The 144,179-nt window shown below is 35.2% G+C and overlaps 1 protein-coding gene and 1 long non-coding RNA gene across 3 annotated transcripts; one reads left to right on the plus strand and one right to left on the minus strand.

Moving 5' to 3' along the window:
* Window positions 1-19,760: 19,760 nt before the first annotated feature.
* DEPDC1 (DEP domain containing 1) lies at window positions 19,761-39,272 on the minus strand. Of its 2 annotated transcripts, XM_032870078.1 has the most exons (12): window positions 39,157-39,272; window positions 37,029-37,294; window positions 33,728-33,884; window positions 33,172-33,290; window positions 32,634-32,764; window positions 31,195-31,242; window positions 27,886-28,026; window positions 25,740-26,591; window positions 25,113-25,285; window positions 23,199-23,375; window positions 21,667-21,852; window positions 19,761-21,011 (listed from the first exon to the last, which is right to left on the minus strand). In XM_032870078.1, the coding sequence occupies exons 1-12, from the start codon at window positions 39,202-39,204 to the stop codon at window positions 20,871-20,873; spliced, it is 2,439 nt and encodes an 812-aa protein (XP_032725969.1). In that variant the 5' UTR covers window positions 39,205-39,272; the 3' UTR covers window positions 19,761-20,870. The 2 variants fall into 2 exon arrangements, with proteins under 2 accessions (XP_032725969.1, XP_032725970.1); XM_032870079.1 differs by lacking the exon at window positions 25,740-26,591.
* A 217-nt stretch (window positions 39,273-39,489) lies between these two features.
* LOC116875098 lies at window positions 39,490-66,420 on the plus strand. Its single transcript, XR_004384128.1, has 4 exons — window positions 39,490-39,584; window positions 57,616-57,727; window positions 65,138-65,224; window positions 66,022-66,420. It is a non-coding gene; the product is annotated as an uncharacterized LOC116875098 (long non-coding RNA).
* The last annotated feature ends 77,759 nt before the right edge of the window (window positions 66,421-144,179 follow it).

Here is a 144,179-nt window from a genome sequence, read left to right on the forward strand (position 1 = left end):
GTTCACAGGCAAAATTTACTCCTTACCATGGACACCAATTTTCCTGAATCCTGCTTTTAGGACTCGGTCGAGCCAATCAAAATTAGGCTATAATCACACTTGATTTAAATAGTCATGTTAGTTAAAATCATGCTACATGAGCGATAGGGTAGTGTTTGCCAAATCTCTTGAGAGAGAGATTCAGACTCATTAGGTCTGAGTTGGTAGGTGAGACAAGGCTGAGAAACAATGTCTGGTATCAGGGGAAGAAAAGCTTAAAAGGCAAGATCAGAGGTAGATTGGACACAGAAACAGGGGATCTTCTTCTTGTTGGTTAGAGCGTGCTTCAAATTTGAGGTCATTCAAGACATTATTGGCCGAAAGGCTCAATGCTCTAAAATTACCTAGTTGGTACCTCTAGTATTGTTTAAGTAATTCAAGTTTACTTCACTGTATCAAATTATAAATCCCTGCAGTTTCTGATGTTCCCTGGCATCAATGTCACCGGATTGATATTGCTGGAATTAAAACAAAAATGGATGCCATTTTTCCTATACAGAGGAATTTTTTCCATTAGAGATGATTTAAAAAATTTGCCTTTTTAAAATCATTGGCTGATATTGTAGATGTACAGATATCTCTTTAACGATGGTGGGGCAGCTTCATTTTCTTGAATACTTTTAGCCTCTGAGTCTTGCGGAAAAGAAATGCCTTTTGTTGTGACAGGAGGCTATGGAAAATTGTTCATGCCTACAGATGATCTGGAGAGCTGTTCAGTTCTGGCCCAATTCTCGTCAACATCACATGGCTCGTCCTCTGAGATCTTTTTTTTTTTTTTTTTTTTCCTGGTGGAAAGGATCTCTTAAATTATTTTACCTCCTCGTGACTTTGTTTCCTCTTTTAAAGTGCCAATGATAATTATACCTACCTCAAAGAGTTCTTATGAGAATAAAATAAGTTATTAATACAAAGTGCTCAGAATCCTGTCTGGCAACAGGTGCTCAGTAATTGTTAGGTTATTATTATTACTGTCACTTCCGAAGGAGAGTAGTTCTGATCCTGGGGTAAAACAGAAAAGAATCATTGGATCTTGTGGAAAGGTTTGTGACAAATGGTGGCCCTTATCCATGCCCCATGAAATCTATCTTTACAAGTCCTCCTATCAAGAGATGGAGTGTCTTCCCACTCCTTGAATGTGAGATGGACTGTGACAGAATGCAGTAGAAGACATGCTGTGTCAGTTCTAGGCTTACTCCTCTAGAGGTATTGCACAATTCCACTCTGTGTCTTGGGACTGCCATGAAAAAGCCTCGGCTAGCTGTTTAGAATGTGAGAGACTACATGAAATGAAGATGATTCAGCTCAGGTGAGGCCATTCCAGATCAGGTAAGACCAGAAAAACTGTCCTTCTGAACCCAGCGGAGGTTGCTGAACTGCAGAATTGTGAGCTAAATAAATAGTCATTGTTTTAAGCTTTCACATTTCAGGGGTGGTTGATAGAGGGCTTTTGGGAAGAAGGCAAGTTGTGGGAAGGTGACCATAAAATATATGGTAAGTAAGAGTTTAATAAGGTTTGATAGGGTTAGTTAACCAGATTTGTCAGTGCCTTCTCTATTGGTGAGTTGCTGAGTTCTCCTCTTCTGGCATAGGAAAGAGAGACATCTCTACAAATGGAAATTTTCTTTATAAATGTGAATTTCTTTTACAAAAGGGAAATGTGTGCCCTGAATTTAGGTCTTTTTCTGGGTGTTCTGGTTCTCAGTAGCCTTTAGCTCAAAATAACCCATATGCCAAAGAGGCATATTTTGGGGTGATGTATTCTGGTATTATTTAAGATACCGAAGAAAAAACGCTCAAAACTCCTGGTCTTAAGGAGTTATATTAATTTCTTCTTATTACCATACACTTAGTGACTAAAGCAACACAGATTTATTGTCTTATGGTTCTAAAGGTCAGAAGTCTAAATTGGTTGTACAGGGTCACTTTCCTTCTGGAGCCGCTAGGAGAGAATCTGTTTCCTTGACTTTTCCAGCTTCTAGAGGCTGCCTATATTTCGACTTATGGCCCCTTCCTGTCTTGAAGCCAACTGCATATCATTTTCTCTTCTCTGCTTTTTGCTTCCATCTTCACATCTGTCTCTGATGATCCTCCTGTATTTCTTTTCTATAGGACCCTTGTGATTGCATTGGGTCTACCCAGATAATCCAGGATAATCACTGTTACCTCAGGATCTTTATTTTAATCACAAATGCAAAGGTTGTTTTGTTTTTTTAAAGTTATATAAGGTATATAGTCACAGGTTTTTGGGATTAGGACATGAACTTATTTGGGGGTCTGTTATTCAACTGGGCACAAGAAGGTTGCCTTTTAGTAAAGTTCATTGTTATAGGATAAAGCCCAAGTTTTTTAATGTAAGTCAGATAAATTTTTATGATCTTTCTTCCCAGTTGTATGTCCAGTGACTCTCTGCCTCAAAAATCCTGCTTCTATTACTTCTCCCTAACAGAAAAAATATGTTATTTCCCATCCCTGTGATTTGCCCCTTTCTACAAGGCCCTGCTTCCGCATACCTCTTCTCAACATCCCAGCACTCTTTGCCTGGAAAAATACTCAGCGAGGGGCATCACCTTATCTGAGAAGTGGTGACCCTTTGCCTGCCTTCACCATTGACTTTGTTACACTGTCTCTATTTGTGAAGAATTCTCTGTTTATGTGTTGGTTGCCTTGCTCCATTACTCAAAAGCTCCGTGAGAGTCGGGAGTGTGCCACTCATTTTTACTAGCTTCAATACTTAGCATAGTACCTGGCAGACTATAACAGCTTAAGAATTGTCAAATGAGTAAGTGAGTATCACTGAAATTATGTATCTATTACTAATTATATGAGGAAGAAAGGAGGGAAAAGTTGGAGTTTTTTGTTTTGTTTTTATCTTGAATTGTTAAGAAAGTTTGGTAAACAGCAGATTTCTTGCAGAGCTTGGAGAAGGAACAGCAAACGGGAAAGATGAGGTATACATGACTCACAGGCAATGATAATAACAAGAGCCAGAGGCACTGAAGCTTCAGGCCTGCTCCTCTCGGTTGGGGTGTTTTTGATGTGTGCTTCCTTTGATCCCTGCTGTGTAGCTATGGCCCAGGATGTTCCAGAATGAAAAAAACAAAACAAAACGACTTACTGTTTCCTGTTCCCTAGATCTAGGGTGTGTTATAGAAGAAACACATGGTGAGGGAGTTGGTGACAAAAGAAAATCGTCTCCCAAAGGTAAATTGTCTCTCCAACATGGCTGAGAGCTGAAGCAAAAGAAAAGAGGCTGCACAGAGAAGACATTGCAGTGTGCAGGAGAAAAGCAGAATGCAACATAAAAGCAGAGACAAGATAAAAGTGTGAGGTCAGCAAGGCTGTACTAGTAATGGCAGCAATGGATTACCGACCATATGTGGAGGGGTTTTGTCAGCCTCTTGTACAACACATGGTACACCGATAGTGACACCTCAAGTACCCTTATACTAAGGAACAGGAAAACACGGTTGACAGATCAGGACTGGGGGAAAAAAGACACGCAGTAACACACTGCTACCCCTCCCTGTATGGGAAGCCATGTGGAACTCCCATTGTGAGTTTATTTTTAGAAGCATAAATTCTGTCATGGATTATGTCCAAGTTAAATCATTCTTATTAAACTTACCTGAGATGTGGATTCAGTTATTGTCAAAAACTCCTTTCTGAAATAGAGCTTCCTTTTTAGAAATGTGTTAAATTTATACAATAGTCAGATCTTATTGACCATCTCAGACTAGCCTGTTATAAATGTACTGCTACTTCAATCTTCCCAGTTTTGTAGAGAGAGAGAGAGGAGAATATGAATTTTTAAAAAGGAGGGAGTATGTGAAAACAAGCTTTGGGGAGTTGTTGGAAAATCAAGCACTCTCATGCTACACATATTAAATAGTTTAAGAAGCAAACAGCTGGGGCTGTACCTAAGCAAATATCTGATGGGACTTGATTCAAAAAGGAAGCTCTTTCTAGAATATGAAGTGTTTTAGAGTTAATTGTCCCAGTCCCCATACCCTGGTATTTTTGGGGATACATAAGGTCAAAGTCACTGTAGTTTGACAAAGGGCTAAATCATGTAATTCTCACTCTAAGAAGCAGAGATCTTGTCTGTTTTATTCACCACTGGAAAAGTTTCTGCACATCGTAGGGGCTCAAAAGTAGCTGATAGAATGAACACAGTGGAGAGAGGATGAGGCACTGAATCTATAAAATTTGTGTTTGTGAGTGGGATTAACAATGGAGATGAAACATGACTGCCCAAAGACTTGTGAGCCTCTGAGGCTGGGGCCTATGCAATTTGGTCCTAGGAGAAAGCTAACAGTATCAGAGCTCTATTTTAATTATAGTTACATTGTATACCACATTATGAGCTAGACATTTTAGATATATTGTTTCCAGTCCTCAAAATAACTCCCCAAGGTACATGGTATCATCCCTGTTTTACACATAGGGAAAACAAGCTGTGAAAAGTTAAATAACTTTTCTAAAGTGACATGGCTGGTAAATGACAGAGCAGTAATTCAAACCCAGATTTGACTGCTAAATCAATGTTTTGTACTCATACCACACCATCTCCAACAATATACATATTCTTATAATAAAATCACTACATGTTTACAATAGATGTGGGAAATACAGAAATGTGTAGAGGAAAAATCAGTAATGATACCTTCACTGTTTTGTAAAAATATGACAATGCAATTGATTCTCAATATTTGCAATAATGTTCTGTAAGTCACCATGAACACTGAATTAGCAAACACTGAAGACTTACTCCTAGGGTAATAACATATTTGGGCTCCTATGAGATTCTGGTCACATTTTCATCAATCTGTTAATCCATAACCTTATTTTATGTCTGTTTATATAAAGACATTATTTAATATACGTTGTTGACTCACAGTCAACAGTGCCTGACTGATGCCTGAGTGAAGCTTTCCAATAACATGCATTTTCTCTGTAAGGCACATTACAGCTTTTGTATGTTTAGGAACACCAGACAGCACTTCAGCTCTATGCTTGGGGTTCATATTAACAGTGATATCACAGATAAAGAGCACAATAATGCAGAAAAAAAGAAACCCCTGGCACCACATAGACTGCCAAAAAAGGACAATTATTTATAGCATGAGAGCTGAGAAAGAAGGCAGAGCATCACCTTGTTCAGCCTCAGCTGGAAACACACGTGTTGGTGATGCAATATTATGCCACTCTGGGCATGTCCAGGGACGACTGTCAAAGTGTTGCAAGTATTAATTTGAGAGTTAGAAATACATGTTATTGAGTAGATGAGTTCGCAAATATGGAATTGTGAATAATGAAGATCAAAATACTGATTGGTTTTGTGAAAACCATGGACATTGTAGAAGAGGGCTTTTCAGAAACATCTGCTCTGCAAAAATCTCATGTAGAGGCAGATCCATCCAGCTAGCCATTTATTTCGTTTAACATCGGTTGGGTCTCTCCTAATATAGGCTAGGGACCATGATAGGTATAAGAGATAATAAAAGTGAACAAGACAGTTCTTAGCCTCTAGAAGCTCATGGTTTAATGGAAGGAGACAGACATATAAAAAATGATTTTAGCAAATTGTGGTAAGCTCAGTAGTGGACGTAGGTATGAGGTCTTTTGGCAGCACACACAGGAGGAGAGCCACTTGGAGGGGGGTGATTCAGTTAAGTACTAAGGACACAGTCTGATTTGGTCCGGTGATGGGTGGGAGGGAGTGGTGGAAGGGAGTGGTGACTGTTAACTGTCAATAATACACAATAAGATAGTATATGTTAACAAAGGCAATTTGATTCAGAAGTCTTTGGAAACAAGAAGTAAAATGATTAATTACCACGTATTCTAGCCTGTGTCTTCCAGATAGCACAGATTTTACTATGTTTTATCTAGCTCAACCTGGACTTTATGGATGGATCATCGTAGCATATTTCATGCTTGCTACATGTCCTAATTGTTAGATAAGTAAAGGATCTTGTCTTGGTCTAGTATTTATCAAGGTAACTGTACTTATGTCAGGTTTCCAAATAGATGATAAAATTCCCCCCAAGGCAAAGATTTTTCTGAGTTCTTTGTATAAAAGTCTGCATATAGAAATAATTGTCTACTACATGATATAGGTTCCCTTGAGAGTATATATTAAGATTTCAGAGTTTATCTCAAATCTGAATTGTTCAGTCAAGATTTCTCCTTTTCTGTACTGCTTCATTTAGAAGTAAGAAGCCAAGATTTGGGGGTGGGGAGGAAGAATTATTATTATTATTATTATTTATATAAGGATAATTTCATATATTTTCCTTTTCCAGATATTCATATTTATTTGTTTTTATTTGAAAAATGTTGTACATGATAGGATTTAGAACAGCTCCAAAGATATACACATTAAAAAATAAGGCTTCATATCCTCCAGATTCAGCAATCAATCACTATTTATCAATTTCTTGTAAATATCTTGCAGAAATATTCTTTGCAGGTATTTACATCTACATAGATTTGCAACTTAAAAGACATAAAAATGAAAACAGAGAGCAGGGTTGATAATAAGTATTCTAAGAAGACAGTTCCTTCAAACTCCATTTTCCCCAGAAGATAATTTTACAACTCTAAAGCTGACTGGGTATGAAGGCAATAGTCTTTAGATTTTTAAAAATTTGTTTGTTTTAATTTTAAGGGAAAAGGAACTACTGTTCATTGGGGCACATTGTATGCACATTCTGTATGAGGCATTTTATACATATTATCTCATTTGAGCTCTCAAAGATGTCAAGAATCAAGAAGGAAGTATTATTCTCATTTTATAAATAAGGAAACTTTGTGTCAGAGATAATAAAATTTTTAATGTCACACAGCTGGTAAGTAATGGAGCCACAATTAGAAGCCAGTGCTTTAAGATCCCAATATTTATTTCATCAAAGTATATTCTAGGTCCTATATGTTATGTTTAATATTTTGGCTATAAATATGAATATGACAATTGATATTAGCTCAGTGACTTAAAAATCCCTAACAGGGATCTGTACCTGTAAATTTATGCTGCTTAAATTTATGCTGCTTAATATCACTTTGTATTTGACATTATAAAGCCATAAATATTCAGTAGAGTCAAATCCCTTTTGAGAACCCGAGAGTTGTAAGAGCTGCATCAGAGGAGACCTGCAGATGGCACTGGTGCTCATGTCACCAAAATCAAACTTCCTAATAGCTTAAATAAACAAAACAAAAGATAGTCGTTTTAGGAATTATCCAACAGTGAATCCAAAAGTTAAATTCAACCAACATTTGGGTGTTCTATAAATTGCGTAATTCATCCCAATTTATGGTTTGACACTGAAATTTAATGAACGAGTATAATGCTTAACAATGTTCTAGCCTAGCAATAGGTAGAATACAAGTCTTTGTGGAGGCGACACAAGAATATCAATTAAGTTTGGGAAGAGAAAGAAATCTGGACTCTGCTTGAACATAAGGTGCTGCCTGACAAATCAGGTCACTTAAGAATCATGAGAGAGATTGAGAGTGCTAAAATCTAAAGATTGATACGGTCTTTAGAATTTCCAAGTAACCTGGAACCTGATGAAAAACCACAAATGCAAAAGTCTGAGACATTGTACATAATGAACAAGAATGCCAGGTCTTTATCATTGTATTTTTAGCTTCACCATAAATTTTTAGGAAAAATTACTCTCAGTTTTTAATCCTAACCAATCATACAAGTTTTAGAAGACAAGAGCTACTTTCTCTTAAGTCATTAAGAGACATAAAGTTCTGGAGAAGGAACGCCAAGATTTTCACAGGGTTGATTCTGGTTGGTAAGTATATGGGTGATTTAAAATTTCATTTCTAATCATCTACAATAGACAGACATTACTTTTTAATAAGAGAGATTAAAATTAGTAAATACTAAAGCAAAAAATAACTGAAGACTGATTTTTATTACCTCTCCTTTGTCCCTCTCTCTCATATTAACACAAATCCTCCCCACCCTTGCCCTTCACCCCCTGCTGCTTTGTGTTCATTTTAATGCTAGGGATCCTCTGTGGTGAATATGAAGTGTTCTGGACAGACCTCCATTCAGTGCTATGTCATGAATTCTCCCAGCTGCCAGGAATACTGGCTCTAGTCCTCTTTAGGAATTGTATGCTTGGTGGAAGGGAGTTGTCTCACCTAAGGTTACACTTCTTCAGAAACAACCTATATTCCGTGACTGGTTTACATAAAGGTACAAACTCCCAGCACTTTCTCTCAGTTTGAGACAATTCTGAAGAGCCATCCCATCAGAACCCCTCGTGTGATCAGCTGCACTGCAGTTCAACTTTTTCTTTTGCCCCAGCCCAACTCCATCACTTTCTTACAAGGGTTCCTGAGTGTACTTCCCAGTAAACTCTTATGCAAACATGTCTCAAATTATGGGGATCATGGCCTAAAACAGAACTAAGAGTAGTGCAGGAAGGTGACTAAAATAGAATTTTGGAGCTGGATCAGCCAGTGGCTGTCTCATAATGACGGGATTATCATTGGTGGCTAGCAAAGTACTTAAAGTCATTGCCCAAACTTTTATTGGTGCTGAACTGCCACCAACTCCCAGTCAAGTTAGCAAATCTAAAACATCAATTTTTCTCTGGGATTGCAGATTTTTACAAGAAGTCTACTGTCACTTTTATTTTTCTGTGTAAAATATGTTTTTCTCTAGATGCCTTTAAGATTTCTCTATCAATAATTTTTAGCAACCTGATTATATGTGTCTTGGTATAGTCTTGTTTCTTTTGTTGGGGGTTACGTGAGCTTCTATGGGTTTGTGGTCTTTATCACATTTAGAAAAAAATGCAGCCTTTACTTTTGGCCAGTAATTTTTATGCCCTTCCTTTTTCTTCTCTCATTCCTAGGTTTTTCTTTTCTTTCTTTCTTTCTTTCTTTCTTTTTTTTTTTAGATGTATTTATTGGAGAAGGAGAGTGCAATTGAGAGCATGGAGGTGGAGGGAGGGGCAGAGGAAGAGAATCCTCAAGCAGATACTCTGCTAAGTGCAGAGCCCATTGTGGGGCTGGATCCCTCAACTGACCCATGAGATCATGACCTGAGCCAAAACCAAGAGCTGGACACTTAAATGACTGAGCTACCCAGGTGCCTCCCTAGCTTCCAACTGTATACATTACTCGATTTCATAATTTCACACAGCTCACTGAGGTTCTGTATTATTTTTTGTTTTATTTCCTCTTTATTTTGGGTAGTGTCTATGGCTCTCTCAAGTTTACAGACATTCTGCTATGTCTAATTTGCTCTTAATTTCATTACATAGATTTTTCATTTTGGGTATTATGCTTTTAATCTTTACAACTTCTTTTTGGATCTGTTTTTTATAACTTCCATTCTATCACTGTATTCCCTATTCCTTCATACCCTACAATATGCTTTTAATGATTATGTTAGTGTTTAAATCCATTATCTCTGTCATTCCCACATGTTTCTGTTGACTGATTTTTCCCCGCTTTCATTATGGGTAATGTATTTTCTGTTTCTTTGCACGTCTGGTAATTTTTATTTTCTTCTTATTATTATTATCTTTTCTATTGAATTATATTGGCAAATGACATACCAGTTTCAGGTGTACAATGTGACTCAATATTGTATTTATTATGAAATGATTACACAATATGTCTAGTAATTTTTGATTAGATGATGGACATTGTAGCTTTTACATTGTTGAATGCTGGGTTTAGCTGTATTTTTAAAAGTATGGAACTTTGTGAACAGTGCAGGTCCATGCCATAGAAATCTGTAAAATTTGGAGATTTGAAATTCAGTCACATACCTGAGATAAAAACACTTGGTCACAGGCTGGGTGAACACAGAGTTCAGATGGAAACCAGGGAGACAAACGTGATTGATTACTTTTCTGTGACAGCTCAATAAAGAGTGGGGGGCATAAACTTTCAGCTCCAGAGCTAGAGAGCAGAGCATTGTCATTTTCATCCTCCCTCATTAGTGCTGAAAGCCTTCAGGGAACAAAACAATACCACATAGTAGAATCCAGAGCAGCTTACACTGAGCCTGGCCCCCAGGCAAGGATGGTGTATTTCCACAACTGCAAGGGTACCTGAGAATCAGTGCAACAGGCCCTCCCCTAGAAGACCAGCAAGAACAACTGGATAGAACCAAGTTTACTGATCACAGAGAACTGCAAAACTTTAGCTCTTGGGGAAAAGAGTATATAGCATTTGTGGTTTTGTTTTGTTTTGTTTTTTGTTTTAAATTTAGTCTTTCAGGGTTTTTTATTTTTTCAATTCCTTTTTTATTCCAAAAATATATATATATTTACTTTTGGTTTCCTTTCATTGTATTTTATTTTTGTGTATATATATGTTTTCTTTTTTTCCCCATTTTGGGATTTAGTTTCTTTAACAAACAGACCAAGATACACCCAGCATTTAGTTTATTATTTTGTTCTGTTTTGTTTCCTGCTTGATTTTTTCTTATTTTGTTTTGTTTTCTTCTGGTTTCCTTTGCTTTTTTTTCCTGTTGTTATTATTGTTGTCTTTTCTCTCTCTTTCTATGTTCTTTTCTGGACATAATGATGAGACAAAGAAATTCACCCCAAAAGAAAAAACATGAGGCAGTACTCACTGCCAGGGAGTTAATGAATACAGATATAAGATGTTTGAAATAGAATTTAAAACAATGATTATAAAGATGCTAGCTGGGCTTGAAAAAAGCATAGAAGACACTAGAGAATTCCTTACTGTAGAAATAGAATAACTAAAATCTAATCAGGCTGAAATAAAAAATGCTGTTATAGGATTTCCTTTTTCATTGGTGTCCACAGTTCTTGGTCACCCTGCTTTGAGATAGACCAGACAGAGTGGGGGCAGCAAAGCAGTTTATTGAGGGATAGTAAAGTTTATTGAATGATAGAGTACACAGCTCCCAAAGAGGGAGGGGACCCAAGAGGATGCCACTGGAGTTTCTAAGTCTAGGGGTATTCATGGGCTTTTTGGTGGGCTGTTTTAATCTGATTAAACTCCATGAGCCTGTCATCCAATCAGGTTTTGTCATCTATCTATCACATGGGAAAGGGTGGAGAGCTCCTTCCAGGGTGGTTTGCCTTTAGGGTGGGACCTCATTGTCCCTCTCTGCTTTTTTTCTAACTATCCTTCATCAGTGCTATTACTAAGATGCTGTCACAAATGGAGGCTCTAACAGCTAAGATAAATGAGGCAGAAGAGAGAGTCAATGATATAGAAGACAAAATGATGGGAAATAAGGAAGCTGAGAAGAAGAGAGAAAGACAACTAGTAGATCACAAAGGGTGACTTTGAGAACTCAGTGATTCCATAAAGTGATACAGTATTGGGATATGGGTCCCAGAAAATGAAGAGGTGGGGGGCAGAAGATTTATTTGAACAAATTATGGCTGAGAACTTCCTTAATCTGGGGAAGGAAACAGGCATTCAAGTCCAGGAGGCACAGGGAATCCCCCTCAAAATCAATAAAAATAGGTCAACACCTTGACATATAATAGTGAAGCTCACAAATTTCAGAGATACACAGAAAATCCTGAAAGCAGCTTGGGACAAGAGGTCCTTAACCTACAAGGGTAGACACTTAAGACTGGTAGCAGACATGTCCAGAGACCTGGCAGGCCTGCAATGACTGACATGATATATTCAGCATGCAAAATGGGAAACATATGCAGCCAAGAATACTTTTTTTTTAAAAGATTTTATTTATTTGACAGAGAAAGATCACAAGCAGACGGAGAGGCAGGCAGAGAGAGAGGGAAGCAGGCTCCCCGCCAAGCAGAGAGCCCGATGCGGGACTCGATCCCAGGACACCGAGACCACAACCCGAGCTGAAGGCAGCAGCCCAACCCACTGAGCCACCCAGGCTCCCGCAGCCAAGAATACTTTATCAGCAAGGCTGTCATTCAGAATAGGAAAGATAAAGAGTTTCTAGGACAAACAAAAGCTAAAGGACTGTGGTCACTAAACCAGCCCTGCAAGAAATATTACAGGGGATCCTTTGAGCAGAGACTGAACCCAAAAGTAACAAAGACCAGAAAGGAATAGAGACAATCTACAGTAACAGTGACTTCACAGGTAATACAAAGGCACGAAATTCATATCTTTCAATAATTATTCTGAATGTTAATGGGCTAAGTGCTATAATCAAAGACACAGAGCATCAGATTGGATAAAAAATGAGACCCACTGATATGAGACCCACTGACTATAAGAGACTCATTTCAGACTGAAATGCACCTCCAGATTGAAAGTGAAGGGATGGAGTACTGTTTATCCTGGTAATGGACTATCAAAAGAAAGCTGGGATAGCCATCCTTATATCAGACAAACTAGATTTTAAACCAAACACTAATAAGAGATGAAGAAGGACACTATATCAGAATAAAAGGATCTATCCAACAAGAAGATCTAACAATTATAAATATTTATGCCCCTAACTTGGGAGCAGCCAAATATATAAAGCAATTAATAACAAAATTAAAGAAACTAATTGATAATATTACAATAACAGTAGGGGACTTTAACATCCTACTCACAGCAATGGACAGATCATATAAGCAGAAGATCAGCAAGGAAACAACAGTTCTGAATGACACACTGGACCAGATGGACATCACAAATATATTCATAACATTTCATCGTAAAGCAGCAAAATACACATTCTTCTTGAGTGCACATTTAACATTCTCCAGAATAGATCATATACTGGGTTGCAAATCAAGTCTCAACTGGTACAAAAAGACTGAGATTATACCATGCATATTTTCAGACAACAATGTTTTAAAATTTGAACTCAACCACAAGAACAAATTCGGAAGGACCACAAATACATGGAGGTTAAAGAGCATCCTGCAAAAGAATGAATAGGTCAACTGGGAAATTAAAGAACTTAAAAAAATACATGGAATCAAATGAAAATGAAAACACAACAGTTCAGAAACTTTGGGATGCAGCAAAGGCGGCCCTAAGAGGGAATTATATACCAGTACAGGCCTTCCTCAAGAATCAAGGAGAGTCTCAAATACACAAACTATCTTACACCAAAAGGAGCTGGAAAAAGAAAGCAAATAAACCCTAAATCTAGCAGTATAAGAGAAATAATAAAGATCAGAGCAGAAATTGATGATATAGAAACAATAATAATCCCCTCCCCTCAGGAGAACAGATCAATGAAACTAGGAGTTGGTTCATTGAAAGAATTAATAAGATTGATAGACCCATAGCCAGACTATCCAAAAGCAGAGAAAGGATACAAATAAATAAAATTGTGAAGGAAAGAGGTGAGATCACAAACACTGAGGAAATACAATTATAAGAGAATATTATGAGCAATTATATGCCAACAAATTAGGCAATCGGGAAGAAATGGATGCATTCCTACAAACATATAAACTACCAAAACCGAAAAAGGAAGAAATAGAAAACCCGAGCAGACCCATAATCAGCAAAGAAATTGAAGCAGTAATAAAAAATCTCCCAACAAGTGTCCAGGACCTGATGGCTTCCCAGAAGAATCCTACCAAACATTTAAAGAAAAATTAATAGCTCTTCTGAAACTGTTTAAAAAAAAAAAAAATAGAAATGGAAGGAAAACTTCCAAAGTTATTCTATGAGGCCAGCATTATCTTGATGGCAAAACAAAGACCCCACGGAATTACAGACCAATATTACTGAGAAATATGGATGCAAATATTCTCACCAAGATACTAGCTAATAGGATCCACAGTACAGTAAAGGATTATTCATCACCATCAAATGGGATTTATTCATGGGCAGCAAGGGTGGTTCAACATCTGCAAATCAATCGATGTGATACACTACATTAATAAAAGAAAGGACAAGAACCATATTATTCTCTCAGGTGATGCAAAAAAAGCATTTGACAAAATACAGCATCCTTTCTTGATAAAAACTCTGTTGTGCAGGGATAAAGGGAACATACCTCAATATCATAAAAGCTATATACATAAGACCCACAGCAAGTATCATCCTCATTGGGGAAAAACGGAGTCTTCCCCTTAGATCAGGAACACGACAGTGATGTACAACTTTCACCAATGTTGTTCAGCATAGTATTGGAAGTCCTAGCCTCAGCAATTAGACAACAAGAAGTAATAAAAGGCATCCAAATTGGCAAAGAAGTCCAATTCTCACTCTTCACAGATGACATAATAATCTGTAGAAAACCCAAAAGACTCCACCAAAAAATTGCTAGAATTGTTACAGGAATTCAGCAAAGTGGCAGAGTATAAAATTAATGCACAGAAAACAGTTGCATTTCTATACACTAACAATGAGGCAGAGGAAAGAAAATTCAAGGAAATCTATCCCATTTACAATTGCACCAAAACCCACAAGTTACCTAGGAATAAACTGAAGCAAAGAGGGAAAGGATCTATACTCAGAAAACTACGAACACTTATGAAAGAAATTGAGGAAGACACAAAGAAATGGAAAAATATTCCATGCCCATGGATTAGAAGAACAAATATTGTTAAAATTTTATGCTACCCAAAGCAATCTACACATTCAGTACAATCCCTATCAAAGTACCATCAGCATTTTTCACAGAACTGGAACAAACAGTCTTAAAATTTGTACGGAACTAGAAGAGACCCCAAATAGCCAGAGGAATATTGAAAAAGAAAACCAAAGCCGGAGGCATCACAATTCTGGACTTCAAGCTATATTACAAAGCTGTAATCAAGACAGTAGATATTGGCACAAAAACAGACATAGATCAATGGAACAAAATAGAGAACCCAGAAATGAACCCTCAACCCTATGGTCAACTGATCTTTGACAAAGCAGGAAAGACTATTCAATGGAAAAAAGACAGTCTCTTCAACAAATGGTTTTGGGAAAATTGGACAGCCACATGCAGAAGAATGAAACTGGACCATTTTCTTACACTATACACAAAAATCAACTCCAAATGGATGAAAGACCTAAATGTGAGACAGGAATCCATCAAAATCCTAGAGGAGAATACAGGCAGGACCTCTATGACCTTGGCCACAGCAACTTCTTGCTAGACATGTCTCCAAAAGCAAGAGAAACAAAAACAAAAATGAACTATTGGGACCTCAAAATGAAAAGCTTTTGGACAGCAAAGGAAACAGTCAACAAAACTAAAAGGCAACCTATAGAATGGGAGAAGGTATTTGCAAATGACTAAACTGATAAAGGGCTAGTATAAAAAACCTACAAAGAACTTATCAAACTCAACACCCAAAGAAAAAATAATCCAACCAAGAAATGGGGACTAGACATGAACAGATATTCTCCAAAGAAGACATCCAAATGGCTAACAGACACATGAAGAAATGCTCAACATCACTCAGGATCAGGGAAATACAAATCAAAACCATAATGAGATACCACCTCACACCAGTCAGAATGGTTCAAATGAACAATTCTGGAAACAGCAGATATTGGAGAAGATTTGGGGTCATCTTGCCCTCTTACACTGTTGGTGGGAATGCAACCTGGTGCAGCCACTGAAGAAAACAGTATGGAGGTTCCTCAAAAAGTTAAAAATAGAACTACAGTATGACCTAGCAATTGTACCCATAGGTATTTATCTAAGGGATATGAACATAGTGATTCAAAGGGGCACATGCACCTTGATGTTTATTATTTATTTATTTGTCAGAGAAAGGGAGGGAATGAGAAAACACAAGCAGGAGGAGCAGCAGGCAGTGGAAGAAGGAGGCTCCCCACTGAAGAAGGAGCCTGATGTGGGACTTGATTCCAGGACCCTGGGACCATGACCTGAGCCAAAGGCAGATGGTTAACCAACTGAACCACCCAGAGGTCCTGCACCCCAATGTTTAAAGCAACAATGTCTGTAATAGCCAAATTATGGAAGAAGCCCAGATGTCCATCAACAGATGAATAGATAAAGATGTAGTATATGAACACACTGGAATACTACTCAGCTATCAAAAAGAATGAAATCTTGCTATTTGCAGTGATGTGGACATAGAACTAGAGAGTACTATGCTAAGCAAAATAAGTCAGCTAGAGAAAGACAAATACCATGATTTCATTCATATGTGTAATTTAGGAAACAAAACAGATGAACATAGGGAAAGGGAACTAAAAATAAGATGAAAATTAAGAAGGAGGCAAACCATAAGAGATACTGAACTCTAGGAAACAAACTGAGGATTGCTGGAGGGGTGGTGGGTGGGGGAAGGGATCATTGGGTGATGGACATTATGGAGGACACTTGATGGAATGAATACTGGATATTAAATGCAATTGATGGATCACTATTTTAAAGGATATGAGAAAAAAGGTATGGAACTTTGTTCTGGCATGCAGGAAGTTATTTGATAAATTTGAACATTTTGAGGTATTTTTAAGATTCATTAAGGTGAATCCATAGCAGTTTTAATTTATGACTAATTTGGCCCACTAGTAAAGCACAACTCTTCTGACGATGCTACCCAATGCCCCATGTATTAGACGCTCTATTCTTTGATGGTAACATAAACTATTTCCAGCTCAGTGAGGTCCAGGGATTGTTTTACTGCTTTCCAGTTATTCTTTTTATTTTTTTTAAAGATTTACTTATTTGTGAGAGAGAGAGAGAGCATAAAATATCAAGCAGAGTCCTTGCTTAGTATCAAGCAGACTCCTTGCGGAGTCTGACCCAGTGCTCGATCTCAAGACAGAGATCAAGAACTGAGATGAAACCAGGAGTAAGAAGCTTAACTGACTGCACCACCCAGCTGCCCCTCCAGTTATTCTTTTGTTGGCCTTTTTGAATAGTACTCAACTGACTTCCTTCACCTTTGACCATGCCAATTATTACTCAACAAATTCTTTAGATTACTCTGCAGATCTCTTGAGCTTTTTGTTGTTTTGCAGCTTCCTCAGTCATCCTGAACTCTCCTCTAGTTATTATATGTAGTGAGATGCTGGGCTTCATTTGGCTCTCCATTCCTTCACTGCGGCCTGGCAACTGCCTCCAGGTGATAATCTAGGGCAATCATAAGGCTCACCACATTCAATCATCATAGTCCCATATTACTTACAGTCCGATGTCTAAAAACAGCTGTTTCATATACTTTGATTTTTTTGTTGCTTACGGAAGAAAGGATAATTCAAAGATCAACTAATACATGTGAATCTACACTTTGATACAGAAATTTCTATTTTTTTAAATTGTTTTTATAATGAGAAAAAAAATCACTGCTTTCACTTGTCTTATAAATTCTGCATTTCCTCAGTGCACATTCTGAAATTTTCAGGAGATAACAGGTAATCTGTACCTTTCCTCTCCTAGTTCTTAGAAAATAAGACTCTCAGTTAATAAAAAAGCTAATTTTGAGTAATAAAAGATTCCTAGTTGCTCTACTTGACTGTATTCAGAACTGTTAAGTTTATTCTAGTGAAATTGACTTTATTTCTTTTTATGTAGAATTTAATATTAAAACTAGCAATCCTTAATTTTCTGCTCTTAAAAGACTTCAATGCCACACACACACACATACTCTCTCATTCTGTCTTTTAGAATCAAAGGGTGGTATATCTATTGGAGAGGTACACAGATTGTTAGGATATAAAATTACAAGCTATTTTTAATTCCACTAAATATGAGGTCAAAATGACTACCACTGAGTAGAAACATACTGTGAAATGAGAAGGAAGAGATTTGGTAGGAAAGGAGTTTTAATTAGCAGAGATCTTGTGAAGCTCAATGTAAGGAAAGAGGAAAGGACTGGGAAGTTAAACATGGGCTTGGCTCAGTTCAAGATTTAAATATATTGGCTCTTTTGATTTTCAAAACAACGTGGTTAGGTGCCCATTATTATTCAAATTTTATAGATGAAGAAACTAAAGACTAAGTTTCCCAAGGACAGAATGTAGTCAGTAGAAAATGTCACATACACTCCACCTCTAAATGTTACATAACTGTCCTGGACAATGTGTGGGGAGAGTGGATCATTATAACAGAACCATTAGCAGAAACAATCGGGGATAGTTGGTGGCAAGAACTACAGTTTATAAAACAACCAGACATCATTTGATTTGGTATAACCTGCATATCATCCTCCACATCCTGCTTTACTCTTAGCAGCTGACTTTCTTAGTTCCTAAGAAACTAAAAGCAATTAGAAGAGAATTTCTGTAAGCCATCAACATCCAATCAGCCAATCTATATTTGAACTTAAATACTATGCCTTTTTTCTGACAGTATGGAAAGTATGGAATCTGTCCATGCTCTAGCTGAAGGCTAAGCCCTTTACTGTGTACTGCAACCCATGTTTTCATATACTTAAGAATATTGCTTCTGAAGATATTCATACTTTCCTTCCTCACCAAATTTTCCCTTCATACTAGGTTAAAATTTTTCAGCCAGTTGTGTACAATCAGAACTTTCATCTTCTAACTAAACAGCACTTTAATAAGACTCAATAATTGTTCACAATTTTGTTTGGTTCATGTCTACCTAAAGAAACTCAGAGGACACAAGACTATGTTTTTGCTAAGATCTCTTCTAGTGCTAGAATTTGAGGTAATTCTAATAATAATTGTTAATATTTAATAGAGTGCTATTTCTAGACTAGACACTGTGCTAAACACTTGCATGTATTATATTATTTAATTCTCAAAACAATTCTAAAAGAGAGATACTATTATAATCTTTATGGTATTGATAAGGAAAGTAGAACTTAGAACAGTTAATTTGTCTGAGGTTACACAGTAAAATTCAAACCTGACTTCACAATTCATGTTATTACATTGTTACACCAATTTTGTTATCTCAATTGCATGCGCACTACTGCAGATGAAAAGTTACTGACTTTATAATTTTTATTATTTAATATCAACGGATAAAAAACCAAAATCATTAGAAAATCCACAATAATTTTTATCTCAATATGCAAAAGAATTCACATAATTACATATATATTTTTTTTAAACTTATTTATGTGAGGGGGGTGGACAGTGCAAGTGACGGGAGGGGCAGAAGGAGAGGAAAAGAGAGAATCTCAAGCAGGCCTCACATCCAGTGCAGAGCCTGAAGTGAGGCTAGATCTCACAGCTCTGAGATCACGACCTGAGCAGAAATCAAGAGTTGGATGCTTAACTGACTGAGACATCCAGGTGCTCCATTATACATCTTTAAAGAGGAAAATTTTATCATATAGACACCTTGGAAAAAGATCTAATTTGGTCCTATAGTTTTATAGCTAAGGGCAAAAGACAGGAGTTATCATTTTCTGTCCAGGTTTTTTTTTTTTTTTTTTAAGATTTTATTTATTTATTTGACAGACAGAGATCACAAGTATGCAGAGAGGCAGGCAGAGACAGAGAGAAGGAAGCAGGCTCCCTGCTGAGCAGAGAGCCCGACGCGGGGCTCGATCTCAGGACCCTGAGATCATGACCTGAACTGAAAGCAGAGGCTCTAACCCACTGAGCCACCCAGGCGCCCCATCTGTCCAGGTTTTTAATAAAAAGTAGTAATTTCAAATGAAACATTGTCATTTTATAGCACATTACATTGAGAAATCAAGTTATTGAATATTAAGTGTCTATTATGTCTCAGACATTATATATCTTTACACATAAAGAATGGATATTAAATAATCTTGGAGTAAAATATGGAAGAAAAACTGCTTCAAGTTTGTATTTAATAAAGCAGAAATATGAATAACCTTGTATTAAGATGAGAAGCGTTTATAATTTGCATTTTCATCCAATGAAACAATAAAGCCAAGCTTGGCATTTGCTTAAATGCTTATAAAAAGTGTTTAGGGACTGATTCTTAAAGTTGGCTGAATACTGGAATCGCCTCGAGAGTTTGAAAAATACTGATGCCTACTGATAAAAGATAGAGCCTGAGCATTATTGTTTTAAAACTTTCTAGGTGATTCTAATATGCAACAGTTTGAAAACACTAGCTTAGGAACTGTTACATAACTAAAGACGTCAGTCTTCAGCTGAAGGACATTCCATGACTTGATTTCAGGGGATATACTGTTATTTAAGTATCTGGAAGGTATATCTCCCTTGATTAGAAAATACATAAAGGAAGAAATTTTCTATTTTATTCATCATTTTCTCTCCCTATTTGGAATAATAAAAGGCACATAGTAGTTGCTAAATAAATTTTTTGAATGAATACATGATTGCCTTATACTTCTTTTACACCATTATCTTCTAGTAGATACATGAACATAAGAATGCAAAAGATATTTATTGAAAAATTGAATGATTGAAGCAATTTTGATAAGCTTTTAAAGCAAAGTGAAGACTTACATGTACATATTTTAAAAACACATATATATATAAATAGATCAAAAGTAGAAAAAGAACATACAAAAGAGTGCAACATTTAGCATAGAGAATTCACTGAGTTTTCCAATATTCTTCACATTCTTTTACTTAGAAACAAGAATACCCCTAAACAACTAGTACTTTAGCTAATATTCATAAGTACATGTACAGATAAAGTTAATTTTTTTTTAAAAAAACAGAATTATAGCTTAATCTTGACATGTCAGTTTTCAAAATTCAAGTAAGTAAAATTTTAGCACACACCATAATAGCTTTTATAGGTGCTGTATTAAAAAAAAGATTTCTTGTTAAAGTATCTGGTACCACTTTTGTTATTTGTTCTCAGTTGATACCTATTAGCTTCTTAGCAGTCTTACACTGATATTACTTTGGTACCTCTTTACATATTTTTCTTAGAAAAATCTTATTAATAAATAGACTTCTATTTTAGAAGCTAGATACTTAGATATGGCTTCATTTACCAAAGTTCCACAGGTATTACATTGTAATTTTTAATTCAGTTAGTATCTTAGACTACGAAACTTTGTTTTTTTTAAAATTAGCATTGGTTGTTTGATTGTAGGTTTGTCACCAAAAAGGACTGCTTCACTCTCCGTGGTTGGAAATCTTTTCTGATATATCAAGGGATATTCCTTCTGAAACTTAAAAACGAGGTGAGAAATTAGAGGGTATTTTACATTTATTATCCTAGCTGAAGCCAATGTTCAACATAAGAATTCAGTGCCTTTCTCAAACATGTATTTCATAAGTGAGTATCCTTTTAATTTATCCTTGCCTTTCCCTTTGCTTTCTCATATATAAAAGGTATAATGTAAGATTTCTTAGATCCAAGTTAGCATTAATATTCTAGGATTATCTTCTAATGTATTCTCCTCCTAAATTCCAGATCTTCTTTCTTTCCATTTGTAAAACCTGTGAAGGTCATAGTGATTTAGTATATTTCATATTTGAGTATCAGACCTGGAATTAAACTTGTCAGAATCATGTTGTTACTGGATTTTGATGGAGATTTAAAATCCTAAATGGTAATAATGAGTCAGTAAAAGTTATATATTATAATAAAAATATTTTAATTGTTTTCCCAGGCTAATTTAAACTATAAGAAGGAAGAGTATCTGTTATTATTGTTATTATTTTTATTATTTAAATTTCAGGATAAAGAGTAAAGCCAGGCAAATAGGGTATATATAGTATCTAAAATATTAGAATGAGAAATTAGACTCTTAATTTTGTAAATAACAATCAGCAACTGCATAATGAAAAATATTATGATTGAGAACTTGTTCATTCTCTTACCTGTTTTAGTTTTTTCCTTTTCTCCTTTAGAGGCAAACTCTTGTTTTTAATAATATTCTCTAAAAGTTCTGTAATTGCAGCTTGTGAGGTAGACACTTTTTGTTCATCAAACTCCTGAGCACTAATCTGCTTACAATATGAGTACGTTGGCAAAGGAACAATCAGTCCATCTCCAGGATTTTTAATCTGTTGTGAACAAAATGGTATAGTCCAAGTCTATTCTGTTCATGTTCCTATTTGCTAAGGGTTCTTCCGATGAGACTTAGTATCTATTAATTTGCTATCAAACATTTAATACTTTAAGAAAACTGTATTATGCAGTAGAGTAGTGATAAATCCCAGAATATAAATCTCAGACCCACAATCTACTAGCTTTGTAGCCTTGAGCAAGTTATTCTACTTCTCTTGGTCTGTTTCCTCATCTGTAAAATGGGAATTACAAAAGTTAATGTATATAAAGTGCTCAGCGCAGAATAAGTATTAAAGTCATCCATTATCATTATTGCCATTAACCATGAATTTTATTCTTTTAACTACAAAACAAAAAAAAATGCTTTAATTCATTTTAAAACATTACTGTTCTGACATAGTAATAATATTCATCTACTGTTTTTGAGGTGTAGGAACATGAGCAGATACCATATCATCTGCTGATAACAGAAGGAAATTGTTAAGGATAATTATAATAAGCCAGGGCAGTATTAGAATGGTATATATGGGAAGAAACATAGTATGAAATATAGGTGCTTGGCAGCCAAAAATTGAATATAACAGACATCTTGTTTTTGGTTACTCAGCATTCCTTCTCTCCTTCTTTTAATAGTTGCTTCCCATTCCAGCTCCAGTATCTTCATCCCCCCACCCCACCCAATTTTTTAAACATTTATTTATTTATTTATTTATTTGAGAAAGAGAGAGTGCGAGAAGCAGAAGGAATGGGACTAGCAGACTTTGCACTGACTGTGGAGCCTGATGTGGGGGCTTGATCTCACGACCCTAGATCATGACCTGAGTCAAAATTAAGAGGCAGATGCTTAACTGAGCCACCCAAGTGTCCCTGCCCTCACTTTTTGAAGAGCAGATTCTCCTCTAATCTATGTAGAGCCAGAGTATGGCCCTGTCTCCAATGCACTTACCCTGAACCACCTAAAGGTTGTGTTTTAGCCTAGACTGTCCAGAGGCATGTAGTAGTTGCCTTGTGAAGAACTTTTCAAATTGGTAGGTAAAGTGGTAGTTCTTTTTCCTTTTGGGTTAAAAATGCCAGTCTGTGACTTAAGAGCTTTAATCAGCCATATGCCCCCTATCATGTGAAGGAGCCATTTGTTAAATATAGGACCAAAATGGAAATAAGAGATGAAGAGATGGAAACAGTTTTATTGCTATTTGAGTTCCCAGATTCTGTCTATATTCCTGATTTTTAGAGGTTATTTATGTGAGCTAATAAAGACTTCCTTTTTAATTAGGCTAGTTTGAGATGAGTTTGCCATTTGGAACTGACTAATGCAGAGGATTTTAAGATTTACAATACATACATAGCCCTTTTTTAAGTAGTCAAGATGTTTATCCACTGCAGTCTGTAAGTAAGAGGGTACTTGAAGAATTTCCTGGTGATGATCCATTAAGAAAGAAACTAATCTTGCAGCAAGAAGCTCATCAAGATCCACTTCTTCAGCACAGCATAGCACACACCGAGAAAAAGTGTGTATCATCTAAAAACATATTAAAAGATGTGAATGTAAAAACCTAAGCTTTTATATAAATAAGAGTATCAGGAATTTCTGGTATCATGCTAAAGTACTGAGATAAAGTGATAAGCAGACTTCAGCTTAAAAATGAGGACAATTAATTACATTAGAAAGGTAAGAATATATTATTCTTTTTAAAGTACTTTTTAAGTATTTCTTTAATATAATTCCAAAGGAATATAAAGGGCTTAGCTTTTCCTTTAATTTTGTCACAATTTTATTGGTAAATACCATTGGTTCCATTGGTAACATATAGATATGTCACTTAAAGAATGTCTAAGAACAATGACTTATTACATTAAGTTAACCCCATAAAACACAAACTAGAAGAATACATACCATGTAAACATTAGTGATAATGAGGTTGGTACCATTTTGCTTTTGAAATTCTGGAAAATAGCTTTTAATCTTTATTCTGTCAGTTTTTAAAGACAATACATACATTTTTCAATTCCATCATAAGGAGTCTTCAAATCCTGGGATAAATTTTGTGTTTCAAAAGTCACTTACTCTCATTCATATCCATTTTATCCACTAAGTATAAGACACTCAAACACATACCTCATTCTAAAATAGTTATCAGAATTCTAAGTATTTAGCATATAATAGATGAGGAACATATTTACTGAATTGAAATATTTTTGGTTTTATTCCTACATGTCAGACATGTTTTCCTCTCCTTCCACAACTGAGTCCTCAGCTTTTTATTCATCCTTCCTAGCTTTGTAGAGATCATTTATTCTCAAAGCTCCAACTACTACTTCTCTCCAAATAATCTGCCCTCTGACCTAATCTTTCTTCACCAAGCTCACATTTCTAATAGTCTGTTGGATAAATTTCAATTAGATGTCCTATAAACTCAAAATCAAAAAGTATAAAACTGAAATTATTTTCTTTCTACTCATGTCTCTCAAAATATATTCCTCTATAAACTTCCCTATGCCTTTTAATGGTGTCACAATTACTCAAGAATAATTCTTCCTTTTTAGATTGGGTCTATTATTGCTAAAGAACTGTCCTTACTGAGTGGAAGAATAGAGCTCAGCTCCAGATTCCTTGCTATAAGAAAATCATTTGAAGCTGCACTGAGGAAGTGGCAGCTCTTGAAAAGAGAGAGTGAGTGAGAGAGAGAGATTAGATACTATTTTAAGAGTTCATTTTCAATCAATATCTGGATAAAATGCTTCCACCGTCATCCTCTTATGGAGTCTGAGACTGCTTCATAGTAGTTTGTCCCAATTTCTTGCCCATAGTGAAATGCTATCCTAATTCACATATTTCATCAAATACAACTTTCCACTACCACAAGATTTCTATTAATTCTCTCATTTACAAAGTTATAGTGCCCTTATGCTTTTAACCGTGCTTATATCTTCTCTTTCTTCCTCACCAAACAGAATTTGTACAAGGCAATGGAATATGGTCTGATAATCCAGGTCTATCAATATGGTGTGTTAGGAGTGAAGAGGCAAAGTGCTCAGACAAGATAAAGATCAGGATATGAAAATTTAGCATATTGGGCACAAAAGATTAATGCAACAACATTCTGCTACTAAGATAGATACTTTTAAGGGCCTTTCTATCCTAAGAATCTAGGATTTTGAGACCACAATATCACTCAAGTAGTGCTTTTGGGTGATTTGCTTTTCTTTTTTTAGTTTATGAATCATGGCTTATTCTTTCCTTAAGAAATCAACTTACCAGTGATCTTGTACCCATTGCATCATGAAGTTGGGGCATATCAACATTTTGACTCATTCGGGAAATCATGCGCATTAAAAGTTGAAGCTTTCTACGATTTGGTGGGGGAAGTAACAAACAACATAACTGTAGTGCATCGATGGCAACCCTCTCTAAATGAGGTTGCAGGAAACCTAGAAGGCAAAATTACAACCCACCCCCCAAAAAATCATCAATGACACTAAATTGCTTTCACACTATGAGCATATACAATTACATGAAAAAATACAGTTATATAAATACTAAAATAATATTTTAGTAATAATTTAACTATCCCTAGAAATTTCCACATTGCTCAAAAGCTGGTAGATTCTCATTACTTTCTTCATAACCTATTTGAGTATTAACATCCTTTACCTACTACAAATAAAGTGACTCAGAATAAGTTAAAATGAGGTAAAAGAAAATAAGTGCTTTAGGTAAGTAGAATAAATCTTGGTTATGCCATGACAAAGTCTTTTGCAATAAAAACATTTCCTTTTGGAGGAAAAATATAAAGCAGTTTCAGAGAAGAAAAGACAGGTAAACAAAACACAGTTAGTAAACACTAAAAGTTAATATTACATGCATTGAAAGCATCAACCTTACTTTGTGTGCCAGTCAACACAGAAGAAGCTGAAGGTAAAGAATTTCCTGAAAGTTCTATCGTACTTTTGCAGAGTCTTTTATTGATTGTTGTACTAGACTCTCCGAGTTCACTTTCCATAGCTGTTTGTACACTTGTGCTGCCTTGTCCGAGATTTGGTTTCATGATAATTTCAGCCACTGGCATATTGATATAACTATTCCTTCTTCTACTAGTTCTTAAAAGTAAACTCTGAGATCTACAAAGCTGTTTTGACTTGCATTTCCCATTACATAACTCCTCTTGGTCTTGAACAGTCAAAGTAGAGGTTCTCTTAAAACCAACACAGAGTGGCTTTTGATTACTCTCCTCTGAATGAAGATTCATTAGGGATTCCTGTTTGCTCTTAGACTCTAAAAACTGCTTATTATTTTGTCCTTCTATATTCAGAACAGATTGATGGAAGGCATTGAAGACCTCTTTATTTACACTCCCTGGTAAGTCTATAATTCCTTCTAAAGAATAGCACCTTGGTTTGATGTTAGAGGATAGAACATGCATATTACTTAAGTCTATTAAATTATGACAACTTCCTCCCATTATGTCATTAGCACTGGCTCTTCTATTTTTAAAATTAACTAGCTGCATTTTCTTAGAACATTTTTCTTGAAATCCTTGATCACTTATCTGCAGTCTCTTAGTAGTATCTGATTCTTCTTTGTTTTTGTCTTTATGAAGCAGACTGAGAAGAAGACACTCAGTTGATTTGAAGGAATTCAAACTGTTTAAGCGAAGGATTTTTGAAGACTGTGCATCATCTTGGATTTTATGTATCCCACTGGGTCTATCTGAAACTGTGACGTAGCCACAAACAACTACCAGGAAATGAAACAAAAATTAAAATGCAACTGTGTGACAGTGGGCAAAAATAAAACAAAAACAATAGTAAAGTTAAAAAAATAAAGCATCACTATAGTATATATTGTTAGTATAGTACAAATAGCAGTTGCTTAATTCAGAAGCCACTTAAATAGGACACATGCAACATTCAGTTACAAAGTGCAAGACCAGAGGTTTTCCAACTTGTGACATAAATAACTTTGAAGTTTATTTCTACAGTCTAAATTATAATTGAGTCAAATACATCAAAAAAACTGGTTTCAGTCTATGAGTATTAGAAAGCTCTTAATTATAAGACAACTATAGTATAATAAGACTTATATATTTGGTCTTTGTCTCTACTACCTGGTATAGTGCTTCTAACAGGCTTGGAATTTTCAGAGTGACAGGAGTCTTTGTTATTCGTAATGCACCTGTTTGAGTACATCTGAGTTTATGCTAATGAGGTAACTTAGGACTGGACTAGAGAAGGTTGGAATTTTCAGCCTACCTCAGACCTCCTTGGAGAAGAGGGCGATGTGGGTTGACGACTGAGTACAATCACCAATGACCAATGATTTAATCAATCATGCCTATGTAATTAAACCTCAATTAAAACTCTGAGGTAACAAGACTAAGGGAGTTTACGGGTCGGTGAGCATATGGACATGGTTGGGAGGATGGCATTCCTGGAGAGGGCATGAAAGATCTGCACAGACCTTACTTCCATATCTTGCCCTATGTACTTACACTTTCATATGGCTGTTCTTGACTTATATCCTTTAAAAAACTGGTACTGATTAAATAAAGCAGTTTTCAGAGTTCTGTGAGTTAAAATCAATCATTAAATCCAAGAAAGGTTGTGGGAACCCCCAAACTGGTAGTTGGGCAAAAGTGTAAGTAAGCCTGAGGACCTCATTTATAGACACCTGAATGGAGGGCAGTCTCGTGGAGGTGAGCACTTAATTGGTGTTTACATTAACACTCTATGGTTAGTATCAGGATTGAAGGATTTTGTGCCTAACCTGTGGGGTCTAGTCTAATTTTGGGTAGTCAGTGTCAGAAATGAATTGAATTGTAGGGCACCAAACTGATGTGGAGAACTGGTATTGGAATGACATATTTAATTATTGGAAAACAACATAACAGGAACCAGAGTATTCCCAAATTTTAAAATAATTCATAGCTTGCCACCTTTATATTTCCTACACTTTTTGATCTTTTAAATTATGTAAGACTTGAAAATGTTAATAAAATACATTTAAATAATAAGTAAAAATCCATACATACCCAAAATGCTTACAAATAATTCATAATATTCAAACGTAATCAGAGGTTCAGGGAGCTCTAGAAAATAATCTGCTATTGTTCTGAATACATCTCGTTCAAATCCAACATAAGTTGGATTATTCATATCATTACTTCTTGGCCCTAAGACACAGGAGGCAAAAAAAATTGGCAAAATTTATTTTATTTCAAATAATAATTTTAAATTTTAAAACGTATAAAACCTATATTTCATGAAGGAGCTAAGTTTAACAACTTCTGTCACAATTCAAAAGTCTGAAGAGTTGTGCACATCTCATTCTTATTGTTTTCATTAGAAATCACTATAAGCAACTACTAGCATTTTGTTTTAATATTTATATACTTGAAAATTGCCTAGAGGGCAAAATTTGAAATACATTTTATTTTATTTTTAAAGATTTTATTTATTTATTTGACAGAGAGAGAGATATCACAAGTAGGCAGAGAGGCTGGCAGAGGGAGAGGAGAAGCAGGCTTCCCGCTGAGCAGAGAGCCGGATGTGGGGCTTGATCCCAGGACCCTGAGATCATGACCTGAGCCGAAGGCAGAGGCTTAACCCAGGTTAAGCTACCCAGGTGTCCCAAAATATATTTTAAAATATTAAGGTTATTTAATGAGATTTTATTGCAATTCATTTTATAAAACAAAGAATATTTAAGTAATGCAAGTAATCCTTCTAAATTCTCTTTTGTAAATTTACATTTTCATGAACAAATTTTTCCTAACACAAAGCATGCCCTTAATGAATTTAAATAATGTCTTTACATTGCCATTTTATTAGCTTAACGTTCTTAAAAGAATCGTTCCTGTTCGTTAGTATTTTACTCAGAAATAAAATCTGATCTCATGTTACAGATGAAAAAAGTGAAGCTCAGAGTAATTTGCCTAAAATGAAAGAGCCATTGGTGGCAAAGCTAGAATTAGAACTTAGAGCAGTGTAAGTGAGAGCTAGACCTGGAACCTTGAGGTCTAACAACTGAAGTATGCTCTATTGGATTATATAATCAGAATCATCCAATATGCCTATTAAAAATATAAGTTCCTCTGTACAGACCAGAATTTATGGAGGTAAAGCTAAGAATTACTGACTTAGAAATGTTTGCTTCTGGCTAATTTAGTAGTTTCCAAATGCTGATCTGGGAATCTTCTGAGGTATGCTGAATCAACCGAATGAAACTACCTAATGAATCAACCAGATCAGAATCTTTGGCTAGTTTCACTAGTTACTATAATACGCAATCAGGTTTGAGAGTTACTCTTCTATCTATTCTTTTTTTTTTTTTTTTTTTTTTTTAAGATTTTATTATTTGACAGAGAGCACAAGCAGGGGGAGTGGCAGGCAGAGGGAGAAGCAGGCTCCCTGAGGAGCAGGGAGCTCAATGTGAGGCTCGATCTGGGATTATGACCTGAGCCCAGGGCAGAAGGTAGATGCTTATCTGACTGAGCCACCTATGCTGTTCTTTCAAGTCATAATCTTTTTCTTCCCAAACCCAAATAATCTCTTACTTCTCTGTCTCCAAACTTTTGTATTGTCATACAAATGTGAGCACATGCGCTGAAAAAGGATTAAAGAAAAAAATCACACATATTTAATAGCTTAAAGGCTAATATGGATTTACATAGAGCAAAATAAACATCTCCTTAAGGAGGATAATAGTCTCAATATGTAAAATATAAATTTTGATAATCATTACATTTTCTAAGACAAAATACTTTTACTGGAATTAAAATACAGAATGTATAGTTCGAGGATCCTCGTTTGCATGCATAGCTCTTTATATTATCAGTAGACTTTCAAAAGCCTTATTTTCTCTTCTGGAAAAAAAATGGGATAGTATGTTAATCACTGATTCTTGTATGTCATAGGATTACTATAGGGATTAAATAATGACTACAAGTCTAAATACTAGCTCTGGCTAGATATATTATTAATTTGGAATCTAGTAAATTATATCTTTGGTACCATTTAGGTATAACATAGACTGGTAAGAAAGAGAAGAAAAAAAAAAATCCCTCAACATGAGATATCAGAGAAATCCTGAAGGTGTAAGTATCTGGGTTGCTAACCATGAGCCAAGGTATGAGGCAGAAGGGCAGTTAGATGGGGGAAGGTAGAAAGAGAAACTAAAAAATCAAGCTTATGATTAAGATCTTTATTTCAATTTGATAAAGAAAATATTTCTATCACTTACATTATTTACTTTATTGCTATTTATTCTGTTATTTTATCATATTGACACCCAGTGGACAACAAGGGAATATATACCTATCTTGAACTTTATTAATAAAATACTTATTTCATAAGAATGAGAAAAATCCTTTTGTAAAAAAACTATCAAAATATAATTTAACTTAATTTGATGATTTAGAAGCACATATTTCTGCATATTTTAAAACTGATTTTTAAAGCAATTAGGGTCTTCTACTTGAAATAGGGTCTCAAATTATAAAAATCAGTTATCACTGATCATTATGGAAAAAAACAACATGCTAAAAAAAGTGGTTTGCTGATTAGTGACAGATCATTTTTTCTATAAATATAAAAGTCCCATTAATATATCTGATGGGTATGTTATATATATAATATGTATATATCTGATGATAAGCATGTCATGAAGCACCCCAGTGTTGAAGCCTGGTACTAATGGCAAGGGGACTAAAATAGATTTTATGAGACTATTTCTGATTGAACCTTTCCTGCTTCTAAGAGCTATATTACTTACAGGTTGTATATGATTCTAGAGGCCTCACTAAGACAACTGACGTATTTATACCTAAAAATTCTGTGAGACCCACTAACCTATGATTTTATGATTTATGAAAACTGAGCCATACATGAGAAGATTGAATTATAAAACCACCATCTTCATGGAAAAAGTTAAGGACTCTATTCCACATGCAAGGATATGTAATAATTTCTGCTAGATTGTCATTTAAGCATCAAGAGCAATTGGCATACTCTAAATTTATCAGGACCTCTATGAATTATTTAAAAAATCTCTTTAGTTCTTGGGCGCCTGGGTGGCTCAGTGGGTTAAGCCGCTGCCTTCGGCTCAGGTCATGATCTCAGGGTCCTGGGATCGAGTCCCGCATCGAGCTCTCTGCTCAGCAGGGAGCCTACTTCCCCCCCCCCGCCCTTCCTCTCTCTCTGCCTGCCTCTCTGCCTACTTGTGATCTCTCTCTGTCAAATAAATAAATAAAAATCTTTAAAAAAAAAATCTCTTTAGTTCTTATTAAATACTACAAATATAAAACACATATATACATACATATTTTGCATGGTTAACTTACAGTTTGCTAGGCACTTCATGGCAGATAAGACCCAATGAGGAAGGTCATCTATACAAAAATATATTTACACTATTTAGTAAATAACACAATTTTTATGATAGTATATTAATACTTTACACTTACTATATACATATAATTATACCCACACACATATATGCACGTATGTATATACATCTATATTACCAAGATTAAAAATTATTATATGTTTAACAAGACATAAAGCCAAAATAATATTTTAAATACAAATTTAAAACTTTCAGAGATCTTGAGTTTGATGTTTTCCATGATACATAAAACAATTAGTTATCCCAAAATTGAGGATACATTATTTTGGTGGGGATTCATAAATAAAAAAATGTTCATCCTTGTCCACTGCTACCATGTTTTCTTTATCTTCATTTCCATTCTAATTATAGCTATACTATTTGAATATTACTGCCTTGAGTGAGATCTATGATTGAAATGAGCTATATTTGAATATTAGGGTGTTTTCACAGTGAGGCTTACTTAAAATCTTTCATTTGTCACTAACTGAAATATGCTGCATAAAATCTTGTAGTTTTTGACACCAACACAAAAACCATACATACACTTGACTTGAAAAATTTATGGTTCTAAAGAACAGAAAGTCTGAATAAGATAATATTCTGTTAAGTATGTGATTTTAGGTAATGAAAGATGGGACTAGACCAAAGCCATATGCATAAGCAACATGACTCTTAAGTTTTTGCTTTTTGTTCCTACAATTTAAACCTTAAAGTTCTTGCCGACGGAAAGAAACTCAAGCAATGCATGTGCCACTTAACACTGCAGGCAGCAGTTGATTATAAAACAGGAGTCAACACTTTGAGATTTATTGATACATTTCTTGAAGGGTTAAGTTTTGTAATGCATCTGGCTTGAATTATATCCCTAATTTTTCCATTTTAGATCTAAAATCAATATATCTATATATATAATACAAAGCTAATAATCTTTGAAATATCAGCTTTGAGAGTTTGGGCTTATTTTATTGTGTGTTACCTCAGTTTTGCGTATATATCTCGACCTGTGTAAATTTATATGTAACTATTATATAAGCTCCAGGAAGTCATGGGCCATTTCTCTCCTGTTCATCACTAAATCTTTCGCATAATGCCTGATACATTGTAGGCCTTCACTAAAATGTAGTTAATCAATAATTTTATTATATTTGCATACCTTTCAGATGTCTAGCCCTACCACTTAAAAAAAACATGCATAAGTACCACTTAGGGGTTAAAATAATAGTATGAATAATAGTCACTTAAAATGACTACTAAAGCACCTATGATAAAACAATAATCTCCCCTTGATGCTCTCTCAAAGTATTCTACTTTCTATATTTTTAGTCTCAATGCACCCCCACGATAGCTGCAACCTATGCTAACAAGATTCTAACTTCTTTTATTGATACCAACCTGATTTGTCTTGTAGTATAACTATTCCATGTTTACTTGTATTGGTCATGTTGTACATTACGTATTGAGGAACTACTTGCTTTGGATTTATGAGTTCTTCTAGGGATGGCACACCTAAAATAGTTTGTAGGCTGAACAGAAGAAAGAAGACAAACTTCTTTTTCTCCATAAAATAAATGGAATAGGATATAAATATGAAAGAGTATTAATGGCAAACAAAGTTGTCAGAGTATTTCTTTTCTTAAACCAAACTTACAAGGTTTGTATTTAGATCCACTTTCAAATGTATTTATCTTAGTAACCTTGAAAGGATTCCAATATAAGACTCCAAACTATATGTACAACTTTGATTCAAAGAAAAAACAAATCATGCTGAAAACATTCTATTTCTACTATACTAGAACTATAGCAAGATCATTTATTAAGAAACACATATAGATTAAATTCTAACCTTTTTGCATTTGTATATCTTGATAAAAATGTCAAATTAACTTTCTAAACACCTCTAGAACTTGGTTAGAGCTTAGTTTTAGCTTACTAGATCAGAGTAATATGTCTCCAAACTTCTTCAACATCTTCCTGGCTTATTTCTCTATTATAAACTGAGTTTTCTTGATCTCCATTGATTATTTCATGGTTCATTTCCTCTACATTTTCCTGGAAAAAAATTACTTTGGTTTAATGTTATGCTCAAATTAAGGAAATATTGAAGTGACACAATTCCGAATATTTTATTGGTAAAGAGTCCACAATGAAGCTATAAGGTATCACCTAAAGAAATAATGTTAACATATGGTAATAGAACTTTTTGGTTTTGTAGGTGCTCCTACCACCCTCAAATCAATTTAAAACAGAACAGACTTAAATTATACAAATAGTGTTTCAAGTATGTCTCACTACCATATTTATTATTGTTCCTATGCGTTCTATTGTTCTACTGTAAAATAATCTACACACGTTTTTGGAATTCATTGTAGATTAAGAGACTTCAGTATTGGCTTCAAATATTAAAGATTTATATACTTTTAATGACTTTATAATTAAGTACATGGTAGTTATATTTAAACTAATAATTAGCAAAAGGGATGTTTTACCTGAGAGAAATGTAATCCAAGTTTTTTAGGCGTTCTACGAGATAAATTTCGTAATTTAAAAATGCTATCTTTATCTTTGGAAAAGTTTTCTATGCTGTTTTTTCTCAATTCTGGATGCTTTCGTGGAAGACTTTTAAGCGGAGAATTTGCAGGAAATCTGGTTTAAGAATAATATGCAATTAAGTAATGTAAGAGCGGAAACAAATTTTTAATGCCTGTTTATCTAAAATAAAAATCAGAAAAGAACTGACTTTATTTATATTACCAAGGAATAAAGATTCTACACAAATCAATTTTCTCACTAAACCTTTAAAAATTATCTTAATAGTTTCCTACTCTCCTTAGTATACTCTACATATTTAACTTTATATTGGCATAATTTAGAGGTATTATTGGGATCAATTCTGTTGAAGAAGAAAATAGTTCCATTTTTTAAATTTCTTTGACAAGCTATCTATAATTTATATATATTTCTGACTTTTGTTGACTGTGCTTGTTCTAATTTCCAGATCTTGGTCTCTGTTACTGCTTTTGATTATAATGTTTCCCCCCTCCAGTGTAATAAAGAATATTTCAAAGATACAAAAAGTACAGAAAATAGTATAGATAACGTGCATGTATATAATCTTCAACCAATGCAATTGTTAACATTTTACTAAAGACTTCATTATTATTTTTTTGTTAAATGAAATAAATTCTTTGCTTATGCTATTTCTTTCTTACTGAGGGAAGCCATTAACTTGCAGTTAGTGTTATTTCCTTCTTGTTCATGTTTATACTTTTAATAAATATTCATTAACAATATGTATGGTTTTTTCATTCTATAGTATCTTATACATTAAATATATGCATAAGTTTATAGTGACCTCAGAAGTTCTTTTATATTCCACAGTCCTAAAATATTTTTTATATTCCTTCATAAGAGTTTTATTTTCATATTTAGGTATTTAATCCATGTATAACTTATATCACATTCCCATATACAGTTGACCTGTGAACATGGACACTTATACACAGGTTTTTTAAATCAATGCAGTACAGTATTATAGAAGTGTTCCCTTCGTTATGATTTTCTTAATATTTTCTTTTCTCTAGCTTACTTTATTGTAAGAATACAGTTTATAATACATGTAACATACAAAAATGTGTGTTAATTGATTACGTATGTTAATAATAAAGCTTCTGGTCAATAGTAGGCTATTAGCAAAGTTTTAAGGGAGTCAAAAATTTTATGTGGATTTTTGACCATGCAAGGAGTCAGTGTCTCTGATCCCTGCATTATTCAAGAACCAACTATATGTATGGGTTTGCTTTTTCAGTACTTAATTGTTTTAATTTAAGACCAGATATCATATATGGCAATTCTCCTCTCCTTCTTCACTTCAAAACTGCCTTGAATTTTAGAATCTGCTTGTCACATTCTATAAAGGAATTATATGGGATTCTGAATGAATATGCACTGAATTTATTTATCGATTTTGGGAAAAGTGACCTTTTATTATACTAAGTCTTTTCATTCATCAACAGGATATCCTTCTCCACTTATTACTTTTTATACAACTTTATGATTTTCTCCAGTAAGGTCTTATACATTTTTGGTAAAGTATATTTATAAGTACTTTAACCTTATTACCATTATAAAAGACTAGAGGCAGAGAGACTAGTTGAAGAATTACACAGAGTTCCAGGTAAGAGAGAAGAATGGTCTAACAAAAAGAACTGTCAGGGTGGAGAGAGAAGTGGACAGAGAACTACTGAAGCAGTATAACAGACATGGTTTGTTAATTAAATCATATTTAAAGGGGAGAGGAAAGGAAAAGAAAGCAACTACAGGGAAAACAGTATCAGTCATCTATGTATAGACAAAGACAAAGTTCAGGTTAAGACATGATGCTGATTTTTCTCTTTGTTGTATCTGAAATGCCTGATGGGCAAAAAATGGGTCTAAATCTCAGAAGATATATTTGGGTTGGAAATTTTAAAGTTAAAAGGAAAGTAGGTGAAGACATGGTAAGAGATTGTCCAGGGAGAGAGGTGAAGTAAAGATTAAGTCTGGGACCTTAAAAACCAGTAAGAGCTATAGAATGAATAATAGCAAAGGAACTCACAAAGGTGACTAAGCTATAGTTAGGAGAGGAGGGATTTGTAGAATGTTCTACAAAATGAACTATTCATATGCTTGTTATTGCAATTCACGTGTACAATATAAATCATCTTTGATATAGAGGCAAAAATCAACTTCTAAGACATTTCATTTGAAAACTACTAATTTTGTAGAGAAACAAAGCATGGGTATTAGAATCCAAAGACTTAGTTGAATGATATATGAAACAGAACCCTGTGTGCATGATAGCAAAAGCAATTGTGGTGGCCTGAGGGAGTCAGAAAGGGTCCACAGAGAAAGCTGCAATACAAACCACAGGAGAACAAATGTATTTACTAATCTGACAAATATCTACAGTGTTTCAAGGTGGAAGAACATATATCATACATATGTAACAAGATTAAATAAAGCATGATCTCAGTTTCCTTATCTGTAAAAATGAGCTAATGTTTATCCTGCTTAAATATTCTGGGGATTAAATAAGAAAACATGTAAATCATAAAGCAGGGCTTCTTTTTTTTTAAAGATTTTATTTATTTATTTGACAGACAGAGATCACAAGTAGACGGAGAGGCAGATAGAGAGAGAGAGGAGGAAGCAGGCTCCCTGCTGAGCAGAGAGCCCGATGCGGTACTCGATCCCAGGACCCTGAGCCGATCATGACCTGAGCGGAAGGCAGCGGCTTAACCCACTGAGCCACCCAGGCGCCCAAGCAGGGCTTCTGATACATGGTAAATCCTTAATAAATATCTCTTTAACCTATGGTATGTTTCTCCTATTATTTAAAGTTTGCTATTATTTATTTTATCACATGTATTCTTTGATTATATAAGATTATATGTTACTTGAGGGCAAGGACCTGTGAGAATTTGTCTTATAGTTCCTCAACCTATGAAACTAAAGGTTAATAATAATCTGTTCTTGAAATGTTATAGCTTTCAGAATATGAAGAAGTGATAATGTCTTACTCTTTTGTCCCAATACCTATTTTATTTTATATACTATTTAATATTTTACAAGTTTTAATTGTGCAGCAATTAACTTTAACTTCTAAGTGCTTTTAATTGTACTAAGAGCAGTAAGTTTTATAAAAAAATTTTTTCTTCTGAAGAAGCTGAAATTTAGTAAAAGCATAATGGAAATGGAGTTAAATTTTGTTAAGTAACTCAGTTTTGTAGCTACTTGTCTGTTCAGTACCTGAACAGCTGACTGTTGTCATCAAGATTTTCTGATCCCCATCTGCCTTTGATATCTTCAATTACATGATTCTTAAGAAATTTTCTCAGCAGTTGGAGAGTCTGTTGCCTTGTAACCTCAGGACCAAAATTGTTATTATTTCTTAATAGGTCATAAAGCCAATCCACTGCTGCTTCTGCTGTAAAACAATTGCCATATTTTTTAAAGTGCTGCCTGTGTTTTCGTAGAGGCATTCCTGCTCGAAAAGATGTGGTAATTTCATTCCACTGCAGAAAGAAAATATATATTTTTTTAAATTAAACAACAAAAATTAGATATCTTACTGACTTGAAACAAAGTAGACAAAGAAAATTATTTTATTCACAACTGATTATATCATAAACATTCATTAAGAATCATTCATTAAGAAATCATTTGTCTTATTTACTACGGAAAATATCAGATCTTATATTGATTTCTCTTTATTCTAGTATTGTAGTAATACTTCTTTGTAATAGTTTTTGACTAAAAGCACTTCATGGTCTGGTTGGCTTACTTAGGAAACCTACAAACAATGAAGAACTGCAATGAACCTGCCTCTTAGTCTTCAATACAGAAAACACTTATTCCTTTTTTCTAAATCTCAACTAATATTAGTAAAATGCTGGTAGCATTTGTGTCAGATACTACTTTACATTCATTACTTCATTTTCATTCTCAGAATTCTATTAGTAGGTACTATTATTATTCCATTTTCATATAAGGAATATGAAGCACAGAGAGATTTAATAATTGGACCAAAGTCACCCGGGTAAATGATGAATCCAGGCATTCAAACCCAGGTTTGATTGACTCAAGAACCTGGATTCGTAACTACTATGCTGGTCAAATAAAATTCATAGCAGGCAGTAGTTTTACTGGAAGATACCTTTAATGTTGAAGTACCTTATATATTTCTTATGTGAAGATTCCCATAGTGAACATAGAACAAGAGGGTAAATTAACTAAGCTTTAAGTCCACTGCATATTGAATAACAGTGATGCACCTAGGTTTTAAAAAGATACTCATATTTTCCAAATTGTCCTCAAATAACCCAAACTTTGGGGTTTGTGGTAGCTATAACACTGGAGTACCAAGGTGGTGGTGGTGGTGTAAAGTACACACACCACTCTTTAACTGAAAAATCCCGTATTAGAGTCCAAGATATCTGATTTGTAACCCCCAACTATGCCACTACAAGCTATGTTATCGGTTATCTAACCAGTGCGGCCCCAACACCCACAACACAATAATTATTCTTTTCTTCCTACCACACCTCCCCATTTCATACATTTATTCAAGAAACGTATTGAGCTCTGACTTATCCATAAGATCTATAGATCACAACACACTTTCATATACCGTATCCTCTTGGGATATCCTTTAAGGTGGGTGTATACATTATTAGCTCGACTTTACCAATGTGGAAACTGAGGCTAACCTAAATTAAGCCACTCTTCTAATGTCACGTACCCAGTGGCACTGGACTCTGTTGGATTGAGAATTTAAATGCACAAAGACATTGTATCCGAGTACAAACCCAGTGACTACCAACAGTGGTTCCCGTTGGGTATCTTAACTGTTCTGGTCTTAGTTTTGAAATGGGCAGCTGTTACCTAATGCGATTACAATCGGTAGATCCTGCATTAAATTCTACAGACCCAGCAAAACGAAGCTGTCACATTCGGGCTGTCCCCATTCTGACACTACAGGGTAACAGAACTCTTTCTCAGTTCTTCTTTAATCCTGATCGGGGTAGAGAATCAGACGTGGGGAGTGGCTAAAATCGGAATATTCTACGACTTTCCAGGGCACGCCGACAACTGCAGGCAAAGGAGTCGCCTAAAAAGGCTAGTGTGTAATGCGCAAACCCGGGGACGCGACCCTTTGGACTTACGGCTCACAGCCCAGACCCTCAAATGAGGGGGATAGGCGTGTCCCGCAAGGGTTTCGCGATGCCTAATTCCCCCACTCTCCTTTTCAGGGAACCAAGGTGCTCTGGGATCCATCTGTCCTCTCAAGACAAAAAAACTACAAACGTTCTCACGTAAAGGTGGTGGCGGCCATCGCTGCGGCTGGCCAAAGTCTAGCTATTCCGGGCGGTCTTACCAGTTTGGTGGCCCGATAAGGCCCGGGAGGAACACTCCGACTCTCCATTCCGCCTGGCCGGCCCTGAGGTCTGTCAGCGGCCGGCGCAGTGCATGGCGGCGTTGAACGATACCGGAGCTCGGTGCCCCCGACCGCTGCGTGGCTATGCACAACGGTCGGCCGCGCCGCGGATTTGAATAGCGCAGAAGGCTGCGCTGATTGGCCGCGCCTCGAAGTCACGTGCGCGCCGCCAGGATCCGGCCGCAGTTGGCCTGCGCCGCGTTGCAGCTCGGTGCCGGTGCGTGAGCGGCAGACGCTTGGCACGGTGTAGCTCGCGCGGGGGCCGGGCCGGTGGGACGGGCTCTGGGCTTCAACTTGGCTGTCCTGGAGCGGCTTCTCCCTCTTGCGGTCGCAGGCGAGGCGGAGCTGTGTTTCCACACTCAGAACCGGTGAGGCAGTTTAGCCACAGACTGGATGGTTTGGAGTTCAGCCTTTGGCTTTAGGGAATTTGAAATTTGAAAAGAAAAAGAAAAACAAAACCCCAAGCGTTTTCTGCCTGGCCCTACAGAATCTCCAGCAGTGGTTGGCATGTAAAACAAAGCACGTCTGGGGCGTAGCTTTCACCTGGCAAAGCCCTTGGTTTTGCTTCTGTAAAGCTTCCCGGGTGTAAGTTGCGGTGCGGTCATCCTGGTACATCTTAGCGGGGGGCCATGATTCCGTTCTCCCCAGGGCAAAAACGTTCTCCCCTTTAATTCCGTGGTAAAATGGAGCATAAGTAGATTTCCAGTAAGTACACACAATGAAGGGCTTGGGAAAGGTTATGTAAAACTTGTCAAATTGCTCCACTGAAGAAAATCTAGCATGTCTTTACAAGAATCCTGGTTAAATTTAAATCATGATTATACACTTAAAAAATGTCATTTTTCAAATGACATAAACTAAGTTCTGAACGTTGAAGAGACTTGCCCAAAGTCGCACATCTCCTTGGCAGAGGTCAGGCTTCATACTTTTTATTTTTATTGAAATAAAAACGCTATATCACCAGTCTGAAATTGATACTAGGAAAGCCTTAGTACAGCATACTGAGAGGTTGCTTGAGTGATTTGAAGCTGTAGAATAATTAATTTGGAAATTAAACAGCAATTTAAAAGGATAGGACTTCGCAAAAAGGCGAGGTAAGGGAAAGTTCTAAGGAGGAGTAGTATAATGGTCTGCAGCTTATTTTAGCTATTGAACTTAAGATAATTTAGATGGAGATGCATCTGTTTTCTGAACAGGACCAGTGGTTAGGAATTTTCAAAAACGACTTGGTAAATGGGAACAATCATCTCAATTTTGCATTTGTGTTAAGGGAAAGTAGGATGATAGATGTTACAAAATAATGTTAACTATTGTTTATCTGGCTTTATGACATATTGTCCTTTCTTTTGCCTCCTATTTCCCTTCATAATGACATGGAGATGAGAATGTGGAAGCCAAATTCATTTTGCATTTTTGCCTAGCTCCTTAGCTGAAAATTATCTCATTACAGCCTTTGCTATAGCTTAGTACTACCTAAGTTTCTAAGACATAATCTGACAGAGGATACTATTAATGACATAAAATTAATTTAAAATTACAGAATATCATCTGATATGTTTTAGAAGGTAGCAGGAAAAGTAAATCCAAACTTTTCATAAGAGAATAGTTGAAGTTCTAAAAAGGCATGCAAAAAAAAAGTGGGGGTCACATATTGAGAAAGCCTTTAGGACTCTTTTAGATACTTTCATTGTTTCTGTGGCTTACTTTGCATCGTTCACCTTCATGTTGACTGTTTTTGTAGGTAAGAAAATATCTAAAAGTTCGGGTTTTATCAGATGTTGGTGGTTTATGATTCTCTTTTTAATTCTTTAATTTTTTGGTTTATGTTTCTTTAGTTAACTATATATTTCTGCTCTTAGTAACTATTGATTTCGTTGTTTGATTCTTGGAAGTAATTTTATTTCTTTCATTACCTGGTTTTGGGGACTCACTTGACCATTTTTTTTTCTCATTCCCCTACTTTGGGATTTCTCAGGTGAGTAAAAAACCACCTCATTAAGATCACTTGGGGTACCTGTTAAAATGCTAATTCCTTGGATTCCCCAAACAATATTGGGGGATTGTGTGTGTGTGTGTGTGTGGTGTGGCGAGGTAGGTACAGGGTACATGTTTAGTGATGGAGGAGCCTGGATTTCTAAAGATTTTATGGAGTTGAGGTGCTAGAATGCCCAAAGGCCACCTACCTGTGAACTTTTTAATGAGAGAAATATGAACCTCTGTTAATTCAGTCTTAGAGCTGAACCTAATCCTAATTGATAAAACAAATATAGAAAATAAAATAAAATGTAGTATCACCTCTTAAATACGAGGAAACAAAATATGAAATACAAAAATTTCCTACCTAGACAGAGATTATCTCAGTAAGCTTTTTCTACTTTGCATGGAGTTTCATTTAGTCCCACTAGAATATAAGTTCCATAGCAGAGACTTTACCTCATTTGTTCACTATTGTATCTCTAACTGCTGAACAGCACATAGGAATTTAATAAATATTTGGTGAATGGATTAATTTTTCTTCTTATCACTAAAAACAAAGCTTGTATATAGGTGAGATATATCCAATTAACTTTTCTTCCAAGGAAACTTTTTATAAAATATTTCTGCATGTTTGTAAGACTTATTTATTTTTGAAGTTTAGCCATTCCATCATTCCATATGTCTAGTTATGAGTGTGAGTTCATAAATCTTGACTAATGTTTGGTCTGGTCTGAGAAAACTTCCTCTTTTTTCTTTTGTATTGATCCAGTCTGTTTTCTTCCATGCTTTTGAAATTGTTATTGGTTATTTGATGTCCTGGGTCTGTCTTATTTTTCTAATGCCCTTCCTTCTAGGATTTTCATTTTACTGTTGTTTTTGTTTTTTAGTTTTTGTAAGTTTTGAGAGAATTCTTCCAACTGAGCTTTGAATTCAGTGATCTAATTTCCTTTACACCTTTATGTTTTATAGTAACTCACTATAAATGCCCCAAAATGACCTTCTTCTTTGACCTGCTGATTCTTTAAAAAAGATTTTATTTATTTATTTGAGAGAGAGGGAGAGCAGGAGCAGGGGGAGGGGCAGAGGGAGAAGGAGACTCTCTCCCGAGTAAGGGGCCCAACGTGGCTCCATCCCAGGATCCTGAGATTATGATCTGAGCCAAAGACAGATGCTTAACTGACTGAGCCACCCAGGTGCCCCAACTGCTGATTTTTTTTTTATTGTATGCATTGATTTGCTTTAATTTTTATGTTCTTATAAGAGATTTTTTAAAATTTGCCATCAGTAACTGAGATGAGTCCCAGTAAAGACTTGTTAAGTCCATGAAAATATTAAAATAACTATTTTTTATTTTGCTACCATCCATTTCCCAAGATCCTGCATTCTCAAATATGTAGACAGCTGTTATATTTTAGGGTTAGAAGTATAGTTGACACTCATTGTTTTGTCTGGCAATGGCTCTCATTTCTTTTGGGAATAGCATGCCTCCTTTTCAGAGAACTCATTCTACTATAACATGTATTCTGAATGGACTCTTCCATGTTCTTTGCTTTCAGGAATGAACACAATATAAGTGAGTTATAGCATTTTGCTCCCCTGATTCAGTGAGGTGGTCACGTGACCAAGCTGAGTCAAGGAGGGTTTTTTGAAATATTGGATTAAGAGGGAAGAGACTTCTCTTTCTGATAACTGAATTGAGAAGATAGGAGCCAGGAGCCAGTGCGGGCTATAGTTATAGCTAATGAGACTTCTACTCTGTAAAACACACTGATGCTTAAAGAGAAACAGAAATGAAAGTCAGAGAGTACTAGTTTTAGTCTTTCTGAGGCTAACTTACTTCTCTAGAATTTGATTATATGGTATAATTTTTGTTTGTTCGCTTGGATTTTTGTCACTTACCATCAGAAGATCTCCAGTAAAAGAATTTTTTCAAGAGTGGTAGTGATGATGATATTTCTTAGGAAGAATGCCATCCAATTCCTTGGTAAGGTTTTATATCATTTTAGTATGTTACAGAGCTCTATATAGATAACAGAGAAGCCATATAACTACATTGGGGAGATTATCAGGATTGCTCACGATCAGATGCTGGCCTTCTTGAGGAGGTTCTCATGTGTTTGACAACTAAGCTAATTTTGGGTCCTATAACTTTTTGTCTTTATTGGGAAGTTTTACTTCATGAGACTTTTAGTCTCCTCTCTAGTACACAGCATATGAAAGTCCCTAACTTACTTCTCCAGAGCTTCTAGTAAATCCCATAGTCTCAAACACACTATGTAAGTCTACTGAAGCTTGGGAAGGTGAGGATGACAGGGGCCTGTGGTCAGGCTGCCACATTCCATATTCTTCCGTGTTCTGTTTTTATGTAGTGGAACAGTTTATGGTAAAAAACACCTGGGTTAAAAGACCATGAAGAGGGGCGCCTGGGTGACTCAGTGGGTTAAGCCTTTGTCTTCGGCTCAGGTCATGATCTTAGGGTCCTGAGATTGACCTCCTCATCAGGCAGTGAATTCCCAATTCTAACTACAAGTGATTCATAGGTGAGTTTTTGAAATATACCCCACATATCAGTTTAGAATTTGTTGTGTCTGTAAGAGGCTTGGTAGTGTGTTGGAGCACTGCTCTAGGAAGGAGACAAAGAATATTCATTCTTACCTAGTTCTGTTATTAATTAGCTGTGAGACCTGCATAAGTCACCTTCCTGGTTCTTTATTTACTCATATGAAAAATGAAAATTTAAAGTATATTTTGAAGATTCTTCTGGTTCCAGTAATTTATAATAAATCTGTCAAATGCCAGACACTCATTTATTTGACAGTGACTTTATTTTTTATTTTATCTTATTTTTAAAAAAATTTTATTTATTTATCTATTTGACAGAGAGAGCACAAGCAGGGGGAGCAGCAGAGGGAGAGAGAAAAGTAGGCTTTCCACTGAGCAGGGAGCCTGATGTGGAGCTTGATTCCAGAACCCTAGGATCATGACCTGAGCCAAAGGTGAACACTTAACGACTGAGCCACCCAGGTGCCCCAACAGTGACTTTAATACTAGGTTTTACAAATGTGTTTTGAAAAATATTCTTCTTCATTTGATTTTGTTCTTCTGGATCATAAAATATGATTCATAAAAGTAATTTTACCTTTGAACATTTAATTTAATACATTAGTTAGGATCATTCTAATAATGGTACCAAGACACATCTTGATAAGATAATGTATTAGACATAAGTTTTTTGTTTGTTTGTTTTCTTTTGTTTTTGAGAGAGAGATAGAGAGAGACTGTGGTGGGGAGGGGCAGATGGAGAGGGAGAGAGAGAATCTTAAGCAAGCTCCATACCCAGTGCAGGGCACAATGTGGGGCTCGATCTCACAACCCTGAGATCATGACCTGAGCTGAAATCATGAGTCAGATGCTAAACGGATTGAGCCTCCCAGATGTCCCTAGACATAATTTTAAATGCATTTTTTTTCTTTTTTACTGATTCTGAATGACTTTAAGTCCGTTCGTTTATTTTTCCAGGTGTTCTTGTGATACACTGATATGAGAGGACTTTTGTTACTTCCTAAAATAGTTATTCCTGATTTATAATTTTATTATGTTACTGATTTAATAATATTCATTAGAAATTTTAAAACAAATTCTTTGTGTACATGTACAATATTATTATAGCATATTTTATATGTGTGTGACATTAGACATGTATATAATAATGTGGTTAACATTACATATATTTCATGCATATACACACAGACACATATGTAAATATATATATAATATTTATGAGATACTATTTATATTGTCTTTTTTTTTTTTTTAAGAATTTACTTATTTATTTTACAAAGAGAGATCACAAGTAGACAGAGAGGCAGGCAGAGAGAGAGAGGGAAGCAGCTCCCCGCTGAGCAGAGAGCCCGATGCGGGACTCGATCCCAGGACCCTAAGATCATGACCTGAGCCGAAGGCAGCAGCTTAACCCACTGAGCCACCCAGGCACACTATATTGTCATTCCTTAAGCCTATTTTATGCCAGGTACTCTGCTAGGCTCTGGGGGTAAAAAAACATATGGTTATTTGTTGCAAGGGACTTATGGTCTACTGAGTAAAATAATCAGGTAAAATGTACGGCCAGTTAACATACAGAAAGATATACATGCATTAATAATCATGGGAATCAGAAACAATATATTCCAGTTTTTGAAGATTAGGTGGGTGATAGTATCACATATAAGGCAGAATGTGGAAAAGGGATGCTGTTTTGGAATGATTGTAAATATTACTCCTTTCTATCTCTTTATTATGCTTTATTTTCCTTCTCAGACCTGAGGTATATGTTTATTTATATATCATCTGCTTTTATCCACTAGAACATGAACTCCATGAAAGAATGGATTTACAATGTTTTTGTCCACTGCTAAATTCTTAGTGCTTATGGTAGTGCCTGACACACAGTAGGTACTCAATACATACTTGTTGAATAAATGAGTGGAATGGAGATTTATTACAGAGTATAGCAGAATTCAAGCAAAACTGAAATTGCCTGTGTTAAGACTTAGAAATTCCACTTTTTAAAGATGTAACTTATATGAGTAAATTATTTTTATGCGCAAAAGTGTTTGTTTGAACATTCTTTAAATAGTGAAAAAATTGAAAATAAACTATATTTTTATCAAAAGGATATAGGTTGCATAAAATGTGCCATCTGCATACTTTGGAGTACATACATGTGTGTTGACATGGATAGAAATTTGGGGAACACTTTTAATTAAGTGAAAAAGAAGTGGCAAAGCAACGCAAATAGTCTTATCCAATTTGTATGTGTGCAATTATGTAAATTAGTAGAAAAAATCCTGGAAGAACACACATCAATCTAGGAAAAGTGAAAGAGTGTGTAATGTTACTCCATGTAAAATTTTTATTCTTTTTATCTATGAAGTTTTTTTATTGTTTGAAATTTTTATATTGTGCATATAGCAGCATACTATTTAAATACCTAACTACATAAGCAGATGATATATTTTCTTAAGCACCATGACAACCATAATAAAATGAGATGCAATAGGAAAGTCACAAAAGCTATTTTTGGGAGGGCTTCTGTGAGAAAGAAACACCACAGCTTACCTTGACAAATAAACTGGGAGTTGGCCAGGTGAAGAAAGGAAAGAAGGATATCTAATGAGAAAGAATAGCTTATACAGAGTTATGAAAGCATGTGCATATAGACTATTTGGGAAATTGAAAGTAATTTTTATGTGATAGTGCAAGAAAGAAAGAATGAGATGAAGCTGGAGACATAAACATGATTTAGATCATGAGGATGCTTATATGCCATGTAAGAATTTCACATTACACCTCTCCCCAGTCTATCCTTGATTAGTCTTTCTTCTGAGTTAAAAGTCATTTTCCTATGGATAGTCACATTGCAGTTGCAATTCTTACATCTACCTTTGTCTCCCTAGAATTTCTTTTCTTTTTCAAAAATTTCATTTCATTTAAATTCAATTAATTGACAATTGCAGTTGCATATAACACCCAGTACATTACATTAGGTGCCCTCCTTAATGCCATCACCCAGTTACCCCATCCCCCGTCCCCCCCTGCACGCCCCCCCCAACAGCAACCTTCAGTTTGTTTACTGTAGTTAAGAGTTTCTTATGGTTTGTCTCTCCTCTACAATTTTGATTTATTTTATTTTTCCCTTCTTTCCTCTGTGATTCTCTTTTTTCTTAAATTTCTTAAATTTCACATAATGAGTGAAATTGTGTAATTGTCATTCTCTGATTGAATTATTTCACTCAGCGTAATACACTGTAGTTCCATCCACATTGTTGCAAATGACAAGATTTCATTTTTTTTCTACTGGCTGAGTAATATTTCATTGTATATATGTATATACCACATCTTCTTTATCCATTCATCTGTCAATGGACATCTGGGCTCTTTCCGTAGTTTGGCTACTGTGGACATTGCTGCTGTGAACATTGGGGTGCAGGTGCCCCTTCTGATCACTATGTTTATATTTTTTGGGTAAATACCTAGTGGTGCAATTGCTGGGTTGTTCTATTTTCAACTTTTTGAGGAACCTTCATACTGTTTTCCAGGGTGGCTGTAACAGCTTGTATTCCTACCATTAAGAGGATTCCCTTTTCTCCACATTCTCACCAACATTTGTTGTTTCCTGACCTGTTAATTTTAGTTATTATGACTGGTGTGAGGTGGTATCTCACTGTGGTTTTGATTTGTATTTCCCTGATGCTGAGTGATGTGGAGCATTTTTCATGTATCTGTTGGCCATTTGGATGTCTTCTTTGGAAAATATCTGTTCATGTCTTCTGCCTATTTCTTGACTGAATTATTTGTTTTTTGGGGGTATTAAGTTTGATAAGTTCTTTATAGATCCTGGACATTAACCCTTTATTTATCGATAAGATATTTGCAAATATCTTCTCCCATCCTGTAGGTTGCTGTTTCAGTTTTGTTGACTGCTTCCTTTGCTGTGCGAAAGCTTTTAATCTTGATGAAATCCCAATAGTGCATTTTTGCTTTTATTTCCCTTGGCTTTGGAGATGTCTCTAACAAGAAGTTGTGGCGGCTGAGGTGGAAGAGTTTGCTGCCTGTGTTCTCCTCAAGGATTTTGATGGATTCCAAGATATTGAGGTCTTTCATCCATTTGGAGTTGATTTTTGTGTATGGTGTAAGAAAATGGCCCAGTTTCTTTATTCTGCATGTGGCTGTCCAATTTTCTCAAGACCATTTGTTGAAGAGACTGTCTTTTTTTCCATTGGATAGTCTTTCCTGCTTTGTCAAAGATCAGTTGACCATAGGGTTGAGGGTCCATTTCTGGGTTCTCTGTTCTGTTCCATTGATCTGTGTTTGTTTTTGTTCCAGTACCTACTATCTTGATGATTACAGCTTTGTAATACCCCTTGAAGTCCAGAATTGTGATGTCTCCAGCTTTGTTTATCTTTTCAACATTCCTCTGGCTATTCAGGGTCTTTTCTGGTTCCATACACATTTTAGGACTGTTTGTTCCAGTTCTGTGAAAAATGTTGATGGTATTTTGATAGGGATTGCATTGAATGTGTAAATTGCTCTGGGTAACATAGACATTTTAACAATATTTATTCTTCTAATCCATGGGGATGGAATGTTTTTCCATTTTTTTGTGTCTTCCTCAATTTCTTTCATAAGTGTTCTATAATATTTTTTACAATTTTATTTATTTGAGAGAGAGAGAGCATGAGCAGGGGGAAGGGCAGAAGGAGAAGCAGCAGACTCCCCGCAGAGCAGGGAGCCTGATGCAGGGCTCAATACCAGGAGCCCAGGATCATGACCTGAGCTGAAGGCGGTCACTTAACCATCTGAGGCACCCAGGCTCCCTCCTAAGTGTTATGTAGTTTTCAGAATACAGATCCTTTCCCTCTTTGGTTAGGTTTATTCCTAGGTGTCTTATGGGTTTTGGTGCAGTTGTAAATGGGCTTGTTTTCTTAACTTCTCATTCTTCTGCCTCATTGTTAGTATATAGAAAAGTGACTGACTTCTGTGTACTGAGTAGGGATTTATCGATCTTACTAATTTTTTCAGAGAACCGACTCTGAGTTTCATTGATATGTTCCACTGTTCTTTTGGTTTCTATTTCCCTGGTTTCTGCTCTACTATTTATTATTTCTCTTCTGCTGGATTTAGGCTTTATTTGCTGTTTTTTCTCTAGCTCCTTTAGGTGTAAGTTTAGGTTGTGTAGTTGAGACTTTCGTTTCTTGAGAAAGGCCTGTATTGTATATACTTCCCTGTTAGGAGCATCTTTGCTGCATTTTTTTTTTTTTTAAGATTTTATTTATTTATTTGACAGAGAGACACAGCGAGAGAGGGAACATAACAGAGGAAATGGGAGAGGGAGAAGCAGGCTTCCCATGGAGCAGGGAGCCTGATGTGGGACTCGATTCCAGGTCCCTGGGATCATGACCTGAGCCGTAGGCAGACGCTGAACGACTGAGCCACCCAGGCGCTCCTGAGCTGTTGTGTTTTTATTTTCATTTGCTTTCATGTATTTTTTTAAATTCTTCTTTAATTTCCTGGTTGACCTAGTCATTCTTTTGTAGGATGCTCTGTAAACCTCCATGTATTTGTGGTCCTTCCAATTTTTTTCTTGTGGTTGATTTCACATTTTAAAGCATCGTCGTCTGAAAATATGCATGGTATAATCTCAATCTTTTTGTATTTGAGATTTTTGAGACCTGATTTGTGACCCTGTATGTATTTTATTCTGGAGAATATTCCATGTGCACCTGAGAAGAATGTGTATTCTTTTGCTTTAGTATGAAATGATGAAATGCTCTGAACATATATGTGAAGTCCATCTGGTCCAGTGTGTCATTCAGAGCTCTTGTTTTCTTGCTTATTTTCTGCTTATATGATCTGTCCATTGCTGTGAGTGGGGTATTAAATTCCCCTACTATTATTGTCAATGAGTTTCTTTAATATTGTTGTTAATTGGTTTATGTAACTGGCTGATCCCACTTTAGGGGCATGTATATTTACAATTGTTAGATCTTCTTGTTGGGTAGACCCTTTAATTATAATACAGTGTCCTTCTTCTTCTCTTATTACAGTCTTTGGTTTAAGATATAATTTGTCTGGTATAAGGATTGCTACCCCAGATTTCTTTCGATGTCCATTAGCATGAAAAATTGTTCTCCCCCCCTTCACTCTCTATCTGGAGCTGTCTTTGGGTGTAAAATTAATCTCTTGTAGACAGGGGATCAGTGGGTCTTGATTTTTATCCAATCTGATGCCTTTGTCTTTTGATTGTAGCATTTAGCCCATTTACACTATGAGTAATTATTGAAAGATATGAATTTAGTGCCATTGTATTACCTGTGAAATCACTGTTTTTGATATTATCTCTGTTCCTTTCTGGTCTTTGTTTATTTTGGGCTCTCTCTTCACTTAAAGGATCCCCTGTGATATTTCTTGCAGGGCTGATTTAGTGATCACAAATTCTTTTGGTTTCTGTTTGTCCTGGAAACTATCTCTCTTCTATTCTGAATGACAGCCTTGCTGGATAAAGTATTTTGGTTTCATATTTTTCTCATTTAGCATGCTGAATATATCATGCCAGTCCTTTTGAGCTTGCCAGGTCTCTGTGGACAAGTCTGCTGCTAGCTTTATGCTTCTACTTTTCTAGGTTAAAGACCTCTTGTCATAAGCTGCTTTCAGAATTTTCTGTGTATCTCTGAAATTTGCAAGCTTCACTATATGTTGAGGTGTTGACCTATTTTTATTGATTTTGAGGGGGATTCTCTGTTCCTACTGGACTTGAATGCCTGTTTCCTTCCCCAGATTAGGGAAGTTCTCAGGTGTAATATGTTCAAATAAACCTTTTGCCCTCCCCCCCTTCATTTTCTGGGACCCGTCTTATCCAGATAGTATTTTGCTTTATGGAATTGCTGAGTTTTTGAAGTCTCTTTTTGTGATCCAGTAATTGTCTTTCTCTATTCTTCTCAGCTTCCTTATTTTCTATCATTTTTCTTCTTTATCACTGACTCTCTCTTCTTCCTCATTTATCCTAGCAGTTAGAGCCTCCATTTTTTATTGCATCTCAGTAATAGACTTTGGAATTTCCACTTGATTAGATTTTAGATCTTTTATTTTTCAGTGAGGGAATCTCTGTGTCTTCTCTGCCTTTTTTTAAAGCCTAGCTAGTATCTTTATAATCATTGTTTTGAATTTTAATTTTTGATATCTTAATTATATCCATATTTATTAAATCACTGGCAGTGCGTACTGCCTCTTGTTCTCTTTTTGGGGCTGAGTTCTTCCGTCTTGTCATTATGTCCAGAAAAAAATAGATGAAAGAGAGGGAAAATACAAGAATAGCAATAGTGACACCAGAAAAATATATAGTACACAAATTAGAAGAGAAGAGAAACCAAAAAGAAAGAAAAATTAAAAAAAATAAGAATAAAACCAAGTAAGAAGTTGAACAGAACAATGAACTAGATCCTGGGAGTATTTTGGTCTGTTTGTTAGAAGAAACTAGATCCCAAATAGGAAAGAAAGAAAAACATAATATACAAAAATGAAGTTGAATACGATGAAGCAAAAAATGAGAAAAAAATATGTATAAAACCTGAGTGTAAAAATGAAAATTAAAATGACTTAAAAATAATTGATAAAATAAGAAAATATCTGAAAAGGAAAATAAAATATAAAACTGAAAGACTAAAGAATAATAAGAAAAATACATGAATGCTATATACTTCTTTGCCCAAGAGCTAGAGTTAAGAGTTCTATATGATCTGTAAACTTGGTATTCACTGAAAGTTTCTGCTGGTCTCCTGGGGGAGGGGCCTGTTGCACTGATTCTCAGGTGTCTTTGCCCAGGAGGAATTGCACCCCCCTTTGTCAGGGGGCTAGTCTTAGTGTAAGTGACTCTGGAGCTAGTGTGGAGGGTGAAAATGGCAGTGCCCCAATCTCTAGGCCCTGATCTGAAAGTTCGTGTCCCCTACATTTCAGTGAGCCCTTACAGAAAAGCAGTCAATCAGTTTTGTCTCCCTGGTTTCTCTTTCTGTCTGAACTCTGTGTTCACCCATCCTGTGACTGAACATTTTTATCTCAGGCACGTGATCCCGTTTCTTTTCAAGTGTCCAAACTTAACGAATTCTGGTGGTGCTCTCCCCCACTCTTCCTCCTGGGAGAGAGTGAGGAGGGTGTCGCCAGGGTTCTGCCTCTTGCTGGGACCCTGCTTGGAAAGTGGTCACCCAACAGTGCAGTGTTTCTGATTTATGGAAACACTGAGCAAAAATCATGCTCTTGGGCTCACTGTTTGCAAATCATTTCCCCACTCCAGTGCCGGGGATTCTGCTGCATTCAGACACCCCTATTCTTTTTGTGACCTTGGGGATCCTGAGGCCATGTTCTCCCACCTGGGATTCCACCTTGTTTTGCCTCTTGAGCACCTCTGAGGCACAATTTAATAAGTTCTATTTTGCATTCCACTGCTTATACCACTTTCCAGTGGAGGCTCCCTCTCCCGGTTTATTTTCCCATATATCACCTTGGATTCATGTCTCCACACTTCCTACCTTGCAAAAAAGTGGCCACTTTTCAATTTGTAGAATTGTAACAATTCATGTATCTCTGGTTGATTTTGCAGGTGTTCAGAATGATTTGATACTATCTAGCTGATTTTCAGGGACCAGATGAAATTAGGGTCCCATAGTCCTCTGCCATCTTAACTCCTGTAGAATTTATTTTCAGTGAAACACCCAGTTACCTCTTACCCATATAGTTCCTTTTATTATGCCCCCTTATATTGTAATTGATTTATGTATTATATCTACATACGTTGAAAACCCTATCAATACAGTATTAAATATTTACCTTCAAATATCAAGATATATTTTAAAGAACTATAGAAGATAAGAATAGTGTATTATATCGTCCCAAATATTTACTATTTCTGCAGCTCTTCTTTCATTCTCAGTGCTGTGGGCATCTTTTGGGTATTTTTTCCATTCTGTCTGAAGAAATTCTTTAACATTTCTTTTGGCACATATCAACTGGCAAGAAATTCTCTTGCTTTATCTACCTTCGTCTGAGAATATCCCCATTTCACCCTCATTCCTGAAAGATACTTTCTCTGGATATGGAATTCTCGGTTGATAATTGTTTCTTTTCAACATTTAAGAATATTATGAAATGTTCCACTTCCTTCTGGCCTACATGAGTCATTTGAATAATTTTTCCCTGTAAATGATACATTATTTTTCTCTTGCTATTTTCATGATATTTTCTTTGTCTGTAGTTTTCAGCAGTTTGATTATGATTGGTCTGGGCATAGATTTCATTGGGTTTATTCTATTTGGGTTTAGTGTGTTTCTTAAGCCTGTAAGTATATGTCTTTCCTCCAAATTTGGGTAGTTTTCAGCCATTATTTCTTCAAAAAAATTTTTTATAAACATTTCATGATTCTGTGCGGCTTAGATGATACCACTATTAGACCTTTTGTTACTGTACTACAGATTCCTGTTGTTCTGTGTAATTTAATTTATTTTTTTCATTCATTTTCTGTCAGTTTTTCAGACACAGTCCCTATTACTCTATCTTTAAATTCAGTAATTTCCTTTGCAATCTCTATTCTGCTATGGAGCCCATCCAGTAAGTTTCTAAGTTTGTTATTATATTTTTCAGTTCTAGAGTTTCCACTGGATTCTTAATATATTCTATTTCAAGACTTTCTACCTTTCCATTTATTTCAAGATTATTTCCCCTTACTTACTGGAGCATTTTTATAATACCTGCTTTGTTTATTTATTTTTTAAAAAGATTTTATTTATGTATGTATGTATTTATTTATTTATTTGACAGAGACAGCAAGAGGGAATGCAAGCAGGGGGAGTGAGAAAGGGAGAAGCAGAATGGGGAGCCCAAAGTGGGGCTCGATTCCAGGACCCTGGGATCATGACCTGAGCCAAAGACAAACGCTTAACTGAGCCCCACAGGCACCCCTATAATAGCTGCTTAATGCTTTGTCAGATAATTATACAATCCGTGTCACTTCATCATTGGCATCTGTTGATGGTCTTTCCCATTGTGAATTGAGATTTTTCTGGTTCATCCATCATATATCAAGTATCTCTAAATTATATCCTGGACATTTTGAATATTATGTTATGAGACTCTAGGTCTTATTAAAAGCATATGAAAAATATGGATATTTTTGTTTTAGTTGGCAGTTGGCCTATCTGGGTTCAGACCATAAACTGTAACCAGCTTTCTGCAGGTTATGGTTTCAATGTCAGTTTTGTTTCCAAAGCTTTTATAGTGAAAGGGTCTTTTTTGTGTATGTATCATTTTCAGTGACCAGTGTGAGATCTGGGTAGTGGTCTACATCATGATTCACTTTTTAGAGTAGTTGGTACGCTGTTCAAGTTCAAATATATGCATATGTAGCTTGTGGGTGAGGACAGGATTCATAAACAATTTATGGTATCATTTTCTCACATTCTTCATTCTGCAATTTTTCTCTGTGATTTTCTGTTTCTTCCGGCTTCCCTTTTTGGTTGGCTGGCCATAACCATGGGTCTTTATTCCACTCACACACTTCCTGTGATTCTCTCCGCATCTGGTACAAAACAGCAAGAGGACAGAGGTGGGTGGGGAGGTGGGGGGAGATTTCTTATCCTCTTTGGAGTACAGCTCATATGATCGGAGATGGAAGATTCGTGTCACATAAAGTTTTAGACACACATTCTTCTATTGCCATCTCTGTTATGGTCACTGAGTGACTGTTAGATGCTTGGGGCTGGGGCATGAGCAAATGGGAAAAAGAAAAAAAAAATGGACTTCTTGCTTTCTCTGTTATTGTTAGTCTTGTCTTTTCTTTTTTAAAGTTTTATTTATTGAGAGAGAGAAAGAGAGAGAACACAAGCAGGGGGAGTGGCAGGGAGAGAGAGAGAAGCAGACTCTACTGAATGTGGAGCCCAATATGGGGCTCAATCCCAGGACCTGAGATTATGACCTGAGCTGCAGTCAGACACAAAACTGACTGAGCCACCCAGATGTCCTGTGTTAGTTTTTTTTTGTGCCCTGAGGTCTTTGATCCAGAACTGGAGAGATTCTCTTGGCACTTTCTCTAACCAAATTCCATTTTTGAGTTTCAGGCTAAACTAAGTATAGGCCAAAACATTCCAAAGTAAAATAAAAGTTAAAACTCACTGTCAGCTCAGTAATACTTTGATTTCTGTTTTTTCTTTTCTGATCTTCTTGCTATTTACTTTTCAGAGTCCTCAAATAGCTGCCCTATGTATTCGTTTTTTTTAAATTTATTTTTATATTTTTTCGGTGTTCCAAAGTTCATTGTTTGTGTACTACACCCAGTGCTCCATGCAATACATGCCCTCCACAATATCCACAACCAGGCTCACCCTGCCACCCCTGCTCCAAAACCCTCAGTTTGTTTCTCAGAGTCCACAGGCTCTCATGCTTTGTCTCCCCCTCCAATTTCCCCCAACTCACTTCTCCTCTTCCATCTTCCAATGTCCTCCATGTTATTCCTCATGCTCCACAAGTAAGTGAAACCATATGATAATTGACTCTCTCTGCTTGACTTATTTCGCTCAGCATAATCTCCTCCAGTCCCATCCATGTTGCTACAAAAGTTGGGTATTCATCCTTTCTGATGGAGGCGTGATACTCCATTGTATATATGGACCATATCTTCTTTATCCATTTGTCCATTGAAAGGCATCTTGTTTTTATCACTATATCTGGTATAGTAATGAACTATTAATAAGTAACTGGTTGGTTGGTTATTGTGAGAGATTATCATAATATCTCAATTTAGGAATTCTTGAGTGAAATTTTCTTTGGAAATAATTTATTTTCTTTTATGAGAGGAAATTTAATTTCTATTTTGTAAAAGTCCTTTTCTAGATATTAAGTGAGTTTTTCCTTGTTATCCTGGAAGAAATAATGTTCTTTACATAATTGCAATTGTTAATTCCTCAAAGTGTTTGCTGCAGGTTTAGGAGGTGATTGATTTTTTAAAAAATTCTGTTTTATGTATGTATTCAGCTTGATTTTGTCTGTTACTATATTTGCTTCATTTTTTCTTAAAATTGATAGGTTCATTCTTATAACTTGAAACAAATTTAACATGAAATTCATGTGTAATTGAACATAAAGAGTAGACCATTCTTTAATCTTATATTAAATGAAAGGAATTACAAGTAGGAAAACCACTCTTCAGTATACATGTTAACTATTAAGGAATAGAGGGGAAAAAAAGAAAGTTTTCATATGTATTAAGATGACCAAAACTCTAATTATTTCTGAGTTTGCCCCTTTTAGAGCATAGCTATGGTATAGTTACAAGCAATTGTAAAGGGATTACTTTAAAATTCATGAACACTTAGTTATTCTCTCTTAACTGCACTTTCAGAGACTATAGTCTTATTGGGCTTCAGTCATTAGAAGGAATTCTAAATATAGAAAACATGGTGTCATGAACACTGTAAAATTGGACTTTGAGAATCAGGCTATTGCAGGTTGGATGCTTACTTCCTAGAGGACTAAGTTTCTAATAGGCATGCATTTCTTAGGGACCAAAATCCATTTAATCATAATCCATTTAATCATAATCATTAATGTTAACATTAATCCATTCTAAGACTTTCCAGGAGTACTTATCAGGAAATGATAGATGTTTTTTAGACTACATATTCTTGACTCTTGGGTAAGTCATCACTTCTATCTAAGCATTCATTTGTTGCTTCAGTAAATGTTTATTGACTGCCTGCTATGTTCTGGGATTTTGCTAGATCTGGGGCTATATTAGACAATAAAAACAAGTTTTACTCAGAGTTACTTGTAATTTTTCAAGAAATACATGCCAATAAAATAAGGTTTAATTGGTGTTATGATAGAAGTATAAGTTATTAAAAATAGTATAAGATGTTGGGATGGTACATAAGAGGGGCATCTAAGTCAAAGAATGTCTACAATAATACTATACAATACTAATCCAATAATAAGGGCAGGAACAAATTAGCCAAATGAGAAGATGATAGAGGACCTTTCTGACTCGATACAGAGAGATTTCCCTGAGAACTGTAGCCTGTCACAATAGTAATGCTTAAATGTTATTTTATTTTCTAAAGAGTGAGTACCTGGAAAAGTTCATATATATTTTTCTTACTCTAAATGAAACAAAGAACCTAATTAATATGTAATTCTGGTCAGATATACAAATTCATAAAACAGTTATAGATCATAAATGTTACCACACATCATTTCCAATTACTAATAAATAATTTCATATGTATATAGCCTCATAAATCAATTTTATTATAATGAATTTTTAAAAGATTTTATTTATTTGAGAGAGAGTTGACACAAGCAGGAGGGAGAGGCAGAGGAAGAGAGAAGCAGACTCCCTGCTGAACAAGGAGCCTGACCTTGGGCTTGATCCCTGGAACCCCAGATCATGACCTGACCCAAGGGCAGATGCTTAACTGACTGAGCCACCCTGGCACCACTATTGTGATTCTTGATGACATCCATCAGCAGCTTTCTTCCTTCACTGTTTTCTTACCTGACAGTGGGTCCATGTATCTATTTGCTTGTCTTGAAGTTTTATTTTCTGAGCCCTTCTATTTTTCTTATCTGTTATGAATAAGGGGTAAAAATGTCAATTTTGAAATTTCCTTGTGAAATTTCTATCCCGTTTTTGTTAGATTCATCACTCATTTTATTCTCAGTTTTAATTCTATATCACAGTAGCTTTCAAGTATCAGATATATCAATTTAATATCTTTACTGGCTTGTTCTTTGATACCTTTTGCTTTCTTTTCTCCTCTTTTCACTGGAAGTTTCATTTCTGAGTTTATTTTTTTAAGTGAGTTTCTCAATATTTTCCCATAGCATAACAAGAGAAAAACAATCTTGTTTGGCTGGACAACATGGAAGAATGAATAAAAGGAGAGAATAAGCTGCAAATCCAAAGCCTTGAGGAGAGAGAGAGCATGACTGAAAGGTTATGGTGAAAAGGAATATTTCTGTCTTCTCGGACAAGAGGGCTTTGGGACGTGATGATAATTTATTTGTAGGCTATTTGTAGATAAGCTCTGGGCCTCTATGAGAGTTACAGGTTAGGGGGACCTAGATACTCTGGTAGATACTCTCAAAATGTGTGTGTAGATGGGCTTGTACTAAGTTTAGTGCTTAGAGAAAAATGACTGATTTTTCTTAGATTGTGTTTGAATGTGCTGTGTTCTCAAGGATGTGATAAGCCTGAGTGTTGGAAAATGCTTATTGGACTGCAAATTCGTTGAGGGGTTGGTTGACATTGTGGCTATTCAGAAAATTCTGTGGCATGGATAAACAAAAAATGGCATAAATACTGCAATACTGAGCTCTCCCTAAAAGGCAATCTCTCCCTTTCGTCTTTTAAAAGTAGGCTCCACGCCTAGCATGGAGCCCAGTGTAGGGCTCAAACTCACAACCCTGAGATTGATACCTGAGCTGAGATCAAGAGTTGGATACTTAACCAACTGAGGCACCTAGGCATCCCTGTCTCTCTCTTTAGAGAGATCTAGGTTATACTCTTATGTGGAATAAAAGTTGTACCTCTAGAGGTTTTCAGTGTGCCTTTGTGGTTGGGTGGGTGGTTTGGGGCAATGCTGGAGAGAGAAACACACTTGGATGGGATAGCATTTTATCCCTAAGAACATGACCAATTTTATAGAACATCGTAATCTAAGGAGATTTGATTACTCTGAAATCAAGGGACCATCAGGAATTATTACACAGAGCTGCATTTATGTTGCTTTTATTACTATGAAAACTTCTGTTACTAATATAAAGCAATAAGTAAGAAAAATCTATGATTAATGGTTTAAACAAAAAAATGAGATGGCTAGCTTTTCACTTAAAGTAGTTTTTAATCTCTTATCCAACTACTCAGTTGTTGAGTTTAAGACTTGATTATCTTTTTAAATCATAATTAATATAGAAAATATAAGGCGGTTCCATGGTGTAATGGTGAGCACTCTGGACTCTGAATCCAGCGACCCGAAAATATGATGCATTTGTGCTTCCTAATCACTGCTTATCCAAGCACCTACAACATTTTATAATTCTATTTTGTACTATCATTATATTTGTTTTATAAATGAGAAGTATTAAGTTTTGTTTTCATGAGAGAATCTTAATGTGGCACTTCAATAAAGCAATGTTAAGTCAAAGAGTTAGAATCTAATATACATTGACATTAAGACATGCACGTATTTTGGGGGACACTTGGATAGTTCAGTCAGTTAAGCCTCTGAATCTTGGTTTTGGCTTAGGTCCTGATCTCATGGCTTGTGGGATTGAACCTCTCATTGGGTTCCCCCTCATCAGGAGTCTGCTTGGACATTCTCTCCCTCTGCCCCTTTCCCTGCTTGTGCACATGTTCTCTCTCTCTCTCTCTCTCAAATAAATAAATAAATCTTAAAAAAAGACATGCACATATTTTTGAATATTTTAATGATAGCAATACCAAAGAATGAGAAATGATTTTTATATTTATAAATTCAAGATCCTAGAACATTCATGTTTGAGAAGTGCTTAATATTTCCGTTACAAAGCTTTTAGGAGAATTTAGTATTTTGATCATGTGAAATATAGCAAGGATAACCAAAGGATTTACAATTTCCCAGAACATTGCTCTCACTTAGTTCAGTTCAAAAGACACAAACAGATGTATAGCTCAGAAGAAAGCATGCTAAGATCTAGTAACTGTTCTCAAAGAGTTTACACTTCAACTGGGAAAATTTCAAAACAATGTTTTGATAATGTGATTGTTCAATAATAAAATTGATGATTTCAAAACAGCACAATGATAAATGCTTTAATAAAGGCATGTACATCAGTGTCATGTAGGTGCACATAAGAGATACTTAATCTTAGCTAGAATATGCCGTTTTCTCTAGGAATAGCTTCCTGCATTTTGAGAGTTCGGTTTGGCTGTCTTGACTATATACTCTCTAGAAGCTGGAATAATAATGAAGGATGTGCCTCACTGGAAGGTTGGATGACTTGGAAAGCACTGGTAGATACCTCCATGCTAGAGAAGTAACTCAGGAATAGGGCATCACAATTACAATTGAGGGACTGCAATGCTAACCATGGAGTGGTTTAGCATTTCTGTAATGTTCTTTTTCAGGTAGGATCCTTAGATCAGTATCCTTGTGAAGATTGTGGGCTATATATCAATTTTTTTCTTCTTCACCTTTCCTCCGACCACATGAGTCGCAAAAAGACAGGGAGAAGTGAATTTGGGGCAAGGAGATGGTGGGAGTAGAGACTCTAGGAAAAAGTTGAGATCTATCTCCATCAACTAAGTTTTGCTTAAGCTTTGAAATGTTTGTACTGTTTTACGTATGCTTGATGAAGAGGTTGTAGATACAAGAGGGAAGAGTTTGGGAGAAAATGAGAGTTGCTCCTGCCATAGCAGTGGAGGAACAAGACCTGCTGATGTTGGGCTCTCTAACCTGTAAAGTTTACCTCACTTTGCTGTGAGGGATGTCTGGGGGATGATAGTCAAAATGTCCAGCATAATGTACTCCCAGTTGGTCTAGAGTCCTAGGCATGATGGACTTGTGTGTTGAAAGGTCACACCACCGCCCAGCTCCAATCAGATGTTAGGTAATGTTGGATAGAAGGATCTGGGCTTCTTTGCACCAGAGTAGAGGTATTCCTTTCCATTTCTTCTTTTCATGGGGCCTTGTCTCTGGCAGGGATTTTCCTGGAACTGGGAGGTTTTGATACCTCTATAAACTAACTTACTGGAAATAATGCTGTTGTGCATCTAAGAAAAAATGATTCTGAAAGTGTTGCTCAGTTGTTACTGGTGGTGAGAGATGATGATATTGTGGAATATTCTAGATATATAACATTCAATCAGGTTATTGGAAAGGTTAACGAATTACATGGGGGCACACATTTGGTTTGGTGCTAACGGAAAGGTGAAAGTTCAGTTTGATATTTATCTTAAAACCTTTTCTACTTTTGTACCTTTAACTTGAGTAAAAATTGTAATTACAAATAAGCACATGTTAATATAAACCACACAATAAGGACAGAAGAATTCTAATGGCAAGGAAACTGGTGAAGTTGGGAGTTAAGGAAATTTTCTTAGAGAAAGTGAGTCCTTTTTTTTTTTTTTTTTTGAAGCTTTATTGAGGAATTATTTACATATAATAAATAATGTAGCCACAATTTCCATTTCCTGTACTCTTTATTCCTTTGTATAAATTCATTATTTTCATTATTATCATTTTTTTTTTCTGCCTGAATTTTTCCTTTAACATTTCTTGTAGTGTGGATCTGCTGGTGATAAATTCTTTCACGTTTTGTGTATCTAAAAAGTCTTCCTCTTAGCTTCATTTTATAGATTTCTTTTTTTTTTTTTTACTGAATATTGAATTCTAGGTTGACAGTGTTTTTCTTTTCTTTCTTTTTTTTTTTTTTAAGATTTTATTCATTTATTTCACAGACAGGGATCACAAGCAGGCAGAGAGGCAGGCAGAGAGAGAGGAGGAAGCAGGCTCCCCACTGAGCATAGAGCCTGATGTGGGGCTTGATCCCAGTACCCTGGGATCATGACCTGAGCCGAAGGCAGAGGCTTTAACCCACTGAGCCACCCAGGCACCCCAGTATTTTCTTTTCATACTTAAAAATATACTTTAAAAAAAATGCTCCACTGTCTTCTCACTTGATCATCCTTATCCTCTCTATATAATGTAACATATTCTGTTTAACCCTGATATTGAGCCATTTGATCATCATGCACATAGATGTAGTTTTCTTCAGGTTTCTCATGCCTTGGGGTTCATTGAAACTTCATGGAACTGTGTTTATCAAATTTGGAAAATTTTAACCATTATATTTTTGAAAAATATAAAAATGTTGATAAATGTATCTGTCCCTCCTTTTCAAGTTTGAACATGAGCTACATTTCACTGATGTTCTGTTTCTTCTTCTTTTCTTAAATTCTCTTTTATTTCTGTATTTCCTTTTGGATAGTTTCTATTGCTACTTCTTAAAGGCCACTAATGTTTTCTTCTACAATGTCTAATCAGTATGTATTTTTGTATTTAAATTCAATTAATTAACACATAATGCATTATTTGTTTCAGGGTTACAGGTCTGTGATTCATCAATCTTATATAATACCTAGAGCTCCTTACAACACATACCCTCCCCAGTGTCCATCACTCAGTTACCCCATCCCTCCACCCACCTTCCCTCCAGCAACCCTTAGTTTGTTTCCTAAGATTAAGAGTCTCTTATGGTTTGTCGCCCTCTCTGGTTTCGTCTTGTTTCATTTTATCCTCTCTTCCCCTGTGATCCTCTGCCTTGTTTCTTAAATTCCACATATGAGTGAGATTATATGATAATAGTCTTTCTCTGATTGACTTATTTCACCTAGCATAATACACAGTATGTATTCTGGGTAGTTCCATCCATGTTAGTTCTTTCTCTAAGAAGGTCATAGATGCAGATTGGCATCTATGTTATGATTTGCCTTGAAAAACTCATTTAACCTTATCGAAGGGTTTTCACATTTATCATCTCACTTTATCCAGATAAAAATTCTATAGCAATTATCATACCAGTTGGGTTAATAAGGAAACCAAGCCATTAAGAGGTCAAATATTATCAAAGGACACATTTTGTTAGCTGAATATCTGAGACTTGAACCCAAATCCCCTGTGTTCTGATCTGTGTTATATCTATAGGCTATATATAATCTCTTTCCTACTTTGTCCCTTACTATATAAGAAACACAGAATAAAAAAGATATTTTAATATTTTTGCTATTAAGTTTGAAAATGCAAAACATACTAGGAAAATAAAACTAACAAAACAGTTAAGCTTTTAAAAGCAAAATAAGTTAAGGGGTGCATGGGTGGTTTAGTTGGTTGAATGTCTGACTCTAGGTTTTGGCTCAGGTCACAATTTCATGATCTGAGGATGGTGGGATAGAGCCCCAGGTCTGGCTCAACAGGGAGTCTGCTTGAGATTCTCTGTCTCTTCTCTCCCTCTCTCTCTGCCCCTCCTCCTACTCTCAGTCCCCCCTCAAATAAATAGATCTTTAAAAAACGTAAAGTTATTAAAAATAGTTATAATATTTCTGATATATTCCCCCAAAGTTAGGGAAAATGAATTGCCATCAAAGATTAGGTCAACCTAAAGAGATAAAGTACACTAAACAATGGTTTTTTAATGTAATTAAAATGCAATGTCAATACGCAATGTAATATTAACCTTTCAAAACCTAATTAAAATGCAGTGTAATAGTAATCTTTCAAAGTTTAGTTCATATAGACTCTTTTTTTTTTTTAAATTGACAGCTTCTTCTCAGTGATATGTCAAGATTTTTGCTCCCTATTATTCTGCCATGCTATGTCTGGAAATGGAACTGGGTGTGATGTTCTGGTTCTGGACTCTCATTCCTGAGGCCAAGATGTATTAAAGTGGAGTTGGGTTGTTAGCATTAGCTGTACATTGCTTTCTCAAAAGCAAGGAAGGTACTTTGCCCACTGCTGATTCTTCCTCATCTGTGTATTGTGTCTGTTAAACTATTGCTCACAGGCTGGTTAAAATGGCATGAGTGCTCACATTTCACATATTACCATCATTCTGATTGTTTTGTTTGTAGGGTTTCAAACTCAGAAATCTTTTCCTTTTTTTTTTTTTTCAATCACAGCCTCCTTGCTTCATTCATATACCCTTCAACATTTTGTTTCTCCTGAGTTTGCACTTTATCTTTTGGCCTCCTTCCAGTATATTAATTACTAGATAACAAGTCTCCTGTTTTTAGAAAATGAAGGCAAACCCGGTAAAGAGAGAAAGAAAAAGAAAATGAAGGCAAAATTTTAGCTCTTGAGGCACTCACAGTCTACTCTAAAGCAATCACAAGATGGCAATACCATGTGGTAAGAATTTTGTCAGGAGTTGTTATCTCTTTTTATTAGTGTGGTCTTGATTAACCATACGACAGGGTTTTGAGACTAAGTAGTACAAGTCCTAGTGTATCTCTTTTTTATTGCTATGTAACAAATTACCTCAGAACTTAATGGCTTTAAACAACATTATCTGGAAGTTTCTGTGGGTCAGAAGCCTGGGCTGGCTTAGCAGGTCTTCTGTCTCTCCCCCTATGTACTAGATTGGATGTAGCCAAAAAACTAAAAGAAACTGTGGCAAGGTGATAAGCTGTTATCATTTATTGAAAGGCTGTGTGTGAGAAACTCTGTTGGTGTCCCCATTCTTTCACTTGGCCTTCAAAAGGTATGAAATAGGGAGGCAGCCTTAGGTGTCAGCAGGGCTGCTTTACTGAGCTGTGCAGGTTGTGCCCTGCATAACTCTAAGATCATGACCACCAGTGTGAGCAACACATGTTGGATATGTATATAGTGGCAGTGTTTATTGGTTGTATTCTTGCATCTGGATTCAGCTCTTCCTTACTAGTGGTGTGGCCTCGACAAGTTATTTAAGGTCTCTAAGCTTTAGTTTCCTCATCTCAAGTACTCAAGATTGCTAGGGGGATTACATGAGAGCCTCCTCATCACTATCACTTACTCAAAGATCCAGGCACTCCTCTAAGTGTTTTGAAGATATTAACTTTCACAATAACTCCATGAAGAAGGTATCTTTATGATCTCATTTTTACTGATGATGAAACGAAGGCATGGAGAGGTTAAGTACTTTACCTAAGGTAACAGAGCTAGGAAATGGTTCAGCTCCAGAGTCTTTTTAACTTTTACACCATACTGCTCATTCTGGAGTCAAGATCATATCATAGTGGCCAGCACTTAGTACCTGCTCATTATTAACTCTTATTTACCTTCATTTTGCTAATGGGAAAACAAAGACTCTGAATCTAGGCCATCAAGAAAAGGATGCATTTTATATCATGTAACTCTGAATAAAGGACTGGAAATATGTAATATATTTTAGAATGTTTCCATTGAATTCATTGAAGTAGAATCAGTTTGATACTACAGTAGGTAAGTGTCAGCTACCTGGAAAATTGATTTATGTTGCACATCTCCTTCCTGAGCTCTGTCAGTTAAATGAAGTATGGCTATGTAAAGTAAGAAAGATAGTGAATGCAATAGCTTTGAATGTTTAGCTACAAATGGACCTCAGCAATTCTAGTTTAGTTTTCTGCATCTTGCCAGAAATATAGAATGTTGTGTAACTCATGAAATGAATCGCATTAAAGGAATGTGATCCATGAAATATACCTCTGTTTTTAAAAACGTATATATACCCATCCATTAGTTGTACCTTTTCCATATAGGGGTGTGTGTGAGTATGTGTGTATGTGCATATATATGTGTATGTATATGAAAATTATTAATCATATACTTTATTCTATGCTGCTGTTATCAAGGAATAGAGAATGGAACTGTTAGATGAGATGTCATGTCATAAAGAAAACAAGCATTTTCCTTGTAAGGACGTATCAACCACCAGCAAAGTAGGTACTGTTATAAATTTACGTTCTTCGTTCTAAGTTGGCTCTCAACAGTGCTTTGGAAAACAAACAGACCAACCTTTTATATTTCTGTAATGACCTCACTGTCTTCACCTTACAAAATATCTTAACTAAACTTTCTTATTATTTTGTAAGATTTTATTTATTTATTTTAGAGAGCTAGAGAGTGTGAATGGGGGGAGGGCAGAGGACGAGGGAGAGAGACGGAATCCCAAGCAGACACTGTTCTGAGCACAGAGCCCAACATGGGGCTAGATCCCAGCACCCCGAGATCATGACCCGAGGCAAAATCAGGAGTCGGACGCTCAACCAACTGAGCCACCCAGGTGCTCCAACCTTTTTAAAATTTTTGTCCATCTTTTCTTCTTCCTTGTTTTATGTGTATCTAAATGATAACATCTACTTTATACTGTTGAAAACGTTCATAAGGCCATTTACTGAATTCAGTCAAACAAAGTGATCATTGGAGGAGTCAGAACTACTTTTGTTTAGATACTTGTTCTGTTATTTACCAGGTAGGAGACTGGGGCAAGTCCTTTAAATTCTCTAAATTTCATTTTTCTTCTATGTAAAATGGGAACAAAGTGGTAGCCATTTTGATATATGAGGTATATTAGGATGTCCTAAGGATTAAATTATAATCCATATAATAATCCATGTAAAACTCTTAGTTTTGTGCCTGGCAAGTAAGTTAATAAATGTTACTTGTTATCATTAGTATTATTATTGTTATAATATTATATTTTTGTTAATAATATTATTTATTGGTTCTGTTTTAGGTGCTGAGAGCTTCCAAATCTGTACCATTAGTGCAGATATCTTTTCTGGGATTCAGGACTGCCTAAACCCCACATCTAGCTTTCAGTGATCCATCTGCTTAACTCCATTTGTCTTGCTGTTAGCTTTCCTCATGACTTGGACCAAACTCTGGGGAGAGCAATGGCATTCACTTTGCCTAATAGAATTGTGAATAGACTCTTTAATATTCCAGGCACTTTCAGTTATTAGAACTGTTCTATTTCAGCCTTTAACATCTCAGTCTTGCATATTTTAAGACTTCCCTCTCAAACTCTATTCAAAGCTCTCTCTTTTCTTAAAAGCACAGCTAGGACTATCTGGTTGGTCTTCAGTAACTTAGAACAAAGTTTCCACATCCAACTTCCTCTTCTAGGTACTAGCTCCTCTCTTAGGTTCTGGTGGAGAGGAGGGAGTGGGGAAAAAACCCAAGCCTTTACTTATTGAATTGAGTGTGGAAGCAATTACTTGTAATTGGTAAGAGGTTTCCCTGGCCGCCATTGGTCATTTCTGTCATGGGTTGTAGAGGAACTTGTTCGGATTCCCTGATGATTCTTTGACATGGGAGATAAGCTCTGGTTTATTATTTCCATTTCCTGTACCCTTAGCTTCTGGCTTGATAGCATCTTACTGCTGGGGTGCCTCTTGGGAGAAGTTCCTGCAAACAGAGGCTGAAACTCAACTCCTTTTGAGGTGTCTACTTGGTTCGGCCTTAACACTATGAGTGCAGTTTCATTGTTTCATCTTTTAGCCTTGTCTTCTTTCTCTCTTCCCAGCTCATGGTTACCCAGTGGTAGAGTCTGTTGGTTCCCAATTGGGAACAAAATGTTTTTCTCCTTTTTGGTAGAAATCCTACTATTGTAAAAGGGATTTTTATGAAGCTGCCCGTTCCCAGTGGATTTCAGAAGGAGAAGCATTCATGTAGATGTATTGGGAAAGGAAAAGAAAGTTATCTTCTCCTTGGATACTGCATGCAATTCACTCTCTCCTTCCCATCTTTTATGTGTTTTCACTGTTAGAAAAGATGATCATTGAGTGTGATAGAGAAGATTTTGGATTCTTGCCTCCCATTCGGCCTTGAAGATATGTGTGAGCCCAAGTGCTGATGAATTTCTGAGCTTATAATGTAAGAACTTTGTATGTTTTGTGTATAATTTTGAGCCTTTGCTGTAATTCTTAGAACACAGAACAAAATCTCAAACAAACCTCCTGTTATACTCCTCTAAATTTAAATACCAGAAATCTGGGACCATTATTTTCCTATTCTCATTTTATGTATTTATTTTTGTGTTTTTAAACTTTTAATTGCAGCTTAGTTAACATGTAACATATTAGTTTTAGGTATACAACAGAGTGATTTGATTTATATACATTATATATGTGCATATATAATGTATATATATAATTATATATACTTTGAAAGGGTCACCATAAGAAGTGTAGTTACCGTGTGTTAGGTACACAAAGTTATTGCAGTATTATTGACCATATTTCCTATGAAATGCCTTTCATCCCTGTGATTCAGTCAATTTATAACTTGATGTTTGTACCTCTTTATCCCCTTCACCTATTTTGCCCATTCCCTGACTCCCTCCCCTCTGGAAATTACTAGTTCTCTATATTTATGAGAATGTTTCTCTTTTGTTAATGTTTGTCTTTTAGATTCCAAAAATAAGTGAAACTGTATGATATTTGTTTTTCTCTGAGTTATTTTACTTGACATAATACTCTCTAGCCCATCTGTGTTGTCATGAATGGAAAGATTTCACCCTTTTTTAATGGCTGAGTAATATTCCATTATGTATATATGTCACATCTTTATTCATCTATTGATAGACTCTTAGGTGGCTTCCATATCTCGGCTATTGTAAGTAATGCTGCAGTAAACATAGAGATGCATTGATTTTTTCAAATTAGCGTTTTCATTTTTTCCTGTTCTCATTTTATACCTACAGTGTCTCACATAGTATCTACAAGATTGTAGGTATTCATTAAATATTTGTTGAATGAATGAAAATCCAAACAGGACACCTAGAAAAGCTGATCCTAAACTCTTTGGCACACAATAGTCAGAGAAGACATCATCTTGGAAATAGGTACCCAGAAAAATTGCTATCAACATCTTAATACTTCCAAACATATAAATTTCTTGAATTGATCCCTTTGATACCATTGTGTTTATTGTGTGCATTTCTATACTTTCATGCTTTGGTTTTGCTTTCTACCTATTAGTTAAATAATTACTTTATAAAAATTGTGGGGATGTATTTAAAACTTTACTGTGTTTCTACAGAGTTCTGCTATAATATAAATACTATGGAATGATTTCAGATCTACTCAGAATTATTAACAGGCATGGTCTAAGAAATGTCTTTATTTTTCTTCATTCTTTTCCCAGTCATCTTAAAATGATCCCCTTTGCATTTAGGTGATCTTGTTAAGAGTTTTGTACTCATTTTAAAATGATAGATTATTTTTCTAATCTTTAAAATTTCTTTACTGGAAACTTGATTTCCAAGCAAAGTATTCAAGAGAAAATCTAAATTTAAATTCAGTCTTTCAGATAAATATGAATAAAATTTAGTAAAAAGTAGTGAATACTGTTCTTAATATTTCCCTAAAAAACTTGGGAATTTTGCTGGATTCTCAAGTAGATTTACCTGAGAGATTAGCCATGAGCCATTTTAGGTACATAAGCTTGATCACTTGATATGAACAAATCCCCACATATCTTTGTTAAAAATACAAAGAAAAATAAACATAATGTTCTGTTCCAATATATTTCAATAATGTTTGGAATAGGAAAAAAGACATAACCTTTTTAAGAAGTCCTGTTTAAAAAGTTGCTCAGAGTTTACAAAGATTGTTAAAAAAAATAACTTGCACACTAAATTTATTGCACACAATAAATTGCTTGGCTATTTCAGGTTCTTCTAGGGATTGGGCTTAGTGAGGCAAGTTACCAGGGAAACCTTTTCCTCACTGGGAAAGGATAATTGTGCACTATCCATCCATGCGTAGCAAGGCTATAATCTTGCTCTACTTTTATTTCATCTAGGTTAGCCACAGAAGAACAAACATTGTAGAGACTAGATGCTAAGAATGTTGAAGGGTAATAGTAATTTTTATAACCTTAAGTTGATTATTCATATTAATAACAGTATGAATAGTAGTACTGATATTATTAATAAAAATAAACATTTATAAATCACTCTATATTTTAAAAACTGCACTCTCTTAAATAGGACTTTTTGAGACACTATTGTCACAGCCTCATCTTAGAGATGAGGAAGTTACAGTCAAGTGCATGGCCCCTGACAAATAGGAATTAAGTAGGAGCCTGAAAGTTGTACCCAGACTCTTGATGCCAGAATATTTACTTTTCACGTATCACCCATAAAGCAAATTCCCGGTTTTTCTAGTGAGAGGATGCAGAAGTAGGTTTAGCATGAATTAAAGGAAGCATAATTTTAGGATCTCTCACTTACCTGGGCTCATTCCAAAGTCTTGGGAGAGGCCCTCACAGTGTTCACATATTTTTGTAAAATTCTGTGGTATTTTTTAAAAAGTAAATCTATAATCAGTCTTTCCATTGTATCTTTACCTTTGTTGTATTTCCCCTTGTTTTGGCTTGGCATTCCAGTAGCTGTGGGTAGTTTTGGAATCTGGCTTAGAGGAAATTGATTTGGCAATACACTTGGTTTAATGAGATTTATTTATGTGATTTTATTTATGTGATTTGCATTTACTCCCCCCATAGTTAAACCATTGCCATCCATGCTGATGTAGAGATGTTTTCTAGGAATATTACTATAGCCTGTTGTGTTGACTCAATCAGGATTGAAACATAAAAATGCAGCATAGATAGTTATTTACTACCAATTTACTCATAGTACAGCTTCAGCACCTAAAATATATGAGAAGAGGAAGACAAACACAATAGTTCAGAGCCAGAAGCTAATTTGTAGAAAATTCTTCCAAGTGTCACATGAGTAAAATATAAGTAGAGAGATGGATTCTCATCAACACCTAGTCAAAATAGCTCTCTTCTTGATAGAGGTTTTCCCAAATATGACAACAATCTTAAAATTTTTCATGTCCTTACTAATGACAAATTATGAAGCTGAAAGTTAATTTAGTAAAGGAAGTTAATTAATAGAAATATGCCATCTCCTGATTTTATATTTTTGGTATTGCAACTTAATACAATTTGTAATTTTTTGTGATTTATATTTTCATTCTGAATATTTTTATTTTATTTTTTATTTAAAATTTTTTTTAAAGAATTTATTTATTTATTTGACAGAGAGAGCAAGCAGGGGCAGCAGCAGAGGGAGAGGGAGAAACAGACTCCCTGCTGAGTATCGGGCTCAATCCCAGGATTCTGGGATCATGACCTGTGTGGAAGGCAGATCCTGAACTGACTGAGCCACCCAGGTGACCCTCTGAATATTTGTATAGAGGACTTTGTATGTATAATTTTATGTAATTTTTTTTTAAAGGGGCTCCTTTTCCCCAAATTGTTTTAGATTAAGACCTCGTAAAGCTGGATCTTCCACTGAAGTATGTAAGCCCAGGAATACTTGTGGAATGAATAAAAATCTCCATGAATTGGTTTTGATACCAAAGTGATTTAATACTCTGAAATTCTGACCATAAGGAATTGGTGGATTTTCTCTTCCAAACTGGGAGATAGGAGATAGCAGACTGTCCACTGAGCAGGGAGCCTGATGTGTGGCCAGATCCTGGAACTCTGGGATCATGGCCTGGGCTGCAGGCAGATGCTTAACTGACTGAGCCACCCAGGTGCCCAAAGATTTATTATATTTCTATTCTAGTACCTGCCTAAAGCTAACTACTTGAGTTCTATAGTCAAAGATTTTCCTTCCTCTAGCAACTTAGCTTCTTACCTTCATTGGATATCAAACAGAATCTTTATTTTTAAAACCCTATGCTCATCAAGGTGATGCAAATGGATTGTTTTAGACTGGGAAGGATTCCAATGGAAGTGGTTCACTCTGGGAGAGATGTTAGACCTTAAGTTTGGGTGTCACAAATGATGGAAGGCTGTAAGGAGAGTCATCTTGTTTCCCCTAAACTCATTTTTTGGAAATGATGGTTCTTCCATAAAGCTGAGATGATTGTGACACTATAAGTTGTAGTTTGAGATACTTATTAATAGTTTCCGAAGTCCTGGAGTGCCTGGGTGCCTCAGTCAGTTAAGCATCTGCCTTTGGCTCAGGTTGTGATCCCAGGGTCTTGGGCTCTGTTCAGTGGAGAGCCTGCTTTCCCTCTCCTTCTGCCTGCTGCTTCCCCTGTTTGTGCTCTCTCTCTTTCTGTGTTTCTCTCCCCTCTGGCTCTCTCTCTCTTTCTGTGTCAAATAAATAAATAAAGTCTTAAAAAAATTAGTTTCTGAAGTACTGAGTTATCACACAGTTGATAGAAACATTAGTGTATTAAGGGGTGCTTGGATGATTGGACTGTTCACATCACAGGGGAATCATCTAGATTGAAGACCATAGTAGACTCCTTTTTCCTAATTTGCCGAACTATATAATCACACTATCTCATCACTCCAACTGAAGACTTTTGTATATATAATGACATTAAAATAGTAATTCTCAAATCATGGTAAACATTTTAGAAATACAAATTCTCAGGACTACTAATCAATAACTCTAGGGAGCAATGCCATAGAGCAAATTTATATGTATTACATATGGATTCGAAGTATATCACACAAGTGGGGAATACGAAGGTCTGCTGGGCCTCACAAAGGATGGGAAACAGAAACGGAAAAGCCATCAGGAGACAAGGCAATGACACAAACACTTTCTAGATACAGAATAGCACAGTCTGTCCTGGCTTTGCTCTGTGAATCTGAATTTTTCCTTGTTTAAAGATTTTTTCTTTTTCTGCTTCTCTATATATATGGCTAAAAAGTAACTATCCTTTTGTTCCACAAGAGCTCAGGTAGTTAACAGAGATTGATTATGAATCTGAAACCCAATTTTAGGAGAAAAATTTGATTGCCTCCATTTAGAAGTTTGGGCTGACATGATCATATGGGACAGACAGTGCCGTAAGGGGCCTTACACTGTGTGTAATGTGTCAGTTCCCGAAAAGGGGCTCATGTATCTATCTACACAGTAAACATCAGGATGCATAAGACTGAAGACTATTAATATTATGGGTTATATTTCTAGTTTTTATTAAATTTCTTGCCTACAGGTTCTTTTGTACCTTGACTAAGTCTTGTGCACATTTCCATGTGCTTGGATATATGAAAATAAATCAAGTTTGGCAAGGAAGTTAAATTTCTGCTGGAGTAAGAGATAGTTGGAAGTCTGACTTTTATACTGGGATTTTTATTGCCTGCTTAAGACATAAATTGTATTTCCTCCAAAGATCTGAAATAACAGCTTAATAAATAACTACTAATATTGCAGTTCAAGCATTTTAATTAGGCATCTTTAACTTCCACTACTGTAATAGTCAAGTAATGTATGATGCAGTGAGCCTGTTTGGTTGCAAAATTGGAAGCTTTCCAGTAACCTAAGCAACATTTCAAGTGAATTTAATTTTAACTCAGACTCTAGGTATCTAAGAATTATTTTTACTAATATCTAAAAATAATCACAGATTTGTTACACTTTTAATCTTTGTTTGGTTTCTTTATTATTAGTACACATGGTTATTTCCAAGTCTAGGTTTTTATTAATTATTTCCTTAAAGCTAATTATGGTGAATTCTCAATTCCATGCAGTAAGATGAGGTCTCTGAACCCAAAGATCTCAGGATATAAACCAGAAGTTGGCCAATGTTTTCATTTAAGGGCCAGAGTGTAAATATTTTAGGTGTTATGGACCACAAATAGTGACATAGTCTTTTCCTTCTCCTCTTCCCCATTTTCTTTCTCTTCTTCCTTCTCCTTTTGCTCCTTGTCCTCCTCTTCTTCCTTCTTTGTAACCTATTCTTAGCTCAGGGGTCATATAAAAACAGGCTGCAGGCTCAGTTTGGCCCATGAGCTATAGTTTTTGACCCATGATTATAATTCAGTAAGGAACTAGAAAATGATTGAATTTTCTGTTTTCAAAGTGTCATGAATTATCAGTCACCCTTTTGTGATCAAATTATATGATCAGATTGTGGTGCAGAAAGAGGGTAAAACATGCAGAGTAAGGGAAGGGAGAACAAATTGATAAATGACTTCAGAATTAACAATAGAGAAGATATTTATAAGCATCTCTGTTGTGCCAGATACTAAATAAGTATATGTTTTTCACTTAATCTTCCAAACCACACTGGTAGGTTTTTTAATATCCTTTATAGATAAGAAAACAGATGTGAAGAGGTAACATTACTAAATACCTTAAACTATTTGTCAAGATTCAATCTCAAGTTTGTTTGCCACATAAAACCCATCTTCTTTGTGATATACCACATTATGATGTTTCATAGAGTCAGGAATACTATATACATCACCACAGATTTGTAAATATTAAAAAAAACCCCTGTATTCTAAAAGCATCTTATAGCAGGACCTGGGTGGCATAGTCCATTAAGTGTCTATCTTGTTTCGACTCAGGTCATAAACTCGGGGTCATGAGATCAAGCCCTGCGTTGGACTCCTCGCTCAGTGTGGAGTCTGCTTGAGATTCTCCCGCTCCCTCTGCCCTGCCTCCCCCACATGGGCGCTCTCTCTCTCTCTCTCTCTTTCTAATAAATAAATAAATAAATCTTTAAAAAAAATAAAAGCCTCTTATAGAATTGCTTAAGTTTTAAAAGAATTTTACAGATATTTATTAGAGTCAATATGTGCAAATAAATTCAAACTGCTTAGCAATAACATTTCTTTAATGGTAACATATTGTTCTTTTACAATACATATAGTTTGAAAGTTCCAAAGTTCTAGTCCTAATAAATGAAATAATGCATTGCCCAAAGTGTTCATACACCTGTTCCCTTTATCCATATCAGTACACTTATAATCACAATGTATTCATGAAATATGCAAGATAAATGTGGAACTATTATTTTACTCTATTTTCTGAGGCACTGGTACATGAAGGAGCTGAAATGAACTTGCTTAGTCAGTGGTGGAACTAAGACTGTGATTAGAATTATATACATACCCTTAAGCTAATGGGTATTTTACTAGATTGCCTCTTGTGTGTTGCTTTATGTTTTAGGGAGAGCATTTTCCTTATTTCTAATGAATATACAGCTGGACCTACTTTTCTCAAATTAGCTTATCATCAAGGCTATTATTCCATAAAAGTGAATCAGATGTTACTTAAATCTAGCTTGATTATAGATACTCCCCACAGTTTTATTCAATTGCTTAACTCTAAACATTATGCCATCAAACCATTTAATTTGACCATCTCCAAAAGTTTTATTTAAATTGTTTAATATTATGGGAATTAAATAACTCATTATACAAACTATAAAAGGGAGGTCATAACACAATAATAATGTTAACATATGAATATTATTTTTTTGAAGTCTCCAACATGCTAATAAAATACTATATCAACTCTTAACATAGCTTTGTGAGATACAGTAGCTACCAGTGTATCTGGACTTTATAGATGAAGAACTCATAGTCGTGTATTGATTTGCATTAAGCATAAAAATGACTCAAAATGTTTCATGGCTTAATGCTCTGTCACAGAACAAGAATGTCTTGGTCTGTTTGGGTTGCTATAAAAGAATACTATAAGCTGGGTGGCTGAAACAACAAATGTTGTGCCTCACAGTTTTGGAAGCTGGGAAATCCGAGATCAAGGCACTGAGAGATTTCTGGTAAGAGCCTGCTTCCTGATTCATAGCCAACCATTTTTCTGTTGTGTCCTTATAGGCAAAAGGAGCAAGGGAGCTCTCTAGGGTCTCTGTTTTAAGGGCACTAATCTAGTTCATGAGGGTGGAGCTTAATTACCTTTTGAAGGCCCCACCTCCTAATACTATCACATTGGGGATTAGGGTTTGTTTTTTTAGACATAATGTTATTGTACACTTAGTAGACTATAGGATAATGTAAACAAAATTTTTATATACATTGGGAAACCAAAAACTTCATTTCAGTTGCTTTATTATGGTATTTGTTTTATTGTAGTGGCCTGGAACTGAGCCTGTGTATCTCTGAGTTATGCCTGTATTTATTTTGTTTACTTTTACTTTGTGTCTGTGCAAAACTCATTTTAGGAATCTTATTAAGAAAATAGGGGTGCCTTGGAGGCACAGTTGGTTAAGCCTCTGATTCTTGGTTTTGGCTCATGTCATAATCTCAGAGTCGTGAGACTGAGCCCCACTTTGGGCTCCGTGCTCAGCATGGGGTCTGCTTGGGTTTCACTCTCCCTCTGCCCCTCCCCACTCCATTTTCTCTCTCTCTCAAATAAATAAATCTTAAAAAAAAACCCCAACTAAATATGATAAACTCAAAACAAGTTACCAAAGACAAAGAAATGGACATATAAATAAGGAAGGAAGAAATCTACAGTTTCCGTGAGTCAGGAATTCATGAACATCTTAGCTAGCTTGAAGTCTCTAGCAATGTTGCAGTCGGGATATCTGACATCCTCTGAAGGCATAAATAGACTGGAAAATCTGCTTTCAAGATAACCCACTCAAATGGCTAGAAAATTGCTACTGGTTGTTTGTGGGAGGCCTCAGTGTCTCCTTATATGAACCTCTTCAAAGTCTGGTTTGTTGTTCTTATTACAACCTGGGTGGTTATCTTCCCCACTGGTGAGTGATTTTAAGACCACAAGGCAAAAGCAGCAATGCGTTTTATGACCCAGCCTCGAAAGCCGCACATTGACACTTCTGCTATATTCTGTTACAAGTGAGTCAACCAAACTAGTCCATATTTGAAGGAAGGAAAATTAAGCTACAACTTTTGATGGGAGAGGAATCAAAGAATTTTCAAATATATTTAAAAATCATTGTTTTTTGAAGATTTTAAATACTTCTTACAATTTGAAAAATCAATGAGCTCAGGTTAAGAAGAAATTAATTAAAAAAAAATTATCCCTGAAGTGAAGGTCATGTGTCTAATAACAGAAGATAATAGAAACTATTGAAAACATAGTAAGAGTGGGAGACACAAGCAAAATGAATTGTAAATGAACAAGTAATTAAAAAGGATTTGTGGTAAATTGAATAATGGCCCCAAAGATATACAGATCCTAATCCCTGGAACCTGTGAATGTTATCTATTATGGCAGTGGTGACTGCAGATGTGATTAAGTATCTGAAGATGGAGAGGTGGTCCTGGTAGTCCCTACATGTAATCACAGTTGTCCTTTTGGGAAGAAGGCAAAGAGAGATTTGACTATGGTGACAGAAAAGTAGAAGGTGATGTAATGACAAAGCAGAGATGGATTTTAAAGATGTTATGTTGTTGACTTTGAAGATAGAAGAACGGGCCATAGTTCAAGGGATGGAAGAAATGCAGATCTAGAAGTTGGAAAAGGTAGGAAAACAGATTGTCCTCTAGAGCTTCCAAAGGGAGCACAGCTCCCTCCACACCTTGGTTTTGCCCAGGGACACTCACTTTACACTTCTGACCTCTAGAACTATAAGCAAATACATGTTTATTGTTTTAAGCCATTAAGTTTGTGGTAATTTATTACAGTAACTATAGGAAAAATAAAGGATTGGCAAGAAATTTGTGTGGAAGAGAGACAAAAGGAGAATTCCCAGTAGCATAATTGTTCTGACAAGAATAGAACTGAAAAGATTGAAAAATATAGCTTAAGAAATGTTTTTAGAACTAAAATATTTGGAAGAAAACCTAAAATATTTGAATCAAAAATTAAAAAGTAATATATCCTAAAAAAACTGTCACAAAAAATCCTGTATCAGGATTTTTAGTCATTCCAACAGTCTTTACATTTTAATTGGCATGTGCGTACTCATTATATTTAATTTATTCTTCAGTATATTTGGATTTAAGTCTACTGTCAGCTATTTATTTCCTATTTGTGGCATCTGTGTTCTTTTTCCTAAATTTTGACCTTAGATTATGTGTTTTAATATTCTATTTTATCTGTATTATTGCCTTCTGACTGTACTTTTTTGCAACAGCTCTAGAGTTTAAAATATTTAAAATTTATCATAGTTTACCTTCAAGTAATATTAGACCACTGCATAAATAGTGTGAAAACCTTACAATGATATACTTTAATTCCCCCTCCTTTGTGCTTTTTCTTTCTTTCTCATGTATATTACTTCTACATTTGATCATAATCCCTATGATATGTTGCTATTATTTTGCTTGCATTATTCAATTATCTTATAATTTTTTATGACAAAAAATATCTTTTATATTTTGTTTGACATTTACTGTATGCCAACAATAAAGAAAATATTTTGTGCACACAGGAAGACAGGTTAAGTTATCCAAGGACAAACTATATCAAGTTGGCCACAGTCTTCCCAGTAACATATAATATAGGAAGATTGTGATCTTAGACTTATACATCAGTCCAAATATCATTTAAATATAAATAGAAGAAATATTTTTGAATTTACATAAACAAGAAACTATAAAAATTAGCCACGTTTCAAAAAAAGCCAGAAAAAGTTCTTTAAGTGGAAAATTGGATATTTGATATTAGAGATAAAATAGATGAGTTAAATAGCTTAGGGAGCTGAAGGATTTGAAGAAGTCAAAGAAAGTAAAACAAAAAGTGAATAAGTAATGCAAAATAGTGAGGAGAAACTAAGATATGTGGAAAAATGAGAAGGTCTAATGATATCTAATCAGGGTTCTAATTTTTCAAAACAAAGGAAAAACATTTAAAGCAGCCAGAGAAAAAAAGAATGATTATTTACAAAGAAATTATAACTGGTCTGACAAGTGACTTCTCAATCGCAGCAAGGGAAGCCATAAGGCAGTGGCATAAAATTTTCAGACTGGAGAGAAAATAATTGTCATTATGGAGTTTGTAAGGTATATAAAAAGAGAGAGAGAAAACTTACTATTAACCTCTTAATAAAGAAACTTTAAAAGATATGTGTCATGTGGTATTTGTCTTTCTCCAACTGACTTATTTTGCTTAGGATATTTTCTAACTCCATCCATGTTATTGCAAATGGCAAGATTTTGTTCTTTTTTATAGCTGAGTAATATTCCATTGTGTATATACACCACATCTTTATTGGTGGACACTTGGGTTGTTTCCATAATTTAGCTATTGTAAGTACTGCTGCTATGAACATTGGGTATATCTTTGAATTAATGTTTTTGTATTCTTTGGGCAAATATCTAGTGGTGTAATTGCTGTATCATAGGATAGTTCAATTTTTAACTTTTTTTAAAAAAAGATTTTATTTAATTGACACAAAGAGAGAAAGTTCCTTATATATTTTGGATACTGACCAAAACAGACTCTTAACTATAGAGAATTGATAGCTACCCAGAAAGGAGGTGGGTGGGAAATGTGCAAAATAGGTTATGGAGATTAAGGAATGCACTTGTTGTGGTGAGTACCCAGTATTGTATGGAAATGTTGAATCACTATATTGTACACCTGAAATGAATATACCACTTTATGTCAACTAACTGGAATTTAAATAAAAACTTAAAAAAGAAAAAAAAATAGCTTGTGTTATAAAAAAGATACACAAGAGGTTAATTGAATGTAAAAAAATTACTTTAATAAAAGGTATGTTTCAGTCATAAAAATAATGAGAGAAGGTGTGAAATGAGAGAAGAAAATAGTAAACATTTGAGTAAATATATGAATGTCCAAATTGTGAGGTTATAAAAAGATGAAACTACTAGAAATAAAAAAAAAAAATCCTGAACTTTGGGATAATAGAAGTCAAAAGATAGTGATTTTAGTTAAAATATTTTAAGCTTATATGCTTTTTCCTTAAATCCTAGTTTTGATGTTAAAATTTCTAAAATTGTCATTTAAATAAAGTGGAGTGTTTAAAACTAATGCAGGGAAAAAGTGGAAAGAATAAAAGAAATAATAATTAAATTTCTGTAATTAAAAAAATTACAGAAACTAAATCCATTCAAAACAATGTAGGAAAGAAGAAAAAAAATAAAATCATATAGAAAAAGTAAAAGAAAATTATAAAACAGTAAATGTAAATGGACTTAATTTTCCAGGTAAAGAGAAAAATTTTCAGACTAGAGTTAAAAAAATATTAGAAAAATTTATGGTAGGCAAATGTAACTAACATACAGCTAATTAAACTCTTTTAATACAATGGCTATATTGAGCAATCAGAATTTATGGAGTATAATCAAGAAACCAACTTTACTTTTGTTACTCACAGTTTTTTAAATACCTGCTCAGTGATTTAAAGGGGTTACTTTTTCCTTGCTACTCAGTGACAATTCTAGACCCCATAACTTCTTTGTTTACATTTAGAAAATAATTCTGAGATTATTACAAACAGATTCCTTTCCAAACATTATTGACACTTCCATAATCACTGAAAATTTTAGTTATTATTGGATAGTCTTTGGGAGAGGAGCTATATTGGAGTTGGAGAAGAAGTAAAGGGTATATCCAAATTTTTATTTGACTGATTTAATCATAAATTGGTGTTTAAGCCCAAATGATACTCAGACCAGAGTGTGTCTGTTGTGGAGTCCTCCCATGGCTACTTTGGAAATTTTTGCCCATCAAACTACAACTTTCTTGGTGGGCAATGCCCCTTCGTCAGATGATGCCCTTTTATCATGTGCCCCGGTAATACTTTTCTCACTGTCTTTTTGTTATGATCATCTTATCCTAGCAATAAGCTGTCTTAACTAGTGATCTTTAAAAATGATCCCATACCGATATTCTAACCATGAATTTCACATCTCACCCTTGGAATTCAAGTACCTTTGTAAGAGATAAATTATTAAAGCTGCAGATTTCCTTCTTTTTTTTTTTTTTTTTTAACTTTATCAGACATGAAGTTCTTCTCAAGCAGTTCCAAAACAGTAGGATAGTGACAGATGCCAGCTTGTCTTCCATAGTTTTGGCTGGTAGGGAAGCTCCCAAATGGATCCCAAATAGATTTAGAGATTATTATTTACAGCATAACAGGAAGCATGAGCTCCATGTTCGCATCAGTTTCCCTTTTCCTCCAAGTTTTAAAGAAGTGATCTGAAAGTGGATCCAGGTTTCTGGGACCAGCTGAGGAGCACTGATCTTAGAAAACCTCCAATCTTATTAGAGACTGCTGGTAAATCTACCCATCTTTCCCTCAGAAGAGAGACCTTATCTTTATTATAATGTTTTCAAGAGAAAAGATGTCTCTGTCTTTATTATACATAAATGTAAATAAATTTTCTCCTGAGTCTCTGTGTCTGTCCTGCCAGGGCCACATGAAAAACATTCTTGAAAAAATACTCATGGGGCAAATGGGCTGTTAATGCCTAGACATGTAAATATGAAAGATACATGGAGAATTGTTTCTAACATTTTTTTTCTGTCTGTGGTGATAGCAGAAGGTTGACTCCTAGCAATACAATGAATACCTCATTCTTATTAAATCCTATAATCACTTACGCTATGTTTTGATCCTCCATGTGAGCAAATGATTTTTAAAATATGAAACAAATTCTCAGATCCATCATTTGAAAATCTAGTCTTGCTGTGTCCTTTACTTTGGAATTTTCTATCTGTTGCATGTTGATGCCACACCAAAAAGCTTTCATCTAAGCTACTTAACATATCAGACAAGATAGAATTTAAGACAAAGCAGTATTAGGAAAAATAATATACCCTGATAAAAAGCTTCTTTTCACTATGAAGACTTAAAATTCCAAAAGTTGCATGCACCTAATATCTAGTTTTAAATATATATGAAAAATTATCACATCTGCGAGAACTGACAAACATACCATCTTGTTGGGAAATATTAAATTTTCCAACTCATTTTATGAGGCTAGTAAGACTTTGATACTAAAAACCAATGAGGGGCACCTGGCTGGCTCAGTGGGTTAAGCCTCTGCCTTCCGCTCAGGTCATGATCTCAGGGTCCTGGGATCAAGCCTTGCATCGGGCTCTCTGCTTGGCAGTGAGCCTGCTTCCCCACCCCTCTCTGCCTGCCTGTCTGCCTACTTGTGATCTCTCTCTCTGTCAAATAAGTAAATAGAATCTTTAAAAAAAATTAAAAACCAATGAGAGAAAAGAAATTATAAGTGTATTTCACATAAAAACACACAAAACAAATAGGGAATAGAATTAGAAGCTAATGCATCACTATGAAATTGGAATTATAAGGATACAGAATTAGAATTAGACAATCAATGTATCTTTCTCTAATAATTTAAAGGACAAGCATGATATAGTCATCTCAAGATTTTCTTTTAAAGATTTTATTTATTTATTTGACAGAGAGAGACACAGTGAGAGAGGGATGACAGGCAGGGGAAGTGGGAGAGGTAGAAGCAGGCTTCCCGCCAAGCAGGGAGCCCGATGCTAGGCTTGATCCCAGGACCCCGGGATCATGACCTGAGCCGAAGGCAGATGCTTAATGACTGAGCCACTCGGGCGCCCCTCATCTCAAGATATAAAATATAATTGAAAAAAAAATAACATTGGTTCAATATTTTTAAAAAAACTCTCTTAGCAAATTATGGAAGAGAACTTCCTTAGCCTGCTAGAGCTGTCCACAAAAATTCATACCAAACATCACTCCCAAGCGAATTTCTTTAAGAGTTAGAAACAAGACTTGTATGCTTGATACCACCACTGTTGTTCAACATTTTTACAGTTATTGATTTTTTTCAATAAGTTAATTAAAAGAATATTTGGAATACATAGAAAAAAATGTAAATGATTTTTTTCAGCCAATGTAATTGTCTACTTGAAGAACAAAAAGAATTTACAGAGAAATTATTTAAATTAATGATATTTTGCAAGGCAGCAATATATAATATTGATATTTAAGTCAATTTTATTTTTCTATCCCATCACAACTAATTAGAAAATGTAATTTAAGAAGATATTTGCAAAAGCAACACAGTGTTTTTGAATATAATGAAATGTCTTAAGATTGCTATGGAGACCAATAGAACCCCTTATTGAAAGACATTATTAAATAAAACCTAAATATATAAAATGATATATCGTAGTCATGGGTTGAGGATACAACAGTGTAAAAAAAGTTTATTATGATGTTCCAAAATGACAAGTTAGTTACATGACCTAACTAGGAAAGCTAATTATATAGACTGGGTTTCTTATGTCCTCTAAGATGAAACCTCTACATGTCTCTGGTAATTTTACTAAAATATAAATAGTAAACTCAGCTATTAAAACATACCAAATGTATTTTGTGTTGGTATATCATAATAAAAGAGCTGTGAGTTAAGAACTATCAGCTATGTAAAACTAAACACATTATTTTGGAGGAGATACCAAGTCTCAGAAATTAAAATCAAATGACAGAAATTTTAAAAATTCATGTTGTATCAAGTAAATCTTTACATTAGTAATGGCTTCAATCCAATAACCAGTGGCTTTTTGAATTATTTATACACAAACCACCAGGTTTTATTAGTTCCCAACCAGATTCTGCAACCTGGATTCCTATGAAGGAATGAAAATTATTCAGAAATCCTAGGAAACTATCAACATACATAAAGCAATAATTTTGGAAGGTATGAGAATAATAAAAATATATTTATGTCATTGATATTTTAGACGAAGTTAGGAAACTGTGCAAAACTGAGTTTATAATCTTTGAATTTGGGCAGGTTTGTCTATTATTTAAATAAAACTATTTGGAGGTTCAGCTATAATAATAGCAGTTTAAATATTTGAAGGAATTTATTGAGTAAAATATGTAGTTACTGTTTAAATTCTTGAGACAAATCGGTTTTCATAATTTTTTAATGGAGATACAAAATCAGTACATCAAAATTAAGCAAAGTACAAATGACAATGAATATTTCTCTCCACGTATATGATTACTTCTCACAACTAAAATACTGACGGGTACTGCAGTTATACAGAGGTGCACTGCCAGATACCTTCTGCTGGCCCAAGACTCTCCTTTCCCCTTCTCTTGTGAGTGTTGTCTAATGATGGTTCACAGCTAGTCAGTCCCTCTAGGAATTACCTCTTGAAGAGAGTTGTCTTGCCTAAGGTTATGCCCCTCCCTGGGGATAACCTTCATCTAGTGGTTGATGTGGGGGCATAAAGTCTCAGATCTCAATGTGGGACAGCAGTGAAGAGCCATCATAGCTCCAGAGCTCCTGTATGATGTGCTGAGGCCTTCGGTGCAATAGCATCACCTTGTTATAGGTGTTGTTCCAGAGCAGACACTCCCCAGTTGATCTTTTGTATTCAAATCTCCATTCAAAATCTATTTCCTATGGAACTCCACCTAAGGTAGGGCTAAATTCTTTTTTAATTTCTATAAACAAATATTTACTAAATTGACAACTATATGACAATTGTTGAGTTATTGGTATAGACATTGGAGATACAAAGACATATTTCCTGACCTAAGTTTTATCTAGATGGGCAGGGCATCTACATAAACACTACTAAACTACACATACACATACACACACACACTCACAGAATGAGCCAAATATGTGAAGAGAGGATAGATAGGTAGATAGATAATAGGAAGTTAGGGAAAGAAGAGATCTGTCTTCTTGAACTGTGAAAGACAAGGAGGATTAAAATAAAACAAAAGGAGATAGTATTAGGCCTGGTTTGGTGCAAGGCTGTTCATAACATGTATCAGGTGGCACCACGATTTATATAGTTCACATGCCTTTTTTTTTTCAACTAGAGTGTGAGTTCCTTAGTGATGGGTCCTTATTGTCTTCATCTTTGAATCCACAGAAAGTAGAATGTTTATTAATTCAGTGAGTATTTATGTAGCACTTAGCAGTCAGGTACTGTTCCAGGTACTGGGCATTAGAGTATAAATGAAGCATTTTCCCTGCCTTCAGGAAGCCTATAGTCCAGAGAGGAAGATCATTAATAGACACTTAGGTAGATGATTTAAATACATTGTGACAGATAATTTGTTTAATGTCAAGTGCCATTTATGTGCCAGGCACAGTACTGTCTATGATGAAATAATCAACAAAGTGCTGTGGGAGCATACAGCAGGGACCCTCAACCCATGTGGAGAAGAACGTGTTGTTTAAAGATTTCCAGAGAAGGTGATGTTAAGTGAGGTGAATCTTTGGGGTCCGTTCTCTGAGAAGAACTTAGCTCAGAGCTGTTAACTGCTTTGCTTCTAGCAGCAGGTGGATTGAGTGTCTCCATTCTGCAGGTGATTTGGGCTGAATATATCAGCATTCAACTTGGTGATTTAGGTAGACCGGACGCTTTCAAGATTGAGGGTACGTTGGAATTGCCAAGAAGGCTTTTTAAAATATAGATTGATGGCCCAATTCTTAGGTTTTCTGATATAGTAGATCAGGAGAGGGGCCCAAAATTTGCATATCAAGTCCGAGCTGATGCTGATGCTGATGCTGGTGCTGCTGGCTTAGAATCTACACTTAAAGAGCCACTGATGTAGAGAAAGCTGTATTTGAAATGCTACCTCAGACTATTCATTAAGAATAGGTAAAGTTTTGATACTTATGGAATAAATATCTTCAAATTCAAGAATCCTACTTACAACTGAGGTAGGAGAAACATGATTATAGTACAATGTGATAAGTACTATAAGAAGTTAGTGCAAAATATTAGCAGGTTTGGAAAAGAAAATGGCTAATTTTTCCTTAGTGTGTCATGAAAATCTTGACAAAGTAAGTGACAGACAAGCTGAAATCACCTTCTGGATGAGTGAACTAATTGTGAGTAAATTATTTATTATCTTTGCATTTTAGTTTCCCTGTGAGTAAAATGGGGATATTAATATTGATATTGGGGGCGCTTGGGTGGCTCAGTTGGTTAAGCATTTGCCTTCGGCTTAGGTCATGATCCCAGAGTCCTGGGATTGAGCCCCACATTGGGCTTTCTGCTCACTGGGGAGTCTGCTTCTCCCTCTCTTTCTGTCCCTCTCCCTGCTTGTGTTCTCTCTCTCAAATAAATAACTAAAATCTTAAAAAAAATGATATTAAAGAGGAGAAGGGAGTTGAGGGAAATTGGAAGGGGAGGTGAACCATGAGAGACTATGGACTCTGAAAAACAATCTGAGGGTTCTGAAGGGGCGGGGGGTGGGAGGTTGGGGGAACCAGGTGGTGGGTATTGGAGAGGGCACGGATTGCATGGAGCACTGGGTGTGGTGCAAAAACAATGAATACTGTTACGCTGAAAATAAATAAAAAAAATTAAAAAAATGATATGAGTGGTTAGGATTAATTAAGATAAGGCATGTGAAATTACTTTATAATTTAAAGTAATACTCTTTAAAATTTAAATTCAAGTTAGTTAACATATAGTGTAGTATTGGTTTTTGGAATATTATTTACTGATTCATCATTTACAGTTATTCATATAACACCAAGTGTTCATCCCAATAAGTGCCCTCCTTAATGCCCATCATTCATTTAGCCCATCTCCCACCCCACTCCCTCCATCAACCCTTAGTTTGTTCTTTATAGTTAAGAGTCTCTTATGGTTTGCTTCCCTCTCTTTTTTTTCTTCCCCTGTGTTCACTTGTTTTGTTTCTTAAATTCCACATATGAGTGAAATTGTATAGTATTTGTCTTTTCTCTGACTTATGTTGCTTGTCATAATAAACTCTAGAACCATCCATGTCATTGTAAATGGCAAGATTTCATTCTTTTCAATGGCTGAGTTATATTCCATTCTATATGTTCTATATTCTACACCACATCATCTTTATCCACTCATCAGCTGATGGACATTTGGGTTCCTTCCATAGTTTGGTTATTGTTGATAATGTTGCTATAAACATTGACATGCATGTGACTCTTTGAATCAGCATTTTTGAATCCTTTGTGTAAATACCTAGTAGTACAATTGTTGGGTCACAGAGCAGTTCCATTTTTAACTTTTTGAGGGACCTCCATACTGTTTCCCAAAGTGGCTGCACCAGTTTTCATTCCCACCAATAGTGCAAAATTGTTTCTCTTTCTCAGCATCCTCACCATTATCTATTGTTTTCCAAGTTCTTAATTTTAGCCTTTCTGACAGATGTGAGGTGGTATCTCATTGTGGTTTTGATTTGAAGAAAAAAAAAGTAATATTCAAAATTCTAGCTTTTGTTCTTTGCTTGATTATCTTTCTAGAATTCTTTGTTGGCTTGCTTGTTTATGTAAGTATCTATGACTTCATTGTTGTAGTAAAATAAATGATACTTTCTTCAGCTTTCAGATTATTTCTTTTGTTTTACTAGTAATGCGCAACGAAACAGGATGGAAGTCACTATTAACAGTTAAATGAGAAGAATTAATTACAGTTTTCCTTTGTCATGTAAATTTTGCCTTTACTATAAGAATTGGGAAAGTTGCAAATTCTTTACTTAGGAATAGTATCTAAATGATACAAGAATGGATGTACATTTGATTAGAACTTCTATTTGTGGATTTAAATTTCACCTCTGGAATTTTTTTTTAAATAAATTTAATCTCTTTTGCCACATGATGGTAGTATTGCTTCTCTTGTTAAGCCACAAAAATAGATTTCAGATGCCAGTTAAAATCATAAAAAAATTACATTTCTCCTAGGAGACCTAACAATAAAACATTAGTTTCATAAAGAAAAAGGACTCCTACACATTTATGTTATTTTTAAAGTTCAGGAAACATCAATGCTTGTGTTTCCTGAGGAGAATTGCCATTTCTTCTTTAGGAAACAGATCTTTGCATGTCAGGGACATCATTTCTCTCTTACCAGAATTTTGTTTTAGTCATTGTCTTTCAAGTTACTGCCCCTTTTAATTGGGTTGGCCAATATAATTATCTCCTTGTAAGTTGATGTAGATATTAATCTTAAGAAGAGAAATTTTAAATGGCACTTACATTGATTGTATTTTACATAATCTTTTATATCAGATTTAGAATTAGAAGCCAACTTGCAAGTTGTCTAGTGTGACCCTCTTTGAATGCAGTAGTTTCTTCTGCATCATCCAGAACAGATGGCCATGTAGTTTCTCAGCTGCCTCTAAAGTTGCCCTTCAAGGCAGCCTCTATTCTTCGTAGGACCCCTAGTAAAGGAACTTGCTTGCTGTTGTGCTCAACATAATGTGGTGTTGCTTGGAAGCTGTGAAGCTTCTGTTTGCTTGAATTCAAAACCATTTCTTTTGTCTGGAGGCAACCATCTTGTTGAGAGAATGAGTCATAGGATAAAATTATGAAATGCAGTTTGCTGCGTACTGTAATCAGTCACAATCTGTCCCACAGATCAAAAAAAATATTGAAGAAATATAACAAGCTACGTTTCATAGCCTGAGAAATCTGGGTTTAACATATCAGAAATTTATTTTCTTCATGACCATCATGGATTTACTGAAGTAGTGACACAATTAGGATTTTAGGTTGTCCTTTCCCCCAAAGTGCAGTTTCCATTAACATTAAACTTTCCAATAAGCAGGTGTCGTGGAGGAAATTAAATCTTTGTCACCTTGTCGAATGGGGTGAGGGCTGTGTGTTGAGAAGGCACACCTGCCTCAGCAGCGCTTTGGCTATTTTCTCATAGGACACATTTCCTATCACCCAGTTATCCAGTGACGGTAACCTGTTGAAGGTGAGATGGTAAGAGAGAGGTTTGTGCAAAGATTAGACTGAATTTATAGGAGTCTGAATAGCAGTGGAGTCCCTGTGGGTCCAGAATGCATTCCTTAGCTTTGTGGATTTAGAAACTTCCTCTTACTGGTTCAGCAAGGGGCTGATTATGCTCTGGGGAAACCTACCACACTAACTGATCTCAGAAGAGAATGTATTATAAATCTGAATGCTTCTTTATTACATTTCCTATGAGACATTCACCTGGAAGATAATTTACAACGGTCATTGCCCATGCCATACTATTTCTGTGGGTATTATAATATCAGCTCCCTGAGGGGAACTATGCCAAGGTATAGAGATGAATCAGACCTTATGGGATATGCTACTTCCGCAGATGGCTAATTACTTTCATTTTGTATTCATTTTGTTGGTTCATAATTTCAGAGGGTGATATTTCTGACTTTGACCTCCTGAAACTACTTATGCATGACAACTGCATAGATTGTTGTTATAAATTTTGTGATGTCTAAATATAGAAATTAAATAGGAATTATGTATTTTCAAGTGCATTCTATTTGTAATAATTTTCTGTTATCACACAGCATTTTGATCAGAAAGGTAAGAAAAAACTTAAATTTCTTCATATTTTGCTTAGACATGGCAGACACTAATTAAGATATAAACAGTGAAAAAAATAGAGTAGTAATGTGAGAACACAGACAACAATTTAGTCTTCAAGTGGAAAGTCAGATAAAGATTCATATAATGTCCATCTTCTTTAAAATATCAATATTGACTTTTTTTTTTACTTGATGAAGGACATCTATTGTATATATGTATATTTTGAGTGAACAACAAAATATATATATATTTGTATATATTTATATATATTTGTATATATTTATACATTTTGTATATATATTTGTATATATTTATATATATTATATATTGTTATATATAATATATATATTATATATATTATGTATATATTTATATATATTTTTTTGTTCACTCAAACAAAATCACTTAAGTTTAATAAATTCCAAGACTGTGTTAGGCATGATAGAGACAAAATTATTAAAACAGTCTCTATCTATAATCTATATTACATATATAATATATATATTACATATATATATTTGTATATATTTATATGTTTTTTTTGTTCACTCAAAACAGAATCACTTATGTTTAACAAATTCCAAGACTGTGTTAGGCATGATAGAGACAAAATTAACAAAACAGTCTCTATCTCAAGATATTTACAACCTAGGGGTCCCTGGGTGGCTCACTGGGTTAAGCCTCTGCCTTCAGCTCAGGTCATGATCTCAGGGTCCTGGGATCAAGCCCCGCATCAGGCTCTCTGCTCAGCGGGGAGCCTGCTTTCCTCTCCCTCTCTGTCTGCCTCTTTGCCTACTTGTGATGTCTCTGTCTCTCTGTCAAATAAATACACAAAATCTTTAAAAAAAAAGATATTTACAACCTAGTAGGAGAGACTAACAAGGAAACAGGCAATTCTGATTAAGTAGGATATAAAGAAACACACAGTGCTACTGGTATTCATGAAAGTTTTCCTAACCAGCTATAATATTCATCAATAATGCAGGAAAAGCATATTTTTGTAAATTTTAAAAATACTTTTCCATAGTCTTCCTTTATTTCTACAAGATTTAAGATAGATGATTATCCATAAAAATGAGATGCACTTATTATATGTATTAACATATGGGATAATCAAGGTCTTGATTGTGGAAGTAATGGTCCCCAGAGAGTGAGATATGTATCTGTATCTATATCATAAAATACATATTTACCATTGGGATGGAGTTGTAATATTCTCCCAAATTTTCAGTGTCTCCCTCAAACCACCTCCCATTAAACATACAATCTACATAAAAATAGGATGTTTGGAATGTAAGCACAGATTTAGGGAAGTTTCTTAGAACCTGATCTTTGGTTACCACACACACACAGGAACTCATCCAAACAGAGTGCTGCTTCAAAGTTCCCCCTATTAAGAAATTTGGAATCGCTACTCTATGAAAGTCTTGTATAATATGAAGGCAGGAGTCACTGCAACAAAAGGATACAGGCTATTTTTTGTATGATATATAAAGTTATTGTCCACGATGTTAGAGTCACAATTTTAACATTCCTTACTTAGACCGTAGCATTTTAATATCCTTACTATGAACTAACAGAATATACTCTATTGGACTTTCCAAAACTTCAGAGAACAAAAACATTGGGCCAGTATGGTTCCTTCTTCAGCAAGCTGCAGGGAATCTGTGCTCTCAATCTTTATCATAGACTACAGTCCCATGGACTTGTGAGCTCCTGTCAATCACCTGACTAGCATAAATGGTATTCAATAAAATTTCATCTACCCACTAACCTACCCAAATGGCATTTGTCAAGCTCCTATAATGTTCTGGGTTCTGTTGTGGGTTCTGGGTTTCCATGAATGAGTAACATGTAATCTCTATGTCCAGGGAGTTCTTACTTCATCGTGGGAGGTAGATTTACTAATGATCTATCATGTGATAAGTATTTTAACTTCTCTTGAGCATGGTGCCACAAAGACTAGAGAGGAAGGATAAATATTGTCTCTTATGGGTGGAAAAAGATTCTACAGAGAGGAAGCCAGATTTGTACAGCTTCTTGAAGAATGAATAAGAATTTCTAGGTGCCTAAAGACATATTGGGAAAATATTATGAGGTAAATTACATGTGATTCATTTATTCTGTTTATTTTAAGATCTATCTTTTAGAAACTTAGATGACTAGAAATTTCTGTGCTGGGACTGCACCATCTCAGCTTTCTGCAGAAATGCCTCCACTGGATTTGTTTAATATTGTGGTCATTTCCTAAGAAATAGCTATATAATGAATATTGCTGCATTGTTTATAAAATGTTTTTGATTGGTATTACACACTGATTTTTCAATCTGAGCAGTGTTTAGCAAACATTTTCTTCACACTCACCATAAGTAATTATCTTTTCTTGGTGTTAAACTGTTCTAACCCTTTATCATTTTTCTTAATTGAGTTATATGCATTCCCTCTCTTATCTCATTTTTTTAATAGATAAAATAGATCCCACCAGATATGGAAACTCTCAGAATCCCTCTCCTTGAACTGCTAAGTTTTATTTATCTTCATTTATCTGTCCCACTTTTTAAAGAATAACCTTTCCATAAGAGTCTTCTAGCCATTTATTTTCAAACTCATTTTTGGGATTTCATGTGATCAAATATTGCCTCTCTTCTAAAATCTATCTTTCTTGCTCAACATCACTTATCAGGAAAATATAAATCAAAACCATGATGAAATACCACCTCACACCTGTCAGAATGGCTAAAATTAATTATACAGGAACAACAGATATTGGTGAGGATGTGGAGAAAGGGGAACCCTCTTACCGTGTTGGTGGGAATGCAAACTGGTGCAGACACCTTGAGAAACAGTATGGAGGTCCCTCAAAAAGTTAAAAATGGAACTGCTCTGTGACCCAACAATTACATTACTAGGTATTTACACAAAGGATACAAAAATGCTGATTCAAAGGGACACAAGCATGTCAATGTTTATAATAGCATTATCAACAATAGCCAAACTATGGAAAGAACCCAAATGTCCATCAACTGATGAATGGATAAAGAAGAAGTGGTGTAGAATATAGAACATATAGAATGGAATATTACTCAGCCATTGAAAAGAATGAAATTTTGCCATTTATAATGACGTGGATGGGGCTAGAGTTTATTATGATAAGCAACATAAGTCAGAGAAAGACAAACACCATGTGATTCACTCATATGTGGAATTTAACAAAAGAGTGAACACAGGGGAAGAAAAAAAAGAGAGGGAAGCAAACCATAAGAGACTGTAACTATAAAAAACAAAGTGTTGATGGAGGGAGTGGGGTGGGAGATGGGCTAAATGAATGATGGGCATTAGGAGAGCGCTTAGGATGAGTATTGGGTGTTACATGTAAGTGGTGAATCAGTAAATTCTACATCTGAAAGCAATTTACCACATGTGTTAACTAACTAACTTGAAGGAAAAAAAATAAAATCTGTGTCTTTCTAACCAGTGTCATTTGACCTATGAAGATGCTTAATTCTTTTCATTGGAAAACAAAAGAAAAAAGGCATATCCTTCAAATTTGGCTTTTCCTATGTACCTTTTTTCATTCTAGATAAAGCATAGGAAGAAAAAGAAACTGAGTAACAGGTCCCATGGCTAAGTCATACTTCAGTCAAACGCTGGTGAATGCTGAATACTTTCAGAGCCACTGAATATTAATTTTGAGCTGTCTTTATACATTTGCATCCTCACTTGAGACAAAAAGTCCTGAGTAGAATATTTAATTGCCTTAACCTGGGCCACTTCTCTCAATAAACCCTGGTTGCTCTCTATTTTCTTTAGTAGACATGCATGACGCTTTACCCTTGGCATAAAGCAAGATTTCCCCCTAAATTAAAAAACAAGTGGGGCGCCTGTGTGGCTCAGTGGGTTAAGCCTTTGCCTTTGGCTCAGGGATAATGTATGATCCCAGGGTTCTGCGATGGAGCCCCACATCAGGCTGTCTGCTCAGCGGGGAGCCTGCTTCCCCTCTCCCCCTCTCCCTGCTTCTCTGCCTATTTGTGATCTCTCTCTCTCTGCCAAATAAATAAATAAAATCTTAAACAACAACAACAACAACAACAACAACAACAACAAGTACATTAGAGGGTAAACATAAAAATACAAATGTCATTTCCCCTTCCATGATCCCTCTGTGGCCTTCGGTACCATTATCCACTCCCTTCTTGAAACCCTTTTCTTTATCTGACTTTTACATACCTCTCCTGTTTTTCTAATCTTGGTATCTCCCTAGTACCAATAGATTAGATAAATAGATAAAATTTTTAACATGGCCTTCATTGCTCTTTGTAATAAAATTATTTGGATTTTGATCATTACACTCCTGTTTCCATTCCAGCTTCTCATACTGCCGTCAGCTGACTTTGGCTTTTGATACAACTATTTGTTAGTTATTCTCTCAGCATACCCTTTACTTAGAGATACCTGAAAAAGCCTTTTTTCCTTTTTGTCTTCTTCAAGGTTCAGCTCAATCATGTGAAGACCTCCAGGATTATCTCTGGGCAGAATTAATCTCTCCCTTCTCTGGCTTCCTGTGGTATTTTATCTAGTTAGTTTATGACTCCCTGTCAAATATATTCTTAAAAGGAAGACCATATCATATTTACATAGTTGAATGAATTTTGTCTTAAAATCTTTTTGGACATATCCTGGATATAAATTGTGTGGTAATAAAAACAAAGTTATAGTAACTATTATTCCTTATCATGGAAGTTTTCGATTAAAGTATTGTTTCCATTTTCCATGCATAATTAAAATATTCTTAAATTATCTTTCTCTCAAAGATCTGGACGTAATTCAACAAACAAAGCTGGAGTCTTCTGTTGAGCTGAGGAGGACACTATGGTAAAATAGGGAGGAAAGCATCTTTCTATTGTGCTCCTATTATTTTCTAGGACAGAATAATTCTCAGGCTGCCAATAGCTTAATGTGATTGCTGGCATAAAGTTTGGTTGTCTTGTCAAAAACAGCATGGCAAAACCCCGGATGGGCAGCATTCCAGGAGTTGCTATAAAAGCCCCTAAATTTCCACTCATACATAACTTTCAATGTAGTGCTGGCTATGGTTTGCCCCTTTTAAGACTGTGTAGTAATCTGGAGGCAAAGAGAAGATCTTTCTATTATTCTGGGATACTCTACCACCTACACAATTCCCACATCTCTAGTAGGAGGCAGGATTAAACCAGCAATAGCATGAACATTCTTGTTGAGTAGGTGAATGTCATGCTATAGTTAACTGAGTTCTCTGTCAAATGTGTCCTGAACCCAGAGGAGACATTTTCTGTTGTTGATCATTTTTAGACAGTAAGTTGCCAAGTAGTTCGGAGTGATGTAATATGCTAAATACGGTATATAATGTTCATTGTTGGACAAGGAAGTATTATGAACAGGAGGATGAATGCAATATCAACAAAGGAAACTATATAAAGACGATCTGTACACCAGTGGTAATGAACTTTAAGTCTTCCAAATCTTTGTCATTAACTTCAGGCTTTAAAGTAATGATACAGATATAATTAAATCTGTGGATAATATACATTTCTGAAAAGTCATTTATAAAACTCATTTCAATGTGATTCATATGTTTTTAAACTGAGTTTGGGTTTTAGAAATATAAACCTGGATAGCATATAAACTCTGCAGGAAAAAGGGAAAGAAATGGTAAGAAAAAAAAAGATATAGAACTAGCAAAATAAAAACACAAACAAAAATGTTATAGGTGACAGTCTCCAATCAGCAAACCTGAAAGAAGGCACAAAATAGCAGTGGGAAAATGACTGTTCAGTAATGGCAGTTGACAGAGTTCTGGTTTTAACACTGACATTAGAATTCTCTGCTGCTTAAATTCTGCAAGAGAAAATATTTCTTTTTATGATTCTTTGAAAGTCTTTTACCCTCATGAAAAAATATATGCAACAACTTTAAGCATTTTTGTTTCATAGATAGCCAGTGGTTTCTAACAAATCATGCAATGAGTGAGTCATACAAGCCTAAAAACAAATAATAAGGTCACAATCAGAGTTAGAATGCAAAAATTAACAAACCAAGAAACAACAGATGTTGATGAGGATGTGGGAGAAAATAGAGCACTGTTACACTGTTGTTGGGAATGCAAGCTGGTACAGCCATCTTAGAAAATGGTGTGGAGGTTCCTCAGATTGTTAAAAATTGAGCTACCCTAAGAACCAGCAATGGCACTACCAGATATTTATCCCAGAGATAGAGGTGTAGCGAAAAGAAGGGCAGATGCACCCCGATGGTCATAGCAACAATGTCCACAATAGCTAAACTGTGGAAATAGCTGAGATGTTCTTCAACAGATGAGTGGATAAAGAAGATGTGGTTCATATATACAATGGAATATTCCTCAGCCACCAGAAAGGATGAATACCCACTATTTGTGTCGACATGGATGGAACTGGAGGGGATTATGCTAAGTGAGTTGAGTTAAACAGAGAAAGACAATTATCATTTGGTTTCACTCATATGTGGAACATAAGGAATAGCATGGAAGACCATAGGGGAAGGGAGGGAAACTGAAGGGGGAGAAATCAGAGAGGGAGATGAACCATGAGAGACTATGGACTCCAGGAAACAAACAGAGTTTCAGAGGAGAGGTGGCGGGGGGGGGGGCAGATGGGATAGCAGGGTGATGGGTATTAAAGAGGGCATGCATTGTAATGAGCACTGGGTGTTATACACAGTTAATGAATCTTTGAACCCTACATCAAAAACTAATGATGTACTATACAATGGCAAACTGAACGTAATTTAAAAAACAGACTTTAAATTTGGGTTCTACCTCTATCCTACTCTTGCTTTTGTCAAGTCACTTAACTTTTCTGAACTTCATTTCCCTCATTTTAAAAAATTGCTTATACTAATAACAACCAGACATGGTTGTAGTTGGATAAAGTAATATGTACATGTAACTGCTTAGTGGGTAGATGGTATCTCATTCTTCATAGGTACTTGGTGAATGTTAATGCTCATTCTGTACTCCATATTTTCAACCTTCTTCTTTTTATTTATTTTTTTTCCTACTGCCCCCAGCAAGTTGTAACTGGTGTTCTTATTTTATGGATACTGGAATGACTAGGCCAAGCTTAATAAATAAGAATCTCAAATACTCAGGGCACCTGGGTGGCTCAGTGGGTTAATGCCTCTGTCTTTGGCTCAGGTCATGATCCCAGGGTCCTGGGATTGAGGCCCTCATGGTGGTGGTGGGGGGGGTGTCTCTGCTCAGCGGGGAGCCTGCTTCCTCCTCTCTCTCTGCCTGCCTCTCTGCCTACTTGTGATCTCTGTCTGTCAAATAAATAAATAAAATCTTAAAAAAAAAAAGAGAATCTCAAATACTCAATGTCTTGATTCAGTACCCAAGTGTATGAGTCATACAAGCCTAAAACAAAGAATGAATTCACAGCCAGGAAAACTTCTAAAATTGTTAAGAATCATGTTATGATCAAGGGACTAATAGTGTTAGATGTGATTGTAAGAATGACCCTATTTCAGGAAATGTAATATCAGTCCACCTGGACAATTACAGATCAAAATTTGTGAAAGCCAGATTTGCCCTGTCAAATCACTATAAGCAATGCTCCCCTTCTTGTTTTTCTGTGCTCACAGCATTTATTTACCCAGTTAATGCTCAGTCTTACCTCTATTATTTTTGCCTCCAACACTGCTTGTCAGTTTTCCTTTAGCAGCCAGACATGTTTGTACCCTTCTCTTACAATATTTTATTGGGTAGTTTAAAATTTTAAGTTATTTACAATCCAAATGAATATTTAATGGACTATTTATTACACATCTTCCGGTTACCATTTTTCTATTACTGTAGTGACACTGAAGGATGGCAAAGATGCAAATGCCTATTTCTTGTGAATTTCATCTATCTCCTTCAGTCCTGTTAAATCTTATCATTTTGTTTGGTAATTAGACTATTCTGATGATGCCGTAAAATACATCTCAGTTGTAAAGGGAAAAGTTAGAAGGTGGGGAATATACTCATTTTTCACTGCCCTTACCTGGGCAGCAAGGACAGAGCGATGCAATTTCAACTTGGAGGCCTGTGCTTGATGTGATTCTGGGATGGAACAAATAGCCATGAAATTAATCTGAGAATGTTCAATCATTCTCTTGCTAGGGCTTGGCTGGCATCATCTTGGTATATGAAGTATAGCTTTCCAGGCTCTCCGCTTCCTCCTGAGCATGAGCAAAGTAGGGGAAGATTTGTCCCTGTTACATATTGTCCTATGAAGAGTGAGGATTGGGACCAAAGGAACAAATTAATGAGGGGGGAAATGTCTTTTGAAGTCAAGGGACTATAAATAGTACAGTTCTGTCAGTATTGCTTTTATGAAGCAATGCTGTTACCTAGTGTGAATTGGGGAATAACTTCTGTAAGTGTAGGCCTGGGAAAAAGTAAAAACAAGGCTTGGCTCAGAGATTTTATATCATAAGGAAAATGAAAAAAACTAAATGTTGGATAGATGTCACTGGTTTTCAAGAAAAGACAATTTCACTTTCTGTTCATTCAATCAACTAATACATACTGAGCTCCAACTAAATACCAGACACTTATTTGAGAAATAAACATTATTCTGGTATTTGGCAGCTTTAGAGAAAAACTTCAATGTATTCAAACAGGGTTAACTCTCATTAATTATATAATTTACATATACATCATTAATTTTTGATTATTTTGAATTTTGTATTTTTCTCTAAGTTTAAAAATATATTTCCTTCTTCCTTAGGAAAGACGATTTATTAAATCACCCTGTAGTCAATATACTGTTGCTGCAGAATTACCTTCTTTGTTTATAACTGTTGTAAATAGTGTCTTTGATAACAACGAAGAAGCCTTAAAGAGCAGACAGTTTGCAAGCTGTGAAATGACTAGTACCTTTACAGATGCACACGAATCCCCCAGAAAGTTATCCTTGGGTATCCAGGGTTAGAGAGGAGGAAGAACTCTTACTCTGAAGTTAACGAACTGGGGGAAATCAGAGGGGGAGATGAACCATGAGAGACTGTGAGAAACAAACTGAGGGTTTTGGAAGGGAGGGGGGTGGGGGCATGGGTAAGCCTGGTGGTGGGTATTAAGGAGGGCACATATTGCATGGAGCACTGGGTGTGGTACATAAACAATGAATCTTAGAACACTGAAAAAATAAAATAAAATAAAATAAAATAAAATAAAATAAAATAAAATAAAAATAAACTGTATGGATTGCCAGAGAGAAGACAAGTCAGTAATTACTACTTTACTTGGTGTTGTAATGGTTTATTATGTTTCTTGATGTTAAGTATATCATCAGTATTTTATGTTCTTTCTTTAATTTTGTTTAACATCTTAATTTTATTTTATTTTTCCATCAAATTCTTTGAATTCATCTTTTAGCCCCATTTGGAAGACAATCCTTTGATTTTACCACTTTTTTCATTGTCCTTCTCTTTCATGATGTCACTTTACTTTTTACCCAGATCAATTGCTATTTTCATTCAGTAATAATCCTCCCTCTACATATACAGTTAATTCACTTGCTCTTTTCTCACTCTGTCAGCCACTTTTGTGAAACTCTTAATACTGGTTAAATCTAACTTAAGGTTGTTTGCTCCAATGTAGATGAACAGGACAGGAAAAACAAACAACAACAAACCAGAAGGGCATTTGAAATTCATGATGCAAACCTCTAATGTTCCCTGTCAATCCGTGTACTTTCTGATGCAATTTCCCAGTTTCTTACTTAACTACCTTATATCTTCTTCCCTTCCTTCTAATCTCCTGACCTTTTAACTATCTTTATTCTCAGTTGTTGACTTTCAGAAGATGGCTTTCAAAATCTCCCACAAGCAGATTTAACTATTTGCCAGCCTTTCCTTACTAATATATTTTGCCTGCTACTTGCTATTTATTATAGATGAACTGTCCATTTCTTCCCATCTAAGGATGGCATCTCTATTTGTGAGCTGGGTTACATTATTTCTTCTTACACAGGACATTGTCCCAGCAATTTTCTTCTCCTTTTCCCATACTAACAATTTCCTCTTCTTATTGGATCATTCCTATCAACATAAACATATATTGTTTTTGTCCCATTTTAATGAGAAGTTCTTGACCTCAACTTTTCTTCCTTTTGTAGCAAAACTCCCGGTAAGAGTTTTATATCCTTTTGTTATTTACTACCAGTCATTCTTGAACTCAGTTCATTTGGCTTTTGCCTCCAGTTACTTGACCAAAACTGTTCTTGCCACGGTCCCAATAACCTTCAAATTATTGACAATTCTTGTTCTCTATTTGACTTGAACTATTGGCCACTTTTGACAGACTTAGATCATTTTTCCCCTTAAATTACTTTCTTCACTTCTTGTTAATAATACCATATTTTCTTGTTTTTTTTTTTTTCTATTACCTCTTATTTTTCTCCAAAGCTTATATCACTTTCCAATGAGTGATAATATGTAATTTATTTAATCATTTTTTCTATCTCGCCATTCATCCTTAGAACATGAACTCCATGAATGATGTTTTATTGGTCTATATTTTCATATTAAATCTTCAACACCTATAATAGCATGCTTGGTGTCAGTAGATGCTTAATGAATATTCATTGTGTACACAAACCATAGTATTAGCTTTATTAATGTTATCCAAAGAAGTATAAAGAATACGTCTGGTGAACTAATTAGACATAGTATTTTTAAATAAATTTTATTTTAAATAAAATATTTATTAATATTTAAATTAATATTAAAATATTAATTCATTTATTTAAATAAATGAATTTTAAATAAATTTTCTATATGAGGAATAGATATTTCTGATCTGTTTCATTTGAGGAGTGAGACTTAAGGTATTTGAAAACTTCAAATATTTCCATTACTGAGAGTTTATGAAATTAGCATAGGTTTGCATTAATATATCACTCTAGATAAAAGTTAAATTGGAAGAATAAACATTCAACTAGTAAATAAAGCTTTGTGATTTTTTATTTTATTCTCCATAATGTTATCAAAGTGATGTGTCTAAAACACAAAACTGCCTCTATCAAGTCCTTGATGTAAAGTCTTTTTGTTATAATTACCTAGAATAGAAGATAACATTCCACCAGGTCTAATGATTACTTGTATCTCCAGTTTTAGCACTTCACTTATGCTTCAACCGTATCAACCCGCTTGCAGTTTCTGGGATATTTCAGAGTCTTTCATATATGTTTTAAAATTACTTCTGGAAATTCTGGCTTTCTTCTATCAGGAACATGTAATAGGGCTCATTTCAAATGTTATACTTTCTCCTAGACACAGTCTTTGATTTGCTCAAGAGTTAGTCCTTGGCTTTCATAACTCTATATCTCTGTTTACACTTATCACATTATAATATTGTTTAATGTGTTTTTTCCTCCTTAGACTATGAGTTCATTGAAATCAAGGTTAAACATTAATCCATTTTTTCATCTTCTAAATTTTGAGATGTAATTTAGACTTACAGAAGAGGTCAATTTCACTCAGTTTCCTCTTTATATTAACATCTTACAAAACAATAGAACATTTACCCAAACTAAGAAATTAATCTTGGTAAAATATTATTAACTACATAATTCATTTGGATTTCATCGAGTGTCTCACCAATGTTCTATTTCTCTTCCAGGATCCAATCCAGTGTTTAGTTTCATGTTTCCTTATTCTTTCAGCTGTGACAGCTCTTCAGTTTTTCCTTATCTTTCATGACCTTGGCACTTTTGAAGAGTACCGGTCAGTTACTTTGCAGAATGTCTCTCGGTTTGGGTTTGTTTGATGTTCTCTCATGAGTGAGTTGGATTATGCATTATTGGGAAGGATGCCACAGAGCTAATATGCCCTTCTCAGTGCATTTTAATAGGGGTATCATAGTGTTAACTGTATTAGCAGTGACATTAACCTTGGTTAAGTGGTATCAGCTGGGATTCTTTAAACATTACTATTTTCCCCTTTGTAATTTGTAAAAATTTGGGGGGAGTTAGTTTGAAACTATGTAGATACTCAATTTCTCTTAAATATTGCTCACTAATTACGAACAGTGGATCTTCCCTGAAAACAAAATATTGTGGTGTTCTAATGGTGATTTTCTCTTTCCTTCATTCTTTCTACATTTCTCAATTAAAATCATTCTGCAAGAAGAGTTGTTCTTTATTTGTTTATTTATTTGTTTATTTATTCAGTTATTTAGTTACATCAGTATCAACAGTTGGATTTTTAAATAAATCATTGGGTTATAATCCAATACTCTTATTATACATTTCATTGTTCAAGTTGTTCCTAATTTAGTTATTGAGAATTCTTTCAGGTAGGCTCATTTATACTAGTTAATGCATGACCAACATCTACATTTGTTTCTACGTTTGTACATCTCTCTGTATGTTTGTGCTTTTTTAAGTCTGTGACTCCCTATTGATAGTTCTGATTTCAGTCCTACTCCACTGTTCATTTTAGCCTTCAGTCATTCCTTATTTTTAATGTCTTTAGTTCAACAGTGGGAAAGATGCTTCTCATTATATGTATTTGCTTATTTGTTCAAACCTAGTCCACAAGTAAAGTGCTTTGAGAATTGGTAACAAATACCCATGTAAATAAGTTTACAGGATGTTGTTTGAGTGTAGTTTCTTTCACCTTTAGCTTTACAGTATCCTGCAAAAATGTTTTCCAAATTTATTTAGTTCAATAACTTTTTTCCAGTTCTCTTTGAGGTTTTGAGATTCATTTGTTGTATGGTTAGATTAATTTCAGTCTGGATTCCATTTTTCCCTTGACATCCTACTTTAAAATATTATACCCTTTGATGTATCCCTTCCATTCTTTGTGCTTTGTTGTCATATATTTTACTTTTACATGTGCCCAAACACAAATATATTGCAGGTATTTTTGCTTTGAACAATTAAGTTTTTTTTAGAATAATTAAAAGTAAGAAATTTTTTACTTCTGTTTTGTTACTACTGTTCTAGTCTTAATTTCTTTGTGTAGATCCCATATGTAGTGTGGCATTGTAATCATTTTGCCTGGAGAACTTATACATGAAATCAGGTAGAATGGTATAATGTCTCCTCATGTATTCATCACCTAGCTTCCACAACTGCCATTTTTTGCCAACCTCTAACCTCTTTCCTTATCTTCAAGTTTATTTCCCCCCTCCATTTATATCATGTGCTTTTCTTCATTATTAATGGATAAATATTTCTCTGTAAATCTCTCTTCTTTTGACCACATTCACCAGAATGACCCACTTGATGATACTTGACTCTAATAGATTTAGTTAACATTCTAACTATATATGATCTGTAAAACCTAGCATATTCACTGTTTTTAGTGTAAAAAAAATGAACTTAGCTCTCTGAATTCTCAACCCATTGACAAATTCTCCTGGTTCCATTTAGCCTCATCAAATTTGTGGAATACCAAAAGGTGACTATTTGTGACACTTAGAGTTTATGTTAATGATAGGACAAAGCAATTTTACTGTGTGTGTGTGTTTTTCTGAGATCAGATCATTTAAAATTTAAGTTCAATTTTTAATTGCTATTTTACTTCAATTTCCATGTAACATAAATTTTTAAAACTCTTGCAAATTAGTGCTTCATGTACAATTAAGGATATGACAGGTGTACCTGTAATTTATGCTAAATAATTATGTTAAGGAGTCAGAAGATGAAATTTAAAAAGAGACATTTATAAGCATTTCCTTAAAAGAATGTTATTAATGTCTTTGCATTTGAAATCACTATTATAAAAATATGCTTTAATTAGAGAATATAAACTCAAAATATTAAAATAAAGCCATTTAATATCTTAAGTCATTTATCCATTTATTAATGTAATATGCATTTATTGAGTAGAACTATGTGTTAGACATAGGAAAATAAAAATAAGATACTCTGTGGTCAAGGAACTTATAATTTAGCGTGTAAGCAGCCAAAGCATGAGGAGGTTATAAGATGAAGATGGGAGAAGGGCATTCTAGGGAATGGGCATGGCTTAGAGAAATAAAAAAATATCATAATTTTTAGAAACTATAAGTAAATGCCTGAGAACAGGAATCATGTCTAGTTGCTTACTATTATATCCTTAGCACATAACATTATAGCTGTTCAATGCATATTTCCTGATTTGATTAATTGATAAATACAGTAGCAGATAAAGTTGTAAACTGCTTCTAAATGGTTTTATAGGATATTTTGTTTTATAGCCCAATATTCACTGGAATATATTCTGTGGAACACTAACTCTATAGAAAAAAGGGTTCAAAAACAAAACAGCCCTAAGAAATACTGATTGTACAAATCAAAACAATTTTCTTTAGATAAAGACTTCTCATACTTTAGTATGCTAATGTTGAGATCACCAAGAGATTTCAGTTCAACTGTTTCCCAAGCTTCTGTACCTGGGACACACTTACCCATGCACTCAGACACTGTCCTGAGGACTGTGGTTGGTCCTGTGTGGGCTGAAAAAGTCTACTCTAGGTAACAAAGATCCATTTGTTTTAGGTAGGAAATTGAACTATGGTCCTGGTTTTTTAGAAAACTCCCTTCATGTGTTAAGGAAAAAGAATGAAGAAAATTTAGTAATTAAATTGATGTGGAGGTGTGAGAGAAAGTGAATACCTCATATGATTTCTAAGTTTCTTCCTTGACTAACTTGGGGATGGCAGTAAAAAAGAATATGGTATAGAGGATGAGAAGAAGTTTGGGAAGGAAATAATACAGTTAATTTAAGGCAACTGTGTTTAAAGCTAAAGTGGACAACCTTGATTAACTACTTAGATTATAGTTAGATTTGTTTTTTAGAAGAGACTAGAGATCTTACAGAAAGCTCTGGGAAGTCTTTTTGAGAGCTCAAAATGTTACTTCCTCTCTCTCCCATAGCCATTTAGATATTTAGTGTCTGTTTTCATGGTACCCATAAGCTTTCTCTTCTCTAGGCTTAATAAACCCAGTTGCCTCAAGCATTCCTAGTGTGAAATCCTATCTGGGCCATTTTACCCATGCAGTTCCTTCCTTTGAGTACACTGTAAATCATCAATGTTTACCATAGGATATGGTGTCTCACTGAACATTATATTTCAAGTTTTATATATTATTACTTTATTGAATGTATTTTCCTATATATCTATAATGTTTTCCTTCTTCATACTGGTTCTAAGCCATTTGCTACTTTCTCCTACACAATTCTTAAGTAGCCGTGCCTTTTGGATTATATCCTCTCTTCAGTAAACCATCACCACATGAAATCTCTTCAGTATCTGCCTCTGGAATCTTTACTTTGTCTTGCTTGACGTAAGTGTCAAGCCTTCCCATTGGAACTTGATGTTTGTACTTGATGTTTCAGACTGTTCTTGTTTCCCAGCAGCCTCTTTTAAGACTTTGACTTCAGGTTACATTCCGCTAGGTCTGCAGCAAACAGCCCATTTCATGTACCCTTATTTCTGACCTTAGTTTCTGTGTGTCCATCCAGGATCTCTCACTTTGAATCAACCAACATCTAAGACTCAACCAGAACAGGTTACACATGATTAATATATGCCAATTTCCTTGAGAGCTGGAGCCATATATTCTTCTTCTTTTTTTTTAAAAGATTCTTTTTTATTAGAGAGAGAGAGAGGGAGAGAGCAGGTGAACACCCCAGAGAGCTTGAGCAGGATTAGGGGCAGGGAGAGAGGGAGAAGCATACTCCCTCCAAGCAGGGAGCCCCAAGTGGGGCTTGATCCAAAGACCCTGGGATCAAGACCTAAAGGTGAAGGTAGCTGCTTAACTACTGAGCTACCCAGGTGTGCCAGGAGCCATATATTATTTTTGTACTTCCAGGGTCTAATACAATGCTCAACACCAATGATATTTAATGGGTGGATAGATGGATGGGTGGTTGAAAGAAGGAGCTCTGCTTCTGCTTCATATTTTAACATGTAACATTTTATGCTTCTACATAAATGTTTGCTTGAAACGAGTTTTGACACTAGAATTACTGGGAAACCAATCCTCTATCAGGGAATGCCCTGATTAACTGAATTAATTTTCTTTCCTAAGACTAAGGAACGAAAGATAACTCCAATATTTAGGCATTTTGTACTTTTTTTTTGAGGACCTACTACATGAAAATATTGGAGCTAGCATTTTTCATTGAATTTTCACATTATTCTATGAGGCACACATTATTCTTGTTTTACAGATGAGAAAACTGAAGCTTAGCTTAAATGGCTGAAGCTAATAAGTGGTAAAAGTGGATTGAATCCTAGGTCCTTTGACTCTGATTCAGTTTTTCTTCAAACTGAGAAGCATGTTCCCAGTATGTTTAATAAGCACTACATCATATAGACTTATTTCTTTTTCTTTTTATGTTTTTTTTTTTTTTTAACTTGAAAGACAGAACATGAAAGGCTGAGAAATATCTGAGAATTTGCTTTACGGGAACATTGATTACTTTTTAGTAATTGGATGCGGTGCTTATTTTCCTGGAGAAGAAAAGATCAAGTTTGTTTTTGGTTTCAGTAGTGACATAAGAGGATACAGTGCTAGAGTGACACAGAAACAATGATCTGTTTATTGCTATCATTTTGTAATCTAATGAAGAGACAGTGCTGATGCATGCAGATAGAGGAAGATGCATTTTGTTGAAATACTTAAGATTGGAGATAGCAAAAGTTAAGAATTATGGGTTGATGGACCTGAGTGAATATATTATAGCACAACTGGGAAATATTACCATATGAAATTTCATGGTAGAGTTGGTTCAAATAAACCCTTGCCTGGCTAACTTTGATTTTTTGTTTAGACACTGGATTCTGTTGTAATTGCTAATGGTTCATTATAACACTTAAGATTCTTTTCTAAATCTAGGAAGAAAGGGAAGAGTTACCACTCTAAATTTTAAAGTACAATGGACTTAAGAATAAAATCTTAATAAAATCCTATAGTTCATTATCATTTATTGGGCACTCTATGTCAGATTTCTAATTTATTCTCCCAATACTCTTATGGGGGGAAAGTTTATGTTTTACCCAAGAGAAAATTGAGGCTTAGAGAGATTAAGTAATTTACCTGAGATGTGCAGCTGGGATTTGAACCAAGATCTAACTGAATGTACCCACCTTATCTCCATTCTAAACTGTTTCTTGAGTGTTAATTGTCCTTTGAACATGGACCTCTATCTTTCCAAAATTCTCTCTTAAGAGCTCTATTAACTATGTTACTGACAAAAATAAATATTTCTTTTAGCTAAGAGTGTAGAGTAAGTATATGTTTCTCTCATTGGTGTAGGTCTCTAGGCAATATATTTATTACTATTTATACATTGAGCTTTGAGTAAAGTGGTGTGTGTGTGTGTGTGTGTGTGTGTGTGTGTGTAGAAAAGCAAAGGTGGCTGAGGAAGTTCCTTTACACTGTTCAGTGGGTTTGGCTGAAAAAAACATTTTCGTAACTGGGACAAATATTCTTCCTGAGATATCATTCAATATATTTTCTGCAGGGCTCCCTTTTCTGGGTGATGTGTTCACTTTGATCACTTCCCTTTTGGATTTCTATTGAATTTTTCTTTTCTGATTCCCATGTGGTATCTCTTATTGGTTTGTGTCTCTGGCTCTTGAAAGATCAAGTAGATCAGCATGGAGATGGTAACATTGAAGGGATGGTTTAAGGGAGACATGGTATGCATGAAAAGAAGGGGGTTTCTCTTGTCCTCCTATGTCCATGGGAGTATTTTAATGAGACTGAGCCTGGTTTCACCTTTCAGGTGCATGGCTATCATTTGCAGCTGGGAGCTAGGATATATATCAGGAACTAAATTTAGAGAGGTAAGTTCATTTAGGGATTCTAAGATTTCAAGTACTTCCTGATGGGTGTTATCCTATGTGGACAGAAAAATATTTCCTGATTTGGAAGATTATCTTGATTAGGGCCTTTAACTAATGGGATGTGACATGGATGGGAGAGGAGATTATTTTTCAGAGCTCATTCATGAGCCTTATGTAATAAGATCTCCTGGGAGAATCACAAGCCATTTGGAGCAATCTGGCCTTGGCAAGTATGGGGAGTCATTTCTCTGATTCTTCATTCGGGAAGGTCTGCTCAAGGAGCTTCAAAGAGCATTGGCTAGAGGCAAAGTATCTAGCACTGGGAAGGGATCTTGGTAGGGGTTTCTAGGGAGTGGGAATGTATTGCTTTAGGCAGAGCCTTTCAGGTCTCTTGTTTGAATTGGAATTGTAACTGTTGGTAGATGGAATGGCTTTATCTATCTTAGGTTCTCTTTATCTACCTGTCCATCTGTCTGTCATCTACCATTTTCCACTCATCATCTATCAATCAATCATATTTCTATGCCAGGATGGACAGAATAGAAAACAATGATTATATATGTCAGGGAAATTAGAATGTGAGTTTAATCATAAGGGAGTGATAAAATTTAGCATAAGTAGGAAATAGAGAAATAAAGGGGTTCATATCACAACAAGCATATGTTTTTTTGGGCTGAGTAGAGGAAAAATTTAGCAGATTTATTGAGAACCCAAAGATGAAACAAGAAATTTTAAAAAGACTCCATCTAGGACACTTTGGATCTCAGAGCTGTTTGCTTCCACATAAAGGGAAAATACAATCAGCCAATGAAAGATGCAACATTTGGTATGAGGGTAAAAGCTACCATTTAAGCTTTGGAGGGAGAATATCAGAAACCCAGAGTTTAAGTCCATTTGCTTAGACTAGTTTTTAATTTTGCAGTAAAATAAAAGACATTGAAAGGATTAAAAAGGGAAGAAAGACACTCAAATGCAATCAGTAATGCTAATTCTTATATCTGTTCTTATTTTTGTTTCTTTTTAGGAACTACTGGAACACTGGGTCATATCCATATCTCTGTGGTGAGGCCAGGACTGGGAGAGAGAGTTGGAGGGGGGTTGTAGGTGATCTAGTGTAGTCAATAGTTATTCTTCTCCTTCACAGTTACCATAATTGGCCCATGGGTGGACATAGACAAAGGCAGTTGGTATCCTTCTCTGATAGGCATACTGGAAAAAGTCCCTCTGCTTTTAAAACACAGGTGCTAAGGACCATATTTGTTGACACATGGAGTTGCTTGAGTACAGGCCAATATAGGAGAAACATGAACTGAAAAATGAAGATAAAAGAAGGAGGCAGGCAAGGGGGCGAGAAATAAGGGGCCAAGAGAGAAGGGTGGCAAGAGAGAAAAAAGAGAGGGGGAGAGAGAAACTAGCATGAATTGATAGCATCTTTTGAACTCTTAAGACTCAGCTATGCCTGAAGTTATCATCCCTTGGGCTTCCCAGTTTTATAGATTGTATTTATTTCTGAGACTTTGAATTCAATTTTTGTTACTTTCAAAGATAAAAAGTTCAGAGAAAATTCAGAAGCAAATTAAGAAACAGATTGGAACTTTTAAAACCCAGCTGAACATAAAAGGAATAGGGTAAGCAGAGAGGAAGTACATCTAGCAGCAGAGAGAAGAGTGGTAGTAAAGGATGTTCTGCTATTGTTTAAAGTATATAGCCCTGAATAATTCTAAAGTAAAGTGTTTGAGGGAGAGTGCATGGTTGAGTATGTATCAGTTTTCTCTGGGCTTATGAATGCACTTAGTGGCCTATGAAACATCAGTAGTAACAATTCCAATTAAAACATCTTTTGAGGAAGATCTATAACTAGGACAAATGTAGAAGCAAAATTTGTACCTTACTTGGCCCAAGAATTATGGGCTGATGGACTTCTAGAGGAGGAGGTAGAGGTAGAGGCTATATTGGCAGAAAAAGACCAGATGGGACAAAAAATCCCTGGGAATGCATCAGATTCAACAAATACAAACTGAAGATAAGGAGATTTGGATGGTGGGGTTTGTGCAAAGCCACAGATTTTGCTTAGAGGATTTCTTGTTATAAATATAACGTCCCTGGCTCAGAAGAAAGAATAGCATCTTTGTCCCGGGGAAGAAACCATATTGAATTGAAGTTTGGAACATTAGGAATCAAAAAGATTAGGAAATGGGGATCTAGAGAGTTTGGATATAGGAAGAAGAGTGTTTTTGGAAAGACCTTAGGATCATAATGTCCACCATTTAATCTTTATAAATTTTATTAGTGGTTCAGGGTATTCCAGATACCATTTTGAAAAAACTAGAAGCAATTAATGTATAGGTTAGTGTGATAATGATTTTAAGCTTTAAAAAAATTTTGTTTTAAAAACAAAACCCTGGGCGCCTGGGTGGCTCAGCGGGTTAAGCCGCTGCCTTCGGCTCAGGTCATGATCTCAGGGTTCTGGGATCGAGTCCCATATGGGGCTCTCTGCTCAGCAGGGAGCCTGCTTCCCTCTCTCTCTCTCTCTGCCTGCCTCTGTCTACTGTGATCTCTCTCTGTCAAATAAATAAATAAAATCTTTAAAAAAAATAAAAAAAAATAAAAACAAAACCCTTTTCAAGAAAATCTTAGGCAAAACTCTAATACATAAACCAATAAAAAAGCAATCAGGAGTGGGACCCTGGATACCTACTGCTTAGTGTGCTACTCTGTGGCTTTTTTTGAAAACACTGGGGCCCCACTGTGCACAATATACAAAGAACCGTTTTATACCAAAGTAATTTTTGTGCTTAGTCTAGATCTCAAGGATAGGAAAATACTCATTGATCTGGGACCATAGCCCTGGCTTTTAGTAAATACCATGTATTTGCCAGCTATAATGATCTGTAAGATCTCTGTTTATGCATGATCTGTATTTCCAAGAGCCCTGCTGGAGTGGCTAAAGCCATAGCAGGTAACTGGTTTTGGATTTGGAGATTGAGATCCCATCACCTTGTTTCTATTTTTATCAATGGTTGTGGTCAAGAAGGAAGTGTTTTGTAAACCTGTAAAGAGCTGTAAGAACACAATGGATTTATTTTGATAGTGCTTCTTTGGGTGATCATGCACAATGCTTATGATCTTTTCCTTCCAACCCCATAAACCTGTCCTCTACACACACACACACACACGCTCCATATTTCTATTTATCTTTTCAACTATCAGTGTAACACTTCTTCCAAGAAACCTCCTATGTCTTTTTCTACCCCTGTTCTCCCCATACTGGTAGCATTTTCTACACTGTACTATAATTTTTTGTTTGTCTCCAACCTATTGATCTCATTAAATTGTGAACTCTGTAAGGGTAGGGACTGAATTTTTTCATTTCTGTATTTCCTGTGCTTAACAAAGAACCTATTTTATTGAAGATATTATAAATGAATTTTATATTTTATGAGAATATAAAAGTATTTTTAATAAGTAAAATAAGTGGCAAAAGTGATGAGATAGAAGGAGGAAGGGACACAGAGACCTTTTACAATTTATGATGGTTTGAGAACTTGCACTTAATTTTATATTAACACAGAGCCCTAAGTAAATTGGATAGTCTATTCCTCTAGACCAGCTGATCATGACCATATATTTATAACCACAAAGACCTCACCTCCTAGCCACGTCATAGGGTCATGAGGTCTCTGTTCTTAGAGTTGAACTGTTAAAACCATTTTGGTGTATGTGTTTTATTAATTTGTCGCTGATAATTGTACATATTTTTAAAACTTCTGTTACTTAGATTTGTCTTTTTCTGTTTGTTTCTTGGTCCTGATTGTTTTACTCTACTAGGTGTTCTCCTAGGGTAGCAGTTGTCACATTTATGTTATGTACCTCCTGGCTGTCTGGCCCTGGGCAGGAGGATTTGCTGATTGATTGACAAAGCAGGGTTTCCCAGAACCATATCTGTGAGGGTAAAGTTTATGAGACACTAGGAATTAGTGTCTTAGTATGTAGGTGTTTAAATTTTATGTGTATTTAAAGACACACACACACACATACACACACATAAACACATGCAGGAATAGCATTATAGCCAAGGTATACTGAAAGTAATAAGGCATTTTGCAATTAGAAGCAGCATTGTCTAACTGCCATAATAGCACAATCCTAATCTATGAAAAATATTTAATGGCTAACTGACATCAGTGATGAAGTTCCTTTCCTCACTTTGATGACTGAGGCTGTAGCTAGTGTGGGAATAGTGAAAATGTCTGGATGCAGCAGTGGAGATAGATATAAAACTGTCCTAAAATTTCTTCAATTAAGATGGCTGACCTAAGTGTGATGATATCTTTAGATCTTTTGGAATAGAAACCTGGGTAGAATCTCAAGGGCTTTGTACTAGTTAGGATTCTCCAGAGAAACAATACAAATATAAATATAAGTATGTTATATATATATAATATATATGTGTGTGTATGTATATGTATGTGTATATATGTACACATATCTATGTATATTTTTCCATAAGTATTTTTCCGTATATATTGATATTTATTTGGCTTATGTTATTACAAAGGCTGAGAAGTCCTAAATCTCTCATCTGTAACCAAGAGGACTTACAAAGGTTGAATGTATAATTCAGTCTGAGTCTATAGGCCTGTGAACCAAGGGACTGATGGCATAGCAGGTTGATGGAACAGGTCCAAGCCTGAAGGCCTGAGAACGAGGAGTGTCAGTGTCCAAGGGCAGAAGAAGATAGATGTCCCAGGTCAAGCAGAAAGCAAATTTGCCCTTCCTGTGTCTTTTTTGTCCTAAAAGCTCTCAACAGATTGGCTGAATCTTACCTCCATTGGAGAAGCAATCTTCTTTATTTAGTTGACTGATACAAATGTTTATCTCTTTCAGAAACACCCCTCACAGACACACTCAGAAATAATGTTTTACTAGGTATTTAGAGATCCCTTAGCTCAGTCAAGTTGACACAAAAAATTAACCATCACAGTCTTGATCAGACTTCAGGGTAAGAACCAGTTAATGCAAAATCAAGCTAGAGGTTCCTTTACTTAAAAATATATTAACTTCTCCAACAATTACTAGATCCATATATACATATACTTAAAAAACCCCTCACATTCTAGATGTATTAAAATGAAAAAAAAAAAGTACTCATCAATAGGATTAGAAGAGAACACAAGTAATTATATATGAGACATCAGGTTAAGAAAGTTTTCTCTAGGTGTAGCAACTCAGGAAGAAACAATAAAAGAAAAAAGCGCATTGAAAATAATAAAAAATAAAGCAAATAAAAATTAAATAAAAAGCAAATAAATAAAATAAAATAAATAAAATAAAGCAAATAAAAAGTAGAAAATATTTACTATATATATATGAAAGACATATGCCATCAATGAATAAAGAATGCTTAGAAGTCAATATGAATAAAGCTAGTATCATAATAGAAGACAAATATAAGGAGTTCTGGCTACCCAGAATCTTTTATGTATTAAGTTTTATCAGAAAAAAAGGATGTACTAAGTCACTAATTTATGGGGAGCAAGCAGAGGTCAGGAAGGCAATATAGTGAAATAGGAAGGTCAGAAAGAGACCATAGAATATCTCCTTTGTCCCTCTACACCAAACCCACACAGGTTTATTGAAATATAATTGGCATATAACATTGTGTAAATTTAAGGTACAGAGTGTGGTGATTTGATAACACATATGTATTGTGAAATGATTACCACAAAAAAGATTAGTTAACACATCCATTACCTCACATAGTTACCTTTATTTTGTTTGTGGTGAGAACATTTAAGATCTACTCTTTCAACAACTTTCAAGTATCCAATACAGTATTGTTAATTATAGTACTTGATATACATTAGATCCCCAGATCTTATGCATCTTCTAATGGGAAATTTGTACCCTTTGACTAACCTCCCATTTTCTCCACCATCCATTCTCTAGGAACAACAAGTACTCTGTTTTTATGAGTTGGTTTTTTTAAGATTACACATATAAGTGAGATCTCACAGTATTTGTCTTTCTCTATCTTGCTTAATTTACTTAGCCCTCCAGATTCATCCATGTTGTTGCAAATCTGTTTTTTGGCTGAATAATATTTGATGGTATGTATGTATATATATAAATGTGTGTGTGTATGTGCATATATATACCTTCTTCATTTGTATCTTCTTTATCCATTCATACATTGATGGAGAATTAGGTTATTTCCATATTTTGACTATCATGAATAATGCTGTAATGAACAAGTGGATGCAGATATTTCTTCTAGATAATGACATCATTTCCATTAGATACATGTCAAGAAGAGGGTTTGCTGTATGACATGGTAGTTCTATTTTTAATTTTTTGAGGAGTCTTTATATTTTCTATAGTGCTATATTAACTTACATTACCATTGACAGTGGACAAGGATTCCCTTTGCTCTACATCCCCATTAACACTTGTTATCTTTTGTCTTTTTTAGTAATAGCCATTTTAACAAGTGTAAGGTGATACCGCATTATTGTTTTCACTTCTATTTCCCAATTAACAATGTTTAGTGCCTTCTCATATATCTGTGGGCCATTTGTATGTCTTTGGAAATATATCTATTCTTGTTCTTTGCCCATTTTAAAATTGTTATTTTGTCATTGAGTTGTATGAGTTACTTATATATTTTAGATATTAACTGCTTATTAGATATATGATTTGCAAATGTTTTCTTCAGCTGGAAACATATGTATTCGCATTCTTTGCCTATTGATTGATTGGGCTGCTTTTGTTTTGTTGTTGTGGGTGGTTTTTTTTTGTTTTTTGTTTTTTGTTTTTGCTATTTGGTTATATGAGTTAATTATGTATTTTGATTATTAACCCCTTTTCAGATACATGATTTGCAAATATTTCCTCCCATTCTGTAGTTTGCTTTTTTATTTTGTTGATTGCATTGCTATGCAGAAGTATTTTAGTTTGATGAAGTCTCACTTTTTTAATTTTTGTTTTTGTTGCCTTTGCTTTTAGTATCACATGAAAAATAAAGACCAAGAGGTCCACTTTGATTCTTTTGTATGTGATTATCCAGTTTTCCCAGCAGCATTTGTTGAAGGAACTATCCTTTTTCCATTGTGTGTACTTGGGACTCATGTCTAAGATTGGCTGGCCATATATAAATATGTGAATATATAAATAAGCCTGTATGGTTTATTTTTGGGTTCTTGATTCTATTCCATTGGCTTTTATGTCCATTTTTATGCCAATACTGTGCTATTTTGAGAACTATAGCTTTGTGATTTAGTTTTTATTATTTACTTTTTTTTTTAAGATTTTATTTATTTATTTATTTGTCAGAGAGAGAGAGAGAGAAAGAGAGCGTGCGCGCATAAGCAGGCAGAGGCAGAGAGAGAAGCAGCCTCCCTGCCGAGCAAGGAGCCTAATACGCCACTCAATCCCAGGATCCTGGGATCATGACCGGAGCTGAAAGCAGTGGCTTAACTGACTGAGCCACCCAGGTGTCCCGTGATTTAGTTTGAAATAAGGAACTATGACTCCTTCCTTTAGCTTTGTTCTTATTCAGGATTGCTCAGTCTATTTGAGGTCTTTTGTGGTTCTCTACCAATTTTAGAATTTAGTGTACAGATCTTTACCTCCTTGATTAAATTTATTTTTGTTTTCTTTTCGATGCTACTGTAAACTGAATTGTTTTCTTAATTTTTTTCAGATATTTTATTGTTAGTATATAGAAATTCAACTGATACCTACATGTTGGTTTTGTATCCTGTAACTTTACTGAATTTATTTGTTCTAACAGTTTTTCAGTGGGGTCTTCAGGATTTTCTCTATTTAAGATCATAACATCTGTGAAAAGAGGCAGTTTTGTTTCTTCCTTTATAATTTGGATGTCTTTATTTCTCTTACTTGCCTCATTGTTCTGGCTTGACTTCTAGTACTATGTTGATTCTAACTGGTGGAAATGGGCACTCTTGTTTTGTTCTTCATTTTAGAGGAAAACTTTTGGCTTTTTATCACTGAGTATGATGTTAACTATAGGCTTGTCATACATGGGCTTTATTATGTTGAGTTCCTTCCTTTTATATCCAATATTTTGAGATTCTTGTATCACGAATGGATGTTGGTTTCTTTCAAATCTTTTTCTGCATTTATTGAGAGGACTGTATGATTTTTACCTTTATTTTACTAATGTAGTGTATCACATTGACTAATTTGTGTATGTTGAATCATCCTTGCATCCCAAGGATAAATCTCACTTGGTCATCGTCCTCTTAATGTGCTGTTGAATTTTATTTGCTAGTGTTTTATTGAGAATTTCACATCTATATTCATCAGGGATATTGGCCTAAAGGTTTTTTTTCCTGTACTGTCCTTATCTGTACCTAACCTTATCAGGATAATGGTAGCCTTGTAGAATGGGTTTGGGAATGTTTTCTCCTCTTCAGTTTTTTGGAGTAGTTTGAGATAGACTGGCCTTAGTTCTTCTTTAAAAGTTTGGTAGAATACACCAGGGAAGCCATTGGGTCCTGGGATTTTATTTGTTGGGAGGCTTTTGACTACTGATTCAGTCTCCTTACACATTATTGTCTTTTCAGATTTTCTATTTCTTTTTGATTCAGTGTTGGTAGGTTATATGTTTCCAAGATTTACCCATTTCTTCTAGATTACCCAGCTTATTGGCATATAAATTTTGACAGAAGTTTCTAATGATCATTTGTATTTCTATCGTATCAGTTATAACATCCCTTTTATTTATTATTTGAGTCCTCCTTTATTTTTATAAGCCTAGATAAAGGTTTTTCAATTTTATCTTTTTGAAAATCTAAGTCATAGTTTTATTGATTTTTTTTTTATTGTTTCTGTTCTCAATTTCATTTATTTCTGTTCTGAATTTTGTTACCTCTTTTCTTCTGCTTACTTTGAACTTAGTTCTATTTTTAGTTGTTTGAACTGTAAAGTTAGGTTGTTTGGGATCTTTGTTTTCTCTTCACATGGGTATTTATTACTATAACCTTCCCTCTTAGAACTGTTTCTGCAGTCTTCACCAGGAGGATGACTGGGTTACATGCTGATCCCTGCACTTAGGAATCCCTACACACTGGGCAAATCCCCTTCCTTCAGAACCATGTGGGAAAGGAGAAGGTCAGTTCTTCCTCAGAAAAGGAGAGAAAGTCCAGGCAAATAGAGGAGGTAGCCACTACAGGTAACCAGTATTGCAATGTTATATATACACACAAAAATGTATAGCCTAACTGGCAATCAAACAAATGCAAAATAAAGAAGATGGAATATTTTTCACTCATCAAGTTGGCAAATAATGGAGGAATAACACTAGGTGATTTAGGGAAATAAGAACTTTTTGATCTTCTGTTTTGTATGTATTTTACTTAAGAAAATTATTATGCTATAAAATATTATTTAATATAATGGGGAAATTTTAATTGTTATGAAAGAAAGCAGGCATAGATTGTGTAAAATTATTTTATAAAAATAGTATATGTATGTATGTATATATTCACAGCATTGGTAAAATTTTGTCTCTTGATAGGATTATGGGTGGTTTTAATTTTCTCTATGCTTTTATACATACCCCAATTTTCTTAAGTGAATGTGTGTAATTGTGTTTATTTTTAATTTTATGATAGTAAAAATGTAGCGCACTACAAAGAATTGTATAAAAAAATACCCATGTACCAAAACCTAAATTAGTAATTATCATGTTGTTATATTTGTTTCAAGTCTTTTTTTTTTTTAATAGGAGAAATAATCCCTTTTATCCACCATTCTCAGGACCATTTCTTCTACTTTCCCAGAGCTAACCACAGTGAATAATTTGGCGTATAAACTGCCCATCTATTTCTACACCTTTGTTTAAATTGTTCTATTGTTTTTATTTTATAATTAGAAAAATAGCATATCAGTATGCTGCTGGAACAAACAAACTCCCGAAATTTCATTGACTTACAACAATATTGTTTTATTTCTTGGCACTACTGCTCAATCCTCTATTGGTCCAGATGTTGTTTTCCTAATTTTTAATGTTTCTTTGATTCTTGCAAGGAGAACACAGGAAAGGCTAGTGTTAAATACATAGTCTCAAATGATTACCCTATACCATAAGCTGCTTATTTGAGCCCATTGCTTTTTAAGAAATAGTGTAATTTCTTTTCACATTCCAGCTCCTTCAAATGATACTAATATACTCACATGAATGTGCCAACCCCTTCAGTGGGCATTAACAACTATCTGCCAAATTTGTTTAGATCAGTTTTTATTTATGGGCTCCTACCTTCTGCTTCCCTTGCATCCCCATTACCAGTATTCTCCTCAGGTTGCCCTTATTTGACTCTCTGTTTTGGATTAACTTATTTGGTTCAGCCTTGGAAATTAGCTTCCCACACCGTATTCTGTAGACAATCCCTAGACTCATTATGTTTGCGTCAGGCCACAACAGATGCACACTTACTATTTGTTGAAAACAATTATTGAAAGGTGTGCTGCTTTTTCTCCATGCCAGTTGTGCAAGACAGACTGGCCAGGCCTGCTTCCCACATGGCCTCTCTGTCATGGGAGGAGGGAACACGGCTAAACTCAATCCAGAACTCATAATTTAGTCTTAAATAATATGTAACTATTTAAAATTATGCATGTGACACCTGATAGTTTAACAGAAATCTTCATTTTACATGGAAAATAGCAGACACACAGGGAGTACAGTTCTCTGTGTAGTGGAATGGTTGAATTCTTATTTTTCCTCTGGATATTCTAATGACTTTTAAAACCAGAATGACTTCATGTTTATAGACATTTTCAGTTTGGTGTGCTTAGAGATGCTCTCTATATGTCCAGATTTGGGTGGGATTTGTCAAAATTTGTCCTCTGAATAGACTTGTCCATTTTTGGTTCAGGTCATGCTATCCTTTATTTCGAGAGCATGGGAGAACTCAACAGTACTGCTGGACCTGGAACCCTCATCTCTCCAACCTCATCTGAAGAAAATGTGGTTCTAAGTCCTGCTTAATTTTGACTAGTTTCCTTTACACTTCAGAATGTATTTTAAACACATTAGTTCTGTTTGGCTGGCAACATTTTTTCTTTCTTTTTTTCCCATCCAACTCCCATCTTCTTGTTTTATTTATTGCCTACTGAGACTATGTTCCTTCCATGTTTCAGCAAGTAAAATAGTAGTTTTCCTGGATTCTCATCAAGGGAAATGAATGTTGCAACCAAACACTTTGTGACTCTAATTGAAAATTATTCAAAAACATTGTTTACAAAATCTGTTGAAGGCCACTTTTTGAACATTTTCTGAACCTCAGCATTTCAACCTTAGGTTTGTGAACTGCTTTTCCATAGCCTAAAGTTCATGAATTTATGGGGAGGGGAAAATAAACTGATGAAGTCTCTTTATGCTGTGATAAGTGACTGTGATAATGCATGCAGTTTCCCATAATGCCAGAAAGGCGCAGCAAATTACTGCAGCTGCTCTATCGATGGTTATTTTGTTTTTTCCTAATTAGTAGCTTCTTTTGTCTTCTCACCAGAACACATGTGACTCTCATGAACTTTTTTTGTTTTCATATTCCTTGAGCTGTGAGGCATTACAGGTACATGTAAAGTTATTTTTACTGCGGTAAATTAACACACATTTTCAAAGAGTGGTAGGAACAAAATGGATGAGTACTGCAGTATCCAAGTTTAGCTCCTGCCCTGCCCAAATTAGAAGCTTTAATCAAAAACAAAATAGTCTTTTGTGTATTTTATACATGAACATATGTGTGAACCAAAAGAAAGAAGCACAAAAGAACCTTTGATTTTGTTACTTGGGCTTGGTCATCTGAAGTGAGCTCATCTAGGAAGTAGCTATATGTGTCATGTTTTGTTTACGAGTCATATGGGTTGCATATGTAGCCATAGTGGCTGGAGGGTACCCCATGAAACTTGGAACTATCTTTTTGAGACTCTGGTTAGAGAAGTTTCGTGTGAGATTTTGTCAGTGGGTTCTCTCGACTCCAGTCCAATGAATTGGATCTAAGAGAAACAAGCCCTTGGAATGATGTAACACGAAGTTTCCCTTAAGAGCATGTTTGAAAATTAAAAGTACAGTGGTGTTTGAGAAATTTAATTATTCCAAATGCAAACTTTGACACCATTGTTACATACTCTAATTCTGCTTTTTGATAAATTAGTAGGTTTTAGTTTCATAAGTCTGAGTGCTGGGATTTACCCTAACACCAATTTGTGGATACTGAATGGGCCTGAATAAGGGGTTGGTTGTCTAGTGTAATTTTGGGGATGGTTTTTATTTTATTTTTTAAATTTAATTTTATTTTTTCAGTGTTCCAAGATTCATTGTAAGGGGATGGTTTTTATAAAATCAATTTATAGAGCCACCAAAAAGCTGAACCCTACCTGCTTTCCAAATATAATTCTTATTATCATGTGTACAATATTTTTAAGTTGTATAAGCTAATTTTCATTTGGAGAAAGTAATCTAAGTTACTTATATGTCTTTGACTCTTTTTTTTTATCTATAAGGATAGAAATAAGTACCTACCTCTTAGAGCAGTGGTTAAGAATTCAGGCTTTGGCATGAGATGGACCTGCATTTGAATCCCAGCCTTGCAATTTGCCAGATGTCTGATTTTGCCAATTACTTAACCTGTAAAGTTGTTTCTCATCTACAAGATGGAGATACAAATACCATCAACCTCAAAGAATATTTGTTAGCATGAGATAAATTACATATGATACACAATGCTTGGCCCACATTAAAGGCTCAGAAATTTTAGTTCTTTTAAGAAGATAAAATGTAATAAATTGGGGCACCTGGGTAGCTCAGTGGGTTAAGCCTCTAGGCCTTTGGCTCAGGTCATGATCCCAGGGTCCTGGGATCTAGCCCCGCATCAGGCTCTCTGCTCAGCGGGGAGCATGCTCCCCCCGCCCCCCGCCTGCCTCTCTGCCTACTTGTGATCTCTGTCTGCCAAATAAATAAATAAATAAAATCTTTAAAAAAATGTAATAAGTTAAAAACATCTCACATCTTGTCTGACATTAATAGGTGCTCAAAAATGTTAATTTCTCTTCTTTTTCTTCCTTTTTCTTTTTGTCCTTATTGTGGGGGTAAGGAGATGTGGGAGACATGGGGATAAGGTTAGCAGAATATGGGGATAAGTGACAGTAAGTTGCACTAAAAATTTTTCTTTAGCTTTTGGAAATTCCACCCACCATCCCCCAAATGTCCAAGGTAGACATGATGTCCGTAGGGCTGGGTGTTATGTAGATCTGCCTCATTTTCCTCCCCCTTTGTGCAAGGGTATTTATTCCACTTCCTCTCTCTCACTGGTTGAGTTTAGGAGTAAGTAAACATTGATGTTATTTTTAGATTAGGTTATTACTGAGAATGGAACGTGATCATTAGTCCCTCTCCTCATCTCTCTTCACCTGCTTATCTATAACCTTTGCTTTTCACTTTCTCCCTTTTCCTTTCTCTCCTGCCTCTCATTCCCTCAGAAGGACCCTTGTGATTACATTAGGCCCCCTTGGATAATCTAGGATAGTCTCCCTATCTCAAGATCCTAATCAAATTTGCCAAGTCCATTTTGCCATATATGGTAACACATTCACAGGTTCTGGACATTAGGACATAGACATCCTGGGCGAATCATTATTCAGCCTATTAAGTCCATTGTCAGAGTTCAGTACTCTGAAAAAGTTGGTAGAAACATATAAGAACCAAGATCACAAAGGCAATCAAGATTGAAAAATGGGCATGATGAAAATTGACAGAGGGGTAGGAAAGATAAATAACATGTCCTAATGCAGCAGCAAATGTTTTAGATGTATAACAAAGATGACCATCCAAAGATATTTTTGTAGCTTACCAACATCATATGAAGGGAATAGAACAGGTTAATAGAGAGATGGATAAGGTTAAGACAGACCTGTCAGAAAGGTGATGATTTAGAGAGTATATTGTTGTTACTCTGAGAAGAACAGAGTGACACTTTTCTATTCTCAATTTTCACTGGTTGTCAGATAGTTGACCTCAATGAGATAAAAAAGAACTCCGGTATTATTGTAAGTAATACAGTATTGGGATTCATTTATTTTTTAAGCAATTTTAAAACTCTCTTGAAATGGGGATTTAACAGTTAAAATAGTCTGATGCAGGTTAAAAACTTAATTTTTATCTAAAAACTATGATTTATATTTATACAACCTACTTAAATGTGTTAACTTGTTTTCTTTCTTATTTTTTTTATTGTGTTATGTTAGTCACCACACCGTACATCATTAGTTTTTGCTGTAGTGTTCCATGATTCATTGTTTGCGTATAACACCCAATGCTCCACGCAATCTGTGCCCTCCTTAATACCCATCCCCAGGCTCACCCATCCCCCCAACCCCCTCCTTTCTGAAACCCTCAGTTTGTTTCCTGGAGCCCATAGTCTCTCATGGTTCATCTCCTACTCCAATTACTCCCCCTTTATTTTCCCCTTCTCCTAATGTCCTCCATGCTATTTCTTATGTTTCACAAATAATTGAAACCATACGGTAATTGACTTTCTCTGTATGACTTATTTCACTTAATGTAATCTCCTCCAGTCCCATCCATGTTGATGCAGAAGTTGGGTAGTCATCCTTTCTGAAGGCTGAGTAATATTCCATTGTGTATATAGACTACATCTTCTTCATCCATTCACCTGTTGAAGGGCATCTTGGCTCTTTCCACATTTTGGCTATTGTGGACATTACTGCTATGAACATTGGGGTGCATATGGCCCTTTTTTTCACTACATCTGTATCTCTGGGGCAAGTACCCAGTAGTGTAATTCCTGGATCATAGGGTAGCTCTATTTTTATCTTTTTCTGGAACCTCCACACTGTTTTCCAAAGTGGTTGCACCAATTTGCATTCCCACCAACAGTGTAAGAGTGTTCCCCTTTCTCCACATCCTCTCCAACATTTGTTGTTTCTTGCCTTGTCAATTTTTGCTGTTCTGACTGGTGTAAGGTGGTATATCAATGTGGTTTTGATTTGAATCTCCCTGATGGCTAATGATGATGAACATTTTTTCATGTGTCTATTAGCCATTTGTATGTCTTCTTTGGAGAAGTGTCTGCTCATGTCTTCTGCCCATTTTTTGGCTTGATTATCTATTTTTTGGGTGTTGAGTTTGAGAAGCTCTTTATAGACCTTGGATATCAGCCCTTTGTAGTGTCAGTTGTGAATATCTTCTCCCATTCTGTGGGTTGCCTCTTTGTTTTGTTGACTGTTTCCTTTGCTGTGCAGAAGTTTTTATCTTGATGAAGTCCCAAAAGTTCATTTTCGCTTTGTTTCCCTTGGTTTTGGAGACGTGTCTTGAAAGAAGTTGCTGTGGCTGATGTCGAAGAGGTTACTGCCTATGTTCTCCTCAAGGATTTTGATGGATTCCTGTCTTACATTGAGGTCTTTCATCCATTTAGAGTTTATCTTTGTGTATGGTGTAAGAGAATCATCCAGTTTCATTCTTCTATATATAGCTGTCCAGTTTTCCCAGCACCATTTATTGAAGAGGCTGTCTTTCTTCCACTGGATATTTTTTCCTGCTTTGTCCAAGATTAGTTGACCATAGAGTTGGGGTCGATATGTGGGCTCTCTATTCTGTTCCATTGGTCTATGTGTCTGTTTTGTAGCCAGTACCATGCTGTCTTGGTGATCACAGCTTTGTAATATACCTTGAAACCAGGCAATGTGATGCCCCCAATTTTGTTTTTCTTTTTCATCATTTCCTTGATGATTCAGGTTCTTTTCTGGTTCCATACAAATTTTAGGATTATTTGTTCCACCATTTTGAAAAATGCCATTGATATTTTGATTGGGATGGCATAAAAGCGTAGATTGCTCTGGGTAGCATAGACATTTTAACAATGTTTATTCTTCTTATCCATGAGCATGGAATGTTTTTCCATCTTTTTGTGTCTTCTTCAATTTCTTTCGTGAGTGTTTAGTAGTTCCTAGAGTATAGATCCTTTACCTCTTTGGTTAGGTTTATTCCAAGGTATTTTACAGCTCTTGTAAGTGGAATCCATTCTCTAATTTCTCTTTCTACAGTTACATTGTTAATGCATAAGAAAGCAACAGATTTCTGTGCATTAATTTTGTATCCTGCCACATTACTGAATTACTATATGAGTTGTAGTAATTTGGGGCTGGAAACTTGCGTTTTCCATGAAGAGTATCATGTCATCTGCTAAGAGAGTTTGACTTTTTCTTTGCCAATCTGAATACATTTTATTTCTTTTTGTTGTCTGATTGCTGTTGTTAGAACTTCTAGTACTATATTGAACAATAGTGGCGGGAGTGGGCATCCTTGTTGTGTTCCTGATCTCAGTGGGAAGGCTCTCAACTTTTCCCCATTGAGAATGATATTCGCTGTGGGTTTTTCATAGATGGATTTTATGAAGTTGAGGAATGTTCATTCTATCCCTGTACTCTGGAGAGTTTTAATGAGGAAAGGATGTTGTATTTTGTCAAATGTTTTTTCTGTATCAAGAGGACCATGTGGTTCTTTTCTCTTATTTATGTGTTCTATCACATTGATTGGTTTGTGAATGTTGAACTAGCCTTGCATCCCAGGAATAAATCCCGCCTGGTCATGATGGGTAATCCTTTTAAGGTATTGTTGGATTCTGTTAGCTAGGATCTTCTTGAGAATTTTGGCATCTGTATTCATCAGGGATATTTGTCAGAAATTCTCTTTTTTGATGGGGTCTTTGCCTGGTTTTGGGATCAAGATAATGCTGGCCTCCTAGAAAGAGTCTGGAAGTTTTCTTTCTGTTTCTGTTTTTTTTGAAATAGCTTCAGGAGAATGGTATTATTTCTTCTTTGAATGGCTAACTTATTTTCTAAGAGATATATACATATTAGAAAACTTTAACCTTTCTCATTTATTACCAAAGGAAAACAATTTCCTCCTCACCCCTTCCCACCTGTATAAACAATATACCTATCTCTTTTCCCACTGTTGGCCTCAGTTCAGGCCTTTGTTTCCTGTCTCCTCAACTTTCTTTTAGCCTAATCTGTTCTAGATGTTTTTCCCTCCTCTCTATTTACTTTATGTTATGCTATTATATTAATTGATTATACTACTCCTTGCTTGAAAGATTTTAAGTTATTGCTAGAGAATACAATTTTACACCCTTTGGACTTTCATTCAAACTCCTCTGAAATTAGGTGGTCTGGTATGAACAAGGGATGTGGTACAGTGGGGAGAGATGAAGAGTTGGTAGACCTTGGCTCTTGCTCAGCACTAACACTTACAGAACTGTGAATTTGGGCAAAGACATTAACTTCCATGAGCTATAGCTACTTCATCTTTACACCGGGGAGTATCATAGGATTAATAGCATATAGCACATATTTCCCTATTTGCCTCTGTGTACATTTCTTATTGCTGCTATAAGAAAGAACTGCAAACTCAACACGAGTTTACTGTTTTGTAATTCTAGAGGTCAGAAATCTGAAATGGGTGTCAGTAGGCCAAAATCTAGGTGTTGCAGACTTTTTTTTTTTTTTATAAAAGTCTAATAAACAACTATTCCTTCTGAAGATATTAGGGGGAGTCTATTTCCTTCCCTCTTCCAACTTTTAGAGACAGTATCCTTCTCACCTCTGCTTCTGTCCTCAAATCTCCTTCTCTAATTCACATTTCTGCTTCCCCTTTTAAAATAAGAGCACTTCTGGTATTTATGGTGCATTTGGATAATCCAGGGTAACCTCTCATCTTAAAACTTCCTAATTTAATCACCTCTACAGAGTCCCTTTTGCCAAATTAAGGTAACATAGTCAGATTCCAAGTGGGTAGCATTTTTTTTCCCCCTACACTTTGCTTATTAGTCTCTCTTTCTGCCTTGGGTTGCTATTCTTTCCAACACATGCACACATAATGTTTAAGTGTCCTTTCTGCTATAAAACCTTTCCCATCTACTCCTAACCAGAGGTAATATCTTCCCTCAATAAACTTCATGTGATAGGAGAAACATTTAATGTATTTACAGCTTTTCTCTACTAACGTTCAACTGATTGATCTAAATATTGCTTTCTTCACTATTCCTCAATATTCAACTCTGTGGAGAGAAGAAAGATAAAAGCTACATGGACAGGTTCGCAAGAAAAGAGTTGAGTCAGATGATGAGCTGTACTTATCAGGGTTCTGCTTATAGTTAGTGTTAGTGGTGTCTCAGAATAGTCCCAAGTAAGGACCAGGGTTAAGGACTAAGGTGAATTTGGGCCAACTTGATAGAACCAAAATACCAAAGTGAAAGACTTTTTTCTTTCAGAGTTAAGAGAGTCAGAGCCTCCCTGTGTTTATGGCAGAGCCATAATAGGAGAAAAGAAAACATTTTAGTGAGTTGGTCACAAACAACTACTTGAACCCTCTTAGATGTGTTTGAGAAAAGGAACAACCAAGAAAGAATGTCATTAGCAGTTATCTATTTCTCTTGGAAACTGCCTAAAGATTTAGATGCTTGGCTTCCATTATGAATGTGATTCATGAAGGTCATGGGAGTTTAGGGTAAAACTTGAGACAACTGATTCAGAAGTCTTAAAGTAGAAAATAATAAATATTTTCTGTTGCATCTCATTAGACTAGAAAGGTAGAAGTATAGTATGTTCCTTAGATACAAAAATGTGTAATATACATTCTTTATATTTTGTTTTGAAGACTACAAATTTTTTTTTCTAACTAAATACCAATATTTTTTAGCATTAGAATTTAAGGTTAATATAACTGTGCCTAAAAAAATTCACATTTAAACAATGGAAAGATGTTACAGAATTCTTCCTTCTTTAAATAAGTAATTCTTCAAAAGATTTTACTCATAGTTCACAGGTTGGATTTTTTAAAAATAGAGAAAATTTTAATTAAAAAACTGGGTATCTTCTTCTATTTGATAATTATGTAGACAATATAATACTGACAATAAGGCTTTTAAGGAGTGATTATGGACAAGGACAGATGTTGCAGTGCTAAAAATAAAATAAAAAAGAAACCCTGAAATAATAGGATAAAGCAAGTTATAAGCTGGTCAGAATTCATCAGCAATGGAGTTTAATTCCATAGTACTGTACTGTTATCTGTCAAACATTCTTACAATTAAGAGAAAATATCTCCAAGCGTTTCCATGGTACTAGAGCATTCCAGTAGAACAGTCAGCCCACACAGGGCCAAGAAGCTATAAAATATTAATTCAGTACAAGTATGCATCTGACAATCTTAGCATTTATTACAGGTTACAGTAATTTTGCTCTAACAAATGATTCAGTTAAAATGAACACTGCCAAATATTGCAGAACAGGGCATAACTTCCCACTTTCTTAAAGGGTGTGTTTTAAGCTTGAGATAATAAGAACCATTGGCATGATAGAGAGCTTTCTACAATCACCATTTATATATAATGGAAGATAAGTAACCATGACATTGAACAACAGTCAGTAGTAATGTATCTATGGCATGCTGCTTTTATGAGGCAGGGAGAGAGCTTTGGGCACACAGCTGAAATAAGTTTGATTTCCTTAGAACTCATCTGTTTAGGAATCAGAATTGCTAAATTCTGAGGTTGAAGAATAAAAGCTCTCTCTCTGTTCTAACCAATTTCAGAGGTAGAAAACATCCAAAAGGGAAGAAGGGGGCCCAGATCCTTTTTGACCAATCCTAACAGTGGCTCATCGGGGAGCCAGAAATAACAGTACTCAGATAGGAATCATACTACACATTGAACAAACTAAAAATGCCATTTCTATTCCCAGTTAGAGGAATGGCTTCATATAAGGTTTTTGTAAATTAAGCTATTCCTATATTAGGACAAGAGTATTCATAACTTGTGAATGAGGGACTCCTCTTTAGTTTTTAAAGATATTATCATAACAAAAGGCTGAGGTTTACAGTTATTTGTTGATTTTATAAAAAGACTAACATAATGTTTATCATATACGATTCCAGTTGTGTCTTTAGTGTGACTTATTTTGACATTAGTCCTGTAATTAAGTAATGCTGTTGGCATTTTTGTCTGAAATGCTACGGTGAAGAAAGTCTAGCGTTCTGTAGATTCCAGGGAGATATAATAACACAATTGTCTTTTTTTTTTTTAAGATTTTATTTATTTATTTGACAGAGAGATCACAAGTAGACAGAGAAGCAGGCGGAGAGAGAGGAGGGAGCAGGCTCCCTGCTGAGCAGAGAGCCTGACGCGGGACTTGATCCCAGGGCCCTGAGATCATGACCCCAGCCGAAGGCAGCGGCTTAACCCACTGAGCCACCCAGGCGCCCAACACAATTGTCTTATATGCAGTGTCTTGGAGGTGGAGGAGGAGGATAAGCCAAAATTTTTTCACCCTCTCATCAGTGATTGATTTTCCGTTTTTTTTGAACATGACTGCTTTTTCAAGTTTTCAGATACTCATGACCACTGTCTGTAGGTGTTGTCATTTAACTACCGAAGACATAATGATACCTAAATATATGTCTTAAATGAGGACATAGACATTTCAAACAATAAAATAAAACCTCTGTTTTTATGATTAAAAATGGCTATTCCCAAAACCCACGGCTAATATCCTACTCAATGGTGAAAAACTGAAAACTTTTCCCTAACATTAGAAACAAGACAAGGATGTCCATTCTCACCACTTTTATTCAACAGAGTACTGGAAGTCCTAATCATAACAATCAGATAAAAAAAAAAAAGGAAGAAAAGGCATCCAAATTGGTAAGGAAAAAGTAAAATTTTCACTGTTTACAGTTAACATGATACTATATAGAGAAAACCTTAACAACTCCACCAAAAAAACCTACTAGAACAGATAAATGGCTTCACTAAGGTAATAGGATACAAAATCAATATACAGAAGTCTGTTGTACTCATATATACTAATAAAGAAGCAGTAAAAAGATAAACTAAGAAAACAATTCCATTTATAATTACACCAAAAATAATAAGTACCTATGAATAAATTTAATCAAAGAAGTGAAAGACCTATGCTTTGAAACTATGAAAAATTGATGAAAGAAATTTAAGATGACACAAATGGAAAGACATTCTGTGCTCATGGACTGGAAGAAAAGATATTGTTAAAATATCCATAGTGCCCAAAGCAATCTACAGATTTAATGAGATCCTTATCCAAATACCAACAGCATTTTTCTAGAACTAGAACAAACAATCCTTGTTTGTATGGAGCCACAGAAGTCTCCAAATAGCCAAGACAATCTTCAGAAAGAAAAATAAAACTGGGGGCATCGCAATTCCAGACCCAAAGTTATATTCAAAGTTGTAGTGATCAAGGCAGTGTGGTACTGGAACAAAAACGAACACACATAGATCAATGGAATAGAATAGAAAACCCAAAAATGAACCCAACATTATTTAGTCAGTTAATTTTCAATGAAAGAGGAAAGAATATGCAATGAGAAAAAGACAGTCTCTTCAACAAATGGTGCTGAGAAAAATGAACCACTTTCTTATACCATACATAAAAATAAATTCAAAGTGGATTAAGTATCTAAATTTGAGTCCTGAAACCATAAAAATCCTACAAGAGAGCACAGGTTGTAATTTCTCTGACATTGGCCATAGCAACATTTTTCTAGATAAGTCTCCTGAGGCAAGGGGAAAAAAAAAAAACCTAAAAGAAACTAGTGGGAATACATCAAAATAAAAAGCTTCTACACAGCAAAAGAAACAATCAGCAAAACTAAAAGACAATTTACTGAATGGGGGGAGATATTTACAAATGACATATACAATAAGAAAGAACTTAAATAACTCAAAAAACCCGAATAATCCAATTAAAAATAGCAGAAGACACGAACATTTTTCCAAGGAACGCACATAGATAGCCAACAGATGCATGAAAAAAATGCTTAATATCACTAATCATCAAGGAAATGCAAGACAAAAGCAAAATGAAATATCACTTCATACCTGTCAGAATGGCTAAGTAAAAAACATAAGAAACAGCAAGTGTTGGCGAGGAAGTGGAGAAAAAGGGACCCACATGCACTATTGGTGGGAAAGCAAACTGGTGCAAACAGAACTCATATAGTGGAAGAATGTATGGCAGTTTCTTAAAAAAATAAAAACAGAACTACTGTATGTTCTAGTAATTCCATTTCCAAGTATTTGCCCAAAGAAAATGAAAACACTAATTTGAAGAGATATATGTATCCATGTTTATCGCAGTATTATTTGCAACAGCCAAAGATGGAACCAGCCCAAGTGTCCACTGATAAATGAATAAAGAAAATGTGGTACACAGTGGAATATTACTCAGTTAAAAAAAAAATGAAGTCTTGCCATTTACAACAACATGGATAGATATAGAGAGTATAATACTAAATGAAATAAGAGAAAGACAAATACGATATGATTTCCTTTATATGTGGAACTTAAGAAACAAAATAAATGAACATAGAAAAATAGAGATGAAGCAAAAAAACTCAACTATACAGAACAAATTGATGGTTATTAGAGGGTTGGTGGGTGGGAGGATGGGTGAAAAACATGAAGGAGATTACACTTATCTTGATGAGCACTGGGAAATGTATAGAATTGTTGAATCTCTATATTGTACACCTCAAACTAATATAACACTGTATGTTAACTACACTGAATTAAATTTTTTTTTAAATGGCTATTCCCAATAGAAAAATTAGCTCATGGAATGAATAGGTAATCACAACAATTTAGTAATACAAATAATTATAATTATTACAAACCCAATATTTACCAAGTTTTGTTTGTTTGTTTGTTTGTTAGTTTGTTTGCTTGTTTTTGTTTTTAGTAAGAGTGAGGTGGTGGGGGCAGAGAAAGAGGGGGAGAGAGAGAATCCCAAGTAGACTCCAGGATCAGCATGGAGCCCAACACAGGGCTTGATCTCTCAACCCCAAGATCATGACCTGAGCCAGAATCGGGAGTTGGGCAAATAAGTGACTGAGCCATACAGGCACCCCTACCAAATTTTTTAAAGTTTTATTTTATCTTCATAGGAATTTAAGAAGGGGATCCTGTTTTATTCTTGTTTTTCAGAAAATTACCCTAATTTATGTAAGATGAAACAACTCTTAACTAGTCAAGGAAACAAAATACAAATATAGACCATCTAATTTTAGAGTTCAAGCTTTCACTATTAAAAAGGCCAAACTGCCACTCTGGAAAACCATATGGAGGTTCCTCAAGATGTATAAAAATAGAGCTACCCTACAACCCAGCAATTGCAGTACTAGGTATTTACCCCAAAGATACAGATGAGTGAAAAGAAGGAACACATGCACTCCAATATTCATGGCAGCAATGTCCACAATAGCCAAATAGTGGAAGGAGTTGAGATGTCCATCAACAGGTGAATGGATAAAGATGTGGTTCATATATGCAATGGAATATTACTCAGCCATCAGAAAGGATGAATACTTACCATTTGCATCGACATGAATGGAATTAGAGGGGATTATGCTAGGTGAAATAAGTCAAGCAGAGAGAGACAATTATCATATGGTTTCAGTTATATGTAGAATATAAGGAGTAGCAAAAGGACAATTGGGGAAGGGAGGGAAAAGTGAGAAGAGATTAGAGAGGGAGAACATGAGAGACTCTGGACTCAGGGAAACAAATTGAGGATTACAGAAGGGAAGGGAGTAGGGGATGGGGTAACCAGGTGATGGGTATTAAGGAGGGCATGGGATGTGATGAGCACTGGTTGTTATATGCAACTAATAAATCATTGAACACTACATCAAAAATTAGTGATGTACTATATGTTGGCTAACTGAACATAATGAAAAAAATAAAAAGCAGGTTCCTAAAAAAAAAAAAAAAAGGCTAAACTGATAAGAAAAGAAAGAAAGGAAAAAGAATAATGGCTCACTCTTTTCTTTCATCAAGTTGACAGCTTTTGATTTTATTGTGAGTTTTTAAAGGTTAATTCTCAATATTTGTGAAGGCTGGAGGTAACCTGAACTCTATTTGTGGGACTATTAATTGACAATATCTAACCCCCCTGCCAAAGCTGTTGGCTCAAGAATAGGCACATGACCCAGATTTATCTAGAATGAAGTTTAGGATTTTTGCTTGAGTGTTGGGGAAGATGTGCTTTCTTTGACCCTAAAGGAGAAAAAAATGTATAAATGTATTCACAGGAGTTGTTTGTAGCTATTTGTTATCTCCATAGTATCACAATAGGCAGAGCAGGAGACAAAAGGAAGCAGGGTCCTTGTAACATTGTTGAATTTTGGAGGAAACCAACTATGTGCCCTGAGTTATCTCTGGACTCATGAGCTCCACTAAAAAATCTTTGATAAAGCTATTTAAATAATTTCAATTTAGATTATTTTTATTTTTAATAGCAACTGAAGACCTCATAATTGATATGCATATCAAAAACTTTAACATTTTAAATGTTTTTAACCAAGCAATTCTGATACAAGGTTTTTATAATAATGATTAATCAGAGAATGTAGCACTTTGTTTTAAATAATAAAACAATATTTCAAAAACAAAAATTACTTGAAATAACAAAATATGGGAGAAAACAAAATTAAATTTCTAACAATGGTGAGCTGATTGATTAACTTCTGGTATATCTATAAAATAAAATAGCATTGTGATAAAATATTGTAATACCAAAGGCAGTTTCCTACCATGGAAATATTTAAAATATATTTAAGTGAAAATAGCAGGTCAAAAGCATATTCATAAATGTATATGTTTGTATATATATATATAACATGAACATAATATTAAGTTGTTAAACAATATATATCAAACTATATTAAATATATTTAACTTAAATATGTAGTATACTAAACACATATAAACACATGTGTATATTACATACACACTGAACTGGTATAAAACTTTCAAAAATATTTTGGTTGTCAAAATATTATGGGTGCTTTTAATTTCTTCTTATTTGCACTTAAAATTTTTAAGGTTTTTTTTTTTTTTGCTTTCTTAAATCATAAATCAGAAAAGTAAACTTTTCCTTGATACTGTGTGTTCTCTTCTCCCCTTTTCTTCAGTTGCTGCTGTGGTTTTGGTCTATTTTTGTATTATTAAGTTGATTAAAGAATAGAGTCCATTCTACAACAATGGAGCTAGGATCAGCTATGTGTAGAAAGCACATATGCGTGGAATCCTCTCCCATCATACAGGATTGTGTATTTTTCAACTTTGCTGCTCTCTTATAGATCATGTATATTTAGCTTCTGTAGTCTGTTCCTATATAATACATCAACCGATGAAACCAGTAAACTTAGATATAGTTTAAATGACTTTTAGAAATTACCACATTAAATTTAGGTGATTATTCCTATAACCTAGTGTACACATATCTTCCCAGAGTCCAGACCAACATTTGTTCTTTGAATCAATTACAGGAATGTTGAAGCTACATATAGTACAGTTGGAACTACCTATAGTGCAATTTTTGGTCATTAACCATCACTTGCACAGATGTATGAGTATTTGGGCCTGTTCTCAAAAGAGGATTCCTTAGGGAGTTGGAAAGCCCTCTGGGGAGGTTTGGTATTTCTTTGCTTATCCTAAGCTTTTCCCCAGAGGGTAGAAGAGTCATTATGGATAAAGTCAGTGTTAACCTGAGCGTTAAACTAGGTGGGCTAATGCTGTCCAACTAAAGGGTGGCTTCATGCTGTTGCTCCTCCAGGGATAAGATGCAGATTATTTAAAGATTCCATTTGTAGATATTTGCTTTTATGTGGGGTTTTTTTTTTTCAACCTGCTGTTGGGAACTTTTGGAATTTTTCACCAACACATTCTTAAAGTCACAGTTCCCATTAAATTTTTTCAAAATGTAGATTTGTTTAATTATTTCTTTTAAACTATTTATTAATTTCTATTTATAATTCTTCTCTTAAACATGAATTCTTTTCATTATTGGAATAGTTCATAAGTATTAAGAAAATTTACAAAATACAAAAAATTATGAAAAATAAATAAACTATAATTCCTTCTCTCAAGAGAAAACATCTATTTATATTTTGATGTATTTAAGTATTTTTCAATGTATACATATATGTATGTATATTTTATAAATAGAGGGTAATCTCTTAAGACTTTTGGATATCTCAAAACAGATTATTCTGAATTTAAAGATTTTATTTATTTATTTATTTATTTGTCAGAGAGAGAGAGAGTACATGTGTGAGCTTGCACACACAGGGTAGTGGCAGGCAGAGGGAGAAGCAGGCTCCACACTGAGTAAGAAGCTCCATGCTGCACTCAGTTTTAGGACCCCGGGATTATGACCCGAGCTGAAGGTAGGTCATAATCTGAGCCACCCAGGCATCCCAGATTATTCAGAATTTAAAAACAAGTAACTAATATGGATTATTCTGTTGGTTTTTACTATTTAATAATACATCTTGAGCAGTTTTATATGTCAGTAAATATTCTTTTACACTATATAATAAAGGCTATATAATATACAATTCATGTATCATATCATAAGTAATTTTCCATTGTTGGATATTAAGTTTTGGGTATTCTAAACAAATATAATAGATATATCTTTGTATTTTCCATGATTATTCCTGTAGGATAAATTTTAACATCAGGAATTCTGAAAAAAATGTGGTATGTACATTTTTAAGGCTTTGATATTTTTAGTCCAACTTTCTTATAAATATTTAATAATTCATTGCTCCATGCACTGTGCCTGACTGAGCTTGTTTCTCTATGCATTATCAGTGCAGCTAGTCTGTCTCTTTTCCCCCATTATGTATCAGCTGCATGATTTGAATTTACCTCACCTGAATACCAAGAATGGATCCTAAATGATTTAAGTCAATTATCAAATTGTTTTTTCTCTTGCCACAGTGATTGCTTCAGGCATAGATATTTAACACAGGACTAATCAAATTAGAAGGTACCATTTTCCTGACCATGATCATTGATCAAGTATTGGAAACATGACTTAAACTTATCCAATCGGAAAGAATGCCAGGACTGAGGTTACTGACAGGAGAGATACTCTCTCTTTTTTTGAATGGTGTCGTAAAAAGCCAAGTCCTGGTAACCATTTGCCTTCATGAAGGTAGCCACCTTTAGCACAATGCTGATAAATAAATAGACCAGGTCCAAAAACTTTCAGAGAATTGGAGCTTGATTACTGATTAAACCATGCCTGAAGGCAATCCTGTCTCTGGGATAACAAAATTTTGAGGGTCCACTAATTTTTCACTGTTTAAATTACTTTGAATTTGTTTTCTGTGATTCACAACCAAAAACATTTGAACTAATATATCTATGTACTATCTTTTAAATAAAAATCTTTGCTTTTATATAAGCAAAAAAAAAAAGTAGTTTTTATATTTGGACACTGAGTTTTTTCATATATTTTTCATATATTATTGAACATTTTTATTCTATCTTTATACATATCCTCATATTTTGTGCTTATTTTTTAAAATCATGTTTTCATGTGTTTCCTCTTGTAAAAAAAGGAATGGAACTTCTAGTCATAGCCAATTAAACATTTTCCTTCTTGCTTACTTGTTTTTAAATTTTGACTATTTTGCTTTAATATATCTAGAAGTCTTAAGTTTTTATATGTTGAAGTCAGATCAGTCTTTCAGATTCTGCTTTTACTCATATTTTTAAAAAAGACTCCTTCTCCATTGTAAAATCAGAAATGTTTACTTATATCTCCTCTGGTTCTATATTTTTATGGTTGTCATCACACTTAAATTTTAATTAATTTGGAAAAATATTTTGGTGTATCATGTAGGGTGGACTATATTCTCTTCCAAATAATTTCAGCAACTAAATATTTGAGGTGAATAATCTTCAAATATAAAAGTACCAATATATCATTTGTTGTTTCATTTTTCTTAAATTTGTTCCATGGAAGGTAGGAAAAGTTTTCTTGATTGCTTTGTTATTCAAGGTGTGATGTTTAATAATCCATTTTTATAGTTAACTTTTAATCTAAATTACCTTTTTTTTTTTTTTCCCATCTGGGGGTATTGGTGCTATGACTAAGATTAGATGTTTCTATGGCTACAGATTGCCTTTTTTTTTTTTTTTTAAGAAAGGAGCCTGCCTTTATCTTTTAAGTCCTGATACAAAAGACTTAGCAACTGGCCCACTGTGTCCTATAAATACATTTCACTGACACTTTGTAGTGTATATTCAAACAGGAAGTGGAGAACCAGGAACTGAAAAAAAAGTCACCCTAAATCTGCTGTTCAGAGATAATACCAACAAAAAGGACCATGACAGTTCTTTACTTTTTCTTTGAATTGCAATCTTTTATGTTCCGACCATATAGAGAAGGGAAAAGAAATTTCAGGCCTTATGGGGACTTTTCAGATAAAAAGTTTTTAGAGGACTCTGGTGCAGAGCAGTTTAATGAGGTGAAAAAGATTTAGGCCATCTCTGAAGACCAGAATATGGCAATGGTTTAGAGGTTGGGAGTCTTTTAGAAGATTTCCCTAAGAGAATGTCCCATTACATGGAACTGTCCCATTACACGATACTGTCCCATTACTGTAGGACTATCAGTCTCTAAGTGGACCAAACAGGTTGATGATGTTTCTGTTTTGGATCTCTAGGCCTGACGGTAAATGGTTTACCTTGTATGTTCCTCAGAGTTTAGGGAATTTTATGGAAATGATAGTTCAATTTAATTTTGACAAATAGTAGTTGTCGAAAGCTATGTTGATACACTTGCAAGCTTTTTATATGTATTTATAACATGTGTCTAATATGTATATGATATCAAGAAATAGAGCTAGGAACAAAAAGTAGTGGCTACTCCAATTGATTTTTTTTCTCCTAAATATAATTTCCATCCATCTCACCTATTCATTTATATAACTACTGTTTCAGTTTAGTCCACAGGTCAGCAAATCTCTTCTGTAAAGGGCTGCATAAAACTATTTTATGTTTGTAGGCCATATGGTCTCTGTTGCAGTTATTTAACTTGCTGTATAACATGGATGCAACTATAGACAACATGTGTACAAATTGCTGTGGCTGTATTCCAATAGAGTTTTACTTAAAAGAGGTGTTAGGCTGATTTAGGCCTGTGGGCTATAGTTCGCTGACTCCTGATTTAGACCGTTAACCTTCCTCATCTGGGTTGTTGTAATGATTTCTCTTCCTTATGATCAATTCCTTTCAGTTCCATAAACATTTATTGTTTTAGGCACTTAGGTTTCTGTCCTTGAAGAACTGGTAATCCAGAGGAAACAAAGATGAGAAAGCTTATAAAGTTAATATAATGAGGTAGGGTTGCTCTCTGCATTGTTGCCAGAATGGGTTTTATACAGGAGATGATCATTTTCCTTTTCTACAAAAATACATTTTAGTGATATCTTATAATATCATAAGTCCTTCATGAGGCATGTAGTTCTTTCATTATCTGGCTGTCTGGCCTATAACCATCTTCCTAGACCATCTTTTTCACCTTATACTTTCATATCTTAAGTTTAACTACAATAAATCTTACCAATAGGTATGGCAACAATACATAGCATTATGCTCTTTTATACTCTGGGCCTTTGCATATTCTGTCCTGGAATGACCTCCCTTTATTCCCCCGCAGCCAACAAGAGGAAGACTTTTCTATCCAAGCCATCCAGGGATTGCAATGGGCTGCCTTGTTAGATGGAGAAGGGGTATGATGACGAGTTCTTTCTTACTGAAAATATCCAAGCATGAGTTGGCTAAACACTTGGCAGATGTATCCGATATTATTGGAGCTTTGCCCAGATTCCCTTTAGCAGGCTTTGTATTCATATTCTAGCTATTATAGGTATTGGCTATTAACAGCATATATCTGTATCCTTTTTCTGAGGATTTCAAGAGGGCTCCACCTTCCCTGGAGATGCCAGAAAATACCCTTCTTTTCTTCCTCTCCCTACCCCCCATACCCAGCTTATAGCAAGTTGACTGACTTATGTGGGGGGCCTTGCCTCTGGATGGAACAAACTCTATGGTGTGATTCCTGTACCAGGGCTCCCCAGGGGATCAGGCTGAGACTAGAATTCTGAAACCACATCTATAGTAATTGACAATTTCCTCAATAAGTTACTTGCAAAAGAATACTTAGGTAGTGAGATTAAATAATTTTTAAGGTTTCTTATTAGTCTGCATGATTTTGAATATGAAAGGAAATCACACTCTAATCCTCTCTTTTCACTATTTGTGTTACCATAGGCAACTTTGGTATTTGGTATTTGGTATTCTCAGTTTCCTTATCATAAAATTGGGATAATAATAGTATCTACCTTGAAGAGTTACAAAAATTAAAAGAAATAATAAATACAAATTTTTAGCACAATATCAGGTGTATAAAATATGCTCAGTAACATTAGTTTTATTATCTTTATTATAAACATTATTACATGTCCCCCAAAAGAGAAAATATGAAGGCAGTGCCTCTATGTATTTTAATGTAATAAAAAATTTTCTCTAGTAAAGTAATGGGAACCATGAAAAATCCATATGCTTGATGAACATATTTGATTTCTCAATTGAGAATGGCTTTGTGTACTTTTAGCCCAGCACATAGCTGATGTCTATTAAATATTTGTTGATGAATATAAAGACATATTGTATTAACAGTAGATTTGAATTTTGGGTGGCCAATAAGTCTTAAAAGATTAAGCAAAAAATAAACTGAATTTAAGAAGTTAGAGATTTCCATGATTTGTATAAAGAATACTCCATTCCAATATTTCTATTCTAGTTATATTAGGTATATGTATATATGACCTATAGGTCATATATTTTGCCCTTGTCTAGATCACATTTCCCTTGAATGCCCAAATAACAATAGTCAGATGCTCAAACTCATTTGAAATCAGAAGTCCTGTCATTTTACCAGATTCCCAACTGTAGTGATTTCTTGGAATCTTTGAGGAACTTGTTCACATGTTGCACAAAGCTGTTTTGGATATTGTTTATGACTTCATCCAGTTACCTGTGAGCCTTTGATCCAGTTTTTGCAAATTACTTATTGGGATCTTGAGAATGGTTCTTCCTATGCCACTATTCTCCCATCAACTGTTGTTGTGTTCAGCTCAGGTTTTTGAAGGGTTACGGATGACAGAAAAGAATGAACAATTGTGGTAGATTGTATTTTCCTAAGAAGGCACAGTATCCCCAAAGATGGCTACATCATCCCACATGCTGTTCTTACAAAGTGGTTGTATTGGTTTTCTGTTCCTGTGTAATAATTTACCAGAAATTTAGTGGTTTAAACAACACTAATGTATTCTCTGCATTTCTGTTGGCCAAAAGTCCAGGATCAGGCATAGCTTAGCTGGGTTTTCTGCTTGAGGGTCTCAGTAAGTTATAGTCAAGGTGTTGACTGGGCTGCTGCTCATCTGGAGGTGTTTCCACAAGTGGAAAGAATCCACTTCCAAACTTGTTCAGATGTTTTCACAGTGCCTTACAACTGTAACACTGAGACCTTCAGCTCCTACTAGGTGACTGAGGTTATTTGTCTTGTAGACCTACCCTAGGCAGTTTACATCATAGCAATTTGTTTCTTCAAGGCCACCAGGATAAGCTCTTTCCAGTTTGTCAAGATCGAGTTTCATGTAGCATAACACAATCCTGGGAATTAGATCCAATCACCTTTCTATAAAACCTATTAGTCTGCTTAGGTTGTCATAACAAAATATCATAGACCGGGTGGCTTACATAACAGAAACTTATTTTCTTACATTTCTGGAGCCTGGGAGTCTAAGATCAGGGTGCCTGCATGTTCATGTCTGGTAAAGACTCTCTTCCTTGCTGTGTCTTCACATGGCAGAGAGAGAAAGAATAATTTCCCTGGTGTCTCTTCTTATAAGGGTACTAATCCCATCATTAGGGCCCTACCCTAGTACCTAATAACTTCTCAAATGCCCATCTTCAAATACCATCACATTGCAGGTTAGGGCTTCAATTTAGCAAACTGGGGGAGGAGCCACAAACATTTGTCCATAACATATATATATACACATTATATATATATATGTGTGTGTATATATATATTATATATTTAAATATTTTATATATATGTATAAAATATATATTATATATATGTTATATATTATATATATTATATATATGTTATATATATTATATATATATTTAAAGATTTTACTTATTTATTTGACAGAGAGATCACAAGTAGGCGGAGAGGCATGTAGAGAGTGGGGAGAAGCAGGCTCCCTGCTGAGCAGAGAGCCTGATGCGGGGCTCGATCCAGGACCCTGGGATCATGACCTGAGCAGAAGGCAGAGACTTTAACCCACTGAGCCCCCCAGGCGTCCCTGTCCATAACATATTTAAGCAGTATTTTCCGTGGAGCAACATAATACCACTTTTTCCCTATGCCATAATCTAATCAAAGAGTGTCATTCTGCCACCTTTACCATATTCTGTTTGTTAGAAGTAGTCCCAAGGTTTGCACTCAAGGGAAAGAAATCATACAAACACATGTCTCATTGGGGCTACCTTAGAATGTGTCCGCTATGGTGATATTGACACATTCTTACCTCAAGAGATGAGGTCCATTATACTTCTGCTTGAATATGAGTCCTCTTCTTTATGACTTGCTTTTATCACATTAGAACATAGTAAAAGTGATGCTATGTGTCTTCCGAAGTTAAGTCATTGAGGATGATTGGCCTTTCTCTTTCTCTCCATCCCACCCCGTCTTTATCTCTCAGGACATGTGCTTTCTGAGAGACTTAATGAAGAGACCCATCTGGAGAAGAGAGGATACCAGCCAATAGTAGTATGACATGTAAGTGTGCCATACTTTAGATGATTCTAGTTTCCTGGCCTTGAGTCTTCCATCTGAGACCAAAGACATCATAAAGCATAGACAAGTTATGTATACTGTGGTCTACTTGAATTCCTGATGTATAAAAACATGAACAAAATAAATGATTGTTTCTTGCCACTAAGCATGGAATTATTTGTGGTAATAGTAACTGGAATAACAATGAAGAAAAATTAAAAACTGCTAATATGTAATAATATATGTGATATATCAGACTCATATTCCAAGACTTTCCATGAGAAGGCTCTTGGCTGCCTATTTGTCTCCTTAGTTTCTGGCTTTCTACCATGTTGTAGAGATAGTTAGAATCCCTTGAGAGTTCTTAACACTTCCTCCTTGAAGTTCAGGCCCAAATTTTTAGGCTCTCAAAAGGCAAACAACATTCTGAAGAAGATACATGTTCTGGATATCTATAGTATCATAGCAATGAATACATCGGCTACAAACATTTCATGAGGAGCGCTTAAGCACCTTAATATCTCACACCTTTCCGTGCTCTTATGGATTCTTTCCTTATTTTGGCCTAGCCAAATTATGTGTTAAGTTGTCTTATCCTAAAACAACGATCCAATCTTCTCTTAGAGGTAAGTCAAATCCTTAATATCTAGGGAATGAGAAAAACTGCTGCTTTAAAATTATTTTTCTTGGGGCACTGGGTGACTCAGTGGGTTAAGTGCCTGCTTCAGCTCAGGTCATAATCTCAGGGTCCTGGGATTGAGCTCCACATTGGGCTCTCTGCTCAGCAGGGAGCCTGCTTCCCCCTCTCTTTCTGCCTGCCTCTCTGCCTACTTGTGATCTCTCAAAAAAAAAAAATCTTTATAAAATTTTTTTCTCATATCTCAAGATTTTTCTCATGTCTCAAGCTCACACTAAAGACCTGATCATTTAATTTCTATTGTATTTAAGAGGATGGATTTGGAAGATATCAATAAATCATTTCCTTTTCATATAAAAAGAGTAGACTTTCTTTTTTTTTTTTCCTACCAATTCCTGGTAACAGGAAGAGTAGGATATGTTCAGAAAACTTACTTTATTCTATATTAAGAAAATAAATTTCTGAAACTTCTGAATGTAATACTACCTCCAAATTAAGAGGAAGTTATGTTCCTTGTAATAACAATGACGAAATTCAGCAAAACAATCCATATTCTTCAATTAAATTACTCCTGAAAAACATTTGCCATTGGCAAAGCTTTAAACATAAAATTTAGTTTCCTGGGAATTTTTCTTTATTTTTTTAGTAGTGGGTTGTCACCTCATGATGTATCTCTCAGACCATATTTCTTGAGTAGTTTCTAAAACCACAGAAAGTATTATTTAAATTATGTGTTCTTATTTATTTTACTCTGAAAAACAGGAACCCAGGGGCAGCTGGAAGGAAAGAGAAGAAAAAACAACCCATGTATATTCTATTAAAGCACTGGGTTATCTCTTTTTGGCAACAATAATGCTATCTGGGCAGTGAGAAAGATGATGTGAGATACACACACACACAGTGGAATATTATTCAGTCATCAAAAAGAATGAAATCTTGCTATTTGCAGTGACGTGGATGAAACTAGTCTATTAATGCTGAGTGAAATGAGTCAATCAGAGAAAGACAAATACCATATGATTTCATGTGGAATTTAAGAAAGAAAACATGAACATGTGGGAAGGGGGAAAAGAAAAAAAGGAGAGAGGGAAACAAGCCATAAGTGACTCTTAACAATAGAAAATAAACTGAAGATTGACGGAGGGAGATGGGGGGTCAATAGGCTAGAAGAGGGCCCTTTTTGTGATAAGCCCTGAGTGTTGTATGTAAATGACGAATCGCTGGATTCTACCCCAGAAGCTCTGTATGTTAACTAGCAAAATTTAAATTAAAAAAATTAAATTAAGTTAAATTAAAAATTAAATTAAAAAAAAGAAGAAAAGAAATGGGTTTAATAAATATCCTGTGTGACACTAGTGACTAGCCAGATTTACTCAAGAGACTAATGATACTCAAACCTCGAGAACTTTTGCAAGACTTCTTAATATACATTTGATGGAGGGATGCCCAGTGACTTCATGATGCCCATAGGGAATTTGCATATTGAGGTTGTCCTCAAGGAATTACAGCTTTGTCCTATTCTTCAATATTGGCTTCCCCAGGGTGTCCTGCTGAAGAGGACTTTTCTATGCTTGCCATCCTCTTTTGCTTTTGTGGAGTGTGAGCCATTTTGATTATGTAGCAATCTTATTTCCAAGAGACTTCTGCACTTGTTTATTAGGAAAACTACAACCTTCCTCTGAGTATTATTAGCCCTATCATTTATCCAAAAAAAAAAAAAAAAAGAAAAAGAAGAAGAAAAAAAAGAGCAATCCTGACCAGTCCAAACACAGTAGTCCTTACAGTAAGGGTGGAGTTGTGACTTGCATCACTATAAAGAATAGCACTGAGTGTGCTTGCTACAGATGATGTTTCACAAAGAATTCCTACTTTTCCATTTTATCAGTTCATCTGTGAATTTTAGCTATACAGCATTTTTACCAATGGAGTACAGTGGTGGCAGTGATGGTCAGGAGGATAATATCCTTTCCATCTTTTAATACACTAGATTTTTAATCTGAAGATTGTTGAGAGACAAGTTTGAGATTTTTGCAAATGCAGAAGCTGTTTTAACAGATTAGCCAAAATTAGTCTTCTACAGAAAATTTTTGTTATTAAGAAAAACTCATTTTGATCACTTGGAAATAAACTTTACCCTTTGTTGGAGAAAAGTCTGGTGTAATTTCAGGATTTTATTTTTCCTGCTCCCCTCCTTCACATGTGGTCATTTTTTACTCAAGCTTCGATATGCCATGTATAGTTATCCTTTCATTTATACCTTCTCTCATTTCTCTAGAGAGTTAGTGGCTTTTTCTTATATTCTTACATATGCTGTTTGGAGGGATCAATCTCCATTATAGTGCTTATAATGTTTTTCTCAATAAATTTGAACCTAAATATCAAAGACTATGTCTTTTTTCCACATTCCTATAGGTAGCACATAGCATAATGGCAAGTGCTTTTTAAATGTTTCTTACATGAAAAAAGTCCTTCAGTGTAAAAGGCAGGTAAAAGATTGCCCCCCCTCACACAAAAGTTTCTCCTGTAACTTCTACCCCTTTATAATGGATTTCCATGCCCAAGTATGGTTCATTTCAATTTTTTCTCAGTATGGTTAGAATTTTTTTTCTGTGTACTTTGTTGTTTTCTTATCTATATATAATTAATTGGCAGCACAATTAATATTAAAATCAAAATTAGTAATTAAGGGGGCCCCTGGGTGGCTCAATTGGTTGAGCATCTGCCTTTGGCTTGGGTCATGATCTCAGGGTCCTGGGATGGAGTACCTCATTAGGCTCCCTGCTCAGTGGGGTGTCTGCTTCTCCCTCTCCCTCTGCGCCTTCCCATGCTGTTTTCTCTCTCTGTCAAATAAATAAATCTTTTAAAAAATTAGTAATTTGGATGATGTTCACTAATGATGTTCAATGATTCCATTTCTACTCTGCCTTTATTTTTGTTCTGGATGGACCTTGTATTTATCATTGTAAATACTGTAAATGTTGTAAAATCCCCCTAAGATACTGGAAGAGAAGGCAGGTACTCCTATATTTCTTGACCTAGAAGGGAAGGAATAGACTAAGGTTGAAAGTTTTCTTTGGACATTGCGTAGTGTACTATATTATCATCAATGTTGCAGACATAAATTGATCATCTCTTCAAGAAATAATGTAGCATATTGTGTTATCTAGCAACTAAGCATTTCATTAAACTTCATAGACAACTCTTTAGTAATCAGATGTTTAAAATAATTTAGGTCTATGTAAAAGATGTCAGACATTTATCATCTCTTATTCTCTGTTGCTCCAAATAATGATCTAAAATACAAAGTAATACAATTTTAAAAAAAGGATTGATGAGATTTAGGGTAAATCTATTGCTATATTTTGTATTTCTCTATGAAAAGGATCCTATTTTCATAAGAATCCACTTTAATTTCTGTTTTGATTTAAGCTGCAATAGTACTTTCCTGTTTATGGTTTTGCTTAGTGGTTTTCTATGTCTTAGTGGTTTTCTATAGCATTTATTCCATGTCTTAGTGGTTTCCTATAGCATTTATTCCATGTCTTAGTGGTTTCCTATAGCATTTATTCCATATCTTAGTGGTTTTCTATAGCATTTATTATCTGTATTACACACTTGATATTTATATTTTGATTAAATCAATAAACAATGATTGTCCCATTTTTATTGAAGGTTTACATATGTAGACCTCCCCAAGTAGACAGTAAACTCCTTTTGAGAACAGGGATACAGATTCTATTTATGTTCGCAACAGTGCTTAATATAATGTCTGCACAAAACAAAAATTAAATAAATATTTATTTTGATTAATTTATTCACCTCACCTTCTAAACAGTGTTTTTAAGTCAGCCATGCTATCTTAAATGTTATTCTTTATTTCTTTTTAAAAAGAATCATTTAGGATTGAACTTTTTTTCTTCTAGAACATGTAATGGTATATGGGAATGGGGTTATGTGATGGTTAGAGCACAGTCTCTGGAGTTTAGCTACTTGGTTTTGAATCCTAACCCTACAATTTGCCAGCTATGCAAATACTTTGCTGAAGAAATTACTTACTTCCTGGTTCCTTAGTTTTCTCACCTATAAAGTGGGGCTAGTAATAGGCCCTATCCGTGGAATTATGAGGATTAAATGAGTTAAAATATATATGACATACTCAGAAAAAGGCTTGACAATAGAAATAAGTGCTATGTAAGCTATGTCTATATTTATATATAAAAAGAGTTTTACAGTTTCATAGGATTATAGAACATTGGGATTGAAAGGAACTTTTGAAACCAAAGTGGAAAGAAAATGAGAATATGGTCAGAAGACCTGGCTTGAGTTCTAGTTCTGAAACTTCTGAAGTGATTTCATTTGTGAGACAGACGGGTAATAACATTATTATTGATCCTAAGAGTTTTTGTGAGGATTAGAGAGAAAAATATACTGAGGATGACATTTTAAATGGTGAAAAAACCCACAAAACTGTTATTAGCATGTTTGTTATTATTACTTACAGATGAAGAAACTGAAGTTCACTCTATAGCCTTAGACAAGTTACTTATTCTTTCAACACTTGTTTCATATCTGTAAAGTATGGATAATAAAGGAACCCAGCTCATATGATTTT

The sequence above is a fragment of the Lontra canadensis genome, unplaced genomic scaffold (genome assembly GCF_010015895.1).
Source record: "Lontra canadensis isolate GAN:19392208 unplaced genomic scaffold, GSC_riverotter_1.0 scaffold40, whole genome shotgun sequence".
Taxonomy (NCBI): domain Eukaryota; kingdom Metazoa; phylum Chordata; class Mammalia; order Carnivora; family Mustelidae; genus Lontra; species Lontra canadensis.

What these genes read in the sequence shown, in the direction of transcription:
- DEPDC1 (XM_032870078.1), bottom strand. Translation starts at nt 39,204, where the DNA reads ATGGAGAGTCGGAGTGTTCCTCCCGGGCCTTATCGGGCCACCAAACTG. An exon ending in CAATGGGTACAAGATCACTG is followed by an intron (nt 23,376 to 25,112) that starts GTAAGTTGATTT and finishes ATATGTTTTTAG; the next exon opens with ATGATACACACTTTTTCTCG. An exon ending in AAAGGAAAAAACTAAAACAG is followed by an intron (nt 21,012 to 21,666) that starts GTAAGAGAATGA and finishes CTCGTTTTTAAG; the next exon opens with TTTCAGAAGGAATATCCCTT.